We start from the raw sequence: 109678 nt of genomic DNA on the forward strand, positions 1-109678 counted from the left end.
TTTGAACTATTTCATTTATAATCAAGATATTTATGATTGTTTGAATTTAATAATAGGTTTCTTCGGATGTGATGATACATCTAGAGTGCAGCATGCTCATAATGACAATGTTTAGCTGGTGTAATGTTACTAAAGTTGTGTGTGTTAGCGTGCATGGCAACAATAGTGAAATTTGCAGTAAACACAGATTTTAGCTGAAGCCGTTGGTAATGTTATTTGGTTCGCAGATTAGACAAATGATGATAAGTTTTGGCCTGGTGGTGGCGCTAGAGGAAAAATGAAGGGATCAATAAATGATGACGATTCATCATCAGGGACATTCCAGGTTGCAATCCACAGAGTAGCTGTATTTCACTCAAACCCACAATTTGCTGGTGTTGCTATAAGAATAGTCAGGGGATCACCAACGGTAGTGGGGCTGATCCTCTGGAGAACATGAATGTCTGTACAAAACTTCATGGCAATGTTAGCCAGTTGGTTTAGTCATATTTCAGTCTGGACCAAAGCAGTGGTCAGAAAGACCAAAATTCCCGCCCTTAACGTCATACTTATCTTAAAACATTCTTATCCTGTGTTTTATGTTTTTTAAGGTTTTTAAATGGTTTCCAACACACTTTTGCAAACACACAAAGTCACTCACAGCAGCAACATAAGGGATTTCTAGAGACAGGGCGTGCTACGGCTTTATCATCGCATATTTCTTCCACGTCAGCGCCGGAGCCAGGGCTTGACCGAGGCAATGCTTCACAGGAACTTGCTTTAATCCACATGACACACTGTCTGCCAAAGGAGGTATATGGAACTCCTGCAGAAAAAAAGGCCCCAAACAAAGGAGAAGCATTTAAAACAGAGTGCTGTGAGGGCAGATGCAGGTTAGCACATGGCCTGTGGGGAAAACACTGGTGAATGAGCCTGAGGAGTGAAGCCTGATATGCTGCCACGTTACGAGCTCGGATAAAAATAGAGAGAAACAGCATAAATAATGGGCTACATAAATAAAATGCAAGTAGAGGGAAAGTTAATCAGTAGAGCAGACCTGACACTTCCAATCTGACATATTAGGATGCTGACAAACAAGCCAAGTATATTGCGAGGATTGATTGCTGTGAGTTTCTCTCCAAATGAAGCCTCTTACCTAGTAGGTAATTAGGAAGTGAGCAGATGCTGGTATTGAACGCCCTGAGTGCCGGAGAGAGGCAGTGATTGTTCTCTGTTGATTACATGGCCTTTTGACAGAAAAATGGGTCACTGCAGAAGTGACCACAACCTTGGTTGAGTCGAGCTTCCACTACACGTTGTTACAGCAAATACGTAGGCAAGTGAAAGTGTGGGGAAGTGGATGGAAATCCAATCAAAGGCCCCGGACTGTTCTTCTGCTTCAGCGTCGATCACAAGGTCGTATTTATGGTTAATTCAACGGTTATAGCCCCTAGAAGATGAGGACAGTGCTTGTTAGTTGAAATTTTAAGTAAGACACAGTGTGAAAGGAGTTGCTCCCAGTGATGAAACTGAATCATCAGCTCAATCTGCAGCTTCGTGTAGCTTTACAGAGCTTCATATAACAAGTTAGAGCTCACTGCTTCACTGTGGGGGCTCTCACTGCCCTCATAGTATGGTTTTCAGCCACAGGATATGTCTAGAAATATATACAGTGCCTTGCATAAGTATTCACCCCCTTTGGACTTTTCTACATTTTGTCATGGTATAACCACAGATTAAAATTTATTTCATCGTGAGTTTATGTAATGGACCAACACAAAATAGTGCATCATTTGGAAGTGGGGGGAAATATTACATGGATTTCACAATTATTTACAAATAAAAATCTGAAAAGTGTTGAGTGCATATGTATTCACCCCCTTTACTGTGAAACCCCTAACAAAGATCTGGTGCGACCAATTGCATTCACAAGTCACATTTGCAAGTCACATAATTAGTAAATAGGGTCCACTTGTCTGCAATTTAATCTCAGTATAAATACACCTGTTCTGTGACGGACTCAGAGTTTGTTGGAGATCATTACTGAACAAACAGCATCATGAAGACCAAGGAGCTCACCAAACAGGTCAGGGATAAAGTTGTGGAGAAATATGAAGCAGGGTTAGGTTATAAAAAAAAATCCAGAGCTTTGAACATCTCTCTGAGCACCATAAAATCCATCATAAGAAAATGGAAAGAATATGGCACAACCGCAAACCTACCAAGAGGAGGCCGTCCACCCAAACTGAAGAGTCGGACAAGGAGAAAATTAATCAGAGAAGCAACCAGGAGGCCCATGGTTACTCTGGAGGAGTTGCAGAGATCCACAGCTGAGGTGGGAGAATCTGTCCACAGGACAACTATTAGTCGTCTACTCCACAAATCTGGCCTTTATGGAAGAGTGGCAAGAAGAAAGCCATTGTTGAAAGGGATCCATAAAAAATCCCGTTTGGAGTTTGCCAGAAGCCATGTGGGAGACACAGCAAACATGTGGAAGAAGGTGCTCTGGTCAGATGAGACCAAAATTGAACTTTTTGGCCTCAATGCAAAACGCTATGTGTGGCGAAAACCCAACACTGCCCATCACCCTGAGCACACCATCCCAACAGTGAAACATGGTGGTGGTAGCATCATGCTGTGGGGATGCTTCTCTTCAGCAGGTACAGGGAAACTGGTCAGAATAGAGGGAAAGATGGATGGAGCCAAATACAGGGAAATCCTTGAAGAAAATCTGATGCAGTCTGCAAAAGACTTGAGACTGGGGCGGAGGTTCATCTTCCAGCAGGACAATGACCCTAAACATACAAAGGAATGGTTTGGATTAAAGAATGTTAATGTCTTAAAATGGCCCAGTCAAAGCCCAGACCTCAATCCAATAGAGAATCTATGGCAAGACTTGAAGATTGCGGTTCACAGACGGTCTCCATCCAATCTGACTGAGCTTCATCTTTTTTGCCAAGAAGAATGGACAAACCTTTCCATCTCTAGATGTGCAAAGCTGGTAGAGACATACCCCAAAAGACTTGCAGCTGTAATTGCAGCGAAAGGGGGTTCTACCAAGTATTGACACAGGGGGGTGAATACTTATGCACCCAACAGATGTCAACTTTTTTGTTCTCATTATTGTTTGTGTCACAATAACATTTATTTTGCACCTCCAAAGTACTATGCATGTTTTGTTGATCAAACGGGAAAAAGTTTATTTAAGTCTATTTGAATTCCAGTTAGTAACAGTACATAATGGGAAAAAGTCCAAGGGGGGTGAATACTTATGCAAGGCACTGTATTTTACACCTTATTTAACCAACAATTGGCCGACAGCCACTGTTGGAAAGTTCCTGGTGAATATACTGGAGCTTTTAGCAGCTAAAGAACCATTCATTTCCTTCATTAGAAGGTAGAGACCAAACACGGAGCCAAAAGACAGTAAACACTGGATCTATTTATCTATTTTTACATATACTTCAGTTTATTGATTGCCAGTCCTCATTGGCTGCCAGCAGTTACAGTTGTTGAAGTTCCTCTCAGGTCATTGGTTTTTAATTTAGATTTTGAATTGGCTTTACCTAAGTCAAGATGTTTTACAAATTGTTCAACATACTGTGCAGTGTGGCTTCTATATTGCAATGAGAAATACAAATTATTTAAAAAAAATAGAAACACTATAAAAATACTAAATATTTGAGCATAAACAAACCTCATAGAAGCATTTTGATTCAAATTGGCTTAGTAGATCTGTCCTCATATATCCATTGCACAAATTAAAGTAATTTTCGAAGAGTGTCCTTGTTGTCCTGTAGGAGAACCCTTCAGTCTCTATTGGCTGAAATCAATAGGGAAGATTCAGTGTAATTTACTTGTATTGAACACTGGCGCCATCTCCTGGTAACATTAACACTCCCTTCACCACATGCTGTGAATCATGAGGCAAGTCAGAACCTTATCTGCTACAACAAACTGTATGTGTCAATGAGAGATGTATGAAGTACATGTCATTGTCCGTGTGATGACAGGGAACCAACGATTTGCGGTGCGAGGTCACAAGTTCGTCTCTGTGACGTAGTTTCAACGTCAACACAACCGCAAAGGCCTTAATTTACATTTGGTAATCTAGCAGATTAAGAGGGATAGCTCAAAGATAAATAGGGCCGCCCCCGGTTCCCTTTCTACGGGTGAACTCCTCTTGGCTGTACCGAATGTTCCCCCGACAACCTTATGTCACTGTGTCAGGGTTACAATATCCCTCTGTCTCCGCTCCCCTCATCTGTTCAGGCGCTCAGGTCTCGATGGATCTTCTCCCTGAAGGTGTTTGTGTTTTACTGTTCAGTGTGTAAATGTGATGTTGTTTTTGTGGCTGGTAAGTTTTTAAAAGAGAAAGGAACTATATCCTCCAAGACAAACACTCACACACACACTCTCTCTCTCTGTCTCTCTCTCTCTCTCTCTCTCTCTCTCTCTCTCTCTCTCTCTCTCTCTCTCTCTCTCTCTCTCTCTCTCTCTCTCTCTGGTTTTATGAACAGATTCAATTAGTTATCATTAGTTAAAAAAGATTTAAGGTTCAACAAGTGATTAAACACATTTTTTTTATTGTTACACTCATACGATCTTTATCCACTAGAACAAAAGTTGGTTTCAACAGTAAAATAGACAATAAAGAAAAGTACATATTTCTTATTACAGTTTTTCACAATTGTTAACACACGTTTTTCAAAACAATAACGGCTTTCTCAAAACTGCACACACAAAACTGAAAACCTCACACACAAAATGCTAAACCTGACACTCCCTTTGCAAGATGACTCTTTGCCATCAAATCTCTTACCTGTTCACAAAATGGAACTCGTGTTTTCATTTGGTACACACTGCCATATTTTCAAATGACACACACATACCATTCATTGGGAACACACAACTAAGAATTTGCTTGCACACTATCAAGCATTTACAGCACACTGAAGTGAAAAATTTAAAACACAATCATCAAAATGGAACACACCATATGAATGAATGAGCAAGTTTCTCCTTTTGTAAAATGTCTCAGTTTAGGCCTACTTTTTTCATAGTCAAACATAAAACAGCACACAAATATGCAGCATAAAAAGGTTTATTTCGGTACACACAGAGAACAGTACAGAACTGTAAACCGACCTACTCACCCCCCCCCCCCCCCCCCATTCACAAAAATTACAGTTTTTCAAAATCGTTAACACACGTTTTTCAAAACTCCACACAGAAAACTAAAAACTTCACACACACAATGCTGACAGGCCTCGACACTCACGTCGCCACAGGCCTCCTCCATGACCTGGAGCAGTGGGACCCGGTCCTGTGGGTTCTGTTCATATACCTTCCACCTCCAAGCTGAAAATAATTCCTCAATGGGATTCAGGAAAGGAGAATAAGGTGGAAGGTATAGAATGGAAAAATGTGGGTGGTCCTGGAACCACTCACGCACTTGAAAGCTCACATTTTCCCGGATGACAACGTGATTGATCCACTGTGGGTCATCTGTCCGGTCAGGTGGTACCAGCAGGTCATGCAGGCCATCCAGGAAGACGAGGAGACGGGCAGCGTTATAGACCCCTAGGTGAGCATGACGGTGCAACATCCCATGGTGATTCATTGCAGCACACATTGTGATGTTCCCACCACGCTGGCCAGGGACCTCAACACTGGCCTGCTGGCCAATGACCTTTCTGCCCCGTCGCCTCCTCTTCACCAGGTTGAATCCCACCTCATCAATAAAGATGTTCCGGTACTACACATGAGCTGTGTCATGCTCCTGGATCAGCATGAGAATGCAAGTTACAGTATGGACACAGAGAGGTCAACACAGTGGGCTACAGTGAGACACTGTAGAAAAGGAACAATATTGGATTACAGGTACAATACATGCATGTGTCAGTGCTGAATGTATGATACTTACAAGCACAAACTCTCACCATAACTCCTTGATGGCTGTGTTCCGTTCAAATGGCCCTGAACACTTGTTTCATCAGCATGACATTCCTATGAAGAATACAGTCCAATGACGGTCTGGACGTTTCTAAATGTAGCATGGTCAGCCAGGATCCTAGTTTTTATTTGTCTGAGTGTGATAGAGTTGTTCTCACGAACCATATCTACAGTTTCAGTCTCCTGTTCGGCTGTGTAAATGCTGTGAAATTGCTCAACAGACCTGAATGTTTAGAGATTTGAGTATTTGTGTGTTGTAGGTTGATGCTTGGAGATTTTACTTGAGAAGTGTGTGCAACAACTGAACATTGTGTGTAGTGTTTTGACAACAAGGTGATGTGTAATTGACATCAGAGTGTAAACAAGGAAAGTCAGAGTCTAATGCAGATAAGGGAGTGTGAAGTAGTGCCAAACTGGGTCGAGCGATTGGTACATTAAGTGAAGGTTGTGCAAATTGTACCGAATTTTCGCTTTTTGTGTGTTAACAACTGAGAAAAACTGTAAAGTTTACCAAGACTTTACATTTTACCTTGTCTTATGTTATTTATATATTGGTTCATCAAAATGTGTGTGTGTGTGTGTGTGTGTGTGTGTGTGTGTGTGTGTGTGTGTGTGTGTGTGTGTATGTGTGCGTTCCTGTACTTATATCTTTGTAAGGACTTGTTTAAGCTTAGACCCTGAGGACCCTTTTGGAAAGTGAGGAAATTTTGACCGGTCTTCACTTGGGCTGTTTGAGGGTTAAGACTTAGTTTTAGGGGTAGCGTTAGAATTTAGGTTAGGTTAGGCTAAGGGGCTAGGCAATGTATTATGTTAATGAGTGTCCTCACTAAGATAGAAGTAAAACCGTGTGTGTGTGTGTGTCTTTTCCCTCTTGACCCTGTTGCGCTGCATGTTTGTGTACCTGACAGCCTAAGAGGCCCAGACAGTTTTACTGGAATGCCTATCAGTGGGCAGCTGTCTTGTTAAATACTCTGAAAGATTTGGTTCCACCGGACATACAGGAGAAACGCTTTTTGGCTCCAAAGCGGCCACTAAAGTTTGATTTGTTGCCTTTTAAGCGGAGCAGTTGAGTCATGATAATTAATCTGACTCATGCTCTCCTGCTGTTAGGAGGAAATGAAAGTATCCACAGCCCACTAATCATTGCACAGAAAACAACAGTTGTTTGAAGATATGGTTCAAAACACATAACCCGACAGTCTTTCAAGCCGCGGCCCAGGCTGGAGGAATATTCTTGCAGCGGGGAGAAACTCAGAGAAACCACAGATATGTAGAGAGCTGGGCTGTGGCCTTCGTCGTGCAGCAGATCCTCCTCCCCCTCGTCTGGAAGCTGTTGAGTTCTTCTCCAGATGTGGCCGCCAGATCTTTTTAATGATACACTGGCGAAGGCTGAGCGTGACAGAAATGGGGGCCGAGAAAACAACACAAACAAGGCTGCAGGAGAAGCGGGGGGGGGGTGGCGGGAGAGAAGCTCGCTCGTGTGCTTGAACTTTTATGTACAAGATGTCTGGCACTTATGGAGAGGGGGAAACTGCAGGGTACAATTATCCAGTTATTGCACAAACAGGAGGCTGTTTTCCAAGATGATTCCATCCTTGAAGTGAATTAAAGAGAGACTGGGGGTATTGATACTGAAATGGATACGATGAGGGAGACACACTTGTAATTGCAACTGAGAGTTGTTGCAAAACAGCTTCTTTTGTAGTTTCACACGAACATGCTCAGCCTCAACACGTCAAGGAGAGGAAGCCTTGACTTTTCCTCTTTGGTGACAACATAACGTCCACAAAAGTTCTCTAGAACTCAGCCAGTGAAGCAGGAATGTTCTTGATGGGACATCTGGATCTTGCAGGCTGTTCTTCCGCCCCCCCCCCCCCCCCCCTACAGTTGGAAACTGGCCTCAACCAGCAGGTGTCTTTGACTTGGTCATACTCCAGAGAGAACAGGTTGCACAGCTGTCTGCCGCACACACAAATGTTTGCACTCACAAGCGGGGGAAAGAGGGACGAAGGACCTGCTTAATGAACGATGGCAAACAAGGTCTTTGCATCGGGTTGGACTCTGGGGTTTCTTGTTGGGACAGCTCGGGCAGGGAGATGCCCCCGCTCCGTCTTTTGTACGTGCAAGTGGACCAGACAAAAGCTTATTGAGGAATCTCTGGGAAGCCCGGGCTGTTGGAAAGGAATGCCCCCTCTGTCTTGTGACTCAGTGCTTCAGTCTTAATCAGTCACCGGAGGGGCTGGTGAGCTGGGGGCCTCTCGGGCCCCGGCGGGCGGACAGGAACTCACTCACTCTTGACCTCTCTTGGCACAGTAAAACGCGTTAGCTGTGCACAGACGGGCAAAAGGCTGGTGATTGTGGCTGATAAATCAAACTAACTGCCCCTATTAGCCTTTTCATCCTCATACTCTCTCAATCCTTATGTAACCTCTTTGTCAGAGCAGGGAGTGACTCCAGATCAAGGATCAGTTTTCTTTTCTTCAAACAGAAATCATTAAAACTCACATGAGAGACTCAACAGTCCAGCTTCGACAGAGAAAGTGGCTTTTGTTCAGCATAAATAATGGAATCATAAAGGGTGAGTGTTTCCCACTATATGAAGGCGGAGTTTTCTCCCTGAGGTCCTGAGCCAAACTGGTGTTATGTAACTGATTCACTGCTTCTCATCCTGATGTTGAGTTACTCCAAAGTTTACAGCCACTCAGAGCCTTGGAATAATGTCATCAGAGCTCAGTTCTGCGGATGAGGGGAAGAGGAGTTTAGGGAAATTGGCCTTTAGAGCTGATTTCTAGCCAAAGATCTGTCTCACTAATTGAGAACTGACCTTAAACACAGCCAAGGATCAAGTTCTTGTTGGTTAATATTCAACCCTGGCAGCTTCTCGCTGTGCCTGAAGGGGGATTTGGAAATGGCACTTTAGATTTCGGGAGAAGCCAGACACGCTGAACATGGGCAGCAGTCCGAGCCGAGGGAAGAAAGTCGCTCCTGCGTGTGTCAGCGAGGTGAACGTGACTAAAACAACCGCCGGGGTCCCGTCCCCCAAACAGGACAGCCGCATATTCAAGCCCCTGAAGATCCACGCGGTTTTACGGAACGCGCGCAACCGTGCGCAATCGGACTGCCACAGCCAGGGGCCCGACTCCGACTTCTCCGGGGAGGATGAAGACATCGATGCTGAGCTGGACACGGTCCTCGCGGACTATGAGGAGCGAGAGAGGACCACGGCGAAGAAACCACCTCCCAAGAAGACTTTTGTGAAATCCAAAACGTACGGACTGTGCCACCTCGGCGGGGAGGACACGGAGGACGAGGTGAGCTCGGCTCCTCGGCTCAGCGCGTCGGGAGGATCCGAGGAGCCACGTGTCCCCCGCGGAGGAGCTGAAGATGTAAACAAGAGGAGCAAGGATGCTTTCACGCACTTAAAAACACACACAGTGGGCACCAGTCAAAACAATGTAAGGACTTTTATGTTTCTAGTATTTGTATTGTGTTTATTATTGGAATAAGCTCAACTTGTAAGATTTTAATCCCAGTTTTTTTTATTTTTTTTATTTTTTTATTTTTAAATTAACAACGTTCCTGGATTAATGATCAGGTTGTTTTCTTTCTGTCTCTGGTTTATGTCAGTCCTCTTCCTCCTCATCATCCTCCTCAAGGGGCTTTTTGACAAGAGGGTCTCTGCTGGACTCTGTGCCCACATCAGAAAAACAATTGTAAGTAGAAAACTCTGATCAATAATTAAAACGATTTGAGCTCAGTGGAGTAGTAAAATCCGAGCAGGGCCCAGATCGATTTCAACTCAGAGGGATCCAAATACCAAGTCTTTGTTGTCAGTGCAGATCAGATTAGTCAGACGTCTGCAAACAGGACAGACAAGAGTGTTGCTTTGTTGGAGCTTAGTGTGAAAACTTGAAGCACAACTGTGAAATATGAAATGTATAAAGCCTTGACCACAAAAACAGTGGTATTTCAGTATTTCATACCACAGGCCTTTTCTCCACGATGCCCTCCTTAACATATCCAGTGGGGAATCTTCATTTGATTGTTTAAATGGGATTTTACTCAATAAATGAGGCCATATCTGGTTTGAAAGAGAACAAATATGTCATTTAGATTTGCTGTCCTCATTCAGCATCCTGTTGACATGCTTCCAAACTCTCCCCAGGACTTTTGGCTGCCACAGCTCCTCTCTCACCATGCCAGTCATCCCGTACGATGGATCTGAAGAGGAGCTGATGGACACTATTGAGCGAGAGTTTAGTTGACCCCCCCCCCAGCTGAGGAGCTACTGTCCCCGGGATTATGTCTTTATATGGAATACAACAGTTTGAGAGAGGAAACCAGGGTTGAATCAGACAAACTCCCTGCGACACAGGGAAGGCTACACTTCACTCCATGCAGGGTTTCCTGGGTAAATTTAAACGCACACAGCTGAACTCCTTTGGATTGACACTAGTCTTACTTAACAACAAGAAACAGTGTAATTCCAGAGTTAAATCAGCAGCAGCCTGAGCAGATGCCTGGAGGTTTGTCCTCTCAGAGCTGTTGACTGACAGCGGCCTGACTGGTTTGTTATCTGCAGTGGTGAGGTTTCACCCTCTCAGTCCTGCCGGCCTCCCACAGAGCATGCACCTTATTACTTAACCTTACTTTAACTTGTCTGTTAATAGGTGAGGGAGTGAACACAGACATTTCTCTAAATGTGCACTTCTGCACATTTAGGCCCATTCCTAAGGGCGTTGTATATGCAAAGATAACATTTTCCACCAGCAGCCCATTATAAGGCTATATGTTCTCGTGAGTGGCAGCAACCGTGCAGAGGTATGAGCCGACATTGTTTATTTAAAGGTTTCCTTCCTGACCACAGTTCCTGCTTTTTTCTCCACCCTGAAGAAGAAGGAATGTGAGGCAACACAGAGACTTTGAGTCAGACCCAGTTTGACACATCGAAGCACAGGGGCCTGCTGCCGCCTAGTGGTGGAACCGAGTAGCTGACGTGCATGAGAGATTCTGTAAATTCTTCATCAAATAAACTTATCACTGTTCAAGGAAAGTATATTTCAACCAGGACGATTTTGCAATTTTTTGGTTTGTATTGCAATTAAAAATTTACTAGATCATGTGATCGTGATTGAGAGAAACTGTGTCTGTGTGTACGTGTGTGTGTGTCTGTGTGTGTGTGTATGCCAAAAATGCACATCAGACAAAACAAAACTTCCCACTGTGTTATTTGATCATCACAGTCATCACGTGAACACAATAAACAATAATATATATAACACTATAAAATATTTTAACTACTACCCTGCAGTGTGAGATAAATATTCTCACTGACGGGAGAACCATACATAAATAAAAATTGTACTGATATTGCATTGTTGTTGGCATTTAGGTGAATGTTGGTCGTTCAGGTGGGTTTTTGCTTCTTTGAAGTCCTGTAGAACGACGTCCTCTTCTTCACTGCTGCCAGGAGTTTAGGAGGCAGGAGAGGAAACTGGTTTCTGAGCATCTCATGGCTCCTCATGTTCTTTGCAATGAAGTCTTCACAAATCCTGTGAAAAGATTTAACAAAAACAGACGTCATTATTACATCATTGGATTATTTATAACATGAGCTATAAATACAGAGCCAGCTATTTTTAGCTTTTGGCCAGAGCAGGAGAAGAACAAGTGAAACTATAGCATCATTCAAAATAAAATTTTATTTTTCATGAAAGAAAAAATTACCTGAATAGAGGATACGGCTGCATCTGGAAAACGAGTGCATCATTGCAGTGACCCTAATGCAAAATATAACATAGTAAGGTTTGTTTTCAGACAATGAATAGTGAACACAGTTTGTTAAAGGGAGATACTTTCATTTTTTTTTAACTTACAGGGATTTTGAGTATTCGTTTATTTTTGATATTGTTGATTTGAATGGTGAAGAACACAACCTGCATAAAATGTGCATCAAAACATTTAATTGTCTCTTAACATAGTTTTGTTTCTGTGCTCATGTGAAGTCAGAAAGGCTGTGGTGGATATTCTTTTTTTTTGTTGAGAAAACAGCAACTTAATATCTCGGGATGATTTTTCCAAATCTGTTAAAAATTTCGAATTTAGTTCACATCTGGTTTTTTTTATGGTTGTGTTGTTTTTCTCTCAGTGATACTTACAGTGTCAACAAGGAGGATGTAATCACAACTTCCACCGAACACAATGACGTCAGAGTCTTTCCCTGGACATGCCGTGTGCCACAACCTCAAGTCGGAGAAAACGGAAAAGACACAAACTTAAAATCTGCTCATATTCTTACAAAAAGACCATCTGTCAACAAGTGATAAATAAACAAGACAGCACATTCATAAATGCACCTTAACATCAAAGTACTGATGTGTTGCTACCTTGGCTTATCCTTATAGGGATGTTCGACTTCTCTCCACGTTTTGGTTTCAACATCAAGCAGCCACCCGTCACCTGATGGAGGGAAGTGGTATTTTTTTTAAAACAAAGGAAGAGAGGAAATAAACATAAAAAACAAACAGGTGCATTTTCTTACTCATTGGTTTGCAGTCTAAACTGAGACCCCCGAACAGGAACAAGGTGCTGTCTGATACCGCTGTGAGTGTGTGCCACGACCTGCCCACCGGAGCCGAGGACACCGGATGTCTGGAAAACATGTTTTACACAATGTTGTCAAAGAAAAATGTGGCAAAAACTGAATTACATACATTTAAAAAACAATTGGAATGATAAATAGATAATAATAAATATGCCAATAGAGGATGGTGATGTCTCATTATTTCATAGTTTCCTGAGTTACACTACACACTCACATTTCTGACCACGTCCATGTTTCTAAGTCCAGACAGTGAATGTCAGTTGTTCTGGTTTCCTGTTTTAAACAAAGTACAGTTACAAATGTCAGACTTTGACGTTTTGTGTTGTATCAGTGACTGAATGCAGATATGAGAGAAGAAGTCAGCAGCATGTAGAGATCTCACCATGACTCGGCCTCCACACACGTATCCTCTGTGACCAGCGGTGGCGCAGGCGTGGGCAGCCCTGGGGGCGGGAGCACGGCCCTGCCACACAATTAGAAATCTCTTTGTGTATTTCATAATTTTTATTTTTATATAAAATACTGCTTACTTCTCTGTGTCATACATTAATGTTGCTAAACCAAATCATTGCATACAAGCACGTGACTGACTTACATGGGTTTTTGGTTCACTCCAACCCTCTTGCCTGGGGTCAAATATATGAACTTCATTATTCCATCCCCAGAAAACATCCTCCACCTGACAACAACAACAACAACAACAACAACAAAAACAACAACAACAAGAGAGCTACATGATACGAGGGAGATCAAATTGATTTGTACCATTTTCTTATTGAGGCCAATAAAACACAAAAGTTACCCAAGCTGCTTCATCTACAATGAAGCTTCTGTTCCTGCTGTCGACATCTGTCAGGAGCTTGTGACCGTATCCTCCAAAGTAGATTAACCTGGATTATGATAAAAGAAAGATAATCAGAATTTAAACTGAAATAAACATAACTAATACGTAAATAAAAATACACAACTTTATTATTTTGAAATTATTTGAAAATTGACAAATATGGGGAACAAAATATTGAAAAAGAAAAGACATGAATTGTACACTGAGCTCCCCAAAACTTACATGTATCAAACTGTTTCCAATCTGTGAGGTATTGACAAGTTATCAATTACTGTGTTTAAGTATTAGTTGATGAACTTCACAGTGCTATTTTCCAACAGCACTGGAATCCCAGATCTGTTGAAGTGGACGTCCTCGCTCTGCTTACCGTCCTTTATAAACCCAGCAGGAGAATTTGTCTCGAGGTGACGGAGCAGAGCCCGTCTCGTGTGCCATCTTCCTCCACCTGTATTTACCATCCGTCAGGTTGACACAGTAGAGCTGTTGGGGGGCAAACACTGGTCACTTCCTCAGGTCAGCCTTTTACAGAGCCGCGACCTCTGGGAGACTGAAGCATTAATATACATCTGTTTCTGTTTTTGAGTCTCAATTTAAAAAATGCTTTAAAATGTTGACAACAAATTTAGAGAAAAAGCTACTCACATATACCTTATTGTTAAAAAAATGCAATATTCATTTATTTAACCACAAATTAATACATTTTTTAAAACATGTGGATCAAAATCGAGGGGTCTTGTGGTGGGCGGAGCACCAGTTACCGGCCTCACCTCATTGGTCTGTCTGTTTTCGTCACACCCTCCAAATATGTACATGGTTCCATTCAGGGAGCAGCCGCAGCTCCCAGACATGGAGGGAGGCACGTCGCCTGTCATATGAAACACTCTCCTTCAAAAAACAAGACAAAGAATTTATAAGACACACAACGACTCAAACCCACACGAGTCGTCACACCGTTTCTAACAATAGAGGCGACAGCCGAACCCTCGGATGCTGATTCTTTTTCTTACCAGACACCTTGTTGTAAGTCATAGACCCAGATTTCATCGCTGGGTAGGAAAACTTCATCATCAGCAATTGACTGTAGAGAAAGAAATATGTCTATTATATGACTTCCAGCAGGATAATGTCTCAAGACTTAGATTGCAATGTTATTACTGTAAGTATTTGGTATGAAGTGCAATTCCTACGCTAAATTCAAAACGTGCTTATTTTTTCGATATACAAACTTTTCCTCACAGTTTCAGTTAAATCCATACTTGGGAAACATACATGTAATAACCACTGAACAGATTTCCCCAGCAACTGGTGGAAAGAAGGACGGGACATGGGCCAAGGGAGAACCCGTTGGATTATGTGTGGATCCGGATAAAGGGTTAGGGAAATTTTCTTTTATAACTTTCTTTAACTATCTGTGATTGAATGGAAATTTGTTTGAGGAAAATAGGGAATAATTCACAGATCTTGATGGAAACTTCTGGCACATTTAGGGGAATGTGATAAGAAAATGCTTTATTAGTCCCAAATGAGGAAAATTTGCAATATTACAGCAGCAAGAATCAAACTAGGCATTAGTAAGTAATGAGTAACATGCAATACTTCAGTGTAAGGAATATAGAAAAATATGAATAGAATTATTACTGAAATATACAGTGTAAAACCATTGCATTGCACAGACAGACTGAATATAGCACAGTGAATATTGCACAGCAAAGAGAGTTACAGTGAAGTCCATTGAGGGGTTCAGTAACTTGCCCAAGGACACTTCGGCATGCAGATGGAGAAGACTGTGGATCGAACCACTCAACCCCTCAGCCACAGCTGCCCCCGGCTAAATAATATGTATTAAATGTTAGGCAGTGTGGCCTATGTATGAGCTGTCCTGTGTGATCAGTGCTTGTTATAGCACTTTGCGTTGGGACTAGTTTATTACACAACTTGAGGTTTAGGGTTAGGGGTGTGTAAGTTTGTTTTTTGTTAACACTGATCAGAAAATATCCTTGAGCACTAATAGGTTCTTTGGTGATTGTTTGTTTGTTTGCCTGTGTGTTTGTTAATCTGACTGTTTGTTTGTTTGTTTGTTTGTTTGTTTGCCTGTGTGTTTATCTGTCTTGGTGTTTGTTTGTCTGTGTGCTTAGGGTTAGGGTTAGGGTTATCTGTCGGTTTCTCTCACCACGTAGCCCCCCCACACGTACAGCAGGTTGTCCTCCACCACCGCCGTGTGTCCGCTCCTCTCTCGGGCCACCAGCTCCGAGCGGTGGGTCTCGAACTCTGGATCCATGGCTGTTCACAAGAAAAAGAAAAGATGGAGACATGTCCTCGAGGCTGAGATGAAACAGACGAAACTAATCGTGTCACATGTTAAATCTAAGGTGCATGTTGTTGGTGGGGGTGGGGGTCGGGGGTGGTGTGTTGCTGTTACATGTTTTGCAGCCTGTGTTCGTAGTGTGACGTTGCGCTGGGGTTCAAACACAGAAACATCTTTCCACAGAGAATCAGGTGAAACAAAGTGAAACACACTCACAGGCTGCAGCACGATGCTCAGTCGCTACGAGACTCTTCCTCTGTTGTGAAATCCAAAACTAAATTGTCCATTTGACGTCAAAACGGCAGGAGGACGTCGATGTGAAGCTGCTAAAAGACCCTAGAATAAACATCCGGTTTTCGGTGTTTCAAAATAAAATAAACCCATTACCACCTAGCCCACTGAATTGTGTGTTTATTAACACCATAAGACATAAGCTAAATTAAATATGATAAGGGTAAATAGAGGAATAGAATTGGATCAAATATACTACATAATCATGAAAAAACTCAATATGTTTTTAAAAAATGAACACACCACCTATCTGTGGAAAGTGGTCCAAACATGTTCAGATCTGTACATGACTGGAACAGCTGTTGGGTTCAGATCACGTGGTGTTCACACAAATAGTCAAACTACAGACCCTATTTCCCTTATTTAAAAAATAGTCACCTTATACATGGGTTTCCTTTTGGTTTGGGACCTCTTTTATTTATTTTTGGCTGTAAGACGTTAACTTACCTTTCAAATCAGACCGGGGTTATGGCTGAAATCGAAAGGGTTGAAGAACTATAAATAATGAAAAAAATATTTTGGGTACATGCTCTTCAGACAAAATGGAATGTGTCCTTTTAAAATATTGCTCATTATCATGTAAGTATACTCAGTGACCACTGTATTAGGTACCCCAGTACAATCTAATTCAAACTAATCTTGCCCTGATATAACATAGTCTTTATAGACCAGGTTTAATTGTGTAAATTAAAATTACATGTTTATTATTAAGGTCATAGTTAAAGATGGTGTGGGACTGTACTTCATTATTTGAAAGGTGTTTCTAATTTATCATCAGCTTAACATACATGAGGGGTTAGAACCTAATGGTGTAACAGTGTAAATTATATATTATATATTTAATTCAGTGCATACATTTTATGTTGTGTTGATTAATAGATGTAGACTGTGTCCCAAAATATAAAAAAAACAATAAACAAAAATAAATACACTTCATAAATAGATACTTATCAGGTCTTTCTGTGTCAGATAAGCAATAGTGTAAAACACTGGTTAAAATGTATTACATCAAATGTATGAAGCTCATTGTTCCAACTCAAGAGAGCATTGTCTAAGCAGTAGTCTACAACTGAGAACAACAAGAAACACACAGGAGCAAACAGGAAGTGCAGGACCTGATGAACCTGTCAGATGACCCAGGGTCAATAAAAACCCTGTTGTATCTTCAAGTACCCCTGACCCCTGATGTTACTGCAGACTGGATATCATGTTCCTTACAACTTCCATTTAAATTCAGATTCAATTATACACATTAGTTTAAACCACAGTTCCACAAACCAACAAGTATAGCAGAATTAAGTCCTTAGAGCTTTATGTGGGTTAGTTTGTGGTCAATTTAATAACACACATTAATCAGGTAAAATAAACCTCATGAACATAATACAAGTGAAAAATGTAACGGTCACAAAAGCTCAAGGTTGACAAAGAACTAGAAAATATCTGTTTATCATATTCTTTATTAATTTGTATACTTTACAGGTAGAAAATCTTACACTTAAAATATCAGCTATTCCAATTACTACATTTGACTATTTATGGTGATTCATACATTTATCAATTCTATTTAATATCATTGTTTGGTAAATCTAATACTAGAGCTTGTTTTCTTATCATTCTGTATTTATGTGAGCTTTTACATGATTTTATAGAAACACAGTACATCTTTTATAATTTAACCACATTATATTTCATTTTATATCACTTTAAAAGCTCTATGTATTATGTATGTAAATTGGATGATGCTTATTATTCTTATCATTTATGCTGTTATTATTACAATTATCATTGCAAACAAAAATAACAACTGTTTTAATTTTCGCTGCTTTTCCGCGAGTCTTCAGCGGAAGTGATGAAATACATGCGGAAGTAGCCATTTAGCGCCAAAGCTTGAGTCGGACAGATAGACAGAAAACAAAAATGGATGTTGCTCGCAAAATAAAGACCAAAGTGTCCGCTGGCTTTAAGATGCGGGGACTCATGCTGCGGCCGTATGTATTGTTGTTATGTTCTAAACGTTGTTTTGAAAGTTTGAAAGTTAAAGCTGCTGCTGCTCCACGCGCTGAGCTCCCAGTTCATCTGTCAGCTGGGAGAACGTGGATCGATGCTTCCTGCTTTGTTGTGTATGAGTGGAAACAGGAAATAAACAATAACAGCGGCGGGTTTTAATCATCTTGTGTTGTGAAGACGAGAACTTTACATTTTACCAGTGAACTGAAGAGTTCTGTGTTCATATTTACACTCGTTTCATCCCCTTATCTTTAAAGTAGGTCCCATCAATTTCACCTCAACCTTCACTGATTTTCCTAAATGAGTGTCCCAGTTCTGAAAACAGTGTCCCAGTGCTGATTGCGAGTAAATACAGATGAAGATATGAACATCTGAATTTAAATCTGCAGAGTGGCCCACAGCAGAATGATAAATATTCTATAACCACCTTATAAGCAGTGTTATGGCCTCATCAATTTAACGTTTCAGCACTTTAACTACAACTGTATCTCCTGTTAACGGATTTCAATACATGTCTATTGTTGTAAACAAGTTAAGTTAAGTATAGAAGCTAACACAGACACACATTTTCTTGGGGTGTTGTTATAGTTTGTAGTTTTATAGTATAAGTAAAATAAATTATAACTGTATTTCCTTGTTTTCTTGCACCAGTGACGCCAGCAAATACTTCTTAGAGGCGCTGGAGTCCGTTGATCCTGCTGAGCTGGATGATGTCATTGAAAGAGTCCTGGACGCAGTGGAGAAGCAGCCATGTATGTAAAGCACAGTAACACAGTCGGCCTCTACAGATCGCAGTGTGTTTAATGCACAATGTGTGTTGATGTGTTTAAACCGCAGTGTCCATGTTGTGACGACAGTGTGTGTTTTCCCAACAGTGTCCTCCAGTATGATAGAGCTGCCTGTGTTGGAAATTGCCGTGCAGGACTGCACTCAGTCTTGCGATGAAAGCATGTAAGTGGGGCAATAACCAATTAATGTTCCATGTGGTATATTATTTAATTTCTATATTTGTAATCATTTAATCCTGATGCAAGTTACAGTTTGTTGTCCATTACAAAAATAGAAGTAGCATGCATTAATATCCGCGAGACTTTTTTAAATGAAGCTGAAAATATGAAAAAACGTGGCACATGAAGTGTTTCCTTGTCTTCCAGAGATAACGTCTTCAACATCATCGGAGCCTTCCATGTGCCACGATACATTTACAGTTTGGAACGGAAGAAATTCGTACCGTGAGTAAAGGGAGAGCTCCTTCTATCTTTGGCACCAAAATGAAACTAAAGTACTTCTCCTTGTTGCTCATGTTAGACCAAGTGTAGACATTCACATGAACTGCAGACGCTCGTAAGCAAAGTTTTAAAAGCTTTTATATGGTCTTTTATTTATTTTATATGTCCATTCAGTATCAGTATGACCAGACATCCAACCCCCAGCCTATGTGGTTTGGCCAAAGACAAAGCTGAACTCTTCAGGGAGCGCTACACAATCTTACAACAGGTCAGTAATGGTGGGCTGCTCTCCCTGCTGTTTACAAGCTGTGCAGTTTGTACGTTGTATTTACTCAGACATATTTTTTGTAGCGTACACATCGGCACGAGCTGTTCACCCCGCCTGCAATCGGAGCTGCTGTTGACGAGGGACAAAACAAATTTCAGGTATCAGATAATCATCATTTGAATCATCATCGTCAATTTGGAGCGAAAATTATCTCACTTACAGATCGTTTTGCTGTGATTTGTCTTTAGCTGAAGACGATCGAAGCGTTGCTCGGTAGCACAGCTAAACTCGGAGAGGTGATTGTACTCGGGATGATCACACAGCTGAAAGAGGTGAGTTAGAGAAGTTTATACATTTCTGTTTAAATTCACGCAAAGAAAACACATCTTTGACTTTTTCTATCTCCTTGATAAAATCTCAATATTCCCGTCTGTCCGATTTACAAAAAGTTTGTTTCTTAAATATTTCTTAGGGTAAATTCCACCTGGAGGACCCAAGTGGAACTGTGCAGCTGGAAATGTCCAAAGCAATATCCTTTAACCTCTTTGTGTTAGCCTGTCAACAAAGAGTAATTTGTATTCTCTTAAAATTCGTGGCTTTTAAAAAGGTTGAACTCCTTAATGACGTTCTCACCAGTTTCATAATGGCCTGTACACAGAATCCTGCTTTGTGCTGGCAGAGGGTAAGAAAACAACTCCTAGTTAATAAAGGGGGGAAAAGAAAAACAATAAAATGTCATGTGACGTATCTTATCCGTATGTTTGCCTCTTCTGCTGTAGGTTGGTACGAGGACTCGATTTTCCACGTCAATGGTTTTGGGTTTCCGCCGACAGAGCCATCGTCAGCCACAAGGTCAGTGGGTTCGAACAGAAGTGTTGAGACAAACTCATTGGAAGTGGAAGTAGGGAGCTATCTGTGGTTATTGATCCAGCCTCATGTTAGATAATGGAGTGAGTCAGAGGCTGTGAAGTCATTTGACTTTCTCTGTTTTCTGTTGTTTGGTTTGCAGTGAAATTGTCACTGAAGTAATTTTGTACCTGTTTTAAATATCTTACAACAGCTGAGAATGTAGACTCGCTTTAGCTACAAGATGATGATTTCATTGAATAAATTATTTGTATTTCATTACATTACATTTCATTTAGCTGACGCTTTTATCCAAAGCGACTTACAATAAGTGCATTCAACCATGAGGGTACAAACCCAGAACAACAAGAATCAAGAAAGTACAATTTCAGGTTTAAGTTTAGTATTTAGTTGGGTTTTTAAGTATCTTAAGGTAAATCCTGCATTGATACACAATCCTTGCTTCCTGTCCAGGGCGTACTACGGCAACATTAACTTCTTCGGGGGCCCGTCCACCACCTCAGTGAAGGCTTCTGCCAAGCTGAAGCAGCTCGAGGAGGACAACGAGGATGCCATGATGGTAATTGCTTCGGACGTGTGGCTGGACAGTGTTGAAGTGATGGAAAAGCTCAACCTCATGTTCTCAGGTCTGCTCTTGCACCATGGTCATGAACTTTAAAGGTGTTATCCATGAGACACCAGTCACATTCATTTTTCACTTTGTTTTTTCAGGCTATGCAGCGATGCCTCCTACCTGTTTTATTTTGTGTGGGAACTTTTCTTCTGCTCCATATGGAAAAACACAGATCAAATCACTCAAAGGTGAAACTCACCACTCATAACCTGTTGTACTTATTAAGATCTCTGTGTGGGATAAATTGCTGCATTTCAGAATGTCATCATCTTTCTCTTTTTAGAGTCACTGAAAGCGCTCGCTGACGCCATATGTTCATACCCCAGCATTCACAGCAAGTAAGATCTGATTCAAACTTAGTTCTATTGTTAACTCCTGTAGTTTCCATACGTTTGACTGAAGTCTGCTCATCCTAAACCTGCAGAAGTCGCTTTGTGTTTGTCCCTGGTCCTGAAGACCCTGGTCCAGGCACCATCCTGCCTAGGTAAACACAATCTACACATCTGGAAATTGAAATGATAATGTGAGTTGTGTTTATTGTTTTTGGATCAATGAGGATAAACTTGAGTATGATTCCCACAGGCCTCCCTTGGCAGACCACATCACAGAGGAGTTCAGAGAGAGGGTGCCGTTTTCTGTGTTCACGACTAACCCATGCAGGTGAAAACCAATATGTGACTTTTATCACATGTGGACATATTCTCTGATCAGGGTTTTAATTGTTGAAGTCACTACATAACTTTACATACTTTGATATGTAAGGTGTTATGAGAAGTGTTCTAAGACTCGTGACATAAACCACAGTGACTGACCTTCACTGTCATTGTGTGTTTTTCCTGTCAGGATCCAATACTGCAGCCAGGAAATCGTCATTATCAGAGAAGACCTGGTCAATAAGATGTGCAGGAACTGCGTGAGGTTGCCCAACACCAACCTTGACATTCCAAACCATGTGAGTTTCAACTTCTCTACAGCTAAACGAACCTTCTTACTTGAGTGAAATGTTCTGTCTTGTACACAGACACACACACACACACACACACACACACACACACATACACAGGAAGAAAAGTACAAGTTATGTTGTTGAAAGTGTTATTTCTCTTGATACACAGTGTTCAAAAGTCAGTAATTATCTCCAAGTGTTATCAGAGCAATGAGTTGTTGCTGCATGGATTTCTTAACACAACATGTCAATTCTTGTTATTCTTTTGCCCCTTTCCCCAGTTTGTTAAGACCATCCTATCTCAGGGTCACCTGACTCCGCTGCCTCTGTATGTCAGTCCTGTTTTCTGGGCCTATGACTATTCCCTGCGTGTCTACCCGGTCCCTGACGTCATCATCTTCGCAGACAAATACGACCCCTTCAGCATCACTAACACAGACTGCCTCTGCATTAACCCGGTAGGAAACAGATGTAGCTTTAATTAGTCTATCTTATCTTTGGGCCGAGTCTGATAGAATGTGTTTTTTTACAAGTGGTAGTGGTTTAATTTATATATTTTGGTTCCTTTAGCCAATGCGCCTCACTCACATGTTTTGTAAACGATTTGTGATTTTGACAGGGCTCATTCCCCAAAAGTGGCTTCACATTTAAGGTTTACTACCCATCCAACAAAACCGTTGAGGACAGGTATGATGCGTTCTCCTTACATTTTAAATATCACATGATTCACTACAGATAACTGTGCTTTCAACATTCACTAATGTGCACACTAATCTTTTGCAGCAAACTTCAAGGGCTCTAAAGAAAAACATGGATCTCCAAGTGCTGCTCTTTTCATTCGTCTTTGTACATTGTCTTTGTATGATACTGTGTGTTTAAATGGACTCGTAATAAACCCATTGATTTTTTTTATTGTATGAGTCTGTATGTATGTGTTCTGTTATGAATAATAAAGATTTTACTCTTGATATTGAACATTGTGATACCTTTGTGTTTGCACAACATTCAGCTCCGGTTTGAAAATGCATTTTATCAGAAGGTGTACACATATTAGGAATTTGTTATGGTGTGTTTGAGCTGAGCATAGAAATAGGGAACCTTATAGAAATATTATAAAGACTGGAAAAAAGATATGTGCAATATGAATGAAAGATATTAACAATTTGACGTATGTAGAGTATGACCATTATTTGCCACGAAGGTTTGACTTCACTGTACAATTTGCCCGAGATACACTGGGTTTTTTGGGGGAAAGAAATTACACTCAGAACAAAGTTTTAGAAATAAGTATTATTAACAATTATTATCATATTTGCTAGTAATTGAGTATTTCTCTTTCCCAACTTGATAATGAAAATAGCTTAACAGAAGAAGACATTCATTTTTGTGGCACAAAGACATGTGTACGAATACATATTATTTATTCATGCGAGCAATGTTTACGTTATTATTATAAATATTGATATGTTTTATTGTTTACAACCACCAGGCCGGAAATGAAAACTGGCGTGTACCCCTTTAATCTTGACCTTATCAAGATGGCGGATGTGACAAGTCTCCCGTTTCCGGTCGTGCCCCCAGAATTACTGTGATGACCTCACACAAATGGCGAACTACTTTTGAAATTCACAGCAAACAAACATCTGACGAGTGGAAATAACGACAGGTACGAGCGTGTTTCCTTCGTGGCTTCGCGTCCATGTTTGTGATCCGAGTCCCCGACGTGTCGAGGGAGATTTGACGCGTCGTCCTCCGACTCGCTGGCTTGTTTTTAAGTTTACAAAGGCTCTGCAGCTAATGGGCACATCTGTTAGCTTGGGGAGCAGCTGAGTAATTCAAGGCTTTTATAATCAGACGTATTTGTGCAGTTACGTCTTTAGTTCGTCTCCTTTTTGATGCAGATGCTAAGCTAACGGTGGTTTACTAACCTAAATAGTTTAAGTTAGCAAACTAGGTCAGCAGTAATCGTGCTGCGAGCTATGCTAACGTTGCCTGGGCCTGAATTCACTGAAAGGAAAGTGAAGTGGCCTGAAGAGTTTGAGGTTTAACTCCATGAAAAACTGCCCATTACGGAGATATAAACAAATACTGTGGTGGTGATGTGTCCTGCTGTCTTAGCTGGTACCGTCACTTCCGGTGTTTTGAACGTGGGTTGTTTTTTTAGCCTATTTGTATTTGTTGCTAAAACTAATCTGCTTATAAATAAATCCCATCTGCACTAACCGACACGATTTCTCTCCCTCTCCCTCTACGGGCAGGAGGAGACAGGAGAGAGGGACATGGCCGAGATGGAGGAAGACGTTGGGGAGCTGCCAGCCAGGGAGGATGACCACGACTCAGACAGAGATGAAGACGACCGGCTGTTTGCTTGGATGGTCAACGACGACATGAATGAGGAAGAGGAGGAGGAGGAGGAGGAGGAAGAAGAAGAAGAGGAGGTGGAGGAGGTGGTGGACGAGCAGCCCTTAGACATTGAGGCGTCTGAGTCATTTGAGCTGGACACACCGGCCGAGCGCAGCGGTCACATAGCAGTTGTTGACAGGAATGTCATGTACGTGTGGGGTGGATACAAGGTAAGAGCTGTCCTAAAACTCCACTCCATCGAATCAAACTTTGTTCCTGTAGCTCCTATTCACAGATCACACACAAGGGGCAACATCCTCTGTCCTAACCCCTTAACAAAAGTGAGGAAGTACTACCAAAAACAAAAAGCAGGGAGGGGGGGGACGTAGAAACCTCAGAGAAAGCAGGAAGTGATGGATCCATCTCCCAGGATGGACAGAAGTGCATTAGTTATTGTGTGTAACAGAATACATCAACAAAATAACAGTATTTACAACGTTCATGAGAAAAGAGGGGTGTGTCACTGCTCAAAGTATTTATACAAAAGAAGAAGAGATGAAGGGAGCAACAATGAAATGGTAATGGCAGGAGACGAAAGTAGGTATATTGTATATCTAAGCATCGAGTTGCGTGAAGTAATTAGTGTTAATTACTCTCTTCACTCTCTCCCTCCCAACTGGTTCAGAATGCTGCAGCTCAGCTTCTTACTAGGTTTTAATAAATCACATCACATCACATCACTCAATCCTTGCCTATCTCCATGGGCTCCCTGCTCTGTGTAGACTTGATTTTAAGATTTTCACTCTTAAAGCTTTGGGTCCCACACTACACAACAGATGTTTTGACCCCACAGGAGCCCCCTCGTGGCCTTCGACTCTCAGGTGGGGCCCTTCTGGTCGTCTCAAAGTTGAGGCGAACATCTAAGTTGACTTTTGCCATCAGGGCCACTCGGCTTTAGAAGCCTGAGGAGATGAGACTGGCAGCTGGTGCCCCATACACACACTTTGTAAAACCATTTTCAAATATGTTAAACCAATAAGGTTATTAATCATTTGAGTCGACCCCCCTATAGAACGCCCAAAACCACGGATTCTTTGACTTGTATCTGCCGAGAAGTGAAATCTGGACATACAACATGGAGTCAGGTGTATGGTGAGTATTTGCATATAAATTGCATATAGTATGCCTCAAGTAGCTTTGCATAAAGTGGTCAGATTTCAACAACACATCATATGTTCGCAGGACAAAGCATGTAGCCGGAGGCAACCTACACACATCCATGTCAGGCAGCTGCGGGGTGTGTGTTGATGGAGTCCTCTACCTATTTGGAGGTCATCATGCCAGGGGAAACACAAACCGGGTACAACAGTTTGTGTGTTTCCCAAAATCTTCTGTGGTTTTCAAATGATTTGCTTGATGCCTGCTCATCAGAGCTTGAAGAATGTCGGCCTGCTGTTTCTTCTCAGATCTACCGCCTGCCCCTGAGAGCTCCCAGCCTTGTGTGGGAGGAAATGACAGATCTTAAAGGCTTCCCTCCATCGTCCAAGGACAAGTTAGGCTGCTGGGTTCAGAAGAACAGGTGAAGGATGACTGCATTTCTTTTTTTTCCGTCAGGGTTCTAATGTGAAACATGGTGAAAAGCAGCCTATTGAATTTGTTGCTCTTCATTGATAAACATGGGCTCCCAGATCCCCAGGAGGAAACTTCAGGATCCTTTTTATTCTTCCACTTTTATTAAATGGCTAATTATTACATTGGTGAGGATGAGAAACCTTAGACACAAAATAGTATTTTAGATGTTTTCTATCTAAAGAAACAACAATTTGCTGTTCTCCTCTAGAGGTAAATCAGCAGGACACACCACATTGTTCTCTGTCTTTTTGCTACAAGATTTCAGAAATAGGTGGAATTCCTCACATGCTTCAAAACATGTTCTTGTGACCGTCTGGAATTAAGTTTCAGTCACGTGATTTGTTTTTCTATAGTTTGAGTAGTTAATACACAAGAATAAATTAGTCAATCTCTTTTAAGTTGATATTTTACACACCTTTGTTCATTGCTTTCACAGGCTCATATTCTTTGGGGGCTATGGCTACGTTGTACAGGGACCTCATCGAGGGACGTTTGAATACGATGAATCGTCTTCTCTCGTGGTTTGTAGAGACTGGAGATACTTGTCCCGCTGAACCATGAACAAACTTCTTTCATTGTTTAAGTTTTATATATTTTGAAACTCTGTTGGATTAAAGTAAAATCTAATTGTAATGTATTCCCCTGTGTGTGTTTACTGCAGTGGGACAGCCCCGGGCGAGGTTGGAACAATCACATTCACATCTTGGACCTGGAGACGTTGACATGGAGTCAGCCCATAACTACGGTAAACAAACATACTTCAGCTTTACACACACAGAGCCATTGTTCAGAACTATGTGACATCCTTTCAATATTTACCAGAGCAATGACATGATTCCTCTCCTGTCTGGCCCGATGTAGGGAAACGCTCCATCACCCAGAGCAGCTCATGCCTGTGCCACAGTTGGTAACAGAGGTTATGTGTTCGGGGGACGATTCAAGGTAAATAATCTCCGTCATAAACACGATACTGTTCAGGAGTCAAATGTTTACAGGTTTGCCAAATGCAACATATGGATATATTTTTGCCACATGTCATCCAATCATAATACATCTTCTCTGTTCAACAGAACTACCGACTAAACGACCTGCACTACATCGATCTGGACACGTGGGAGTGGCATGAAATGTGAGTGTTGTCCTTTTATTCTCATGCTGAGCCCTAATACTAATAATTGGGCTTGATATTGACTGTTTTTCATCTCCCCAGTATGAATATGGTTCGTCTACCTTCCAGAATTCTCTCAATTGTCCCGTTCTTGTTCAAATATTCCCGACTGACTCCCCCTTCCGTCCTGCAGGAACGTTCCCCAGCAGTGTCCCGCGGGCCGGTCCTGGCACTCCTTCACTCCTGTGTCATCGGACCACATCTTCCTATTCGGAGGCTTCACCACAGAGAGAGAGACCCTGAGTAAAATCTGACTCTTGACTTTCAGTAGGGAGATCATAATAATGACCTGAAAACGATGCCTGATCTCACTGAGCTGCTCGTATCTTGATTTCCAGGTGACGCCTGGCTTTACTCTGTGAGCCAGAACGAGTGGAAGCCTTTCAAACACGGCCACGCACAGAGTCCCAGGTGATTAGCTCCTCTGAACTGTGATCATGTGGTAGTGCGCTTGTGAGAATGTGAAGCACTGAAGGTGTATTGTGTTTGTTTCAGGCTGTGGCACACGGCTTGCTCGGGTCCTGACGGGGAGGTGTTTGTGTTTGGAGGTTGTGCCAACAACCTGTTGTCTCATCACAGAGCTGTAAGCTTCTTCCTCCTCAAATAATTAAGTTCATTAAAAGTTTGTCCTACTAATTTCATGATTTTCACTTTACAGGCTCACAGCAACGAGCTACTGGTTTTCAATGTTCAACCCAAATCGCTAGTTGGGTGAGTTTATACAGAAATAAAAAAACAATATTGTACAACATACATTTTTTAAATATCTGAAACTGATATGTGAATCTTCTCATTGTTTCATGCTCACATGCACCTCTCTCCCCACTGGGCAGGTTCTGTATGGAGGCCATTCTGCAGCACAGGGAGCGATTATCCAGTTACTGGGACTGTCTCCCCAAACCCATCCTGCACAGCCTCAAACAGAGAATGGCACGCGTCAACACACTGGGCTCTTAGACCAAGAGGAGGCTTACAATCAAACCCTGCGCAGTACAAGAGGAAGTGTATGTATGTATGGAACAGATGCTTGTTTCTCTCAGAGCAGGTAGTCCTACCTGAACATTAGTTTAACGTGTGTTTGGACACCTGCGTACATGAAACTAAATCCTAAAGCAATAGTGGGCAGCTGGGGACTTGCACACTAAGGTCCAAGCTTCTTCTGTTTCTTACCCTGTAACTGTCATGAAGCCAGTAGAACCGTCAGGGGGGGGGCAGAGCTCGTGAGGTTCCGCCTGTCATCGCAGCATGAACTGTTCTGCTCTCTTTAGACATCAACATTTTCATCACTTCAACAAGAAGCTAAATATTGGCATAATATTCTGTCCATATTATTCCATAAATGTCTCTACTACTGTAGTGGATGAGTAAATGGTACAAAGGTCATTCTATTGTAGCCGAGCACTCCAATGAGCCAGCTTCTACAGAGGTATTACAATTTAAGAGAACGCATTAGTTTATCTTAAATATGAGGTGTTTAAGTTGGATCGAGATTTCTGATATGTGGGAGAGAAAAAATGGCACTATTTGGGCAAAAATCTTAGATGACATTATCCAACCCTTATAACAAAGCTATTTATTCATAACTTGTTTGACCATAAACGTTATTATAAATAACTATAAATAAGACATTTATGTAAAATATTAAATTATTTAACGTTCAGTTAAACTAAAGTTTTCATATAAAAAACACAAATACCGATGTGTCTAAAGGGCTCATATCAGCCTGTAGTATTGGCCAGCTGATAAACCAGTCAGGCTTTGGAGTAGTAGATACCGGTTTATCTTATAATAAGGACAGAAAACACCAATTATGTATTAACAATTTCAGAGAGGCCACTGGAAGACAGAGGAAACTCCATTGTTCTGACGGAGTGAAGAAACATATAGTTTGTGAGGAGGCAGAACTTCAGCTTTGTTTTAGAAACGTCATTTTCTCCTGAAGGTCAACGTGCATGTTGCAGTTTACCCAGCGTCTGATTTTTTTATAAGATCACCACAACAAAGCCAGTAAGATCTTAAAACAGTGACTTCCACTGGTCTCTCTCTGAAGCCAACTTAAAAAGTCTCCATTGTTTAAACACTACTTTCTGTGGTGCAAAGGCCCGAAACAGTCGCTTTCAGTTCTATTTTGTAAAAAGGTCTGTTTCTGAAATGATTCCTATAACTAAAGTCTGTCACAGTGTGGAGTTCTCACAGAACTAAAACTACTGCTTTGTGCTACACAAGCTCATCTACTCTGGGTGTTAACTAAGTTTGTATTTGTATATACAGTTATTTATATGATTGTGAGGAAGTGTGTGGTTCTGTGGTCTGGAAATGGCTTTTAAAAGTCTTTCAATCAAGTGGCTCCTGTAGCGTTGAAACTTATTAAAATCAATAACTTAATATACTGAAAGTACAGTGGATGTTTGGCCACGATGCACTGAAATGCCTCTCGTCAGTCGGGCTGTGTATTCGCCCACTTTGCACAATGTTCCCTTTGTGTGTTTTTTAATTGTAGGATCCAATGAAGAGTGTTAACTTTGTATTCAAAGAAATAAACACGTACAAAAGGTTGGTTTCTGTTACTCATCTTTGTTAATTTACAGGCTTTCATTTCAAACATTGATGGGCAACAAATACAAATCAATTTAAAAAATCAAATTATTCATATGGAAACAAGGTCACCGCAGATTTTAACCAGTAGAACCTCACGACGATGACTTTGGCAGAGTCTAACTGAAATGAGTCAAAGTGTGAAGTTCTGTGTCGATGAAATACTTCAAGTCCATCACGTCTGTTCACCCGTCTCTTATTTCTTCTTAGCAGCCAACAGGTTTGGAGCAGACACTTTAACTTTCCCAGGCATGTTCCTGAAGAGGTCCGAGTCCTGCAGCACAGAGTGATGAGAAGAGTTTGAATTGTGAGAGAGATAAAGCTACTATATGATTAATACTGAAACTAATGACTATTGATACAAAAAGGGAAATGAAGCCAGGCACTGCAGAAAAAAATTAAAAGACTCAATGGATGACGACCAGTGTGCTGCAATGAATCTATAAAATGCTGAAGAATCCCTCAAACGCAGCTTCACACAGCTCAAGGTGATGACTTAAACAAGCTTATTTTGTCTGATCAACATTCAAAATCTATAAGCTATAATATAAAACAAAAGCTAATCCAGATACTGGATGTATATCATTTTTTAATAAATGACTTATTTGATTATCAAGTATGAAGATTTTCTTTGCAATTGTTTTAAATCAACTTGATGTAACGATCCGTGAGTTCAACCTTACAAATTATATAATTAGATGAAAATCTGGAGTTAATTTTAAACAGATCACTAGAACACAGTTTTACCTTGACGCTGCGGAACAGGTCCTTTTCTCTGGTTGAGGCCTCTTTGGCTTTCATGAAGCTCAGAACAGCCGTACGTGCAGCTGGTAGGAACAAAACAACACTGTTATTTCGAAACGCACTAGTTCACTCTAAAAGTATAGGAGAATAGATCATTGCTCTTTACCTTTTCCTTTCTTCTGAGAACCTGGTGTCAGTTTAACCTTGTGTCTGTGGAAAACAAATGACTCATTATTCCGTGCGCTCGTCACACTGTTACCTGCTCAAAGGTTTAATAGCACCTACTTGTAGTTGGAGAGGGCAGTGTAGGGAGCACAGACGGGCACAGCAAACAGCAGCACGTCCTCAGGATGGGGCTGCCCTGACAGAGAGGTGAGCAGGTTCTCTGCTTCCTGTGCAACACAGAAATAAAGGAATTGAAAGTAGCTGAGGATTTTGGAGAAAGAACCAGAAAGATCCATTTATCTTAAGTTACAGTTTTACTTTAAGAACCCACCTCAGCTCCAGGGTTGTCCTGGTCAGCCTCGTCCTCCTGAAGGAAAGGACAGCATAGATATGTAAAATGCATTCAAATGCACAAACAGCACAAAATGACAGATTAATTGGGACAAGTGTAAAGACCAGCAACAATTTGAATGCATTTACGCATCATTCAAATCCACATCCCATTCTGTACGAAAGCCAAACTGGGACTGAGGCACATTTCAAAAAGGTTTCTCTGGGCAGGTAACTGTAACCATCAGATTCTGTCAGCAGGCAGTGGTCAGTCACCTTGTCTTCCTGTTCAGCAGGACCTCCGTCCCCGCCCTCCTCCCCTTCCACAGGCTCTGGTTTGTTTGCTGCCGTTTCCGTGTTACGAGGTTTCTGAGGTTGTTTCTGAGGCGGTGGTTTCCTGATGGGTTCCTCTTTACCTTTCCCCTTCTTTCCTTTCTTCCCCTTATCCTTCTCCTCCTTGGTGGAACCGGCAGACTACAGGAGAAACAATGTTATTTATTGTGAAACTCAAAACTGCAACAACACTGAAATACAGCAGATGTTGTCGTGGCAATGACAGTGTACAGCAGGTGCAGTAACAACTTTGTGTTTTTCATCCGCACCCCAAGCAGCTGCATCATCAGCTCCCTGTCCTCTTCATCCTGGTCTTTGTACTTTTCTTTTATCTTCTTCAGTTTGTTCTAAAGGAGAAACACACAGACACGAACAGTAAGAAAGAAGAATCAGTTGAGGTTCAAGATTCATCCATCAAATTATTTTTGTGATCGACAGTTCTCTTTCCTTTGCTGATGATGGAAAAGTTTTTACTGAATTCAGTTTAGGTTTTGTTTTGGGTAAAGTTGTATTTTCTCATAAATTTGGATTTGTAAGCTCATGATTATATATATATATATATATATATAAATAAAAACATTGAAGGGTTTTAAGCCAAATTGCACGGTTAGCTCAACAAAAAACTTCCAGACTTCTCTCTTTCTTACCTTCTGACCTCTCTTCAGCGGCTGCTGTGAGAGGCCTCCTGCGGGGCCGACTGAGGGGCCTTTGGGCCCCTGGTCGGCTGCTGATCCACCGGGTGAGATGTCGGTCTTTTCCTCTGCGTCACAACCCTCCTGTTTCGGTTTCTTATTCTCTTCTCTATGGGTTCAGTTAGAAAAATCAAATAACTTACTAAAGGTAACACTTGTGAGATTTCTGCAGAGGTGTTAGCGTCAGTATAGATTTGAATGGGTCAGATTAAATGAAGATAGGATGCAAAATAAATGACTAATTTAGGATGAATGTCCTCTGTGAAATCATGCAAATGTAACCCAAAGACCTCGAGCAGCATCTGAAAATCATCTGGGACTAATCCTACTCTAATAAAGTGAAGCAGAGGTTGTAGTAGAGATATTGGGCTTCATCTCCAAAACTCATTTAATTAATGTCACTATAGATATTCAATAAACCTTACCCGTGATTCCGCGACTTTATCAACACTCTGCATCATTTTTCAATCCATCCCCACACGTCTCATACTAGTAATTGGTCAGTTTACATCAATAAACATGTGAGTAATTTCACATCTTTATGTTGATTTTTCCATCCACTCACCTCCTCTGCTTGGCAGCTGTGTGTTTCTTCAGCTGTGAGTCCACATCAGCCTGAATAGATATGAATGAATGAATGTGAGTAAAAAACGTGTTTTTAAAAATGTATCTGACTCGGATGGAATTGTTTAAAATGACAGAGACGATTTACCTGAGTGGTTGCTTCCTTTTTGAAGCCTGGGTTCTGAACATTTCTAGAAATAAGGAGGGATTTGATTTAATCACGTGGCAGCTACAGAATGATTAAGTAGAAAGCGGAGAAAGGAGTTTCCACTCCAACGTTGGTTAATGTTACCTGCTGGGCTGCAAGTGAGTGAGGGAGATGGTCGTATCCGGAAAGCTGAATCCTCCGTCCGCTGTCTCCTCTTCCCTGCCTTCCTCCTCTTCCTCTTCTTCTCCCTCCTCCTTTATCACCTTCTTATTCTCGCCGTCTCCTTCTGCTCTTTCCTCCCCCTGATCTTCGTTGCTGCTGTCGTCCCCTGCGAAAGGCGACAGAAATTTAGCATCTACACTTTTGAACATCATCGTAACAAATGCCGGTCACCTTGCGTCCTCCCACCTATCAGCTCCTCTCCCTCCTCTAACAGCTCTGCAGTCCTGGACCTGACTTCATCCATATCTTCCTCTACAGTTTTCACCTTTCTCTCCCCTTTGTGCCGAAACACGCTCTGTTCATCCACCTGCAAGAATCAAACATTACTGTTAGAGGCTGACTAAGAGTTTAAATGTTACAGCTCTGGAAGGTTTTTACCTTGAAGAGGAATCCAAAGCCCATGATCAAGTACGAAGGAGGCAGGAAGTTTTTCTTCCCTGGAGAGAAACATAGTAAACTTCTTATATATTGTACTGATGCCAAATAAAGATCATATGCTTTAAATGATAGTGTTAGATACCTCTGATCATGAAACTTCCAGTGGTCAGGTATTCTCCAGTTGGAGCCGTCTTAGACACCTGAATTAGAGAAACATATATTTACATCTGACATAACTCTCCTAATTAAAAAAGAATGTCACATTTCTATTATTTTACTGCTTGTTTATTTTTATTTCCTCATGTTTGACGAAACACTGAAGTTAAACCTTCAGCCATCAATCAGCTATGATATTAAAGACCTTTTTAAAACCCTAATGAATAAAATTTAGGACCAACAGATATGATGGACAATCAATCTTACACTTCTGCATAACTGAAGATTAGGTGAGGCAGCCAAGTATAGAATGAACCTTGTAAAGCCACGTTATCTCACAACTACCGGCTGAGACAGTATCCAAAGTCTTTCCCCGAAACCAATGTGCAGAGATTAATCAGTTATCAGTTCCACATTTGGCTTGTTTGTACTTTTATTACAGAAAAAAAAATATTTTGAAAGCACAGCGGCAGTGGCGTCAAATGAACTTTAACATAATCAAGACCTACCTAAACACATTTAAGACTTGGAACTTAATATATGAGCATATTTAAGAATTATTAGGTTAAACATTTTTACAAAATTTGGGACTTTTTTAGACTTTTAAAAGACCCTGCAGACCCTGTATATAATGTCTAGAAATGTCAAAGTGCACCGCCAAAGATCGAGTTATGTCAAATGAATTAAAATATTAGTGTTGATCAAATCATGTAAAAAACACAATTTCCAATGTTTTTAATCAAATAACGAAGACTGGTTTCTGAGAAAAGAGAGAAAAATCCAAAGAGATGAGAGAAGACTGACACAGATTAATCTTTTTTTCAGTAACATACAAAATACCAGCATAAAGACCAGAAAGAATGTTGAAGACTAACCTGATGAGAATGGACCCACCAAGCGCTGGTGATGATCTTGGCGTCCCAGGCAGCGCTGTAGCACACGGACATGGTGCCGGCCTCTGTCAGGGTGCGAGGAGGGATGGGAACACCTGGAGCGGCAGGAAGGAGCAGATTTGCAGATAATAAATTATTTAAAAAGTCAAATTAACCAGTATCACAAAACAGGACAAGTGAAGTTAAACATTGGAGAGAAAGGAAAAGAGAAAACCAGACGTGCGGATGTACCTGTAGTGTTCTTGATGATGCAGCTAGTGGCTCCGTGTAGGTCAGCGTGAATGTAGACATCACCTGATAAGGTAAAGACACACATGATGAAACAGCTCAGTTAAAAAAAATATTCATCTTTTTTTAGTGTCAGAGCTTGTGTGTGGGAGTTTCTCCATTACCGGCCCGGAGGTAGCGCTTGACGATGATCTCGTTCTGCTGCTGGTCCCTTCCTGCGATGATGAGGTAGTTCTCCGAGCTGATGAACCAGAGGAACTTCTCAAACCTGCCACCAGGGGGAAAACGCCACCGGTACTTAGAACACACACACTGACTCAAAACAAAGTCTGGATATATGCCTAACGTGTGGCGAGGGGTGACTCACCAGTAGATTTTCCTGGCCTTCTGAATGGTGGTCACCGTCTGGACCTCCTTCAGGGTTTGCTGCGTTTTCTTCTCTGCAGATTTCATGGCCTGGAACGATTTCAACAGCACGTTCTTCATCAAAGTGCAAAAGCATCCCAACTTCCGTCTTGTGTTAATAGATCATCTTTAGAATTATGGTTACGAAGAATGAAACTATGTTCTGAGACGCAAATATATAAATAGATGTCACAGTTTTCTCACCTTGCCCACTGCCTCCATGGTTTTCTGTTCTTTCTTTTCAGCGGTGCGTTTGTAGTCGTAGTACCTAAGAAAAGAACGAAGACATAATCCATCAACTGTGTGAACAACAACAGCAGCTCTCCTCATATAACGTCTAATTCTATGTTAGAGTTTAACATGTACATTTACCGTTTGGCATTGGCGTACGCCGACAGGCCGAGGTCCACGTCCACCAACATGGGCTTGTTCCTCTGCAGCTTCTTGCCCTGTCCTTTGTCTTTGTTCTTGTTCCTCTTCCCTTTCTCCTCCACCACATCTTTCTTTACTTCCTCTTCCGGATCTTCCTCAGAAATATATGGATTCCTAAAGGGGGAAGATACACATGAGCCAAATGGTGCGATGGTGGGCCGGATGTTTCTGTACGAGCGATGGTCTCACTTCAGCAGCATGGTGATGTGGTTGGTCTGCAGCTTCAGCTCCTTGATGGCGGACGCCACGGGGTCTCCAGCATCCTGCGCCTCCTTGACGATAGTGCCGATCTCAGTCCAGTCCACCTGATTGGCCAAAGCACTGCGCACCACCTGCAGCGCCCTCTCCACCACGGGCAGGTTCATCTCCACCAGTTCACCTTTTACTCTGTCCACCTCCTGCAACACATCGGATAAGGTCGCTTTAAGTTTTCTGCTGATTCTTTACATGCAGACACGAGGATGAGCAGGTTTCATCATGTGCAGCATTGATTTAAGGTCAAAGCTGCACGTTGCTAACCTGCACTTGGTGCAAAGCCTCCAGCCTCTGCTCGTGGTCGCGTTTCACATTTTCCAACTTCTTCATAGCCTGTTTCTCCTGGTGCAAGGCCTTCATGTCGATCTTCTGGCTCTCCATCTTAGAGAAGAACTCGTCCACCGCCTGAGGGAGAGGATCAAACCATATTGATATCAGATTCTTGCAAAAAAGTATTAATCTATATTGAAATTGAGAAAAATTTGCAGTAGAAGATAAAGCGAAGGAGCAGCTGTTCACCTTGTCAAACGTGTCAAACTCCAGGTGAGGGCACTTTGCATGCTGGGCGAAGAGGAATGGATGGAATTCATCATATCTGTGAGCAGACAATATAATCATGTATTAATTAGCGATATAAATAGCTAAGTAAAAAGGCATGAATCGTGCATTACACTAAACAGGACATACGTGAGCAGTTCTTCGGGGGGTTTGCCAGGAGTCAGGCTTGGTTTCTTGTCGCTCTTTTGAATGATGTAACCCTGGAATTAAACAAAAAGCAGCTTGTGAATGAACCACATTGTGTAACTGCATCTCAAACGCACTGTCACCTCTAAATAAAGATTATTTACTTTGCCGCTGAAGTTCGCCGTTTTTTCCATGTAGGTTTCTGCCACCTGCATGGCCTCCAGGATTTTCGGTGCAACTGAAAAGCAGAAAAAACTAAATTACAGCCCTTATCAGAGAAAATCTCAAACTATAAACTATCACCAAACCACATGACAGCAAACTTGTGTCCACATGATCCACTTTACCTTGGGCGGCGTCAACTTGGCTGTCAACTTTGATGGAGCCCGGCAGTCCCACTTCGATCAAGCTGTGTTCTATCAGAGTGGCTCCGTAAGCTGGGGAGGAGATTGGAAAAGAGACAAAACACAGTTCAGTGTGGGATGTCACTGAGTAGAGCACATTCCATCACAGAGTCCAGACAACACTACACACGATTATCTACTTCTTAGAGTGGTAATATAAAACCAAATAGAAGTCATCTGAAAACCACAATGACAATGTAATATATATTAACTCTTAACTATGTGTATCTGGTATTGGTTATAGTATTAAATCAATGTACTATGTTGCAATGATCCTGGATCCATCTCTTAATTCACCTACACCCCAAAATGTAATGGCTTCTTCCCAGGTCCCATCCCTCCCTTGGTGAAAATCAGTTTAGTGGCTCCTGTGTATTCCTGCTAGCTAACTAACAAACAAATCAATACACAGATGCAGGAGACACAGACTATTTGCTGCCTGGTTACTTACGGAGGTGAGGATTCAGGACCCTTTTCACTTGGTCCCCGTTTGTTGCATTGCTGAGAATTTCAGTGAGTCTATACAACAACAAAAACAACATTATATCACTGAAAAAGTAATGACAAATGTCCAGTGAACTCAACAGGCAGGTGTAGAGATGTGCTTACCGCTCCAGACTGATGAGGGGCTCAGGGGGCCTGGCGTTTTCCACAGGGTACCGCTCTCTCACAGCAATCTTCACGTCTTCTACCTCCGCAGTGCGAAAGCGCAGCAGGTTCAGGATGGTGTACTCGTGGTCTGCAAGTATGACGTTGCCCTGAAAAACGGATACAGACAGGTCTACATTCAACTTGTGCACAAAGCGATAGCATCTGAAAAGGGAAAAAAAGGCTGTAGGGAAATATTCTAACCCTGTCGTATAGTTCAACAATCAGGTGGTAGGCGGCTTCATCTGAACCAAACTGGAGGTCCACGATCCTGTCGATGCCGAGCTGCTTAACCTCCGTCAGCCGACGTGACCTCAGGTGTTTTCGACACTAAAGAGAAAAAGAGAGTTGCTTTAACTGCATCACAACAACCAACCAATAAATAAGTGAGTCACAGTTTTTAGCAATTACAAATAACCAATAGTCTTAAAACTGACATGTATTATATGATGAAATTAACATATCAATCTCCCTGTCAGTTGTTCAATAACAACAATGTTGGAAGATAATTCAATAGAAGGGTATTAAAGGGTATTAGCTAATATTTATTTATAGTGACACTTTAAACAACATTTAATCCTCAATAATCAATAAACAAAACATCGTTAGTCTAAGTTCAAAGCTTGAAGTTCTTACTTTCATTGCGAAGCCTGAAGGCATCATGTTCTTGGGCCATTCGAAGTCAGTTGAGTGAATCCGAGTCCCGGATTCAATGAGAATAATAGCTTTGCTGTCAGGTCTGAACAAACATCACAAACAGTTAAACACTGACTGATGGACTGGACTATATCTGCGTTTAATCATTCAAGAGCAATTAGAGGAACTCGCACTTCACTTGAGGACATCTCTTTCATTCTACTCTGTACATCTGAGTGGATATGAGTGTTAGTGTGTGTATATGTTTATATATGTGACTAATCAAACTGATGCATGAGGTCAACAAAACACATTCTATAGTCTAATTGTAATGGTTTTTGTTTCTTCTAGGAACAGGCTTTGCCAATCAGCTGTGCAATTCAACATGTATTGTATCCATCATTATTAAATAAACATTCAAACTAATGTTACAGTGTTACTTAACTTTGAATACTTCTGCATACCATATTTCCTTATTTATATTTACAATTTTGAATGCAGCACTTGTGTTTTGGAGGTTTGAGTATTGTTATCAGTAGTGCAGGTAGAGTAAGACGTGTTCATGCCCTATCACAGGCCAATATGGGGAAACTTCTGGACACAACTTTTCAAACAGGGCTCACTTCTGCAGCCGGATGAGATACGTCTTGTTGTCGATGTCGTACACGTTGTTTACTCTCATGCCCATGTAGCTGCGAAGGAAGAGGACACGGTGAACGAATGAATGGATAAACACAAGCAAACACGTCCACGGTAGCATTAGCACAGCCAGAGGAGGCTACGGTGAAGTTAGCACAGCTAGCTGGAGGAAAACAAAACACCTACTTGGCGTTGATCTCCGCAATAACCGCTCTGATGTCCTGGGTGGTGAACCTGGTCTTCATGGCGACTTCCGGGAGAGGCTACAAATACTAAATAAAAAAAGAAAGAAACGGAAACCCTGAATGTAAACGATCACATTTCTAGTGCAGCAACATCAGCAGTGAAGGGGAAACATGCAGGTGGGGAGTGCGCATGCGCGGTAATGACAAGCCCTACGGAAGCCGAAGTGGAGCAGAAAGGAGTCCCCCTCCGCACACACACACACACACCACAACACAGGGGGGAATAAAGTGCACAGAGTGTGTGTGCTGTGCGGTGATAAGCAGAGGACCAGGCGGCTGTGACTTCATCCCACAACACGTCGCTCCGCTCATGCTCCGTCCCTCAGACGCCATCGTGCACTCATGATGCGCTACTCCAGCTGGCTGATCGGCGTGAAACACAGAGCGAGCCTCCGAAATGGTCCCAAACCAGCAGCGCACTGGGACTGCGGGCAGAGGGGGCATCGGGCGGAGGCGAAGATCAACAACCCGGAGCACATCATCCACATCTGGAAGAGAGGTAAACATCAACAACAAAAACAACAACAACGCCAGGACGAGTCGAACCAAAACGCGTCAAACATCTGGGGCCTTTGGCGATTAAATCTGCCGGACTGACATGTTTTCAGGGCGTATCCAGCTGCATTGTTGTCGTCCGGTGTGATTCTCGTGTGCGTTCCTCGGTTTTTCTTTTTTTAAAACAGAGACGAACTGAGAGTTTCCAGTTTCCTCCTCAGGTCAGCGCGCGGGGCGGGGGCGTGCTCCGTTACCAAGGCGACGGTCAGCTAACAGGGCACGCGCTAGCGAGAGGCTAAGCTAGCAGCCGTCCCAGCGCTTCACCGACATCTCTCTCTCTCTCTCACTCCCGGACGCCTCGAATAACACCTTGGTTTCCCCGGCCGAAGATCCGCACGCGTCGTCCAGATGCTGCGGATCATCTGTGCACATGCGGCCGCGGAGAATCAGAGGAATGCGGCGTGAGTGGAGCGTTATAGCGGCGGTGCGGGGACGGGACTTTGGACAGGAGGTCGTTGGTGGTTCCGTCACCAGGGTCCATTCGCTTTGTTCGCTGTTTTGAGCTTCGAACGAGCCTCGTTGTGTCCCAGAGCGGATAAAAAGTGTTTTTTGACCTTAGTATCTTTCATGATCAGGTTTCCTATTCATCGTCTTTCTCATTTGGGCCTTTTTCTGACGTAGTTTATTGCTTGATGTTGTTGAAAATGGTGACCATAATGACTTTTTTACTAGTTTGACCCAGACATCGGTTTATAATTGTGATTTCACTTTGGTTGGATATACTTAATTAATTAAATTAATTGATCAGTCGAATACACAATGGATTGATCGATGATAGAGCTGTACAGATTTATGGGTTAAACAATGAGTCCATTGACAGAAAGATACTTCAAAGATATCACGTAAACAAAAACAAAGTCAAACATTTTCTGATTCCAGTTTATAAAGTAAGACAATTTGCTGCTTTCTTTTTCATATATAACAGGAAACTCAATAAAGTTTCGAATATCTTTACGCAATCAAATAATTTACTTTTATTTTTTCGATCATTGGTTCCTGGCAGCCCTTAAACTTCCTGTGAAATATGTGTTCTCGATGCGTTTGTATAAATTGAATGAGCAGGTCAGCTCAAGTTTTTACAAATAATGTTCTGCTTTTTCTTTACTCATCTATAATTGTGAGGTGAATTTGGTTTTGATTTTGAACTACAAACTGAAAAACAAAACTTTTTTTAAAACATCAGATTGAGTTATTTCTATATTTTCTAGTGTAAACAATAATTGAGAAAATTATTAGAACACTAATCAATGTCAGAAAATCTCAATTAGTTATCTGTAAAAATTATCATGGTCTTTTATATCCAGTGGCGGATTTAAATTTTGTATTATACACGCAACAGATTATTTCCCTCTAGATTATCCAGATTTGAAATTATTACAATTGTACTGATCTTCAATAGCAATATTACAGAGATGTATTTGTTCCAAATGTTCCTTTTGATGAATCCTTGTCTTTGTTTTCGTTCTGCAGGCTACAAAACGATCAAGAAAATCGGGGAGGGCACTTTTTCAGAGGTGCTGAAAACCCAGAGCCTGAAAGATGGGAAGTTCTACGCATGTAAAACCATGAAGCAGACGATTAACAGGTAAATATTCAGCCACACACTGTTGTCCTATACACAAACAATCAGCAGAGCAGTTCTCCTATGGACCCTTGAAACTTGAGTCAGCGGCTTCACCCCAGCTTTGGCTAAATAGCCGATTAGATGTCAGCCGACTCTGCCTTTGACCTTGGAGTGATGAGGAAACAATGGATGTCAGAACTTGACATGTGTCCACACACTGTAGTGACATAATGCTGCTGTCAAATAAAGCTGCAGCATTGTTCATCAGCTTTAGACCACATCCCTATAACTAATCACACAAAATCCTCGATACAGAAAGCAGATATTGTTATTATAAACTATGTCATGACTTGATGTGTAAATCTGGTCTGTTCTCTGTTGTTAAGTCTGGAACAGGCCAACAACCTGCGGGAGGTCCAGGCCATGAAGAGACTGAGCCCTCATGCAAATATCATCCAGCTACATGAACTGATTTTGTGAGTGCTGCAGTGTTTTTAATTGACTGTGCTGCCTCAAGCTAGTGGGGTGTCTTTACTCTGATTCAATGTTTCAGTGACAAAGAAAGTGGGACAGTGCATCTGATTTGTGAGCTGATGGAGATGAACATCTATGAGTTCATACTGGGTAAGTCTTGTTTTATTATAAAGGTCGATTAGAGCTTGAAGATGTGATGATTTGAGAAGAATTGTGGGCTGATGTTGATTCCTTATTCTTTGCAGGGAGACACACTCCGCTGCCGGACCACACAGTAAAGAATTACATGTACCAGTTGTGCAAATCACTTGAACATATGCACAGGTAATTCTAAAGATATAACTTGTTTAACTAGTAGACTCAGGAGAGCGCATACCTCCGCCAAGGCCCAGTTATCATCAAGATCCATGAATTATTCTCTTATTGGGGAAATCTGTTCAGTGGTTTTTGTGTAATAATGCTAACAAGCAAAAAAAACATTAGACAGGGTTGTGAACATAATCTCTTTGTCAGAGGTAATAATTAATCATAAAACTAATGTCTGTCTCCAATAACTTTACTTTCTTTTCCTTTGTCTTTGTTACAGCTGTGGGATCTTTCACAGAGACGTGAAGCCAGAAAACATTCTCATCAAAGTGAGATCCATCATGATCATGAATCTCCTTACAAATATCCAACTGTGTGAATTTCCCCACAGTTTTGAAAACTCTTGTTCAACTTGCAGCAAAACGTCCTGAAGCTCGGGGACTTCGGCTCCTGTCGGAGCGTGTACTCCAAGCCGCCGCACACAGAGTACATCTCCACGCGCTGGTACAGAGCTCCAGAGTGCCTCCTCACCGACGGATACTACAGCCTGAAGATGGACATCTGGAGCGTCGGCTGTGTCTTCTTCGAGATCATGAAGTATGATTTGTAAAATTAAAACAGTCATTTAAAAGTTTTTTAACGTGTCTGCATTCACTTTACTGTCTTTTTTAATCTTGTTAACCACCAACACAGACATAGACAAATGTCAAACAAACTCGATGTGGCTCTCAGGTTAATGTACTGTACACCTGTGTTTTCAGCTTGAATCCACTCTTCCCTGGAGCAAATGAGTTGGACCAAGTTACCAAGATCCACGACGTGCTGGGGACGCCAGACCAATCTCTTCTCCAAAAGTTCAAGAAGTAGGTTTTTCCTCCTCGGGGGAAATGTTGTTTGAAGAGTTTGTCTTGTGGCTGCAGCAGCATGCGTAGAATCTGAACATGGAAAAGAAGAAGAAGAATTCTAACGGTCTCTTTTTGTCTGGCAGGTCTAAAGCGATGCACTTCAACTTCCCTCCCAAAAAAGGCACAGGCATCTCCCGATTGATCCCTAACTGCCCAGCCCCGGCTCTGTCGCTGCTCTATCAGATGCTCGCATACGACCCCAATGAACGCATCTCAGCAGAAACAGCCCTGCGGCACACATACTTCAGAGAAGCCCGGTAACCAACTCAAATATAGGAAGAACACCATTTTACAGCACCAGCGATCGTTTGTAGTGTCCACACAGATAGGAAACTCTAAGTTAAATTTTTAATAATTTATACTCAAGTTTTTGAATACACTTTGGTTTTTGTTTTCTCCCAGGCTGGCAGAGAAGAATGGCGAGCCTTTCCTCAGAGCTTCTGGGGCGATAGATGGAGAAGAGAGTGGTGGGACCCACAGCTCCATGGACCACATCTGTCGCCCGAGCAAACTTGGCAAACAGCTGAGGGGAAGACACGCCCGGCAAACACCTTTAACGAGTGTAAGTCCAAACTCGACTCTCCAAGTTGAGCCCTATGTTAAACACATCTTAAGTTTAAACGTACAAGAACCATGAGTCCAAATAAGTGAGAATTCAGCTTCTTCCATCCACTGCTCTCTCTCTCTCTCCCACAGCACAACATGAAGCATGTAGCAGAGCCCGTCATCAAACGCAACATCACTCATTACTGCACTGCGCTGCCCAAGATCAACATGGTCGCCCCGCGGCCACAGATCCCCTACCACTCGTCCACCCTGCCTGCGTTCACCGTCACTCACCGAGGCACACTGCCAGCCCTCACGTCCAAGAAGTGCCAGTCACTGTTGACCAAGGTAAACGCAGGAGCGCCACACACAGACGTCAAGGGCTTTTTTAAATTTATGAATCATTCACATCAACCAACGGCGCCGAGGAAATGTAAACACAGCCGACAGGTTTGTTTGACATATTAGAAGATAAATCACGATGTTGTATAAAGTAAAAAAGGAGGGATGCAGATATTATAGACAAACAAGTGCCTTGTTATGTTTTCAACAATGGCCTTGATTTGGCATTGAGCCTGTGTTTCCTCTCTCTGCAGCCCCGGGATGAGTCACCCCACGCAGCTTTGAAGACCTACTGCGTGCCACCTCTGGACAGGAAACACCGAGGCTACTGAGCCCCAAAACATGTCGGCTTCAGGTTTAACCTCTGAGCCTCTTACTGTACTGAGGAAACGGAGGACAGTGTTTGGACGGGCCTGATGTTGAGACGTGTAAAGCAACGCAAAGATGTTTGAGAAAGATATGCAACGAGGAACGAGTCCGTCAACTTACCATTAACGCCCACGACACCGAACTGTTCAGTGTGATCTCTACACAGACGGTACAGACTGAGGATGAGTTTGTTTAGTTTCACTCGTCAGGTCATACATGTTTACAGCTGTGGACACTTCAATCTAAGCCTCTTACACCAGCTAAGCAATAAGATATTTGATAATAAGTAAAAGGAAACTTAAAGGTCCAGTGTGTAAGATTTAGGTCAAAGGGTTTATTGGCAGAAATTGAATATAAAATAATCCTAGTGATGTTTTCAATTGTGCGTTTCATCTAAATTGTACGAATTGTTGTTTTCTTAACCCTAGAATGAGCCCTTTAGATTTAAATTCTTGATATTTACATCGGGAGAGGGTTCCTCTCTACGGAGGCCGCCATGTTTTTCCCAATAGCCCAAACTGGACGAACTAAACACATTTTGACAACCGAAGGCTCCCAGTGGTTCCCTTTTATGTTTGGAAGGGGAGCAGTATTCAGCTGCAACATGCAACTACACCACTAGGTGTCACTAAATTCTACACACTGAACCTTTAAATGGTGCAACATTTAGACAAGGAACATGATGAACTTATCGTACACAAATTATAGCGACTTTAAATAGCTGTCACACCCTTTGGATTTGATCCAGTTGTTATTTTAAACACAAACTATTAGATATGCATACTATGGCTGTAATCAACCAATCACTGAAATGTGTAGTCTCTACAATCAGATTCAAGTGTAAAAACAAATTCCAAGTATTTATCACCTTTCGCTGTGTGAAGGAAGCATCACAAAAATAAAATGACACAGCAGCTTTAATCAATAAGCTGTGATTCAAAGTTGTCAGGAAATGAAACATGAGGAAGTCCAAGGGCAGGGTTGAAAATGTGTCATAGGTAAAATATGAGGTCATTTATATCGGAATAGAGTCTCCTTGCAGTAACAGTGAATCATTTCCTCCAGAGGAACTGATTTGAGGGCAGAAGTCTTCCTGTGCAAAAGCAAACAGCAAAAACATTCACAGTAAGTTCTTCACAATTAGTCTACACTATTAGGAGAAGTGATTTAAAGGCACATTTTTTCATCCAGGTATAAATTAAACAAACAATGGAAACCACAAAAAATACACAATTGGAAGTGAATAACGAAAACATTACTTTTCAGATCAGTTATGTACATGACAAATGTATTTGTATATTCTAATCTTGCAGGTTATTTTGTATTGCTATGTTCAGAATGTAGCTTCACTAATACCTTCATAACCCCCCCCCCCACTTAAAACAATGTGGCTTTAAAAAGTCATAGTTCCCTTTAGAGCTGTGAGCTCATAAATAATGAACCGTGACAAAATCTGCACTTTATTGTGATGGATTATCACAGTAAAAAAAAAAGAAGGAATCTAGTATCGTTTGAATGTTGTTATTAACCTGAAATTCTTAATAATTTGCTCTCTGATGTGTCTTTACCTACTTCGGACACCCACGTGCTAAAATTGATGGAAACTGATTATTTTTTAATGTTTATTAAAAAGGGAAATGTAAAATGATTCCTACGTCAGAATGTCTTTGTGTCAAATGTGAAATTCTCGTCAGTATCTGAAAATCTCATGTGGCTGCGATTACAATCCTTCTGAGACATGTTGGAGGATATCGTGTTCCGTGTTTTCTTATTTTTGTGACTGAGGCACAGAGTCTAAGGAGATTCAACCATTTTCTGTGAGACTTCCTGAGTCTTCCACACTTGACAGCTCATTTGCGTGCAACACTTTTCGTGACCTCGTAAGCTGCTTTCACGCCAGAGGCATTACAGCTCTGTTGTGTCAACACAGTAAATGTGGGTGAAAAAAAATAAAGAACAGTAAACAGTGTATTCAAGATTATTTTAATATTATTAATATGTATACTTTAGGCTTTAGAAATATAACTATCATGACAAAACTTCCACTGCCGTAATGGTAGTTTGCTTAGGCCCCCATCAGATCAATTTATTACAATATACACATTATGATACAGAGCAGATTTTAATCTGAAATAATATTAAAATAAATGCTAAATAGATAAAGGTTTTAATAGTTTTTTTTTAAATCATTTTCATCACCTACTGTATTAGCCATCAGTGAGTTCTGAGCACACCCAAAAATGTAAAGCCATTTTCTCTCCTAATAAACTAATTTAAGTGCAAACAATTTTTTTTTTCTTTAAAAAGACTATGATTGCAGCATCAAGCTTGATAGATTCAGATTTCATGATTGAGGATGTTAAAGCCGAGTGTAACAGGGCAGTCCTCAACCCTCTCTCTCTTTTTTTGTTCCATTAGAGTAGTTATAAAAACAGACAAAATAACAAACAAAATCAGTGCAAAGTCATCGAAGGGGGGGGGATTCTACTCAAGAGCAGACAGAAGTGGAGGGTGAATGTGGATGGATGCAAAATTTTCAGATGCTCACGCACTTGGTCATAAAAGGATAGTTCACTCCAAGTCCATAGGAGTCTGTGACCTCCCCTGGGCCACGGCTGGGCCACGTCACAAGGTTAACACCGATAATGAAAATGAAATGAACTATCCCTTTACTCTCAAGCCACAGTTTGTCTGGTTCGCATCTAGCAAAAGCCAAGCCTGAATTCCAGAGGGGACAACAGTCCGATGAGATCTGACGTGAAAGAAATACATATTTTTTAAAAGAATCTAAAATGCGTTAAAACTCCAGAAGGGAAAAAAAAGTACATATTCCACAAATGCAGCACTTTTTTTCTTGCTTCAATCCTCAGGTGAGTGATAAACGGAAAAAAAAAAACAGAAAAGCCATAAACAAAAAAATCGGGAGGTAGGAGGGGTATAAAAGAAAAGGAAAACTTGCAATGCTTGCAGGGTGAAGAGCAGCATCAGACTCTGGGTTGCAGGGTTCTTTAGCAGCAGAAATATTGTGGCTATACTACTGTTCCACTGGGAGAGCTGGCTTGGTTTTGGGATGGCAATAAACCCTGGAAAAAGGAAAACAAGGAGATTTGCATTGGGAAAGTTCACATACTGCAGCAAAAGAATAAAAAAAAGAGAGTAAAGAAAAGAACCAAGCAACAAATAGCTCTTTGAAAAGAAAGTCAGCCTCTAGCCTCCTCTTTCCCCATCACAGTCCCCTGCGCTTGATTCAAAGGCTGTGCACAGCAAAGTGGACGCAGAGTGAACGCTGGGAGACTAACGCTGCTTCTGAGAGGTTTGCTCGATCAAGGCACTTCTCTTGTACTCGGGATCGGACCATTGCCTTGTTTATTAACTACCTACTCTGACCTTTGAGGAGACTTTCAAGGGCACTGACTTGAATCAGTTATTACAGTTCTATCGCTTCTCTCCTCTCTAGCACCGAATCCTTAACAACATAAAATAAAGTTAGTTGGAATCTCTTTCTGATTGTTTAATACTCATCACACTTTTCTCCAAAGATTGAGCTCAACCACTTCCTCCTCCCATTCACCTGTTTGTGTTCAGTGGTTCGTATCCACTGGTCAGCAGCAGCATTAAAACTGGTTTTCATGTTGTGGTTTATCGGAGTATTTTTGACGGAGCGAAGCCATAAAACCATGGAAAATAGCCACAAAATAAAGTTTCAAATCACATTCCTGATTGTTTATCTCCAAAATTCAGAGGAAACTTTTAATATATGAAGAATTCTAAACAGTTTGGTGTTTTTGTTAAACCGGCAGATCTTCTGGTTCAGAAAGCCAGAGATAATGGATAGCTCCACCAGTTGTATTTCGGTGGGACTACAGTGTCAGAACTCCGGTCATCAAATTTTTTTCTCTCTCTCTACACGAAAAACCACTTCATTGCTCAGACATGCAGCCCAACAGCATTGATCACTGTGAGGCTAAAGGGGGTTGCTGCTCGAAAACCAGTTTCAATGTTGTGGCTGAACGTTTTATTCTTCCCCAAACGGAGAATGAGGTTATTTTACATCTTGTTTGCTCCATTTTCTTTCCAATAAGACATTAAAAACAATACTTTAGTCCAAAAATCCTGCGAGGTAGTTTGATCCTGATCCATAGACAATAGTCTTACAGGTTATTATTTGGCACAACGTAAAATCATCACAATATCATGGTGTTGTTCTGAATTTTACTTCAGAGACATTAACTGAATGCTCCAAGTGTCTGTCAATGTCCAACTGGTTAAATGTAACCCCCTCACTGGACTAACTAACCTTCACACTGCTGGCTGGGTTCATAGTGTTGACTAATGTGCGTCTCGTTCTGTCAAAAGCTCTTAAAACATAGACCAAAGCAAACAGTCTAAAGGGGTAAAGAATTCAGGGACCTATACATATTAGGGTGTAAGCATGTGAGAGACTGGAGAGATTCTTAGGGCAAGGTAGCAATTTGCAGAAAAGCTGAAAACATGAGAGTGTAGGCAGATGACTCTCTATGCTGCTATGCATTGTGGAATGATTATGATGAACCAATGAACATGCCTCATATGGATTAACATATTTCCCCTCACAGGTCTACACAGGAAGTCTTTTCTTATCAGAATGTATTAAATAGCCAGACTCTAAATTTGTCATATCTCATTTGGTTATATCTCAGTTAGAAATAACAGGCCTTTAACTGGAAAGCAGCTGAACGCTAAAGTCTGATATGTTACTCCTGCCTGCAGAGACTCACACTGACAATAAAAGCTAAAAATGCTCTTCCGAATGTTTGTTTTAAGCTTTGAGAACAGGTCTTCATCAATTGGTTTTGGGACGGCTAAAGATTCACAAACAACACCACCACTTCTAATTCCCCCACATTTCCTACGTTAAAAAGAACTTACCACTTTGCCTGGCCGCGCCCATGTGCAAATAAATCCCTCCTGACAAGCAGTCACTAAACAGTCCTCTAAAAATATGAGTACAGTCAGTCTCTCGTGTGCTATCTTTTTACAGATGAGGGGCTCGAGGAGGGGCACGTCCTCCATGCGCGGGCACAGCAGCGTGCCCAGAGTCTTGGCGGGGTCCGTTTTGGTTTTTGTCAGCAGGTTGAGCTTGTCGCTGCTCTTACTGCTGATGTGACCCATGCTGTGGTTGCGTTTGTGGTCCTTCTCCGGGTGCCGCTCCTTCCTATCGTGGAGGGACAGCGTGGCAAACTTGCTCACACCCGTGGCGATGGCACTGTCCATAATTCCGCTGCCGATTCCACCACCGCTGCCAGCCTTGTTGGTATTGTTTGCCGTGGTGGTGGTGGTGGTGGTGGTGGTGGCGGCAGCTGGGTGGGGTAGGCTGTTGGAGCGCGGTAATGCGGTGGAGAGAGAGTTAATGCCGGGAGTACTGGCACCACTGTTGTTTCCATTAGTAGCGTTACTAGAGGTGTTAGTGATTGTTGTAGCGCCCGCAGGAGGAGGGCTGGTAGCATTCATCACGTTAGTGTGTGTCCGTGTCCGTGAGAGCGGAAGATGTGGGAAAAGGATATCCTCAGTGAGGTCCCATAGGCACAGCTGAGTGTCCTGGCCCACGGAGCCAAACCGGTATGTCACACTAACAGGCCGGCTGTCCGTGGAGTTGCGCTTGGAGAGACGAGACTGCGTGCTGTTGGCCCGGTCTCGTCCGAAGTGGATCATCTGATCCTGGAAGTCCTCGTCGCTGCCACTGAACTCCATCGGGTCGCTCTCCTCCACGCTGGTGGTGTAATGATCGAATGCCACCACACTCACCCACGACTTGTGCCCATGACCTCGGGCGATGACTCTACAGTCCAAGAACGACCACACAGTCACCAGATCGTCCTCTCCACCCGCAACTATGTACTTTCCATCCGGGCTCCAGCACACGCACAGCAAGCCACCGAAGTAGCTCTTCATGGTGCCGTGAAGCTCTACAGCATCAAAGTTGAAGACCCGTAGGAAGCCGTCTTGGCTTACACAGGCCAGGAACTTCCCGTCCGGAGAGAAGGCAAACTCATTCAGAGTTCCATCGCCCACTGTCCATTTGAGGAGAGGGTTCCGCGTGGATTTACTCTTACACGTGTGCACAGAGTAGTTCTCCCCCTGTTTGAGCAGCTGGTAGTGCGGTGCTGTGGTGCCACAGGTATGCTCCACGTTGTACAGGTACATATTTCCACTGGAGTGGGAGACGAGGAACAGGCTCTCGGAACCCGGCACCCATTTCACACACGTTACTCTGGACTTGTCTATTAGTCTCTGGCAGGAGAGAGGGTAGGTTGAGGTTTTAGAGGCAGAAAGGGAGGGAGAGAACAGAGGGAGAGAACGGAGGGAGAGAACAGAGGGAGAGGGAAAGACAATGTCAGTAAAATATCATGAGGAAATATTTACAATTCAGGTCTAACAACACTGAGTAATATTTGGTTTTAAAGCACTCGTCAGGTTTTGTCATTCACATTTTTTTAATTCAACATAAGAACAAGGAAGACTTTTTAACAAGATTAGGTAGAATTGATCTTTGAGTTCAGGAGGAATACTCCAAAGATCTTTTCCTCCATTGACAAGCACCAGCTCCCTGTAGTAAACACTGTACTCAAAACTCTTCTAATCCAGCGCCTGTGCTTCAGAGACCCACCTCCTCGTTGAAGAGCTTGCTCGTCTCCTTCTTGATGGGGTCAATGAGCTGGACCTGTCCCGCTGAGAAACCCACCAGCAGGGACACGCTCTCTGCCGTGGCCGTGAGGTGGTTGAAGTCATGGCAGGTGGGCTGCGTTCCCTTGTAGATGCGCTTGTCGATGGGCTTGCTCAGGTCAGCCGCCTGACAAGAGAAGACGTGGAAAACACACACGGGGTGAGTGATGTGATCTTTGAAACCCCCAAAACAAGTATATGCACTTTGTTACACGAGGAAAGCTGCTGAGGTTCAACCTGTCACATGACTGTGCGATCATGTTTTGTTCCTGTGCTTTGTCTCAAACACAATGAAAGGGAAATCCACAGCAGCTGAGCCATCGGTATTTACCTGATTTGTAAGAAGACCTTCTCAATTCAAATGTCTTGTAACCAACGTGTGACAAATAACTTGAAGGTCACACAATATCAGGAAGCACGGAGGCATATGGTTTTTCTCTGTTGATGGTTACATGCCAGCCATCATATGTTACAGTATACACTTAATGTCAGGGAAACAGTATTTTACAGCTTTGAACGAGACAACCTGCACCTAAACCGCAAAGAATCAATATAACAGTAGATCCATCTGTTAAGGAGTTACAGCTCACACTGCCGGTAGAACGGAAAGTTCTTTGAGTGGAAGAAGATGATGATTCAGTGGTTCCTCCTCTGCTGGTAGAGGGGACACCGAGTTGTTTATGTCTCACCTCGGAGACACAAAATGTCAAAGCAAGTACAGAAGCTTTAAATAAAACTGCTCTCAAGCCTGGAGATAGCAAGGATGGCATTGACATTATCTCCTAAAGTCATGAATAACAAGCCTGTGATGACTCATTTTAAGCAAGAAAGTTGCAGACATGCACTAAAGAGAAATAGCAGCATCATCACGAGCTGTGTGAGTCAATCTTCCTTTTTTTTTTTAAAGCTTTAAACCTGCAGCCACCTCCAGCAAAAACCAGTCAGAGAAAAGAAACAGCCATTCAACCCCAGGAATCAATATGATGATGTATTGTGACTAAAACCTATGACCTTCCATTATTTTTATGTCAAGTCCGTGGTTTCTATTATCTCCACGCTCTGGTTTGTGGCAGTTTTGAATTGAACCTGTCTGTTGATGTGATCTGACACATGACAGCCACATGTTTGTGTGTCAGCTGCTTCCAGTCAGACTGTCATGTGCACTGGGGCTCTTGGCTCGAAACCAGTTTGTGAAAGAAGCCAGTTTATCATCAGGATTCTCCAAACATGGCACCTGGACGCTGGGGGCAACTCATCATAACAAGCAGTCATGTGATCCTCCCGCTAGTCCACAGACCTCCTGTTTAACTAGGAAGCCATCAGACTGTCACGAGTCACGAGTTAGTGGACTCCATGACGTGCTGGTGACACAACAACCCGCACGGAGTAGAGATGACACCGGGGAAATGGAGGAGTTGCACCTTGTTGCACTTCCCCAATCAGCACATGAAGTTAGCTCGGGTTGGTCAGACGTGTTTAAGAGCTCACCGTCGTTAAATGAACGGGCTGACGTTAGCAATTAGCCTGTTAGCCGAACGAGTGTCCCGAGCCCCACAACCGTGATGTGTCAACACCTGTCAGCCCGAGGGCGTCGACAGGTGTCAGTGTACCCCCACCTTCACCGCAGCACCCACAGCCCTGACAGCTTCAAATCAATCAAAGTGACAACTTCACCGAGAGGAGCCTCGCGACCCAGCCGGACTCCGGACAATGTTGAGGCGGCCGGGGAGCGGACTTTAGCCGCTGGCCTCGGTGTAGCCGCTGGCTCGCTAGCGTTAGCCAATAGCGCTGGTTAGCCGACACCCTAGCTTCGAGCTAACAAGCTAATTTGAAAGTCAAGCCCCGGCCAGAGTCGCTTGACGCGGCCGACTGTGCCCCGGACACCCCGACCAGCAGCCGGTGGGCCCCGGCATGTACCCCGGATCCCCCGCGGACACTTGCACGCTACCTTCCGGACGCCTTTGTAGATGTAGAAGTAGAGCTCACGGCCCACATTGAAGCAGATCCGGTCGCCGTTGCCCGACTGGTCGTTGACGTTGACGAAGGAGACCTTGACGGGGTTGGAGCCCTGCGAGTTGAAAGGCACCCGGTTCGGGCGGCTGTATTCGGAGTGCGTGAGGAGCTTGTAGACGCCTTCCCGGGTGGTGAACTGAGTTTTGATCTCGTTCATCTCCTTCCCTCCTCCCTCCGCCGCCATCTTTGAAATTAACATTCATCCCTCTCCCCCCTCCCCACCTAGGCCGGATCTTACGCACGGGCGGAGGGGGAGCGAGGAACCGACAGGCCGGTGCTCCGCTCCCGGTGCCTCACCCTACGGTTCACCGGGGAAGTGGAGGTGGAGGCTGTGATGAACAGTCCCCAATTTGAACTAGAACTATGTAGGATTACACGTTTTATCAACAAGTTACTAATAGTTAATATACAAACAATACAAACCGGACTAATTCACTTATTTGTGGTTATTTTGGTGATAATAGCTGAAATATTTCACTGTAAAAATTGTATCTGCTTTTACAAATTGAGAAATTAAACAAACAAGTGAAAAAAACAAAACAGAAAAAAGGGATTATTTACAAAGTGATGATGAAATCAAATGAAACGCTAAATGATTTAATAAACAAATTCGGAAAAGGAGAGAGAAATACAAACTTCTCCATAAAAGATTAATTAATAATTATTTAATACTTAATCCAGCTTCCTATACATCGATAAACATTTTTAACCTGAGGTCTATATTGTATATAATTCCCAAAACATACATGCAATAATATAGACTTTAAATAAAGAAATCGGGCTATAAATATATTTTATTTTGAAAAAGCAAACACCGGACGTTTTATTTTGTTAAGATGTCTGAACGAGTGTTTTTCAGCTCGTGCTCCCACCTGTGGAAACACATGGTCTCACATCAGGCACCTGGCAGGAGAAGAAGAAGACTCACTCCCAGGTGGGTATCAGGGTTTCTTTTAGTTTTAAATGTCCCAAAACTAATGTTAAATGCTGAAACATGAACTCTGAGATATTTATCTGATTGGGATTTTGCTACAGCATCACTGTGCCTTGATTTAACACCTTCTTCAGCAAAACATGCACCTGCAGTTTGTCCATTTGCTGCGTTTGAATGTTCTTTTTATTGCAGATCCCGCTGAGAGACACACACCAAAGAAGATGGAGCAACTTGCTTTCAAATACATGGTGAGATAAGCTCAGCTCGTGTCAGAGAATCATGTCGGCGACCGATCGGAATCATTTCACCCACATGCATGTGCACTGTAGTGACCTGTGTTCCCTGTCAGGACTTGTGCAAAGTGGAGTCCAGCACGGACACCGACTCAGAAATCAGTCCCAGATGGTCGGACACCAGCACAATGGTATGGTCCAAATTTTTGTTCAGTCGAGCACAAGAGGAGAAGTGGTGATGTTTATTTTAAATGACTTAAAAAGAGGTTAGGCCCAGTTCCAGAAATGACATTTTACATTGTATATCTGTTACCTCAGTACCAGCAGGCACTGAGCTTTTTCATTTCAAAATGAGGAGCATAACAGTCTCCTTAAACTCAATCAAGCTGCACCAAATCTCACACAATCATAGATATCAGGTCCCCGTCCTGGCCTGGTGAAGCAGTGATAGTGTCAAAAAAGAAGTAAACAACATCCCTGGAACCACACCAACATTTAATGGTCACCTTTCCTGACCCACATCCTTCCACCAAGCTTCATGGTGATCCCTTCTGTAGTTTTTGTGCCATCTTGCTCACAAACAAACCAAAGATCTCTGACGTCCTCCTTGAACAGGGATGTGTGAGCAGCGCCCCGGAGAGTGAGACACTGCGTCGGACACCGAAGCCCCTGAAACCAAGACATGGCTGCTCTTCTTTGGTAATTCAATCCACTCTTATTTGCACGGCACCAAATCCCGTACATACATTATCTCGAGGTTCTTATCTTAGTAAGGTGGTTCAGACCTCGTAGACAAACCCAACACAAGGAGTAAGACCTTTGGGACTGTGGAGAGAAGAAAACTACTTTATTAACAGGAAGACACCAGAGCTGGACTCGGTGTGAGGCGGCCATCTGCCTCGACCGGTTGGGGTGAGGAGAGAAATGGGGGAGAGAGAGGAGAGGTGGAGGGAATGGTAGAGAAATACTAGGAGCACTTGTGAGACAGGTTGTTAAAAGGAAAACAACAGTTAGTATTAATATTATCACACTCCTTGCATGTATCAAAAACCTGCCGCTCTCCTGTATGTTCATGTGATCGTCTGTGTGCTTATACTTGTAGTTTTTGGACCCGTACGACGGCAGCTCTGAGGATTCTGATGAGTCACACCTCGATGTCAGTATCTCCAGGCGAACACGGCAGCAGGGAGGAGGAGGAGGAGGAGGAGGAGGAGGAGGAGGAGGAGGAGGAGGAGGAGGAGGAGGAGGAGGAGGAGGAGGAGGTGGGCGTCGGTTCTTGGGCCGCAGCAGGAGATTTATCCTCCACCACCCTCCTTCTGTTGCCCTCAGAGACGTGATGAAAGATGGGAAGAGAGATCCTGCGACAACACAGCAGCTGCAGCATCCTGTGGACGTCCAGATGAAATGTGGGAGTGACTCCGAGCTGTGGGTCTATGAGCTCGACATTCTGCCCTCCCACAGCAACAGGGAAGTCTGTGGAGATCTTGCAGCAAAAATGACAAACGATTCCCAAGCAAGCGCCCAAACCATGGATATCGAGTTGCAACTTCATGATTCAGGCCTGGTCGCTTCGAGATCCTCAACGCCCAACACGCCAGGACCCCCCACCCTGGTGGTAAGGGGCTCTACCTGGATGATGGACAGCTCATCGGAGAGATCTCCCAGCCCGTGTGACCTCAGATCCCTTTACAAGAGAAAGCTCAGCCTCCCTGGAGCTGAAGTGGTGGAAGTGGGGCAGAGGAAGAGGCAGTGTGTCGTCCACATGGGGGAGGAAGAGGCGGGGGACTCTGCATCCGAACCATGTTAGACCCATCTGATGATGGACTGACAGAATGCAGTTCTTCTGTGATATTAAAAGCTTTAATGCCACACTGTACATAGTTAATCTGAAATACATTTGGATTTATTTTTCTATCTTGAGTAATTTTGCAAACTCGCAGGTGACAAGTCTGTTTGACCACGTTTTTGTTTTGTTTGGAGCAATTTCGATGGTAACCTGAATCTAATGACAGACCCAACATCGAAGACACAATTCGTCAATGAAGAAACATTCAGTATGAACCCCTCCTGATTAAAACAGAAACTACAGCTCCCCCGAATTGTCAGAGATGCTCCTTAAAATCCAATGTTCTCAAAATAATACGCTTTACTTTCTACAATTTGACCTAAATATAGATAAATAAATAAATTATGAATTATTCTTCATTGTCTCAGTGGGTTTCTTCCGGGTGCCCTAGTTTTTCCTCCAACACTTCAAACACATACAGGTCAGGACAATTGGGTGTCTTCATGTTAATGAAATGAATGAGTCCAGCAGTAAGAAATAAGGTTGTGTCAGAGTGAGAAGTAGTTTTGAAGAAGGGCCTGAGAACCTACATTAGCCAGCTCCTTCTGACAAGTTCACTCTGAGAGGGAAGCTGGAGTTAATGAGGACACATCACGTTCATCAATTTGTTCTAACACTGTGTGTGTGTGTGTGTGTGTGTGTGTGTGTGTGTGTGTGTGTGTGTGTGTGTGTGTGTGTGTGTGTGTGTGTGTGTGTGTGTGTGTGTGTGTGTGTGTGTGTGTGTGTGTGTGTGTGTGTGTGTGTGTGGTTTCTTTCTGGAAAATAAATAGTTCATGTCAGTTCTCTTGCAGACGGGAGTCCTATAAATATATACAGCCTACTGTACTACCGTAAATTAATTTTGGAAAACAATATCGATAAAAAGCTACAACGTAATTAGTCCTATTCAGTTTTGAAGAACATTTAAGAGTGTGTTGTTTGTTGTAGACAAGGACTTAACTCTTATATCCTGTTATTTATTTATTGTGACAATCAAGTGTTGGGCCTTTTGCTTGCAAAGTTCATCCTGACCAGCAGGTGGCAGCAACACATTGAAAATGAAGTCGAGCTGTAACAGTGATGCCTGCAGAATGTTTCCATAAATATTTGAATAATACTCATTGATCAGATGTTCTACAATCAAAGATGGGGTAGAACAGGAACTTGCATAAGTATACTGAGATTTACAGAATATGTAAATAAAATAATGGGATTTCCCTGAGAAAAGTGTTTAGAAGAGATGTGAAAATCTAAATCCCTTGTTTCCATCACAAGGAGATACATTTATAATTTGCTCCAGTGTTGTGCAAGTTCACACCTCTCGTGAACTAGTTCAAAGTTCAGTTCATACAAGTAAACATGAATAGTTCACGTTCATAGTTCACCATTTAAATTCTGAACTAGTTCATAGCTCAGTTCATTTCATAGTTTTAAGGTGGAAAGTGAGAATGAAAGACTTAACTTGTTAAAGAAAACCTTATCCATCACTACCCCTTGCCTTTACTGTCGGAATGTTTATCAGACAGTGTGTAAAGATCCCTCAGATAATAATAAGGTGCATCGGATCTCGGATGTAGTTGCTGAGTCTGCGTCTCTGCTTTCTCTTGCCATCTGTATATGAGACCGAGAGCTGTTGTGCTGCAAGTATGGCCTGCCCCTTTACGGAAAATTTGTAGTGTGTGACGTAGTGCACCAGGGGTATTGTGGGAAAAGACGCTAAAAGTGTGTTTATAAGGAGAAGTGACGGTACCACCATATCCGAGAAATAAAGTGGCCGCAGTCCTAGTAAAGAAACATCTCCTCCTCCTTCTTCACGGAGCGGTCCGGAGGGCTGGTTACCGGCCAGACAGCGAGCTAGGATAACCAGTGACAGGGGCGGCTCCTGGTACAGGCGACGTAGGAGACTTATCTATCATGACGTGACACATGCAATGTAAAACAATACATTAACGTCCCACCATCTTCCTCTAACCCCGGGGACGCACAGGAGGTAGAAGCGCTGGGAAAAGCGCTCCTCCTCCTTGGTTCGCCCATGGTAAATACTTGGGCAGAATCACAGTCTGTTGTGATGTCCTGAGGCTGCCCCCTGCTGGCTGCTGGGTTAATCACAAGCTGGTTTGTGCAGCTTGTGATTAACTAAAGTTGTCCATAAAAGAAAATCTTTAATGTCCTTATCATATAATTATTAATGTTGGTGATATTTCATTGATAAATGGGTGGAGTTTTTTTTACCTCTGCTAAGGAGGTTATGTTTTCATCTCTGATTTTTCAGTGAACAGGTTTATGTAATAAACTACTGGACCAATAACCACACAACTTGGTAGAAGGAAGCTGCATGGATCAGAGATGAACCTATACGGCTCTGTTGAGCTCTACTGAGTGCCAGTCTAGTGAATGAGTCTGGAATCTTCTCTCAAAAAACATTTCCCCCCCCATAGGGTTTGTAGTATGAAGCTAATGAGGTGTTTTATAAAGATGTGATCGAAAACATCAGACCAAGTGAATCCACTTTATTTCAGCATGAACAGAAAAAAAAGAAGGGCGTTTCATTTCACTTCACAAAAGTTCCTCATAGCAGCATGATGCATACAAAGAGATGTATATAAACCTACTCTTTTGGCAGCATAGAAGGGACATTTGCTGACGTCACCATCCGTGGCTCCGTGAACAGGCAAGCCAGCATCTAAAACATCCTCCTGGATGGCTCCCTGTGTGAACACAGAATTTGCGCTTCCGCCTCAGGTGTGTCCCTGACGTACACGCTGCGGTGATAGACTGCGGTTAGAGTCAAAGATGAATCAAAAAAATATAAAATTATCAGGTGCACAATTCAGATAGCACTGCTAAGTAGAGGAGGAGAATAAAGAACAATATAGAGGTAAGAATCAGCCCGATTGTGGACATCGTAATGTTTATTTGTGTCGACATAACATGATATGCTGTCAGTACAGGACTCTTGATATTTTTTATTCTATATTTTTATTGTTTTTTTATAGCTTACAAATTTGTCTGCCTGTGTGTGCGCATCTGTTATCAGTCCAAAAGTTATTGGGTAGGAGTGTCGGAGTTACGAACAAGAAGCGTGTCGTGTTCGCTGGACTTTAATAAAGTTACACATAAAGAGAGAAGTGTCCTGTCGTCTATACGCGAGGACGCTACAATATGAACATGTTCACCGTTCAAATTCATTATTTGTCATTGAGTTGCGTTCAGTTCATTGTTCTCATAAAAGTGAACGTGTTCAATGAACGCCTTCTTTTGCGTTCGTTCATGCACAACACTGATTGGCTCAAACTGTATTTTACTCTAGTAAATTAAATGATTGAACACAGTGAATGTTTCACTATTAAAAACAACACGCAGTTCATCTTCCTTCCATTGTGGCTTTATTCAATCTAAAAACATACAGATCCTTCATAAAAACTTTTTATCTTTCAACTCTCTTTTCCCACATTTCTTTTTCCTCATTTACCATCTGACAACATTCCCCCGACCTTCTGAGACACTTTCCAAAAACATTAAGAATGAGTACATGCGTTACTGCTCCACAAATGTCTTACTACATTTAATACTGACTACACACTACTTTATTAATAGGTACGTGATTAAGTGTTGGGTAAATAAGCAAGACTCTCTGGTCTCTAGGAATGACTTGGGTTGTTCACTCGGTGCACAGGACAGCGACTCCACGCTCGTAGAAGCTGTGTGGATCTTCCTTGGTGGCGATGTCGAAGTCGACGGTGAAGATGAGTTCAGACCTGGTGAAGTTCAGGTAAACGGGCAGGGTCACCTGTGGTGGGCGGAAGGAAAAATTAATTAGATGCAAACAGCAAAATGATTTTCTAAATGCTTTGAGAATAAACATTTCATTGAAGGACATGTCGTTGTGTGTCTGTATTCATACCATGTGTCTCTTCTCAGTGCTGCATTGCTTGACCCAGCGGAGTTGAGTGAGAGGCAGCTCAGTGGAGATGGTGTTGGACAGGGACAGCTTGTTGTTGGCACAGGTAGATCCCTGCAGTTTCAGACCTGAGAGAAGCGGTGAGCATGTTCGACATTAGAAAAAAATATATTACAACTATTTTATCTTGTGGTGACAAACTGGATTCTTATTCTAAAAGAGTATTTAATGGGAGCTTTTCCTTCCTTAAGTTACCTAAAATATTACAACACAGATTTCCTGGAAGCTTGAATGGAGGGTGGGACATGGGCCAAGAAAGCGCCACTTCAATTATCTATTTTTAACATTGTGAGATAGGCCAGATAAACTGTTTTGATTGAATTTAAGGAGAGTGTCATCTACTTTAAGGTATTTATAAAGACAATTTGGAACCTCACTTAACAGCAGTGTCAAATTCTATGTTACTTTGAGCTTTGTTTTTCTGACCTTTGATGCCGAAGCTGCAGGCGTCCAGGGTGGTGCCCTGGGCACTGGTGACATTAACCTCGAGACACAGCTCTTCCAGAGACCAGCTGTTGGCCTGGGCCACGTACTGGCGGGTTGCGGTGATGTAAGCCTCTGGTACAAACAGGCCGCCGAGGCACACGTGGATGTTCTGATGAAGCGGAGACGGAAAGAGAAGAGGGATATAACAGTACCCTGAGTGCCTCTGTCAGGTTTTTGCGGAATCTATCGCACTATTTTAGACTCAGGTTTTTGGATCCTGTGGATGAACAGTGACTCAAACTACCTTCAGCTCCTTTGCTCCCCCACTGGCAGCTCCCTGGGAGATGTGCTGCAGCTGTTTGATCCTCTCACTGAAGTCTGCCACCCACTGGATCACAGTCATGGCAGTTGGGACTGTGTAGCGACACCAGCTGCGAGGGAGGATGCCTACAGAGGCAAACAACAGATACATACACATTTGTCATTCACTCAAAGCATAATCTGTTCAGTAATAGCTCGTCTGTCAAGAAGAAGAAATTAGTGTAGTTAAATCCCCATGTTATAATTTTTTTTAAACAAGTTAAATCTATTAAAAAACATAAATAAAGCTGAGTGAAACTGTGAAAGTTTACCCTTCACAAGTTCGCTGATGAGTAGGCGCAGGTCGTTGGTCTGCTTCTTCTTGCCCTCGCACACTTGCACCACATCGGTCAGATCCTGGCGGACCTCCTGCAGCATCTTGCAGCCCATCTTCACCTCACGCTCAAAGAACCTGAACAGTGGGTCCTGGTGGTCGTGGTGGAGGAAGAAGGTAATTCATCAAATACAGAGGAACTGGTGACACACGAGGCCAAGTAAGTAAGTAAATGTCTCATTACCTCGTGAGTCAAGCACAAAAATCTATCAAACATAAGATAATATCAATGATCAGCTTCTTAATTATTATTATTTTAGGTTGGTCTCTAGAAGACTGCTCCCCAACCAACATTCCTCTTAATTCAGCCATTACCTTGATGTTCTCTACTGTGCGTTTGAGTGGATTGACTGTTTGCGGCATCAGCTGCAGCCAGTTCCAGGCGGTGGTGTGAAGGGTCCTCATCCAGGCGGGCTGGGTATCGGACGTGGATTCACTGCGCTCCTTCTTCTCCGTGTCATAGGCAAGGTCATCCTCATCCTCCAACATCTGCATTTTCAGCATCTTACCCATCATGTCAGTGCCTGCGCAGCCCGGCGGAGGGAGCATGTGAGCGGGGAGGGAGGTGGAAAAACAAGGCCATGGTGGGAGGTAGGAGGAAAATAAATTAATTGTGGTACAAAGAAACATGAAGCTTACCTCAAGGATCCTTCATTTTTTTTTTTAAAAGGCAAGAAAAATAAATAGTGGCAGACAAAGAAATTAGGACTACACTGGGTGGGATTAAACACATAAGGAATAAGGCAGCATTTCCAACAAACACATAAATCCCAAATGCATAAATAACCGCATTCATGACTGGATCTGTAAAAGAAATGACCAACTAATGTAGGGAGTGAGGTTTTGAGGGGTGACTAAGGGACGGGAGTGAGGATAGAGGGTAGAGGGAGTGTAGAGGGAGGTACAAGGGGAGTGTGTTGGAGGTGACGAAACAAGAATGGAGGATTTGATGGGGAGATTTGTTGCAGGTATGGTATCTTAGCAAAGCGACATGATGGCTGTGAAATACAGCTGCTGGAGGGTGAGGACACGCACACCCTTCCTTTGGGCAGAGCACCTTCTAAAGCATGATGGCTGTGAGCTACAGCTAAACTGAAATACAGGATCATGACACACACAACTACAACTAGGAGATACTTGTGAAACTAACTAGTGAAGATAGCTGATGAGAAGATGAGAGATTAGCGGAAGAATAACCCTGAACATTGCCACCGCCACCATGAACAGTGTTCTGCCCAAAGCAGATGTAAATATGAGATCTCGACCATTTCACTGCACCGGGACAGCCTGTCAAAGTAAGAGTTAAGACACTAGAACAGAGAGAGGGAGAGATAGTTAAAGGTTTATCTGTCCAACCGACTCAGGAAGAAGGGTGACGAAGTGCTGTGTTCCACTTGCTGTGACAAAACACAAAAGTACAGACGATGAAGACGACCAGTTGAAGCTTCGTACCCTGAGTGGTGAGCAGGACCTTCTCAGCATTGCTAGGCAATCCAAGCCAAGATGGAGTTTGAGTGTCGGGAAGCATCTCAACCCAGTGCATGAACTCCTCACGCCTGAAACAGAATCCACAAGACAAGGAATCTTTACTGGTTAAGTTCAGCGGGAACAGTCTTTCAATCTAACACCACAGGGATAAGGTTAAATAAAACTGACCGAATGCCATCGGGCATCTTGATATCGTTGTGTCCGTCGACCTTCAGAGCCAGTTTGAACTCGCTGTCGAAGCTCCTCTTGGTGAAGATGCGGTCGAGGAAGGTGATGAGCAGGCGCTGGTCGAACTCGTTGTCGATGCGGCCGCCATAGATGGACTGAGCCATCAGGGTTTTCAGAGCCGCCCAGGGGATCTTGTCTGGGGCGATGTTCTGACGGCCCTGTGTGTGTGTGTTTGGAAAGTGGTTTTACATCAGTGAGTCAAAACTGATCAATGATTTGATTATTTGGGTCAGGCAGTGAGTATTATAATTCAATTTATGGATTGTTGATTTAAGTTTCCACTGACAGCAAATCATTTTCATGCTGACACATTTAAAGCAGTTTGTTGAATTTGTGCAATATTCCGCTACCTTGGCAGTGTCGTCCAGCCACGTGTCCACGGTGTCACAGGCAGAGCGGAGGTCAGACTCTCCGAACTCGTATTTCTTGGACCATCCCAGAGGTGCATAGCGCAGACGCTCCTGAATGACTGCATGGAACCAAGCCAGCAGGAAGTACAGACGTGCACGCTCGTTGGGAGCCTGAAGACACATGGGGGGGGAAAGTTATTCAGGTAGTAAATATACAGAGAACGCATGAAGGTGATTGACGATTTAACTTCTGAAATACATTGTGAGACAAATTCAATTCACCTTGCACATGCGAGCCACAGGGATGCTGCTGAAAGTCCTGAGCATGTTGGCCTTGACACCAGGAGGAGGCTCAAACACAAAGATCCGACCTGCACGGAGCAGATTCACAGGCACCTGGCAGGAAAACACAGTGATGAGAATTTAACTAATGTAAAAGAACAAGGATTTTGGGGACTAGAGCTGCATCAACATTATGAAATGTTTAAAATAGCTTTACGAGTGATGTGGTTTACCTTGGGGTTGATCTCCATTGTCAGGAAAAGCCGGAAGCTGGCGTGCGGCTGCATAGAGTGGAGCTTCTTCTCCAGCTGCATCAGCCACCCAGGGGCAAGATGAACATTCTCCAACATCACCCACCTAGAGGATGATAACAGACAGGCCATAAGTACAACAAAATACAGTGTACACCCTTACAAATACACATTAACAACACGACTCACCTGCCAGACTTGACAGCTGTGTTGATATCTCTGTCGGCCTTGTTGAAGCCCTCAGCAGAACCTGTGTGCAGTAGAAAAACAAAACATTATACATCCTCACTTGTGCCGTAGACTTAGCTTAACAACTAACCTCAGGGCTGATTCATTCCTTACCAATAGAGATGGATGTGATTTGTTTGTTCTGCTCAGCAGCGAGATCTCTGACCAACCCGCTGGCATCATAACCTGGTACAGAGCACATCAACACTGGGGTGCTGGGCTTCACCTACGGACACAAGAAAAACCATGTCAGCAACATGCGACAGCAAAGTTCTCCGGACCAAACAATATCAAAGAAATATTTGACGTTACCTCACTGTCCACGATGTTACCCAGGTCAAGAGGCTGCTCGATGATGTTCATGAAGGTGTCTCCCAGAACCTTTGAGACGAAGATGTGGGACATGGCCAACATACGGTCGGGACGGAAGCTCTCAATCAGCAGCAGCTGATGCACTGCCTGGCCGATGGTAGCTGAAACGGAGGATAAGACAGGTCAAAGAACAGCGCGTTCTTTATTCTTACTTGTCATTAAAATAATACTGTATCTACTCACTGGACTGCTTCTCCTCTGCCCACAGATAAGGAACTGCCAGCTCTGGAGAGTTGCTCTCAATCCACATGAAGAATTGCTGGAATATCAACACAAAGCCATATTGATCAGCAGGTTCTCTCAGATTATCAGTGAGCTCAGATTTTGTGTAAATGGACCAACAGAATCTGCAACTACTCACATCATCAGCCTCAACTTTGCCCACCAGGTCTTTGAATGCCGGAAGGCGGCTGAGACGGACCATGGCCTCACTCTGCTCAGTGGTCAAACCCTTCACCTTGGGCAGTGACATGCCCGTCAGAACAATCTCCTTACTGCGCAGGTAGTGCTGGAACTCTGTGTCATATGACGGCTCACTGAAAGAGATGGAGTTGAAATGGCTCAGATTTGTGCTTGTGGATGTTAACTGAGACTACAGCTTTTATTTTGTTAGAAGTTTTGCAATACTTTTGGTGTCATATTGGTGTATTACCTGGTTATGCCCTTCAGGCTGATCCTACCCAGCAGCATGGCAAAGGTAATGTGGTCATGGTGCAGCATACCTCTGGCCACCCTGTTAAATGCCACCTACATTCAAGAAAACAGACAAAGTTATGTCCATTGTGTTCACATCAACAAAGAGAACGGGCCTCTTGTTTTCAAAACGTGTGGTTCAAACCTGGAAGAGGTCCTTGGTGATGACAGCGAGTCTCTGGGAGTGGTCAGTGATGTTCTTGAGGTTGGAGTTCTCATACAGCACCGTGTGGTAGGTGTCCAGGAAAAAGTGAAGAGAGTACTGGTACAGGAAGTGCATCTGGAACGAGACAGTAAAACTAAAGTTAGCTTGATATTGAGATGTTTTTGCAGATGAATGATGCTGCAACAAGTTGACATGTATCTACACCTGGTTGAGAGACTCCATGGTGAAGTAGATGCTGCTGCAGGCTGACGACAGAGACAGGTACTGCTGTGACACAGCCTCCACCTCTGCCATGACGATGTCTGTCTCCTCCACCTTTCTCGTCACCTCGGCCGCCTCCTTCTTTAAGTTCTCCAGTGTGGTGATGATAGTGTCATCATCAAGGATACGGCCCTTGACCTCATTGAGGGCCTGCAGCAGAGATTTTTCCAGCTGACGCAGGCGAAGCTGGAACTCGCCTGAAAGGAGAGAGGAGTATTTGGTATTGGCAAGCAATTGGTATTCTGATTTCAGTCCAATATTTTACCACAGAGACTCAAGTCTGAATTATTATCATCAATCTAAGGCTTAATAATCCACATCACCAGATTTTTTGTGCCTCTCCCCTCAGTTTCTCACCTTGCAGTTTGAGGAGGTCAGAACGTTTCTCATCCACATCAGGCCTCTCAGCCTTTAGGACCTCGTTGAGACACTGGCTCTGGAGACTGCTGCGTGTCACCGTGAAGTTGACAAATGTCACACGAGAACACAAGTCTGGTGCGAACTCCACCTGCATACACAAGAAACACCATATTAAAAAAAACTGAACAACAAGGAAATTTCCTAAAATTACCTAATGATGAGGTTACCTAATGTATATAGGAAAGCTGAATGATATTCTACTCACCGTTGGGTCTCTTGTGGAGAGGAAGATGACAAATGAAGGCGACAGATCGATGTCCTGGTCTCCGAGGGTGATGAGGACACGTCCTCCAGTTCTGCGGACCTCTCTGTTCAGCACTGGGTTCAGGATAGGGTCGTAACTTTCTACGTCCTACAGAGCAACAAAGCATGAATAACGAAATCCATGAAAATAAAAGGGGAGGTGACAGTGATCAAGTAAAGAGTGCTCAATAACTGCAATTCAGTTTTAAGTAACTGCTCCTACCTGGACCAGCAGTGGGTTTCCAAAACGCAAGGCGCTCTCCAGGTTCTTCCTGAAGGCGTCATCCAGGAAACTGGTTCTGGTGATCTTGCGATCTTTGTACTCATTCATAATGAACTCTGTGGCTTGGCCTGATGGGTCGATGATGAGCGGGTACCTAAAAAGAACAATGGTATAGAACAATGAGCTTAATGGTAATTAGAAACACTGAATACAACATAACAATTCCAGAAAATAAAGTTACTGACCTGTTGAAGCGCTTGAGCATGATGGCATTCTCAGTGCACAGGTCGTCAGCTGGGAGGGAGTTGGCCTGCCAGCGCAGCCTCTCGTCAGCATTAGACAGGTACTCAGTTCGAGCGATATCCGTACGGAACTGTGGGAGAAATTAAGTCCGGATATTAGATGACAGGAAATGCAAAATGTGTGGTTGTGGCTTGCTGTAAGAAGTATTGCTGGAAAAAGAACGATTAAAGAAAAAACCATGTACGAATAATAACCTGTATTCTATAGCTAAGATTATGTTTCTATTAACGTAAATATAAATGGTATTTGTAGATACATATGTGTCTTCAGCACTTCCAAGTACCTGAATGTTTGCCTGCTGCAGGTGATGAGACCAAGTGGTGAACAGGTTCTGTCTCATCTGCTGTTCAAAGTAGCCAGCGTAGGTAATGAATGCTGAAGAGAGCAAACAGTCTCCAGCGATGGTGGACATCTGGTTCTTGAAGGTCTCACTGGTCTTCTCCCAGCGTTCGCTTTCAGCCGACAGACTCTTCAGAAGAGCTGTGCTGCGGTTGACCTGAGAGAAAAGATCAATATTTCAATTTGAAGTGGAATAAAACGGATCGAGAAAACCCAGAAGCAAAACATTTATCTGATGTTACCTTCGCCTCAACTGCAGCCAGGTCGGCCTTAATGGCCTGAGCCTCTGAGATGAGGACGGCGTACTCCTCCTTGTAGCGAGCGATGCTGGACTCCAGGTCTCTGATCATCTGCTCCACCTCCTCTGCCCTGGTCTGGTTGTCTGTGGCATCATCCTCAAGCTTCTGCAGTTCGCTGCGCAGAGGCTCCACACGCTTCAGCATGTCAGCATAATTGAGCTAAAGGAGTGGAAGAACATGGCACGCATTAAAAAGGACAACCCTTTTCACCCTCTTATCATATTCTTCACATTATTATTGGCTTCTTACTTGAGCAATTGCCCATTTCACCATAGGCCCACATGCCAGAGAGGCTCTGTTGACACCTTCATAGTTGTAGCCTGGGTTGGAAAGATAGTTCTTCTTCATCTTGTCACGGATGGAATCACTGGATAAAGGAGAAACAGTTCAAGAAGTTAGAAAACGGCAGTACTACTAACAGTCTATATTTACTTATATGTAAGGGGTAGAGAAATTTTGTTGAATCAAAAGAAAGTTAATATCAATTAATAGTATTGGGCTATAGTAATGTAATTTTTGTTTGGCTTGGGGATTGGGATGTAAATTCTATCATCTTTCCAGGGAGAAATGCAAAATCAGGACACTGACAACGATCCAGGATTGATTCCAGTCAGTCAACCGCACGTTACCATCAGTTCATGTTCTATTTCTACACAATCAACCACTGAGACTGGTCCAGAAACCTACAATGAACTAATAATCACAGATGTTGGTTGATTAATGTACTGATTAAATATAATTTGAGTTTCCATTAGATAAAGACTAAACAGACACTGTTGACGCTGGTACCTCATTTCCTCAGAGGAAAAGTTGATTATGCTGCTGATGAAATTGTCCCTGATAATAACTTGTCTGATTTTTTTCCAGTCATTGGTCTCCTCGCCCAGCATAAGGCAGATAGACTCCATGGCCAGTTTGACTGCAGCTGGGGGATTGGTCATAGCCCGCACTTCTACTAGGTGCTGCCGCTTAATAGAACTCACCGCTAGTCAGGTGGAAGGAGGAAAGTGTTTGAAAGAGGGGAGGAGTAAGAGGGGGGGAGAAGTTTGGAGAAACAAGAAAGAGGGAGAGGGTGCTCTTTAGTGAACAATTGCAGAGTGCATTCTCTCTCATTTCACCTGATCTCCTCTGCGGAGAAGTTAACAATGGTGGGGATGAAGTTCTCCCTCATGATGATGGATCGGATCTGCTTCCAGTCTGTCGTACTCTCCCCCAAGAGCAAGCAGATGGACTCCAGGGCCAACTTCACGGCTGCGGGGGGATTGGCCATGGAACGCACCTCCACCAGGTGCTGCTTCTTAATGGACTTAACAGCTATTAACACCAGGCGAAGAAGGATTATGATAAAGGAAGGGGAAGTGATTGAAGGAGGATGTAAACAGAGATAGTTGTTAACAAGTCATTTCGAAATGGCACTGTAATATAATAAAAACGGGAAAAACAATGAAAAGAAAGAGGTATTGAATAAAGAAGCTTGGAAAATAATCCTCTATCATAACAGTACTATAAAGCAAATCTCAATTAAACACTCAGAAAACAGACGTAAGTAAAAAGCAACTGTACCATTCTGAGAATCAATAACAGCAGGCTCCACCTGCTCCAGGTCCTGTTGGACTCTCATCTGTTTGTCCTTGATCACCACCTGCTGCTTTAACACGGATTCCTGGATCTCCTGGCTCATCACCTGGAATCACAGCAGTAACAGTATAAGTTAATATATCTAAGTCTTTGCAATACAAAGCTAAATGGAGCTCGTCTGTAGCTGTACAACATGTTATAATACCCAAAAGCTATGTTTGTCTTCTAGGAAAAACATTTCTTCCTGCCTACCTTTTTCTTCTCAGCCTCCTGCTGGTCTTTGACCATCTTCTTCAGTTTGTCGTTGGCAGCAGCATTCTTTGCCTCCAACTCCTGGCTCTTGATTCTCAAGTCACGGCGAAGCTCCTCCACCTTATTGAGGAGTTAGCAGAACAATCAGGAAGTGGGACAAGAACTGGCAAATTGACACCTTGCTGGTTTGTAAGGGATCAAGTCAAATCTCTACCCATCAAAATTAAGAATGATAATCCATCATTTTACCTGATCGACAGTCTCCTTGATTTTGCGGAGGCCGACGTTAAGGTGCATCTGCTGCTCCTCTAACTCACTACGTTTCTCATTGAACAGGTTGGCATACTGGTTGATGAAGTCCAGGTAGTGGCGAGGAGTGATAGACATAGTATGACCACCTCGCTTGGCCAGTCGGTTGTTGGCCTGTAATGAGCCGATATCAAGTTTTAAGAACATATATATAGTAGTCATTAGTAGAAGATAAACTTAGACTAGTTTATCAATCACATAAATGCAAATATCTTTACCTGATGAAGTGTCTGGTGTACAAACACACAGCCGTTGATGATAGCCTCGCGGTGAGATGGTACCTGGGGCAGTTTGTCGTAGACGATGGGCATGTAGTCTGGCACCTTGTAGTTTGGTTTCTCCAGATCCATCTTGCTTGTGAACTCCTTACCCACCTGATAAAGGGCTTCTGTGGACCAGTCTCCAAACCAGTTCAGCACACACCTGGCATAGGGGAATAAGCGTTTGTAATTTAACACAAACTCCACATTTTCCAGAATCCCCCTAGTTTCTCTGATATCATATATTAATAATGTTCCTCTACCTGTTGAATAGGGCAGGAGATGTGGCGGCCCTGTCCTTCAGGCCCTCTGATGAGGGGTTCATGGTGAAGACCACATGGAGGTTTCGGATGACCTGACTGGTGAACCACTTGTAAAGCTCTTCGTGTGTGTCAAGCATCAGGCCCTCTTTCTGGGCTCCCTCTTTACACTGCGTCATCAGGGTGGCATACTCATCTCCCTCGAACAGACCAGGAACCTACAAAAGAGGCGACATTACAAATATTGAGAACCTGAAAAGTATGTGCCCACTACCCAATGACCACAGAGGGCCACAAATATGTATCAAGTGGTGCTCTACATAATCCTACGGAGGTCGGCATGTTACCTCTCCATTGGCCAGCAGTGTGTTCATTCTCTCAAGGAAACCAGAATCCAGCACGTTGGATTCATCCATGATAAAGGCAATCTTCTCATTCTTGCAGCCAGAGCGACGCAGCACAGTCCGCAGGTCCTCGTCAAAGTCCTCTCCACTGTACTTCCTGTGTACCTGGAAGAACACACAGAAGTCAATAAATACATAAAGACAATTGTATGACTGCACTTCACATAGGTTGACATGCATTTTTACCAACCTTGATCTGATAGACACTGAGTCCGTTCATCCAGGCTACGAAGCGAGATAGAGTGGTCTTTCCTGCTCCACTCACACCGATCAACAGGAGATGGCCCTGAGGCTGACGGAAAATTCTAGAGAAAGACATATCACCTTTAAAACCTCGCTCATAAAGCAAATGCACCAATACAAAAATTCTTAGAAGTCAATGAGAAGCACTGAACTATAAAATCTCAGAGTCTTTTACTTACCGGTCAATCCTGAGGACGTGGTCCAACACCTCGTTGAAGAGCACCAGAGGGACATCCAGCTCCTCTTCATAGAAGACCTTCAGACGGGCCTTCACATAGTCCCTCAGCTCCTCCTGTTCCACTGGGATGTAGTCCTGCAACCACATACAAGATACTCAGTGTCAATTTAAAGATTTCTTACAATTTCAGTATCATAACCAGAGCAGTTTAGTCAAAAAATCTCAAAATTACCTTGGAGAGCCAGTTGCTGTAAAGGATAGGCCTGGTGAGAGCCTTTTCCTTATCGATGTTAGGGAAGTGTTTGAGAGCAACCATGTCAATGTTTTCATCAGTCCACCTTCTCTCGTCATCATCAACCAGCCTGGAAAAGTACAAGACCAACCTCTTAGTCACTAAAGGTCTCAAGTCTCAAATCAGTCTTCAATTCAGGTCGTTAATAAATTACATCTCATACTCAACGCTGTGACTAACACAGCGTAGCCTCTCAGTAACTAATGCTCACCTGTCCTGGAAGAGGCGGAGAGCCTCATGGGCCCAGATGCGGATGAGCCCCTCGACAGGCAGAGTCTCAAGTGGGCGCAGGGCCTCAAATATACCCCTCACCCAGCGGGTCATCTCTCTGGGAGAGTAGATGTAGTGAGGCTGGGTGTCCTGAGTGAACCGCTCCTGAGGGGTTGAAGAAACAAAATAAATGTAACTGTGAAAAAATTATATTATAAAATACTCCTCTTCAGTCTGTACAATGTTTTCTGTCTAAATATGTAGTAAATTGGGCTTTCGTGATGTTGCTCCTTTACCTGAGACATGGTGTAGAACTCAACCATAGCAGCAGTGAGAGGCTCAGCATATGTACGTAGGGAGGGAATGAGGCGCAGCATGGCCCGGTTGAAGGTTCCATAAATCTGGGTGAGAGAGGCTGGGCCTGGATAGTCCACATAGACCACAGGGACGTGGCGCAGGAACCTAAAAACAGCAGACCATGACTTCTCATATACAGTATATTTGGGGGTTATTTCAGGAGTTTTCAAATGAAGATAAAATTAATATTTTTGATATGCAATGTTCTACTCTGTTAGGTCTAATTAATGTACCTGTGTGTAAGAGGCTTTCTGCCAGGATCAGTAGGAGGATTACAGGCACCAACAAACTGGATCCTCTCTAGTTTGACCCAAGTCTGGTCTGAGGTGCGATAGAAACCTCCATGTTCCACCATCTGCAAAGAAACAAGACAAGGGAGTTTTCACATACATTACAAAATCAAACAAATTCAATAATCCTGCAGTTAAAATTTGAAAACATGCATCATACCTGTCTGAGGAAAGAGATGACTCTCTGTGTGCCATATTTGTCCATGTCTGGCAGATTGATCTCATCACAGAACAACACCAGCCATTTGCCCAGCTGGACCGGGGCCAGAACCACACCGTTGGGGGTTCGGCGGTACTCACAGTAGTGGTCAAAGGTCTTAAGCAGCAGCTCTGGAGTGGTGGCACTGGAGAAGTTCAGACCCACAACCTGATGGAGAGTAAGAGGAAATTGGGAAATTTAAAAAAATGTAGGTTAAGTTCAACTGATTTCCAATTAATTCTTTGATTATGTCCCTTACCTCCATATCAGGTAAAGCCCTGAGGGCGCTGAACAGGGTCATTGTTTTTCCAGAGCCAGGAGGCCCACACAGCACCAGTGGTTTGTGCTCTGCTAGCCATGTGTAAAGCAAAGCCTCGTGACGAACAGTGTCCAGAGTGGGAACCACGACATCAGGGGATGCCACCTTGTGGGTCTCTACCTCAATCTGGGGCACCTTGCCTTGCCAGGACTGCCATTCACCTGAGATGCACACCTGAGTGGAGAGGAAATATGTTTAGCTTGCCTCCTCAACTTTAAGATACAGAGAACACGTTCCTTTACTCAGAACAATCAATAGTTGAGAAACTAAGAGGCTGTACCTCGTAGTCAATGATGGGAACATTGGGAGCGGAGGGGAGGGGAATAGTGGTGATACGACGAATGTATTCTCCAAGCTCAGCCCTCATCTTCAGCCGTCCATCACCAGAGAAGGACCACAGCACGGCATAGATTAGGTACCTCTGTAGAAAGACAACATCACAAAATTAATCAGTTTTAAAAGGTACAAATTATAAGATGTCTGTGCTTCTTTAACGTACACTGAGCGAATACAGAATCTTACCTGCATGTATCTCTCTAGCTGCTCACTGGGCATAGGGAAGTCAGGGTGGTTGTTGTTGTAGAGAGCCACATTACGGCAGGCCTGGTGCAGCATAGAGCACAGGGAGCCTAAGCAGCGCAGGCGGGTGAAGTCCATGATGTGCTCCATCTTGGAGGCATGCTCCAAGGCCTTGATCACCAGGCCTGTAGAGGTGAAGAAGGGCTGAAGGATCGCTGCAGAGTCACGCTGGATCTAGTGTGAAAGAAACGGCAGGAAATCAGTGAGGAATACATGAGTATTATCTAATCAATTTTTTGTACTTTTATCCTTTTACCTGCAACATCGGTGATGCAGTCTCGTCCTCATCTTCTATGACCTTCCTCTTGCGCTGAGCTTCATCCTCTCCCTCATCCAGTGGGATACTGCGGATGCGAGCCAGGAAGTTGTTGAAGATCATGTCAGTGCTGAGGACATCCTCACTGAACCAGACCATACCACAGCGAGACACGGTGGCCAGGGTGGCGTACTTCAGGTCCTGTACTTCAAACATCACACGCACCTGTGAAGAAAGGGGAGACACTCGGGGTAAATAACAAGCAACCTCAGTACAGACAGAATCAAAAATGAGCCAATTGTGCTTGAAGTGCTGTGCTGTTACATTTGGTGGCAAGCTGAGACGCTCTCCGTTGGGCAGGGTAAGCAGTTTGTTGTCATCCAGGACGGAGTTGAGATTTTCAACCCACTCAGGGTCAACATCACCATCAAAGATGATCCACTGGCGCTTCTGCAGTTCACCTCGAACGTTATCAATGATCCTAGAATTGAAAGATTAAGCATCTTGCATGACTTATATCCATAAAGAAAGAGCCACATGGCATGATCAAGATCAGCCGAGTTGACTTTTACTCCTGATTGCCAAATTTAACTCACTTCCTGAGGATGTGTGTGAACAAGCCATCAGTCCATTCACGAGTGTTAGGGTCCAGGGTTCCGTACAGGTGATCCTTGCTGATGGCCTTGGGGTCAATGATGTGGGCCATGCCCTCAACACCTTCCAGCCTCTCCAGGGCCTTGAGCAGCACCCTCCACGCCATGGTCTTTCCACTCCCTGAAGGTCCAACCATCATCAGGCCGTGGTTGATCTGTGTGATCTGATACAGCTGGAGCACCTGGAAGATGTTTAGACAAAGGTTCAGAAAATTAAGTCACCTGGATACTGTGGTATTTTATCCTAGAACTCTGGATCCTGAGAACAAAGGATTAAAAAAACATTTCCAGAAGCAGCAACTGATCATTAAAAAGTACATGTAACTACATACCTTCTCCACCCACATGGTGCCCACATCATCTCCATCGCCATAGGTCAGGTACATCTCCGCACAGACCTTCTTGAGCTCCTCCCTCAGTGCAGTCATCTCGCCCCTGTGGTACTGGACACCAGGGAAGACATCTGACAGAAGGCTGAACAGCAGAGGGATGTCCTCTGCCACCAGCTTGGGAACCATTGTCTCACACACACTCTGGATCAGAATCTACAGTAAACAGGACACAAACAAATTGAATCATTCACGTTCATCAAGCTAATTATACAAATTTAGGAGTAATGACTAAGCAATGAACTACTAACTACTAACTACTTTAATAATACTGGATATTAATGTATTTAACTATACCTCCTGTTCAGGAAGGTTCTCAGCGATATCATTTTCGTCAACGACCTCTCCACGCTCAAACTTCTCCCTCTTGATCCTCTGGATGCGCTCGCGCTTGACATTACCGGCACTAATCAGCACACTCTTCAGAGCTCGAAGGCCAAAATCGTAGTGACTCTGGGACGACAGCTGCTCGTCGCACAGCCTGAAATAAAGACAAGGAGTAAGTCAGAGAGGATAAACTTAAAATCCTTCCAAAGCCATTTCAACTTTTCTGTACATACTTGAAGAAGGGCACAATCTTTTTCGCCAGGATCTCAGCAGTGCGGAAACCTTGGGAGTAGAGCATGACTTGTGCGATGAGTTGGCGGTCAGGCTTGGTCATGGCCAAGCTGCGGAACAGCTTCTTCAGATTGTCAGGGAGGTTGGAACGGCCAGCGTAGCCAGGGTTCATGGTGATGAAGATGGCCATGTCTGGGCTCACCTTCACCTGCTTGTTCAGGAGCTCTGTGGTGACGGGCACACCTAAGAAGGGGACAGACGATTAGTCATTTACACTGCAGGTCTCATGTAGAATAATAATAATTTTATGCATCTCATCTAAATTACATTATACCCATTTGTTAAATCATCATTATCTGGACATTCTCCTTAACATTCATAAAACACTTACTCCTGTCTCTGTTTATGTTGCTGTGCTCCCTCAAGGCCACCTGGATGTACTGGACCTGCTGGGAGACGGCAGACAGCATTCTCTCCTCCAGACGATTGAACTCATCGAAGCAGCCCCAGGCTCCAACCTGACACAGACCCACGAAGATACGACCCATGGCCTGAAAAAAAAGAAGATGAACAAAAGAGATGCGCAAGTTATATAACCATCATGAGAACCAAATCCTGTATCTGTATTGTCCTAGAGCTAGAGAGTGGACTAAAAACAAAGAAACACTTGTGCACCTGGAAGTCAAATGTCTCATCACAGTTGAAGACCAGTACAAAGCGGCCAAGCTGGTGTCCAAGAGCTTTCACAGACTCAGTCTTTCCTGTGCCAGCAGGACCTAGATGAGAAGAAAAACTCAGTGAAGTTCCGTGTTTTCCATCTAATTAGTTTATTCTCCATTTCTTGTGTGCAATTCAATTTCATACCAAATGGTGATCCACCAAGACGGGCCTCCAGAGCCTGGGTCATGGTCAGATAGCAGCGGTCAGTCAGTGGTGTCTGGACAAGCTTGTCCTGGACACCCAAGTACTCAAAGCCATAGTTGAACTTGGCATTGGCCATCTGAATGGAGAGCTGTTGCAGGACATCTGTCTGCTTGGGGTCAAAGTAGAAGCGCATCTGGCTGAGCCACTCAAAGGACTTGGGGTTGTCGACCTTGTTCTTGATCAGAGTCCTGCTCACATCACGCTGGTGCACCAGCTCGGTGATCTAAGGGAGAGGAGGAGGGATTTCAGATAGTTGACTTCAGACAAACATTCTTGAAAGAAAATACTGTGAAAAAAAATCTCACTGACCAAATGTTCCAGTTTCCTTCTGCGGATGGGAGGCTGCTCCATCAGCACGGTGTCGGCCAACACATTGAGGGTGGCCTCCACATTTGACAGGACACCCTGCATGGGTGTCAAATCCTCACCACCAGCGATGGTGGTCAATGCAGTCTCAGTGTTCTCAGACCAGGCAATCTGGGCAGAGAGGACGACCAGTTGGGCCTTTGGAAAGAGGACACAGATAAGTTAAAATTGCAACCATTTTTTAAATGTCTAAAATATCAAATAATTGCTCTCTCTGTTGACCTGGTAGCGATCAATCCAGTCGATGTACTGAGTCAAATCGATGGCTGTGCCCTTGTTAAAGGCTGTGACCTCCGTGACTGACTCAGCAAGCAGCTTCGCCAGCGTCACCCTCATCTCCTTCTCCACCAGCGTCAGCCACTCGTTGATCTTAGGGTGATCTGTGATGGAGACCGGTGTCTTGTAGACAATCTCTTCACCCTCGCGGGAGGAGATTCCCAGAACCACGGTGCTGTCCTCGTTCAGAAGGATGCTGGAGACACCAGCAAACATCTTTTTGAAGTGCTTCTGCAGCTTGGGCACATTCTTGCTGTTACCAATGATCTCGAGCAGGTCCTCGTCTCCCACGAAGTAGAACCTGTGAAGAAAAAAATGAATGAATGAATTAATTTAACTTTTGAAGATGCACTACTAAAAACAAAGCACATTTCCTCTTTCAGCTTGCTCTGCCTCAGTGTTATCTTCATACCTGGGGAATGAGGATCTCTCTCTCTCCAGGTATTCTCCCAGGGCTTTCTGGATTTTCCCGAGAAGGTCAGCCAAACGCTCCAGAGACCTCTGCACTCCCTGTATGTTCAGCACGTCCATTACTAAAGGAGACTTTGTTACCTTCTTCATCAGTGCCAAGAACTCTGTGCTGATGCTGTGGGATAAAGACAGAGAGAGATTATATAAGGTTTATAGATCAAAATAAAAAATGTATCTACCGTTTCCATAAAACGCGGGTCCTTTGTTTACCTCGAGAATCTCTGGGTTTCTACTGGCAGCAGATGTTTGATGTCAGCACTGCCTGTGAAGATGCCTTCCAGGTAAACCCAGCGACGCTGGACGTCAATCCAAACATCGAACAGAGCCATGATACGATTCAGCTTGTCCTCCCAGCTCAGGGCGTCTTCCTCAAACACCTGGGAGAAAGAACGCATTTAGAAAATGTAATATTCGTACAATATTTAATTGTTGTAAGAATAAAGAGAATATGTAACCGTTTACCTTGTAGTATGGAGACAACTTCATGGCAGACACACTGTTTATGTGTTCCTTGACCTTGTTGAAGAGGTCATCCCAGCCTCTGATCAGACGACACTTGTTCTGATAGTTCACCAGGTCGAGCTCGTACGAGTTCCACACTTCACGGATCTGAGAACCAGCAAGCAAAGACAATTATAGAGTTTTGAGAGACATTTCAAATTTCCTGTAAAGGAAGCTGTAGATACAAAATATGTTAATCCCTCTGTAAGCATTACAAAAACACTGCATCAAGTCTAGCGGATCCTCCCTCTTCACCTGTTTGAGGAACTCCTCCAAAGCCATCTCTCCCTGGGCAACCAGGAGAACATCCTTCACCACCATCTCATTCTTCAGCAGATCTATATCCCAGATCTGTCCCAGGGTCAGCTCAGAGAGGACCCAGTTCACATGCAGACGCTTCGTCAGCTGCTTCCAGTGGCGGTCCTTCAGAGCCTCTGATTTCAGCTCGATCACCAACATGTTGACCTGGAGAGAGAAAGTAAGCCGCAAAGAATTTAATAACCCAGCATTTTATTTTTATCTTCTGGCTAACTTTATGCTCAGTGGGGAGAAAAACTTGCTGCCTGACCTTCATGTATCCTTTGAGCAGCCTCTGGATGAACTCGTACGAGGCATACTGTCTCAGTCGTGCTTGGAAGTTCTTCAGCTGGTTCAGAAGACCATCTAGAGTCTGACGAAGCTACAAACACACAAGAACAACATTAGAACTGTTAAATTAAAGAAATATTACGTGTTAATGGACAGCTCCACTAATCTGAATGATAAGTGTATTTTACCTTGCGAGGCTGCACAGACACCCATGGCTGCTCTTTCATCTGGTCGATTTGCTCCCAAACCTTTGCCAGCTCAGACCACACCTCCTTGAGGTCATGCAGCTCCTCCAGTGCCACCTACAAGTCCCCAAAAAGACAGAAATGAGTCCAAATAAAAGCATTTATTTGGTCATCTATTTTGTCTTGGAAGAGGTCTATTCATAGTTTGATCTTCAACTTCTGACTTAAACTTTTATGTGAGTGTGTGCAGGAATTACCTGCACCCTCTCTTCACTGCCGCTGAGCAGGCCAGTGTCAGTGAGCTCCAGGGCCTCTTTGGCACGGGCGCACTTCTCCCTTTCAACCTTCAGACGGCCAAAGTTGCCTTCATAGATGGTCAAGGACTGAATAGCCTCCTCTGGACGCAGGTTACCCTGATGGAACAGGTTATTCATTACACATTAAAGACATTTGATGAAATTATCTCTAATGAATGAAGGTCACGTAGAGGTGTCTTCATTTTATGTATGAATCTCTTGGTATGATAATAACATGACATTTCTCTTACAGCAACTGGTTTGGTCTTTTCCCACTCGTTGAGCAGATCAGTGGTGCGGTTTTCCACAGCTTTGTCCTCCTGAACAATCTTCAACTGCAGGTTGGCCACCTGCTGCTGGATAGCAGTATCTTTACGCTTCATGATGTCACTGAAGGCACCCCATTCCCCTTCAATGTTGTCGATGTAGAGCCAAGAGGGTGGGAACTGGAATCTCTGCTTCTCCAGCAAACGCTGTCCATTGCGGAACATCTGGAGTTAAAGGGGGAAGAACCTCATTAGATCTTAGAATTTTCTTTAAAGCTTGCTGTTATTTAAAAAAGGGATGTACGAAAAAGGATACTCTATGTTTTCGAGTACTTACGTCCACATTTTTCTCAAACTGTTTGATCTTGCGCTTCAAGGTCTGGACATATGTGATGAAGTTAACAGCATCTGAAGTGCTGGCTGTGTCCACAGAGTGTTGCTCCAGGTCTTGACGGGACTTGGTGACAAAACAGTAAAGCATGATTAAATTGTAGTTCAGAGAATAACCCTTTAATTTTCTAATATAAATAATATTATTCATTACCTTGGAGATCTGGGCATGGAAGTCCTGCATGTTCTGGCCAAGCATCTGTCCAAACTTGCTGAGGACTTCCTTGTGCCAGGAGTCATACTTCAAGTTCACCTTGGACTGGACCTGTTTTCAGGGTCAAACACAAATGTAGTAAAAATTAAATTTGATGATGATTGATTAAAAATAAACAACATTGCAGTGGGAGTTTTTTTTTTGTAAGAAACAGCTCTCAAATACAACACCTAGAACAGGGAGTCATCATTACCTTGCCGTAGTCTATGACCGCAGGTCCAAACTCTTTCCGTGTCTCTGCATTGTCAAATGTTCCGCGGGCTTTTCGGATTTGGACTAGCAGGGCCTGCCACTTGGTGAGATCTTCACCCAGACGGTTGTAGATGTTCTCTGCTTGCATGTCCCACAAGCACTGGTACTGCAGCCACACCTGGACGGGTCCAACAAAGACAAGTCAAGGGTTAAAAGTGCTATGTTAAAAAAAAAAGGACATGCAGTTATCAAGCTGTCCAATCAGTAGTAAGATAAAAGTGAGATGACAAGATTTTATTTCTTGTTATCTAAGGCCAATGAGGCTCTTACCTTGACATACTGCTCCACCTCACTGACAATGTCTTCAACTGCATTGTAGGACTCCTCTAAGGCTGCAGGGCCATCTGGCATTCTGGTCAGAGCATTTCTGTAGAACTTCTCCTCCTCTGACAACTCGTAGTGGACACCCACCTGTAGAGGAAGATCAGACTTGTTTAGATAAAAGCAACTAACTCATATCTGAGCTACAGGATACCACGGACAAGCTGAGACTCATGTCTTGACCACACGGTGTATACCTGGTATCTCTGGCTCTGGATCCTGGGCAGAGAAAGGATGACCATCTTCCAGGCAAACATCTCCTGGTAAAGTTTGTAGCGACAGTCTTCAATCGGGGGATTCAGGTAGATGACCTGGTTAGTTATCCTCAGCTCATGGACAACATTCTGGGGATTTAAAAAAAATCTGAGGGTCAATTCTGCCCATGTATGCAACATTTCTCAGGTTTTAAAATGAATGTATAAACATTCAAACAAAACAGGGCATAAAGCAATTCAAGGTCCCCTGTTACAATGCTTACCTTAATCTTGGGCTCGCCTCCAGGTTTGTGGCTCAGTTGTGGAGCCTCGGTGTCCATGTCCACATCAGCCTTGTCCTCTATCTGGCCACGGAGCACCTGGGTCCAGGCTTTAAGGCCAGCCTGCAGACGCACTCCCAGGATGCGTTCAATCTATGGAAACAGAACCAAAATAAATACGTTAGTGCCAATTTCAAACTAACAACATTTGAAGAATAAGAATTTCAGCAACCATTCATTTTGGTATCAGACTAAAAGAGTGACAATTAGTATTTGGCTAATCTGTGTTACAAACCTCAATGTCAAGCTTGTTGACCCAGATGGGCAGGTTGGAGTAGGAGTGCAGATTGAGGTCATCCACTGCCTTCTGGACTCGGTTGAGGATGTCAGAGAAGGTCTTGTGGTCAAACATGGACGTCTCCAGAGAGCGAACCTCCAAGTCTATTTTCTCCTCAATCATTAAGAGGTCATCAACCTGGAAATCACATACAACAGAGACAAATAGGTTTGTTGGTGATGATTTAACATCTGTTGTTTAAATCGTAAAAGACAAAAAGTCAATATTCCTACAGAGTGTACACTTCTGAATATTAATGTCTCCAAACTGACCTTTTCCTGGAAGTTGAACACGGTCTCAGCCAACCTCTGGACATAAGGATCCAGCTTGTAGGACTCCCAGACCAGAGTGATGCCTTCAGTAACGAGAGCCTGAACCTCTTTCTTCAGCCCAGCCACCAGCAGGGAGATAGAAAACCTCTCCTCCACCTTCTCACAAGTGCGCTCGTAGGTGCGAACGCTCTCGATCAAGGAGATGGCGAACGGGTACAGCTGGTTAGCTTGATGGGCTTTGTTGACGATGGCCAAAGGAACACGGAAGCTCAGCCACTTGAGGTTGCGGACCTCTTTGGACAAGGTGATGATCTCTGGGAGGAAGTTGACTTTAAGCTTGAGCATGTTTCCTGTACGTCCACGGGCACGAGTGCTCTCAATGGTGAAGATGCGCCCAGATACACCGAGGTTACGCTGCTGTACCTGAATAACAATAGAAATAATTGAAAATTTATACAAATACTGAGTAAAACTTGACAAAGAACATTTTAATTTGCAGTATCTAAGATTCACTATGATCAAATCCATACCTTACGAGCCCAATCATCAAATATCTCTTGAGTGTTGAGTTTGGCCCTGAAGCTATCTCCATCCTGCTTTAGCTTCAGCCCCTCCACATGGTTCTCCCAGCCTTTTCCCAGGACATCCTCCACCCTCTTCATGTATGCAGTCAGCTGACGGTCAATCTGCTTGGCCCAGATGATGGATCCAGACACAGGTGGCAGGTCGCGGACGTGGCTCATCTTACAGGCCTGGCTCTGAGGATACTGCACTTTGAACTTGTCGTGCAGAGACTCAATGTCGTCCTTCACGCGCTGGATGAGCTGCGTCTGGTACTCCCGGATAGCACCGCGGATGTGCGGGCGCACAAACAGGGCATTGAAACGGGAGAAGATGCGAAACATCTCGTTGGCATTCTTGGCAGTTCCCAGCTGATCACGCAGGCGGGCAGTGATGCGGGTCTCTACGCGGTCGATGCGCTCATCATAACGCTTCATGGCAGCTTCCCAGGCTTCCATGCCTTCCTTAGACACATCCAGACCATCAACCTCTTTGACGTTCTCATATGCCAGGTTGACCTCTTCGATAGCGTTGGCATCGGCCGCATCAAAAAGAACTCCAGCTACCTTCATGTCTTGAGGTTCAACTGTCTCCCCGGGAGCATGCTGGGGCAGAGCAGAGACCTGGAGACAAAAGTGCATAAAACAGACATTAATCTCTACATTGTAAGGCTCTACATAAAGAGAACAAGTTAATGTTAGTGATTCAACTGTTAAGGTAAGGCAACTGTGAACTGTAAACAAATTATAGTCCAAATTTTACCTGAGGCCTCAGCACACGGACGATGACAGCCCTCAGCTGCTCGTGCTGCCGTCTGAAACGTCTCATGTGGTCCAGTCGGGATTGGAGCTTCCTGTGGGCTGGGCTCAGACGCCACACCATCTTCAGGTTCTCCTCCCTCTTCCTCTTCACAATGTCCCTCAGAAGCACCTGGAGTTTCTCATACTCATCCTCCCAGGTCTGGAAGACCTCGAAGCAAGCCACCATCACCTGCACACAGAATTTTAAAAGGACATTTAGTCAAGATACATTACATTTCTTAGGAGCTTAAGTAAGCGTGCACTTCTAAAAACCACACTAACCTTTTCAAACTCCTCGTAGGCAACATGCATGAGCTTCCTGGTGCCCAAAACCTTGAGGAGCTGGGAGCTCAGGTCCCTGGAGATGGCCTCTACAAGACGCAGGGCTCTCTGGATAGGGTACTTGGTGTTTCTAATCTTTTTCAGGTGAGTGAAAATGGCCATCAGCGCCTGGCGGATCTTATCAAGCTCTGAGGCAGAGAGCAGGTCATTGAGAGGGAAATCCTTCATCAGAGGATTGTAGTCATTGACAGTCTCCACAGCCTGTTTCAAACCTGTTTGAAGAAGAGCAAGCAAAAAACAATTGTAAGCCAAAGGAATTTGAGTAAAACATTTTAACATTTTGATTTGCTGCTACTCACCAGTGTCAGTGTCAAAGCTGACGGTAGCATGGAAACGTTTGCCGTGTTTGAGGATGTCCAGTGTGAGCAGAACCTCCGGGCTCTCTCTCTTCTCTTGGATCCTGTTGAGGGCTCGTTCCAGGTTCAACCAGAAACTGATCTCCTGCAAGGCTGTGCCCGAAGCGGGGTCGCGATCGAGCTTAGTCACCTGATAAAAGGATGTTGGCATCAGGCATAAATATTTCTCCCTTCACCTTTTGTTTAAATTTGAGACAGAAACACAGGAAAGACCCTCACCTTTTGGATCTCCCTGATCCAGCGGTTGACTCCAGATTGCAGCTGGTTAAGGAAGGTGGGGTCCTCCACTTTGTCGCCAAAGTCAGTGACCTTAGGCTTCTCTCCATGCTCATAGCACTGCTTGGCGATGTTAGCGATGATGGGGTGGATGAGCAGGCTGATCTCAGGGATCTCAATATTCTGCTGCAGGTGGAGAAGTCCCATCTCCAGCTCTGCAATCTTTTTCTCAACTGAGGGAGCCATCTTATCGCCATCTCTAGAAGGTGATTTCAGAGAATTAGGGGCTTTGGAGGAATGTTAAAGTGTCACCTATACTACAAGATTCAAAGTTTGTGATGCAGCTCATTTCATTGGTTTGGAAACCATCAAAAATGACACATCCCAAGAAATTACCTGTCAGCTTTGCCAGACTCCCGGATGTAAGACTTGAAGAAAGGCGCAACGGCATTGCTGATGAAAGAGTGAAGTGTCTCATAGGGAGAATCCTCACTCAAGGTCAGAACTCGAACTTGAGTCGATATCGGCTTGTCTGCATCAATGACTACGGTCCTCTTGATTAAAGCCAAGCTGCATGGGAAGAAAAACACATTCAAAGAATTAACAGAAGTGAAAACTGAGTTCAATGCCTTTTCTCCATATAACAATATTCATGATTTAGATGCATAATTTACCTGTTAGACTTGATCCCATAGTGTATATCAATGCTGATGTTATAAGTGATGCACTCTTTCTCCTCCTCGCCTTCGTCTCCAACATCCTCTGTGTGAAGAATAGATACATATGAATGTGTTATCTGGTCAAATAAGATGAATCATATTCAATGCACAGATATTTTAAGTGATGATCAGTATGTGTTTGCAGTTGCTGAAGTTTAATATCCAGTTATTGAGGATCAGGATAATTATCTCCTAACAAGTAAAAAACATAAATATAACAATGTAATTTTTTGTATTTCTACATTTAATTACCACTATATCATCAAGATAAGCTGCGTGCTGACGTGGTTTATAACGTACTAATCACCTTTAAGATACGGGGTTAGGGTTAGAAAGCACTAACAGTTGTTTGCTCAACACAAAAATGTCTCAGCTACTCATGGTAGACTAGACCAGGACTGAGTGGGCCATTTTACAGCAGGATGACGGTGCAGTCTGACTCCATCCATCTTTGTCCCCACCCTTCTTTTGCAAGCGAGCCTGTGGCATGTAGGAAGAGATAGCCATCTGCAGACAACGCACTCTCTGCATGGCGGCATCAGTGTTCTCAGTGCAAAAACATGAACAGGCTGGAAAAAAGTGATTATTGAGGCTGGGAATCCTAAACCTTCAGGCTCAGCCTCTGCGTCTGGCTGGTCATGTGCAGTATCAAGGGACCAAGGTTCAGTGCTCATGACACATTAGTGAGGGCAGGAAACTCTGCAGCTCAGGATGTATTGTCCCGGAGGGGAAAGTGAACATAATGTGCTCATTGACAGAAGCTGGTTCACATGATAAAACCCCCGAGAAGGAGGATAACACAGGACTGGTGCTTCTGACAAAAGGTTTCCTTGTGTCTTTAATAGAACCTTGTGTTTGTTTTATTCTTTTCTGCGCACCCAGATATCAACTTCTATTTGACATCCTTTTTACAAACAAACTGCACTTCTACATAAACGAAAATGCTATTGCTAACCTTCATTAAATAAAAAATTACATTAGCTAAACATTTGATCAACTAAAGCTCAATTTAACGAGTATTACGCCTTTAAATGGATCAGACAGTTGCCATTGAGCACATGACATGTGCAGTGTAAGTATACTGGGTTTTGCTGAACGGTTCTTTCCGTCCCCACCATAGACTGTATGGTCCCCACCCATTGTGGCGTAGTTCCCTTTTCAATGAAGTGAAATGATGGAGGTAGCGAGCTAGCTCAGTGTTGTTGTGGCTGTCAAATGACACCGGCCAGCCTTCAACGTGTCTTTAGCAACACTGTTGGTATTAAAACTATCACTGTTGTCTTCATGATATTTGATGGCGCTGCTGATGTACCTTTGAGAGCGCTCCTCTCCACCAGGATGGTTTGAACTTGGGGATCGCCCAGGAATTTCCTCATCTGCTCCACGGCGCTCTTCTCCTCCAGGGCGCTTTCCAGGGAGGCCGGGGCCTCGCCGCCATCTTCCAGGAGCAGAGGTATCAGTTTGCGGATGTGCTTCTGCAGCACCGAGGTGTCGGCCACCGTCTGAACGGCGGACACCTCCATGGTGCCGGAGTTCTCCTCCGTCCCTCCGCCGTCAGACATTCTTTCCGAGGCGGCGGACGAGGTGGTGTCGCGGGGTGAGACTGAACAAAGAGCCGGGACTGACGCTAAGTAGCAGGCTGCAGGGTCTGGGTGGACGCTGACTGCTGCTCTGTCAAAACGCCGCAACCGTGCCCAATACAGATTTATCCGCGCAAGGGATTGTGGGACACGATGTTCAATGGATGGGTATCTCACTGGGCTGCAATCGGCTTGAAAACTGCAATTCCCAGGATGCACTTCTCTCATTCTGTCTATCTATGTCCTTCTGTCTGTCGATAGGGGGCGAAAGGGAGTTGTCTCCAATGATGCAGCTGAAAATCATCTGAACTCAAACTTGACAAATTGACAAAGCTTTAAATATAATATCACGAATCGTTGGTTATATAATGGTATGACATTATAATAACTATAAGCTAATGATAATCACAATCTGACAGATATGAGCAAAACAAGTAGACTTTTGCTGACTCATACAATCAATGATGAATGAGTTGCATGAATATGTCACTCGTTATTTATATTTCGTATTATTTTGACATATTTTCCAACCAAATCATCCAGATCCATCGACAATAAAAGCCACTTTTTAAATAAGAATGCAGATTTTATTCAACCACCTATTAATTTTTACTCATTTTATGGCATACCACTACCACATTCAACCACCTATTCATTGCACAATATCTAATACGATGTAAATTAAAAAAACAAACGAAAAGAACTATATATAAATAAAAAAATTAATAAATAAAATAAAAGAAATACAAAAAAATAGCTTACAATTTTTTCTGAATGTGTGTGCATCTGCATACAGTCCAAAAGTTATTGGGGATGCATGACAGTCTGCGTATGTATGTTAGGGGGCGCCAACATTGCCGCGGCCGGCCCTGCCTATAAGGTCAATAATGCTTAAACCTTGAGCTCCAGCATTAAACAGCCAGGATCCATTACAGTTAGATTCATTTATTAATAAACACTCGATGTGGTGCATTGAATTGAGCTTTTAGCAAAGGCCAATGTAGAAATGCATCCATAGTTTGAACAATTAGAGCTTCTGAAGTCATATTAAAGTGGTTGAGGCTAAGAACTATTTTCATCAATGGGAAGACCCTACTTTTCCATAGGGGATTTTCAATTTTTTAAACAAATATGGGACCGTTGTGTCCTAATAAGAGAAGGAGTTGGACATAACGTTTGGTTCAGTTTTATTAAATAAATACAAGCAAGAAGAGTTAAAATCTCAGATTCAAATGCAAGTTAAAAACTGAGATGCACAGCCTGTAATCATTTCCCTGAGATAGCAGAGCAACATATACACAATTTCTACAGCAGTCACTTCACGTTACATCACACACACACACAGTAAAATGTAACTACTTTTCCATAGTCAAGTAGCTTCTCAAATGATTTATGGCTTTGATATTATTTTTGACATAATCATTTAGGACTGAGACAGCTCATTTTGTGATGATGAAAAACAAAAGTTTTATGTAACACAACACGTCACTACCTAAAAACACCCTGCTGTTCCCCCCCTTGTGGTCAAATAATCAACTAAAAGGTGCATAATCTGAGCTGCTTAAACTGGAAAATGCTCATTTGATCATTTACACAGGAGCATATGTACAGTATGTCTTAATTTATCTGCCTGCAGACTGTCAGCTTCGACCTTCATCTCTTTGGATTATTGATGGAGGCTTTATTTTTGAATAAAAGAGAGAGCATGAATCTTAATGGAATAAACTTGATATGTTTTTGTCAAATATGTGCCAAAAGACGAGTATATGTACAAATTAGAAATATTCCCACATCGTCCACAAAGCCAGTTCCCCAATATGCAGTCGATGGAGAAATTTAAGTCTTAACTCTCAAAAATAAACAGCAGGTTCTTCTGCACTCCAGAGCAACATGTGGCCTCGGTTCATAGGTTGAGCCTGTACTCCTCTGTATGTGCGCACTGAACTGTGCTGTCATCAATTTACTGAGTAAAAAAGGGTGGGAAAAAATAATCTGGGAAGAGTAGATAAATTTAACTAAAGTCAATGACCAGAGATTAGTCCTCCTCGGGGAACTTGAATTTGGCGTAGACGATGAGCATGACTACGGACATGACGACGCACAATGAGCCAATCACGAGGTAGGCAATACCCAGGAACTCGTTCTTGCCACCCATCCAGGACACGTTGCTGAACACCACCTTCTTTCTGCCTTCAAACTGCAGAACAGGATAATCTGAGGGACAAGATGTTAAGGAAATGCACCAAGAAGGGAAATACAAAGGATTACCAGAGACGATTAGCTCACTGATGAGCATTGAAAACATGAACCATAAGACTGATTTAGCACATTTTAGTATATTTACTACAAATCATACACAACTGCTGTTTTTAACAACTTTGAATGTTTTTCTGAGTACCTATTAAAAATATGAAACAACTCATCATTAAAAATTTTCTTTTTACTGGTAACACGTAATTATTCATTGCTGTCATCTGTCAAGTAATAGTGGTGAAGACAACATCTCCCATGATGCCCCACTGCCTCACAAAATCATCACATACTGCAGCACACATTGTATGTTTAACTTACATCAATTACCAAACTTTGAGTATCAATAAGCAGTCTGAAAAGTTCTATGTTGCTTGCATTGGTAATGATCTGCTCAAACATACACGAGTTTGAGTTACACACTTTAAAACGTGAGGACACCGTGCGATGTTCCTTTAAGTCAAATAAAAGACTTGAAGAACTTTACATAGGCCTTGCCAAGGGAATCTATAATGAATACTATTTGCCCCTCATTTACTTATGTCAGAAGATTTGCCTGTTTTGTTCCTTCTGCATCATTGTGTTGACTCTGCTCAGTTAAAAACAGAACCACACCTCAACTGGTAAAACAAGTTCGCCCAGACTACTGTGGCTGTAATCTGACACAGAACCTGAGGCCATTTCAATGCCTGACATCTTTAAGTTGATATGACGGTCTGTAAATCTCAATATATCACCTGAGGATTTGGTTTGTTGTGCAGATTTATGTACTATTTTAAACCAATGTTCTTCTTCATTGTCTCCCCAGCTAATGGCTTCAGTGTGTCTAACAATCAGAAAAAAGACTGACAGTAATGTGTGTGGATTATTCTTCGATCATCCCTTGCATGCACAACCTATAAGACAAAAGTGGATTTTGTTCCCCCCCTCTTTTATCAAAGATGCTGATCAAGATCATGATCAAGTCATTATTTTAAAAACATGGTTTTACGTATAATTAGTATCACTCAAGTTAAAAGAGATAGAAATTATAGAGCCGACAGTTTGGGTACAACTCACAGCAGCTGAAAGACCTTACATGAGAAAAATATTAAATTCATAAATTCTTTGTTACAGAATGAGCCTCAATATTTTGAAAATCATGTGTTTTGGTTTAATTAAGCCTGGACAATTAGTTAAATGAAAAAGGATTCAATTTGGTCCCCGTGAAAAATATAAGTCATATTCTTTATGTTCAGGATTCAAACAAACAACACTAACATGCATGCTCATACCTCTCAGCACTGGCCTTCAACTCACAACTGCCCCTGTAACATGTAAGGATACTGTAGGCAATTTCCAGAGAGTAGTTGCCGGCTGGCAGACCCTTTTCGTATTCGCCCTCAGAGATACGTCGATACAGCTTCCTGAAATTTGGCAGAGCCGCCGCCCTCATCCACACCAGGAAGTCCTGGTTGTCGAAGCCGTTGTTGGCAGGGTCAGTGGGGTCCAGCTCGTAAGCAGGCTTGGGCCAAAACGGGGGTTTGGTAGTGCCTGAAAGTCAAACTTTGAGTCAGCTGTCAGGATTTCTAAACGTAACACTAATTACAATGCGAGTTACAGTGTGAAGTTTCCTCTTGACGGCCCTGTAGCCCACTATTTACTATTTGCTAAATTACTGCTTTTGTACACAATACTCCAATTCAGCTCTGCCATCCCCTTATAAACATTCACTGAATTACTCCATCACAGCTTCAGCAGACAGTGAACTCCAGTAAACTGAACAAGTTACTACCGTTGAAGGCGTTTTTCAGAGGGTTCACCAGGGGGTTTCTGAATTTGACGTTGTAGTCCGTCCACCAAGCGATCCCCTTTCCATCCAGGGCCACCTGCTTTCTTGTCCCTTTGACAATGTGAAACAGCTTGAAGGTGTCTTTAAAACAACAAAGAAAAAATAAAGAGTTACTACTTCCTTAAGCGTATAGAGTTTATTCCAGTTTGATCGCAGTCATTACCTCCGTCAAGAGGGTTATGTTTTCACCCCTTTTACATTTGCTGGGACTGCATGTCTGAAACCCTTAAATGTTGATCAGGAACAAGGGGCGGGCCCAGGAATTTCTTTTATCAATTTATTTTACATTGTGAAAGTAATTTTTTTTTGGTTGTTGTCATTTTGCCATGAAAACAAATCCAGTACTGTATTCAGGGGACTGACATCTATACGTTTGTGAAATTCCATGCAGCCTGTTTGAATCTAAGGGGACTGTTGGGCTTTGGCACAGGTATGCCCTTTACCGAGTGCAAGTTTAAAATGCGTTTCACTTACCATTGAACATGCTGTTTGCTATTGATCCACATGGGACAATTGGTTTCTGGACGCTGTAATCATATGGATAACATACATCACTGGGATCCTTCAAGAGAGATAGAAAACAGGGATTTTGTTGAGTGAATCGTCTGAGTTGAATATTTGTGTGTCAGATGTGAAAGTACATCTACTGCAGCTTTAATTTCTGAATGGTTTTCTATAAAAAAAGGTCCACTGATAAAGATGTGAACTGCACCCATATGTTTGACCAAGGTGGCGGTCCAGATCATTTTCAAAAGTGAGCACATATGGATATAGCTTTACTTCTTAATTAAAAACAGAGCCTTGTGTGTGTGTGTGTGTGTGTGTGTGTGTGTGTGTGTGTGTGTGTGTGTGTGTGTGTGTGTGTGTGTCTTTCAATATCCGATTCAGTTAACTCACCTTAAAACTGGCCAGGTCTCCGGACAGCTGGGTGAGATCTTTAGACGCACCGTACTGTCTGTAGTTCTGGAAGTAGTTGGACAAACCATAATACAAGAACAAGGGGCCCTGAGGAGGAAAGGAGAATCACAAAAACACAGCCGAGGGTCAGAGACAGGAGTCTGGCTCAATTGAAAAAAATACTGTTTTTGTACGATGGGTGCAACCTCAAAGAGAGTGTCAATGGAGAAGTCCACTTTGCACCCGCAATTCTTGATATCTGGGTCGCTGCACTTGAAGCATGGCGAGTCTTTCTCAACCCCAGTGTAGTCGATCTGTGTGGGAGAGAACAAGAAAGGTCATTATTAATTATTGATCAGCACAACACCTTTCTCCATTGTCTGTTAGAGACGCCACACCCGATTTAAACCACAAGCACATATCACTTCCCAGATAGCATCCGGAGGGGGGCCAACGCAGCACTTCTTGTGGCCCGGACAAAATGTGTGCGAGCCTGAAGGGGGCCCACTTTTAAAATAGCAAATGTGGCCCAATTATGCCCAAACAAATGTGGGCCATTTTGAAGGAAACATTCCGTGCTCTAGGCAAAGGTGTAATCTGGATTTGAACCGCAAGTGGCCAATGTGGTAAATGGGGAATTTGGAACAAATAGCACAATACAATGTGGGTTAAAAGCAGCAATAACAATACACATTTGTCATTGATTGAAAGTTGGTCCTCTCCTCTTCCTCTCTGATCTGGAGCCGTTTACTCTGATTTGTGTTGACCCTCGGTGAGCACTCTTACCTCCAGCACCGTGATGCTCCGCGAGGTGACGAAGAGGGCGACCCCGATGCCGATGAACACCAGGCCAATGACGACAAAACCCGGGATGACGATGCCAGCGGAGAGCATGGGCTGCCATGCCGGAAGCCTCTGCTGAGTGAAGGCGGTGTTGTCAGGCCGGTTGGGTGACTCCTCCTCTTCTTTCACCATGTTCCTTGTGTTTCTGGTCATAAAGTTCATCACGTCACTTGGTTTTACTTGTTAATAGTATGAACTGCCTCTAATTTCAGGATCTTTTCATAACAGCGAGGCCAAACACGAGAAACACTCCCTAATATAGACGGATGAGCGTTTATTTGTCCTTACTCTGAAGATTTCCGTCTTCTTTAATCTCATTTTTGATTTAATGCGGAAGGATGAATACCGCCAGAACCATGCATATAAAAAAATATCATATTTAAGGCCTCATATGACATGTGTCTCGAATCCTAACAAATCAGCAACACCCAGATCAGCCAAGAGCAAAACATCGATCTCAGATCAGATTCACTTCCCCACTTTTAAACCCTCTGTTCACACGAATGGTGAATAAATCAAGAGTGAAACTTTAATATTCCCATTTAGAATAAGATTTGTAGATGTTACTCACGCGCAGTTGGATCAAAACTGGAGAAAAACAAAGGGAGTCGCCGACTCATCGGTATGTTTCCTGAGGAGGAGGAGACGCGACGGAGCAGATCACCTTTACCTGCGCTCCCCCCTCCCCCTTCCTCCCCCCCTTCCTCCCCCAGCCTGCTCCTCTCCTGGACTGACGTCACTTCGTCTGCAGCACCGATCTGAGATCCGTGTTGCTTCGTAAAACCACAAATGAGGGAGAAAATGGGGTCGAGACAGTGAACCCCGACCAGCAATGGATGACTAATTAAAATCCCCATTTTTAAAAACATTTTATTATAAAACAATGTAGACATGCTTTTGAAAACCGTTCTGTAACACTAGACGTGGAGAGTCACTATAAAATGGACCAATCGCAGCGGCAGGATGAGCTAGAAATCTCCGCCCTCCCTTCGATTGACATTAGCTGAGGCCAATCGTTTTGCCGGATAATGTTGGGTAATGTTTCCTCATCCACCAATCACCACAGAGTTCATTGAGAGGCGGGGTCCTGCTGCTGTGCTGTCTTTGTGTTGACATCTGCGGGGATCCAGAGGTAATTTCTAATATTTATATCTAATCCGTTCTATCTTTTATTCGCTAAAAAATGTTTTTCTCGCTGTAGGAATGTTAAGCAACAACCAGAGAGTCTAATCTATTGTATATTTGTCTTTGCAAGCGAAGCAGGCGCTTTCTCTTTCTCCAGATCGCACCTGCTACTGTGTCACAGTTGGTGCTAGCTAGTCTATTGTTAGCAACGCTAGCTAACGTAGCATGGTCTCGTAAGAAACATTCGAAAGGAGATATTTGTAGAAGCGATTCAGATCCACGATTGCAGCACAGCTTGTGTTACGGTTGTGTTAAAGCACCGTGTTATTGTGTGGAGACGAGCTACATGCACGAGGCTGTAAAGAACAAACCGCTAGCTAGCGCAGAGCGTATGGTTGTAGCTTTAGCATGTTGCTGCTAGCGTTGTAGTTAACTAGCTAGTTAACCTTATTACATCTGGTTAAGGTGGAAATGAAAGAAATGTTATTAGTATGTGAAAAAGTTCCTGAATAAACATGGCGCCACTGTAGGTTTTCTCAAGCTTCTCATTCGGCTAACTTGAGAAGCTATTAATTGAATGAGTCCCAGTGAAGTATGTGTCATCAAATGATTCACTGGATATTTCTCAATGTGTGTCTGCGTTGAATTTCGTGAGCTGCAAACTCAGTGACAGGCCAACGTGTCTGCTTGGCTGCTCCTGTTAGTAACTGTGTTTCTGGTTGTGTCTTCATCTCTTAGTGTTTGAATGGATATTACCAGGTGCACGGAGAAATGGGTGAAACAAGAAAAGGTTACTGTCCCAAAGAGTCCTCCTTCCATTAATCCCATGACATTCATGCACAGTTGATATGATTTTCACCATCCAGTGACCCAGACGGGACATTTTGGGGCGTTGCAGTTTGACGGAGAGGTTTTTTTAATGCTCGTGATAGTTGTTAATGTTTTAATCTGTGAACTAGTTAGTGAGTATTATAACAATTTGTCATTAATTAAATGTGTTGAAAAGAATGTTTATACACACTTGTGTTATTTAGTGGTCTTGACCCAAAGTGGACAACACATACATTTTTTTCCTTATATATTTCTTTTCCAAAACACACATCCAACACGTCATCATTCTCATACAATATTTACAAACATTATTTTACCACTATTTTGAGCATTGAAATTTCAGCCATTTCATTTACAAGTTATTGTAGCTTGGGCTTGTATGTGTTCAATTTTCCAAGGGTTTCATCTCCTCATTCCTCTTTCCTACCTGTGCAGGAGAGGCCTCCAACCTCCATAATGCAGTCTAACAAGAAGTCAGATGCTGGCTCCTCTTCCTCCTCCTCTTCATCCTCTGCTGGTGCAGCAGCAGGGGGTGAAAGGGCTCCAGTATCGGATGCCCAGACTGGTACCTCAACCTCAGCTGCAGGAGCTTTGGATGTAAAAAAGAAGGAGAGGTCATCCCCTAGTGGGGAATCTGGAGGAACCCCCTTGCCCCACCAGGCGGGCCCTGGGGGGGCAGATCCGGACTCGGCTGAAGTCCGCAGGACAAGTCGACGGAAGCGAGCGAAAGTAAATATCTAATGAGTTTCGATGCTTCGTGTTCAAATAAATTTCGCACTAGTAGAAGTCGAGCAATGCAGGTCTCAGTAAAAGCCTCCAGAGCAATGAACAGGGAAGGACTCCCATTGTATCCACCAGTGGAAAACCCAGTCTAAAGTCACAGGTTCTCACATCAATGTGTGTCTTAGTTCAAGTTAGGAACAGTAATTTTGTCATAGTTTGTGCAACATGACATTTCTTTCCTCCAGAGAGCTATTGGTGAGTCTAAATTGAAACGGGGGAACCCCGGCGGTTCATTCACCGCATCGCAGGTTTTAATGGTGCTTTTATTGTGCCGAACGTTGCAGGTGGAATACCGCGAGATGGACGAAAGTCTCGCCAATCTGTCGGAAGACGAATATTACTCTGAGGAGGAGCGAAACGCCAAGGCAGAGAAGGAGAGGAAGCAAGTGATCCCTCCTCCACCTCCACCGGTAGAGGAAGAGAATGAGAGTGAACCAGAGGAACCCTCTGGTGAGTCTGAAAACATAGGTAACACATCACTGCAGGAAAACCAGGTTGATATCTTTAAAGTGGAAAGACGCTTAAAATGTGTGATTTAAAAGCCCTTTATAAAACTGATATAAAGCGGTTTTTGAATATGTACCCTGCGTCCAATTGGTTTTAAATTAGCCCATTATAATTCCCATAATAGAGATATATTGCATAAATTGCGTTACTGTTAGGTGTAGAAGGAGCTGCTTTCCAGAGTCGCCATCCTCACGACCGCATGACATCCCAGGAGGCCGCCTGCTTCCCTGACATCATCAGTGGTCCCCAGCAGACTCAGAAAGTCTTCCTCTACATCCGCAACCGCACAGTAAGTGCCAATATAAACACAATACATTGTGATCAAAGACCACAGGCGACAAGATAATATTTAAAAGCATATTTGTATTGTATCTTAATTCGTATCAACCTCATTCAGCTCCAACTGTGGCTGGACAACCCTAAGATCCAGCTGACCTTTGAGGCCACAGCACAGCAGCTTGAAGCTCCATACAACAGTGAGAGATTAAACTCAACCTTATCATCCCTTTGGTTTGCCTATAACTTGATTCCCTAATTGTTTTCACGTGTGGAGATTTAATGTACTTGTATCTTTTTAGGCGATGCTGTGCTGGTGCACAGGATACACAGCTACTTGGAAAGGCATGGTCTCGTCAACTTTGGCATTTACAAGAGGGTGAAGCCTTTACCAAGTGAGTTCCCTCTATTCATTTCACTGGTAAAATAACAGGAGCCATTTGTCAAATGTTGATCAAGAAATGCCATTTTGGTTGGAAATCAGAGATATCTCTGATTTCAGAGATATCTCTGATTTCCTCCCCTAATGTGTGGAGAACTTGACCTTGGGATGGTCAGTGGTGTACGGATAACTAATGCATGCACATTGTGCTTTTTGTTGCAGCTAAGAAGACTGGGAAGGTTATAGTAATTGGTGGTGGTGTGTCCGGCCTCGCTGCAGCCAGGCAGCTCCAGAGCTTTGGGATGGATGTCACAGTATTAGAGGCCAGGGTAAGTCTGTCATTTCAGTTATATTTGATATTTTGTCACATTTCTGTCAGTCAGCTCTTAGCACAAATCATTTGAGGGTTGTGAGATGGTTGCCTCCACCTACCCTCGGTTTATAAATGTTTGTTTTCTAAGAGTTAACTTCATATCTACTCAACTGAGTTAGACTAACCGTGCTTTTTATCATTTTAAAACTGCCACAAGTTTACCAGGTTATTATATATTTGTTTTTTTCCTCCAGGACCGTGTTGGAGGCAGAGTGGCCACGTTTAGGAAGGGAAACTATGTTGCTGATCTGGGAGCAATGGTGGTGACAGGCCTGGGTATGAATCCAATTATATATTCTAATGTGAAAACTCAAGTCAAAGTATCTTATAAATGTTAAGTGTCCAGTAGTTGCATTTTATTCCACATGAATACTACATCAGCTGATCTGTAGAATTATAATCTAAGTGCAGGATACAAGTGATTTATTCTGTGTCATTTTTGGTTTCGATTGAAAACATTGCACTTTATTCTTGGGAGCACAGAGGTCACTGCATCAACAGCCAGATAATGGTCTTATCTCATAGAATATCTGCTGTTACTTCAATGTTCCTGTAGAGGGTGGTATTGCTCATGTATATGCTGTGTCGCCTTCAATTATGTGTGTTTGCTTGTGCAGGAGGGAACCCCATGGCAGTGATCAGCAAGCAGGTTAACATGGAGCTGGCCAAGATCAAGCAGAAGTGTCCACTGTATGAAGCCAATGGCCAGGCTGTGAGTATAATGAAATATTCTTCAAGAATAAACTGAGTTGCCTCTGGTCCATTCTCCTGCCTGTATTCTCACATTTAACAAGTAGAATCCAGAGATACCAGAATCCAGGGTGATTAAATATTTACAAAAGTTGTAGAAAAAAAAGGGTCCCCATTTTCACAGCTTGATAAATGGCAAAAGGCTAATGGCAGCAGAGGCGTGCATGGGATTGTGAAAGTGATTCAGAAGCAGATGCTTGCAGAAATACGCGCTTGCTTCAGTCGCACCAACATTTTGAAGATCTCTTACAAACAGCATAGTAATAAGCATCCATCATGGAAGTGCAGCCACATCTGCATCAGATACACACCATGTATCCCGATTACATTTATCAAACAAGGACCTCATGTTGTTTACTTCCTTCAACAGGAGTCGTTTATGTATTTGCACGACTTTCCTCAGTGCTCTTGTGTCTGGGTTTGCAGCTGCTCTCTGAGTCTGTCGTGGCCCCGAGGCAGAGATCTGGCTTTCCATGATCCACAAAAACACAATGAGCGGTGGATGCATTTAACTGCTCACCATCGCGTGTCAGCAAAACCAGCTCCTGTTCTTTCAGATCAGAGCAGAACAGAAAACGGATACAGCCTAATGTCATTTAATTGGAAGCAACCCCCCCCCCCAATCCACCCACCACCACCCCACACACACCTCTGTCCATCAAGTGGCAGCAATAGTAGGAGGATGTTTAGGTTCATGCTCAGGTCATGTCCATTGAAGCAGAGACTCAACCAGTGGGACTCTTGAAACATCCACATCATGTGTAACTGGTTTCCTCCCCCTGCAGGAAAAGGCAGATTAAATGTACATGTTTTACTTTTGTGCAAACCTGTATGAGGTTAAAGTTGTGTTTACTTAATATTCTCTCTCTCTCTCTCCTCCCCTCCCCTCTTGTCTTCTCAACCTCTCCCATGTTCATCTTTTGGTGAACTACTAAAGGGGGAACGGTGCACAAGCGTATGTATTGGTTTATTTACATAACACATTCCTTACCTAACTTTGAATCCCTTTTAAATCTCCATTCATTTTGATTTGACTCCATTGAAACTCGCCTTTTCACATTCATGAGCAGCCCAGTGCTAATCTTTGTAATAAGAAGTTGTAGTTTCCCTTTGAAAATGATGGAGGGTAGATTTGCGTTAAGTTCTATCAAAACTTTTCCATCATAAATAACACAATATCCGGCACTGTTTGAACTGTTGCTATGTTAGCATGGTGTCCATATTCAATAAAGCATGTTTTGAGTCATGTTTTGAGTTACAAGTTGATTTTGTAAAGTAAAAATGCCATTAAGACAAAACTTGAAAACGTTAAAATAAATAAGTAAAAATGGGCCTTTATTTGTAGTTGTTATTGTATGTTTTTTATGACTATTTCTAATACTTTGATAGAAGATTCAGTCGCTGCTGTATTTAGTGGGACTTAAAGCCAAGTGTCCTTGTTGTCCAATCATGTGTCCAGGTGCCAAAAGAAAAAGATGAAATGGTCGAGCAAGAGTTCAACCGACTGCTGGAGGCCACCTCCTACCTCAGCCACCAGCTGGACTTCAACTTCCTCAACAACAAACCTGTTTCTCTGGGACAGGCCCTGGAGGTGGTCATACAGTGAGTAGGATGTACACATCACAAGCTTTCACTTAAAGAAAAGATGTATGGAAATACATATAAACACTATTTCTTGTGTGTCTGTGTGCAGGCTGCAGGAAAAACATGTAAAAGACGAGCAAATCGAACACTGGAAGAAGATTGTAAAGACTCAGGAAGATCTCAGGGATCTTCTCAACAAGGTGAGACTTAGATAAGTTGTTTCTGTGACAGTGGAAGCCTTAAACAAATTTCCGACTGCTGTGCAACTTTTTTAATTCCCTCAAGCGGTCAAGACAATTACATTTATTATCATTTTAAACTTTCTAGGTCAAAAATGTGTTTTAAAACTTCTCATGTTGAATGTAAAATAGTTTAGTTTATAATTCTAACTCAACAAGTTATTTATCCCTGTTTCACTTTCTTCTTCTTCAAGATGGTGTCGGCTAAGGAGCGGGTGAAGGAGCTCCACCAGCAGTATAAAGAAGCCAGTGAGGTCAAACCACCCAGAGACATCACGGCTGAGTTCCTAGTGAAGAGCAAACACCGGGACCTCACCTCCCTCTGCAAAGTGAGCTCAACCGATGTTTCAGAAAAAGAGAGAAACGTAGAAAGAAGAGTGACGTAGAACAAAGTTACGATAAAGTTTCCGGCTGCAGTTATCTAGATTGTTAGTTGTCCAGAACAGATTCCTACGAGACACTTTCATGACTTCTTCAGATGTCTTGGAACGAGCAGGACTCAGATGGCACGACTTATAATAATCTTGTTACTGCAGTTGAGTTTAAAGAAGCTAACTGTTCCCACCTGCGTTTTGTGGAGTGGTGGATAACGTACTGTCTCTGTGTTTTCATTTACTTTGGTTTGAACCCTTTTGAAGCAGTATTCGATTTTCTAGGTTGATGATAAGTTGTGTCAGGAGGTCAACCACTATAGTCTGAACGACTGAAACTCTTAAGAAATACAAAGATCAAGTATTGGTGAGGAAGTACCAGCATGTAAAAGGGATGTTTAATGGACTGCGAGGTCAGGGCGCTGTGCAGAGAGCCAATGCCGTGCGATCTATGTAAACAAGACGGCCTGTGTTTAAGTGGTTTAATGCTTTGGTGGGATGTATTATTACGGCGAGTGCTGCTGTTTTATTTTTGGCGCGGACAAATCACCTCCACTGCCGCGATGTGTATATTTTAGTAGGAGGTTTTCAGTTGGTTTAAACACAGCTGGTGTCTCGAGCTGGATTCGTCTGCAACTCATCCGCTGGCTGAGAAACCACTTCAAGGCTTTGAATCACGGCCTCACTGTCTGAATGTCTGCGGAGGCAAACACACACATTTTCAGCATTACATTAAAGAGAGTGTGTGTGTGTGTACATGACATGCATGACTACACCATATAACAAGGTGTTAAGGGTAATAAGGCGATGGCTGTAGCAGGCCTGTATAGATCAGATGTGATAGACTTGACTGAGTGGAGCTTGGTGCCCGGCGTGGTAGGTGGTATGGCCAGACTCTGCTTCCCTGTCATACTTGATTCTGTTGTGGTGAACTGATGAATAGGTGGAGTCGGCCCTTTCTGTCAGGACTGCTTGTCCTTTCTGCATGACCCGAAACCCTCTGGGTGTGCACCTGCTACACACACGTGCACACGTATGCCGTGCACACTCTCACCTAGTTCAAATGTGACTCATAGACTCGAAGAGCTGGTTATATCTTTATATATTTAGACTGAATGTATAAAGATATAACCAGCTCTTTGAGTCTATGAGCCAAAAGTAAAGCAGTATTGTGTCTTTAAATCTTGAATATGTCTTTCTGCCTCGTCTGTGTAGGAGTACGACGAGCTGGTGGAGACGCAGGCTAAAATGGAGGAGAAGCTGCAGGAGCTGGAGGCCAATCCACCGAGGTAACCCGTCCTGTGGAGGTTTCAGCACAATCTCTTTAACTGCAACCAAAAAACAAAGAACGGAGGCGCTCTGATTACCAGACGCACAGAGGACGTGTCGATTCATTCTCTGCCCAGGGTGGCGCTGTTCCACTGTATCTTTACTTTAATATATTCCTCTTGTTTAAAAACCTTTAAATGGTTACAAAACAGACTTGTTATTGTGCAGCAGCACACGCACACCCTGTCACAATGTTCCTATTTTAAAGGTGTTATTAAGTTGGGAGCAGATTTTTCCTCACTTGTGCATGAGTAAACCTGTTTCAATGATGTCAGCCTTCAACAACGTGTCTCTCTCCCCCCCCACCTTGTTTTCCCACAGTGATGTTTACCTGTCGTCCAGGGATCGGCAGATCCTTGACTGGCACTTTGCCAACCTGGAGTTTGCCAACGCTACACCCCTCTCCACCCTCTCTCTCAAGCACTGGGATCAGGTATGTACATGTACCCATTCAGAAATGTCACAACCGTGCCGTCCTGACAATGGACCTGTGAAGCAAAGACACTTGATCCTCTTATGTTCTCATGTGTGTGTGATATGTTTCACTAGTTTGATTATGAGATCTTCCTGTTGTGCTGCTTCCTTTCATAAGGAAGTTAATGCTGCTGGGATGATATATTTTTCATTGATCCACAGGACGATGACTTTGAGTTCACCGGCAGCCACCTGACGGTGAGGAACGGCTACTCGTGTGTCCCCGTGGCCCTGGCTGAAGGCTTGGACATCAAACTGAACACAGCAGTGCGGCAGGTCCGGTACACAGCATCTGGTATGTGTTCACAACTGTGACTAAAACTGTTTTCATTTGACAGATTTCCCACTTGAAATATGCAGTGTGTGTTTGACATGTTGTTCATCTGTTGGACCTCCAGGCTGCGAGGTGATAGCAGTCAACACTCGCTCCACGACCCAGACCTTCATCTACAAGTGCGACGCTGTTCTGTGCACCCTGCCCCTCGGAGTGCTGAAGCAGCAGCCCCCCGCTGTGCAGTTTGTTCCCCCGCTGCCCGAGTGGAAAACATCTGCCATACAGAGGATGGGCTTCGGCAACCTCAACAAGGTTAGTGCCAATGTGGTGCTTAAGGCTTTATTAGAACACGCCTCTCTTCATCCCCTCCTAAGCAAACTACTGGATCACATTCACATGTTAGTGCGTTTAGTGTTAGCATTAGAGATTTGACTCATAAACCCTCAGTCACTACAAGAGAGAATTTCTCCCCTGTCGAGTCAGCATGGGAAAACAGTGAATCAGGTTGTGAATCATGCAGTGGGTCGTCACAGTGTGTTTTCCTGAGGGACTCCTCCTGCTGGTGTTTCTGCTGCAGTGTCCTTACGCTGGCACTCTGACCTTCAGCTTCTCGAGAGGCTCCTGCAGCCAAAACACAATGAGCTCAGCGTTCAGAATCTGTTCAGTCTCTTTACTTGCAGGTACACGTGTACGTTTCTTTTGGGCTTTTCCAGATTGGCACCTTCTGTATTCAACTTGCTCCCTCCATCACTTGCCTGTCGAATCTTTTTCGATAAAGTGGCAGGTTGATGGCGTACAGTTTGGAGAACAAGGAGTCCCCTCGTGATTCCATCTTCTGTCTTTGCTCAGATGAAGAATTTGAGTTCGAGGCTGTCGCGTGCAAGTGGTCGATGCTTCTTGCCAGCGTGTCGGTAATCCGATCAGAGTGCTCATTCTGTGCTGCTCTCTCCCTCTGTAGCCGAGCATCATCTGCAGCAGAGCAGTTACCTCCTAATTCTGCTGCAGCACAGACAGCACTGCATGATTATGCAATCTGAGCTGCTAGCAGACTTTATTACCAGCAGGGGGAGCTCTACCATTCACACAGCAACGACTAGTGTTGCAGTCAATGTGCTGAGTGTGAGTTGCGTTCTTGCCTCAAATAAACAGTTTGATTGTTGTGTGACGGTTCTGGTTTTTGTGTCCCCCCCCTCCTTCAGGTGGTGTTGTGTTTTGACCGTGTGTTCTGGGACCCGAGCGTCAACCTGTTCGGTCACGTCGGCTCCACCACAGCAAGTCGGGGCGAACTCTTCCTCTTCTGGAACCTTTACAAAGGTGATTTCACTCCCACTATTTGATTTGGATTATCCACGATTCTCAATTGGAAGCACGACTGTGCAGCACCTTCTTGAAAAGTATTACCGTCCTTGCATGCCCTTTGTTTATCTAAGCTAATAAATAAAACAACAGTGTCTAAATCAAAGTGTGACATTTCCCCCGTCAGCCCCGATCCTACTCGCTCTGATGGCCGGCGAGGCCGCTGGCATCATGGAGAACATCAGTGATGACGTCATCGTGGGCCGCTGCCTGGCCATTCTCAAGGGAATATTTGGAAGCAGCGCTGTGCCGCAGGTCTGTACATCCGTCTGTAAGCACTAGAAATCTCTAGTCTGTCTGTCTGTGGCTCACATGTATGGAACATGTTTGTCCATCTAGAACATGATTGTCCATTCATCTTTCACTTCTTCCACCAAACTGTTTATTTTCTGTCCAAACGTCGGGCAGTGTTGATCCAGTGCAGCTTCATTTTGTTTGTTGTTTACAGAAGACTAGGGCTGAATCTCCCCCCTTTGCGTTTTCCCTCTGGTTTTTCCAGTCCTTAAAGTGGAATGTCCTCGTTCCTGAAGCGAGACCCCCGTAGCCCGCACAGTGTGACAGCGAGCACATGTGAACGGCCCTCGCCGGTGGAGCCGCGTCCAAACCACGCGTCGTTATAAATCATTTGCTTATGGTTTCAAATTGGATAAAGTCATACGCATGAAGGCCAGATCTGGAGCCCGTCGCCATCCAGCTGTTTACAGGTTCTTCTCGATACCGTCATGGAAACCCCTAACAAGTATGTGTTGTTGTTTGTTGCCATGGCAGCCGAAGGAGACTGTGGTCACCCGTTGGCGTGCCGACCCCTGGGCGCGAGGCTCCTACTCGTACGTGGCGGCAGGTTCCTCGGGCAACGACTACGACCTGATGGCACAACCCATCACGCCGGGGCCGGCCATACCCGGAGCATCACAGGTAAACAAACAGAGCTGGTGCTGGTCGGAGCGTCACGTTTGTGTGTGTTTGTGTGTCAGGGTGAGGAAGAGGAGGCCTCCCAGTTAGCCCACAACATTCAACCAAACCAAACCAGAGCATTTTATTCCCGACGCAGTTGTTTTCTTGGCTCTTTTCATGTTGGCGTGCTGAATAATGTGAACAAGTCATATTTTATGTGTTGACTGATGACTTCTGGCAGCTCGTTACCACAGCCCCCCCTCCCGTCTCTGGTTCTCTCCAGGCCCCCATTTTCCCTTTTTATTATGTTGAGACAATCCAACATCCCTCTCAGTGTGGTTTTTCTTTTTCCCCTTCTCAGCCCGTCCCCCGTCTGTTCTTCGCCGGCGAGCACACCATCAGGAATTACCCGGCCACGGTTCACGGCGCCCTGCTCAGCGGGCTCCGGGAGGCCGGACGCATCGCGGACCAGTTCCTCGGTGCCATGTACACGCTTCCCCGACAGGCCACTCCGGCGATCGCCAGCAACCCTCCACAGGCCCAGCCCACCCCCAGCGTCTGAAATGGATCCTGCCCCCCCCCGGGACTGTTTGTTAAAAATAAAAGATAAAGGTTTACCCATAAACTGTAAGAGGTGAAAGATCCTGAAAGTCCAGGAAACAACTTTGCCACCTTGCCTTCTGACTGAAACAACAACACTCCTTACAGTTCATTTTCAGCTTGTGTGTGTATAACGCGGAAACGAGATTCTTTCACTGGACCATTTCAATTCCTCAGACTGGTGATATACGTTCAGCTGACCTACCTGTAACTAACAGAGACTGATGTGTCCCACTACAAAGACTGGGCTGTGAATAAAGCTCAGTTTCTATTACACTCTGATGTAATAATCCATCTGAAACTCAGTCTAAAAGGTGAAGCATGGCATTACTTTCGGTCCTCATAGAGTATTTGTGATCCCACGTTGGAGTGAGTATTTATGTACCTCTGTCTGAACGTTAAAGAATGTCTGGAAAGTATTTTACTACAACTTATACCCAGATATTGTACAAGTTAAAAATGACCAGTTCAGTGGCACTGGGTCCATCCTCTGAAACCTAAGCAAAATACATTATTTCCAGGGGCCTTGTCTTGGTCCATGAACTGTAGCTCGTACATTTGATTTCTGTCATTTAGGTCGCAGAGTAGAGAAGAAATAGTTTGTATTGAAAGCTAAAATATGAATTATGTTTAAAAGAATATTTGTGATTGTTACTTTTGTTTTCTTATTTTTGCCGTAGAATTTATTATGGTTGTCATCAAACTTTTATATTGTCAACTGTTTTTGTTATTAAAAGAAGAGAGAAATTTCCACTTGAGACTAGTGTGTTTGCTTGTGGACGAATTTTCAAGTACATAATGTTTATTTAATGCAGCTTTTCTAGAACGAAATAATCTAAAATGTTCCTCTGTGGCCTCAAAAAAATGTGTTTTAGCCTTTTGAACAAATCACATTTCGGCCTTTTGGTGAATTTCTTCAAATGTAACCAGGTGTCCCTTGGACTTTAAGGTGGAATAGATTTCAGAGGACAAAGGTCACAGGGACCTCATGAGTCTCATGGAGACTGAAACAGCAGGCTGGGCACAAGCACACAACCGCAGGATGGTAATTTGAGTTCTACTTGTGTACAGAACCAACATGGCTGCTGCTCTGACCCTCCACTGACCCTCCTTGATTTCAGGTCTGGCTGCTTCCCAGTGTCTGTGGTACTGCGTGAGAGGGGGGGTGGGGGGGGGTAAACGAGGGTCCCTGGCAGCGACTCCTTCATAGTGGGGGATCCGCTGAATGATGGAGGGGGGGGGCGGGGGATTTAAACGGTCAACCATGAGCTATGGGTTGTGTTCCAGGGCTCCGTGCCCCTCTGTTTCCATCCCTCTCCAGCGTCACAGGCCCTGTTTTCCCCCGGAGCTGCGGTTATTATTATCGTGACCAGAGGAGATGTTTGATGTAACAACAGTAATCTGAGCCGGGGTTTTGGACGCCAGCACTCGGGTATTTTCACCTCCCTGGTAAACCATCGGCTCAGTGCAGCGTGTGTAGCTGTTGACTGGTTGAGGTTGTTTATCAGAGAAGCCTCCAGCCCACACTGACTGATGACTCTACAGACGCAGGACGTGGGACAGGGAGGGTTCTGGAGTGAGGAGGCGGCAGCGTGCCCCAGCACATCTCATGGGATTCATAGGTGTGGGGTGGAATGTGCACAGGTCCGCAGGTACAAACAGCTCCCACGCACAGCGATGGGTATTGAGGTAAACAATCCATCCTAATCAGATTCCCTGTGAATCCAGAAATTATACATCAGTTTAGAACTAGACTCAATGGAGCACATACCTCCGCCCAGGCCCAGCACACACCCCAAAATCTGATCAAGCTGATATTTAACAGTTCTGTAAATTTGCCAGATCCATGAATTACTCCCTGGGAAAATGTCTCACAATGTTAAAGAAAGTGAAAATAAAACCTGTTTCGGGATCTGCAGCAATATTTCAGTTCTCCTTTGACACGTACGCATCCTCCCACCAAGCTCCCTGGCACTTTCAGTTGTTTTTGTGTAATCACGGTCACAAACAAACTGTTAACACATTCTTTTGACGTGAATCGATTCTCTAAATGAGTAAAAACCAGATCACTGAGCAGGTTCCTCCTCTGCACTTGTTTAAAGGTTTATCTCTGACCTCAGGAACCCTCCGGCTGCTCTCACACATCCAACATATGACTCAGTTTTCACCTGTCGTGGGCAGTGAAACCTCCTCCTCCTCCTCTTCCTCCCTCTCACTCCTCCATCCTCCTCCTGCAGGGCTGCTGACTCATTTCTCTGGATGACTTCACAGCACATATTCAGGTCAGGCAGCAGCAGCACCGCGGCTCAGGGGTGCCAGCGTCCACACAGGCACCAGTGTGTCAGGGCAGCAGCTTCCTGCATGTGAACTCAGGGCAGATTAAACACAGCAGGAGCAGGGGGACGCTGTTAACCCGTGAAGAACATCACCAGTGAGAGGCCAGTTCACTGTGGTTCATGGATGATGGGACGATGGGACGATGAGATCACTCCTCAGACCCTCAGGAGCAAAACATTCGGTGAAGCTGCTCCAAGTCAATGAGGATCTGAGAGGAGCTTGGAATGCAAATTACAAACCCACCTATTAAGTCCAGCTTTTTGCTTGACTATGTTTTATAATTGTGTGTCTTAAGTATTGAAATGTATTTTCTAACACTAGTATTTTTATCTTATTCGATTATTTTTTACTAAAATTTGAGCCTGGACTTTTTGAAATATTTTTAATGCATTTCTTCAATTGCATTTGAATTGTTTAAAAGCTGCTTCACAGTTAAATAAAGTTTGATTGATTGAATGATGAGTCACAGCCATGTTGACCAATGACATACATCTTCATGAGGTTCAACCCCCTTTTACCATATAAAAATGGCTGAACTGGGAGGAACAAGAACAAATTTATCATATATTTCATTGCTGTATATTTTTCACCTATCTGTATATTACTTGGGGACATTTATATTTGGGTATTTTTCACTTTTCCTTCAGTAAATATCTGTACTTTCTACCCCACTACATGTATTACAATGCATTGCATCTCATGTTCATATTTTTTAAAGTAATCAATAATGTGAGGGGAACTGGTTCACTTATCCAATCAGGGTGGAAAGGTAACATTAGACCACACCTCCTGTGTTTTCAGCATCATCTGCAGTTTTCTGGGTGATTCTTGTATGAAGCCAACTGCAGCACAGTAAGTCGACCGAGTCTCCACAAGAACTTTCACTTTAAAGAATTTCACAATATTGCAAAGAAAGTAAGTACGTTCACTCAGGTAGAAAAATGTATTGTGGTACTTCTACTTTCACTTGAGAACAGGTTTGTCTGTTGATTCTTACTTAAGTAAAATGTTTCCTCCACCACTGGTTCCCAGTTCATTTTGGTTTAACGAATGTTTTAACTTTATTGGTAGAACATTTCAGTGTTAATGTTACATCAGGAATCCAACTCTCTGTTGTCTATAAAATAGTTGATAAGTGTAATTACTGTGGAAAAATAGCCTGAATGTAAAGCAGGACCAAGACTCATTTAACTCACTACCTGAGCATTTCAATCTTTTGCCCTTAGTCTGCATCTAGAAATCCAAACCCTCCGCTCGGCTCTACACGTTCAGACTCGTGAGGAAACGTCTCACCTGAGATGAACCGACTGACGAGAGAGGAACCCGTCTGGTTTTCTTCACGTGAGGTTCATCAGACTGGTTTGTGCAGGAGCACAAGTTCTGCTGCACACAAGGTGAAACCGTTTAAGGGGAAAGCTGCGTGTGCTGACTCCGCATTCCACAGCAGCTTGTGGTTTTCCTCTTTGTACCTGAACAATTTGCCTCATTTGTCTAACTGCTTATTTCGCATACCGTCAGCTGTTGTTCCATTTCTCTTTCTTACACACTTACACACACACACACACACACCACCTCAGAATAAAAAACTTGCTGAGCTTGTTCGGCAAAATGTATAAAAAGACACAGCCTCACCGACACAGGTTTCCGACACGGAGGCGCGTTACAAACAGGTTGGTTTTTTATTTTTATTGGAATACATATGGTCTGCTGTACAGTTGGCAGCTTCGAGAGACCTACATGCAGAGTGCGCCAGCCACAGTAAGGTTAAAACATGCACAATGGATTAAGTCTAAAAACAGGAGAAGAAAAGAAAAAAAAGATGGAGCAAAGAACGGCCTCCCCGACAACAACACACCGTCCGTCTGGCATCGCCGACACGCTGAGAGAAGCATCATCAAATCATATGTGACACACGTGTGTGTTTGACACCTCTGACTGTCGGCCTCCTTCTCCTCCACGAACATTTATACACATTAAAAAACTGCTGATTGTACAGGCCTCAAGTTCCTCTGTCTGTGCATGAGTGTAAGTGAGAGATCCAGTTATACACGTCGTCTTGTCATTCCTATTAGATTACTCCTATTAGATTGTTTATATATATACATGTGAGTGTGTGTGCGTGTGTGTGTGTGTGCGTGTGTGTGTTTGTATGTTTGTGTGTGGGGCCTGCATTGTGTGTCTTTCTTTGGCAGCATGTACAAACATACAGCACAGACCATGTACGAACCCTGAATTTATGAGCGAGGGAGAACAGAGCAGCGAAGAGGCCGGACCAATGAATGGGCCCCCGATTAAAAAAAAAGAAGAAAAACACACACACATGGTGAAGCACTCAGCACTGCGGACCTGTTCGGCTCTGATAAAACGCACATAGCTTCTCTCTTCTATGGCTATGACACGACCCTGGCTTCTCTCCCTCTCTCTCCCCCCCTCCCTCTATTTCAAATGGTCTCATCCCGTGGCGTCTCGTCGTGAGAAACATTAAAACAACAAAAACAACAAAATGCAGGAAGAAGAAGAAGAAGAAGAACTCTCCAGGAGTGTAATAACAACGAGGAAGTCAACAAAAACAAAAGAAAATACCATTCTTAAAATCAAGATGGACAAATACTTAATATAATTCAATAATAAGGCCCACTTTACAAAAGTACGAGATTTTCCTTAAATAAAATCTATCCGATATAGCTTCCAAAATAAGACATCTTTTGTTTAACAAAGAAATTTAAACATACATAAGCAGAAAACAACAAAAAAAACAACCTCAACTTGAATATTTCCCCTTTTATTTCAGTATTTTAGAAACACGCTGGCACCGTCTCTCACTGTAAACTGGGAATACTGTGGAATGATTTTGGCACTACTTTGGAAGGCGGAGATGCAGGCCATAGCTCAACAAGTATGATTCCATAATCGATTGCACGCCAATTTCCTTTTTCTTTAAGCCGCGAGATGATTCTTTAAATCCTCTTGTAATCTGGTTGGTGCAAAAACACATACCTGCCCGGTACGCCCAGCTCCTGAAAACAGATTTTAAATCCCGGGACACAGAGGAGGAAGCTTTTTGACAAAAGAGGGGACTAAAGGGGGCATTAGTCGTTTGAGGTCTTAAAGTTAAGTGCTGGTTAAGTGCAGATTACAGCCTACGCCACCCAACGACACCATGACCCCGGCTGCACAATGGAGGCTCTTTGAGGGGAAACGGGCCTGCTCCGCTGCCCGGGCGCCATTTCTGCCGAGCCACTCCAATCTCCACTAAGTACATTCTAGTCTACTTTACAAAAGGGAAAAAACATTGGCTTGTAAATAACGGATGTTTATACAAACACCGGCGGAGCTTTAGAGGGTTTCTGTAAAGTCTGTCTCTGGTATTTCAGCCGGCGAGGAGAGAGCGGCCTCCTTCCTCTCCGCTGCCTGACCACCTCCTCTCAACCACATCCTCCGCAGCCGTGTCCGAAATACTCTGCTACTGCTTCTGATTCTCCGACTCAACGAATGGTTTTTGAAACTGCCGTGGTTCAGGGGTCAGAGCGACAGGCGGACTCTGACACAGAACCCAGCTGCTTCTTTACAGCTCCACAGAAGCTTCACAAGTCTCGAGACCTGTAAAGTCTTCACTGGAGTCCCAGAGGACCAGTCAGTGGATTCCACCACGTCATCACGGGCTCTCGCCGCTGGAAGCCGCCACCAGCGACTGGTGGGTGGATTCCAGAGGAGTCCGGCTCGGTCAGCCGGGTCTGCAGTGGCGTTCATGTTCTGTAGGGCCTTGTGAGGAAGATAGCGTTTCACCCTTGCCCTTTTAAAAAGCCCCACTTTCTTTGAAGCCCCCCCAACAAGTCATAAAACCTACGGGTTCCGACAGCTGGCCTTTGCCGAGGACCCCCCCCCCCCCCCGATTCCAGTGCTCTCCAGTGGGAGGAGGGAGACAGAAAAGACAAGAGATGTAGAAGAATGAAGGGAAGTTACAGAGACACAGAAGCGGTGGAGGGATGAAACTGTTGCGTCCGCATGGCGAGGAGTGATTTATCGGGCTGGAGGGAAGGAAAGTGACACCAGATCATTCCTGGAGGCGTCGGTGTGAGAAGTCTCATTAACCAGCTGCCATGTACAGTAACACTAACCCCCGGTGATGTCGGCCATGAAGATAATTCTAAAAACAACCTAACAAACACATGTGCAGCTTACGACACACACACGCTCACATGTCGGGCTTTGAACAGGAGCGCTGGCGGACATATT

At 43.5% G+C, this 109678-nt stretch overlaps 10 protein-coding genes across 10 annotated transcripts; 5 read left to right on the forward strand and 5 right to left on the reverse strand.

Moving 5' to 3' along the window:
- Positions 1-7947: 7947 nt before the first annotated feature.
- LOC128451446 (uncharacterized) lies at positions 7948-11116 on the forward strand. Its single transcript, XM_053435283.1, has 3 exons — positions 7948-9389; positions 9562-9647; positions 10100-11116. Exons 1-3 carry the CDS (start codon positions 8883-8885, stop codon positions 10197-10199), a joined length of 693 nt encoding a protein of 230 aa, XP_053291258.1. The 5' UTR covers positions 7948-8882; the 3' UTR covers positions 10200-11116.
- A 29-nt stretch (positions 11117-11145) lies between these two features.
- On the reverse strand, positions 11146-16041 carry LOC128451445 (kelch domain-containing protein 1). Its single transcript, XM_053435282.1, has 14 exons — positions 15904-16041; positions 15553-15662; positions 14390-14460; positions 14150-14267; positions 13750-13862; positions 13341-13428; positions 13134-13217; positions 12921-13001; positions 12753-12811; positions 12476-12585; positions 12321-12393; positions 12093-12177; positions 11662-11714; positions 11146-11486 (listed from the first exon to the last, which is right to left on the reverse strand). The coding sequence occupies exons 2-14, from the start codon at positions 15658-15660 to the stop codon at positions 11342-11344; spliced, it is 1188 nt and encodes a 395-aa protein (XP_053291257.1). The 5' UTR covers positions 15661-15662; positions 15904-16041; the 3' UTR covers positions 11146-11341.
- Positions 16042-17828: 1787 nt separating this feature from the next.
- On the forward strand, positions 17829-22876 carry pole2 (polymerase (DNA directed), epsilon 2). The gene is made up of 19 exons (XM_053434521.1): positions 17829-17966; positions 18637-18737; positions 18861-18936; positions 19140-19217; positions 19389-19482; positions 19566-19640; positions 19731-19814; positions 19955-20011; positions 20116-20164; positions 20262-20334; positions 20803-20975; positions 21061-21150; positions 21246-21300; positions 21387-21446; positions 21545-21622; positions 21806-21914; positions 22190-22366; positions 22528-22595; positions 22692-22876. Exons 1-19 carry the CDS (start codon positions 17896-17898, stop codon positions 22708-22710), a joined length of 1587 nt encoding a protein of 528 aa, XP_053290496.1. The 5' UTR covers positions 17829-17895; the 3' UTR covers positions 22711-22876.
- Positions 22877-23434: 558 nt separating this feature from the next.
- klhdc2 (kelch domain containing 2) lies at positions 23435-29607 on the forward strand. Its single transcript, XM_053435161.1, has 14 exons — positions 23435-23574; positions 24167-24481; positions 25324-25403; positions 25494-25611; positions 25718-25830; positions 26320-26404; positions 26545-26628; positions 26745-26825; positions 26954-27012; positions 27185-27294; positions 27390-27462; positions 27547-27634; positions 27710-27762; positions 27885-29607. Exons 2-14 carry the CDS (start codon positions 24188-24190, stop codon positions 28006-28008), a joined length of 1362 nt encoding a protein of 453 aa, XP_053291136.1. The 5' UTR covers positions 23435-23574; positions 24167-24187; the 3' UTR covers positions 28009-29607.
- LOC128451360 (ribosome quality control complex subunit NEMF) lies at positions 29606-39582 on the reverse strand. Its single transcript, XM_053435158.1, has 33 exons — positions 39446-39582; positions 38789-39335; positions 38587-38655; positions 37964-38066; positions 37532-37657; positions 37289-37437; positions 37131-37198; positions 36623-36712; positions 36440-36513; positions 36279-36349; positions 36111-36186; positions 35856-35996; positions 35526-35734; positions 35277-35450; positions 35109-35172; positions 34867-34955; positions 34664-34767; positions 34503-34565; positions 34254-34366; positions 33365-33422; positions 33223-33281; positions 33031-33151; positions 32767-32950; positions 32623-32665; positions 32476-32525; positions 31866-32019; positions 31488-31565; positions 31162-31359; positions 30887-30922; positions 30676-30782; positions 30557-30600; positions 30394-30473; positions 29606-29920 (listed from the first exon to the last, which is right to left on the reverse strand). The coding sequence occupies exons 2-33, from the start codon at positions 38845-38847 to the stop codon at positions 29843-29845; spliced, it is 3132 nt and encodes a 1043-aa protein (XP_053291133.1). The 5' UTR covers positions 38848-39335; positions 39446-39582; the 3' UTR covers positions 29606-29842.
- Positions 39031-45556, forward strand: LOC128451362 (MAPK/MAK/MRK overlapping kinase). The gene is made up of 12 exons (XM_053435160.1): positions 39031-39346; positions 40873-40987; positions 41353-41442; positions 41520-41590; positions 41686-41764; positions 42027-42075; positions 42165-42343; positions 42508-42609; positions 42735-42908; positions 43054-43213; positions 43348-43545; positions 43794-45556. The coding sequence occupies exons 1-12, from the start codon at positions 39190-39192 to the stop codon at positions 43869-43871; spliced, it is 1452 nt and encodes a 483-aa protein (XP_053291135.1). The 5' UTR covers positions 39031-39189; the 3' UTR covers positions 43872-45556.
- Positions 45557-45877: 321 nt separating this feature from the next.
- Positions 45878-52855, reverse strand: wdr20a (WD repeat domain 20a). Its single transcript, XM_053435159.1, has 4 exons — positions 52559-52855; positions 50555-50737; positions 48817-50178; positions 45878-46991 (listed from the first exon to the last, which is right to left on the reverse strand). The coding sequence occupies exons 1-4, from the start codon at positions 52820-52822 to the stop codon at positions 46938-46940; spliced, it is 1863 nt and encodes a 620-aa protein (XP_053291134.1). The 5' UTR covers positions 52823-52855; the 3' UTR covers positions 45878-46937.
- A 6129-nt stretch (positions 52856-58984) lies between these two features.
- On the reverse strand, positions 58985-85226 carry dync1h1 (dynein, cytoplasmic 1, heavy chain 1). The gene is made up of 78 exons (XM_053435295.1): positions 84869-85226; positions 83512-83599; positions 83234-83407; positions 82841-83096; positions 82565-82751; positions 82206-82477; positions 81886-82113; positions 81093-81746; positions 80563-80985; positions 80249-80428; positions 79957-80106; positions 79676-79822; positions 79428-79568; positions 79099-79275; positions 78846-78956; positions 78639-78758; positions 78287-78526; positions 77997-78152; positions 77743-77856; positions 77535-77645; positions 77222-77431; positions 76928-77074; positions 76676-76842; positions 76407-76580; positions 75941-76295; positions 75662-75856; positions 75293-75575; positions 75104-75204; positions 74820-74979; positions 74431-74671; positions 74168-74351; positions 73814-74026; positions 73425-73663; positions 73153-73309; positions 72829-73053; positions 72516-72746; positions 72274-72414; positions 71934-72167; positions 71636-71842; positions 71419-71540; positions 71125-71290; positions 70830-70993; positions 70559-70688; positions 70328-70461; positions 70096-70210; positions 69849-70010; positions 69505-69719; positions 69200-69404; positions 68922-69095; positions 68673-68792; positions 68406-68526; positions 67961-68156; positions 67092-67209; positions 66786-67001; positions 66488-66700; positions 66147-66274; positions 65902-66055; positions 65641-65787; positions 65373-65523; positions 64959-65212; positions 64734-64868; positions 64548-64642; positions 64257-64431; positions 64079-64154; positions 63836-63996; positions 63638-63749; positions 63485-63545; positions 63278-63401; positions 63045-63158; positions 62763-62933; positions 62353-62570; positions 62149-62252; positions 61012-61220; positions 60635-60788; positions 60307-60449; positions 60003-60171; positions 59520-59644; positions 58985-59405 (listed from the first exon to the last, which is right to left on the reverse strand). Exons 1-78 carry the CDS (start codon positions 85116-85118, stop codon positions 59277-59279), a joined length of 13923 nt encoding a protein of 4640 aa, XP_053291270.1. The 5' UTR covers positions 85119-85226; the 3' UTR covers positions 58985-59276.
- A 1080-nt stretch (positions 85227-86306) lies between these two features.
- Positions 86307-91666, reverse strand: tmem30b (transmembrane protein 30B). Its single transcript, XM_053435296.1, has 8 exons — positions 91529-91666; positions 90901-91102; positions 90321-90428; positions 90115-90222; positions 89692-89779; positions 89161-89298; positions 88713-88919; positions 86307-87350 (listed from the first exon to the last, which is right to left on the reverse strand). Exons 2-8 carry the CDS (start codon positions 91087-91089, stop codon positions 87172-87174), a joined length of 1017 nt encoding a protein of 338 aa, XP_053291271.1. The 5' UTR covers positions 91090-91102; positions 91529-91666; the 3' UTR covers positions 86307-87171.
- A 359-nt stretch (positions 91667-92025) lies between these two features.
- kdm1a (lysine (K)-specific demethylase 1a) lies at positions 92026-103067 on the forward strand. The gene is made up of 22 exons (XM_053434848.1): positions 92026-92089; positions 92821-92872; positions 93349-93642; positions 93981-94146; positions 94359-94492; positions 94601-94679; positions 94782-94874; positions 95084-95190; positions 95429-95510; positions 95852-95946; positions 96922-96939; positions 97444-97586; positions 97678-97768; positions 98002-98136; positions 99394-99467; positions 99829-99940; positions 100144-100276; positions 100380-100567; positions 101455-101569; positions 101739-101866; positions 102380-102526; positions 102867-103067. Exons 2-22 carry the CDS (start codon positions 92828-92830, stop codon positions 103065-103067), a joined length of 2580 nt encoding a protein of 859 aa, XP_053290823.1. The 5' UTR covers positions 92026-92089; positions 92821-92827.
- The last annotated feature ends 6611 nt before the right edge of the window (positions 103068-109678 follow it).

The sequence above is a fragment of the Pleuronectes platessa genome, chromosome 11 (genome assembly GCF_947347685.1).
Source record: "Pleuronectes platessa chromosome 11, fPlePla1.1, whole genome shotgun sequence".
Lineage (NCBI taxonomy): Eukaryota > Metazoa > Chordata > Actinopteri > Pleuronectiformes > Pleuronectidae > Pleuronectes > Pleuronectes platessa.

What these genes read in the sequence shown, in the direction of transcription:
- LOC128451446 (XM_053435283.1), top strand. Translation starts at nt 8,883, where the DNA reads ATGGGCAGCAGTCCGAGCCGAGGGAAGAAAGTCGCTCCTGCGTGTGTC. An exon ending in TGGGCACCAGTCAAAACAAT is followed by an intron (nt 9,390 to 9,561) that starts GTAAGGACTTTT and finishes GGTTTATGTCAG; the next exon opens with TCCTCTTCCTCCTCATCATC. An exon ending in CCCACATCAGAAAAACAATT is followed by an intron (nt 9,648 to 10,099) that starts GTAAGTAGAAAA and finishes AACTCTCCCCAG; the next exon opens with GACTTTTGGCTGCCACAGCT.
- LOC128451445 (XM_053435282.1), bottom strand. Translation starts at nt 15,660, where the DNA reads ATGGATCCAGAGTTCGAGACCCACCGCTCGGAGCTGGTGGCCCGAGAG. An exon ending in TGCTGGGTTTATAAAGGACG is followed by an intron (nt 13,429 to 13,749) that starts GTAAGCAGAGCG and finishes ATCATAATCCAG; the next exon opens with GTTAATCTACTTTGGAGGAT. An exon ending in CAGCCGTATCCTCTATTCAG is followed by an intron (nt 11,487 to 11,661) that starts GTAATTTTTTCT and finishes ATCTTTTCACAG; the next exon opens with GATTTGTGAAGACTTCATTG.
- pole2 (XM_053434521.1), top strand. Translation starts at nt 17,896, where the DNA reads ATGGATGTTGCTCGCAAAATAAAGACCAAAGTGTCCGCTGGCTTTAAG. An exon ending in GAGCCATCGTCAGCCACAAG is followed by an intron (nt 20,335 to 20,802) that starts GTCAGTGGGTTC and finishes CTTCCTGTCCAG; the next exon opens with GGCGTACTACGGCAACATTA. An exon ending in TTCACGACTAACCCATGCAG is followed by an intron (nt 21,623 to 21,805) that starts GTGAAAACCAAT and finishes TTTTCCTGTCAG; the next exon opens with GATCCAATACTGCAGCCAGG.
- klhdc2 (XM_053435161.1), top strand. Translation starts at nt 24,188, where the DNA reads ATGGCCGAGATGGAGGAAGACGTTGGGGAGCTGCCAGCCAGGGAGGAT. An exon ending in ACGTGGGAGTGGCATGAAAT is followed by an intron (nt 27,013 to 27,184) that starts GTGAGTGTTGTC and finishes TCCGTCCTGCAG; the next exon opens with GAACGTTCCCCAGCAGTGTC. An exon ending in CACAGAGAGAGAGACCCTGA is followed by an intron (nt 27,295 to 27,389) that starts GTAAAATCTGAC and finishes CTTGATTTCCAG; the next exon opens with GTGACGCCTGGCTTTACTCT.
- LOC128451360 (XM_053435158.1), bottom strand. Translation starts at nt 38,847, where the DNA reads ATGAAGACCAGGTTCACCACCCAGGACATCAGAGCGGTTATTGCGGAG. An exon ending in GGTCCTGAATCCTCACCTCC is followed by an intron (nt 36,713 to 37,130) that starts GTAAGTAACCAG and finishes TCTCCTCCCCAG; the next exon opens with CTTACGGAGCCACTCTGATA. An exon ending in GCTTTGGATTCCTCTTCAAG is followed by an intron (nt 33,152 to 33,222) that starts GTAAAAACCTTC and finishes TGATTCTTGCAG; the next exon opens with GTGGATGAACAGAGCGTGTT.
- LOC128451362 (XM_053435160.1), top strand. Translation starts at nt 39,190, where the DNA reads ATGATGCGCTACTCCAGCTGGCTGATCGGCGTGAAACACAGAGCGAGC. An exon ending in ATGAAGCAGACGATTAACAG is followed by an intron (nt 40,988 to 41,352) that starts GTAAATATTCAG and finishes TCTGTTGTTAAG; the next exon opens with TCTGGAACAGGCCAACAACC. An exon ending in CAGCTACATGAACTGATTTT is followed by an intron (nt 41,443 to 41,519) that starts GTGAGTGCTGCA and finishes TCAATGTTTCAG; the next exon opens with TGACAAAGAAAGTGGGACAG.
- wdr20a (XM_053435159.1), bottom strand. Translation starts at nt 52,822, where the DNA reads ATGTTAATTTCAAAGATGGCGGCGGAGGGAGGAGGGAAGGAGATGAAC. An exon ending in TCTACAAAGGCGTCCGGAAG is followed by an intron (nt 50,738 to 52,558) that starts GTAGCGTGCAAG and finishes TTCTCTTGTCAG; the next exon opens with GCGGCTGACCTGAGCAAGCC. An exon ending in GGGCGCGGCCAGGCAAAGTG is followed by an intron (nt 46,992 to 48,816) that starts GTAAGTTCTTTT and finishes TCCTTTTTCCAG; the next exon opens with GGTTTATTGCCATCCCAAAA.
- dync1h1 (XM_053435295.1), bottom strand. Translation starts at nt 85,118, where the DNA reads ATGTCTGACGGCGGAGGGACGGAGGAGAACTCCGGCACCATGGAGGTG. An exon ending in TGTTCAACTTCCAGGAAAAG is followed by an intron (nt 80,429 to 80,562) that starts GTCAGTTTGGAG and finishes TGTGATTTCCAG; the next exon opens with GTTGATGACCTCTTAATGAT. An exon ending in ACTGGATTGATCGCTACCAG is followed by an intron (nt 75,857 to 75,940) that starts GTCAACAGAGAG and finishes CTCTTTCCAAAG; the next exon opens with GCCCAACTGGTCGTCCTCTC.
- tmem30b (XM_053435296.1), bottom strand. Translation starts at nt 91,089, where the DNA reads ATGGTGAAAGAAGAGGAGGAGTCACCCAACCGGCCTGACAACACCGCC. An exon ending in AGCAAACAGCATGTTCAATG is followed by an intron (nt 89,299 to 89,691) that starts GTAAGTGAAACG and finishes GTTGTTTTAAAG; the next exon opens with ACACCTTCAAGCTGTTTCAC. An exon ending in CTCTCTGGAAATTGCCTACA is followed by an intron (nt 87,351 to 88,712) that starts GTATCCTTACAT and finishes CTTGTCCCTCAG; the next exon opens with ATTATCCTGTTCTGCAGTTT.
- kdm1a (XM_053434848.1), top strand. Translation starts at nt 92,828, where the DNA reads ATGGATATTACCAGGTGCACGGAGAAATGGGTGAAACAAGAAAAG. An exon ending in GGTCCGGTACACAGCATCTG is followed by an intron (nt 100,277 to 100,379) that starts GTATGTGTTCAC and finishes TTGGACCTCCAG; the next exon opens with GCTGCGAGGTGATAGCAGTC. An exon ending in CTTCTGGAACCTTTACAAAG is followed by an intron (nt 101,570 to 101,738) that starts GTGATTTCACTC and finishes TTCCCCCGTCAG; the next exon opens with CCCCGATCCTACTCGCTCTG.